Consider the following 144,179-nt stretch of genomic DNA (forward strand, 5'->3'; position numbering starts at 1 on the left):
TACTCCTTCTTTCATTTCTCCTAAGTTATTTCCCTCTGAAGGCCTCATATGGGACTTTGTGTTTCAGCATCTCTGGAGTTCATGCCCCAAATATGTCAGTTTCTTTCAAATTCTGGGGGAGATGAGCTGCTGGCTAGTATATCTTGTGCATTTAAGTGAACAGCCAACATCCACTAAAATTATGTGTACAGTGAAATGATTGTCTTAAAGAAAAACAAAAAGGAAAAAAAAAATTTTTTTTCCTGACCTTCCACTCTAGAGTAGAAAAAGTTGTGTAATTGAATTTCTGGCAAAATATGAGTCCATTACAACCATATGAGGGGAAAAAAAAAAAGTGATATTAAAACATTTAAAGAGCTGAAGCTTCAGGTTGTTCAAAATGTTAACTTTTATCTGCTAAGAGAATTGTTCCTTTTTTTAAAAATTCTTGTGTTCATAGGTGAAAGGTGGTTGAGCTTGCTAATAAATAACTTTTGACCTCACTGCTACAGCACTATTTTTTTTTCCAGATCAGTGAGAAAATGACTAACATAGGAAAGGGATATAAAATAATCCAAATCTGTTTTGTCATTAAGAAAATGTGTCATTATGAAAGAGGGTCTCAGAAGAGTATGCAAGGCAGCTCAGGCAGAATCCTAGCAGGATATTTGCATGAAAACTGAAGTGAAAGAAATAGGCAATGAGAATGGAAGGGTGAGAAAAGACCTGAGATAAACCATGTATCTGGTTACAGAGATCAAGATAAGAAGAGCACAAGAAAGGAAGATAGCACAAATCATGAGAAAGGAAATCCTTTATCTTAACCGAACATCCAGGGGAGATCTCTGCAGGGTAGAGTAGCACTGCACCAATGAAAACCTGCAGTTATCTGACATCATACTAATACTTGATTTTCCCCTCTTTGCCTCACCCACCCGTGTGCACACACACTTGAGCTGTATAAAACTGCCCACTTACCAACTCCAAATACAGTGGCTGTTAGAAGTACTGAGGTTTTTATTTGGTTCTGTGAACTCGTGAAGAAAACTGGCTGACCTTTCTGGAGTTAGGATTCTGCCTGTCTTCTTTCCAAGTGGTCTTGTTTGTACTCACCCTGGCTGATGAAAGTGCTTTGTGATGTTTTAGAAATGACTGTATGCCACTTCAAAAAAAACACAGCTAAGTCTTTAGAGGAGTGAGGAAGATGTGAACACCTTATGAAAGCAAACGCTGTGTTACTCAAAGTTTATGAAGTATGTTGAAGTTTACTACTATTTATTTAGGAGCCCAGTATCTATGGGAGTATGGTGAGGTGCAAGTTTACTTAAAACCAGTCTTTCTGGTTGCAACTGAAAGATAAGCAAACTGAGGTTGTGATCTTATTAAGGACTATCTCTTTTTTTTAATCTGGCCTCTTGTTTTGATGTGTACTTTACTTATCACTTTGATTAGAATTTTTGTATGCATTTCTTTGCCTACTTCCGTTCTGGAAACTAGCCATTCAGAAACTCCTTGAATCGTGAGGATTAGTGGAAACTGATCTTTCAGAGTTGTCTACATTCATTCCTTTTTCTCTCACATGAATCATTCTAGTGTGATGAATGCTGAATCTCCCCATAGGAGGAATTGCTCAGTTACAACTTCGGAAAAAAGAAAAATGGAAGTGGCCAACAAAGGGGATTTTTTGTTTTAATTCTGTCCTGGTTTCGCTGAGATAAAATCATAGAATCAATTTTCTGTTCAGAAAAGCTGCATTTCTAAAGTAAGCTGCATTTTTAAGACAACTGCAGCGATGGATTCTGCAAGAACAGAGTTGATAAGGCACTTTGGTTTAGTTTGTGGCCAGCTGTGGTATGCAGGTATCCGTAGTGATCAAGGACTTTGCAACTTGTTATTGCTAATGACCCAGATGTCCAAGAACCTGAGGGAAACATGGCCAGGGCGATTGGCACCTAAACTGGCAAATGAGTATTCCATACCACATGTAACATCATGCTCACTATAAATTGGAAAGTTTGTTAGAGATGGCCTCTCTCTCAATGGTCGCCGTTCCTGGAGGTTCTTGACCATTGTTCTGCTCCCGAGGTCTTCTCGTCCTCTTCTGGGATTGTGGTTTCAGCGTTGTCCTGCTCTAGGATCACTGGCTGGGAACAGGCTGGATATTGGTCAAAGAGTGGTGAGCAATTGCACTGATACATCAGTTGTCTGTGTATATTATCATCATCATCATTATTATTTTCCATTATATTTTCTTTCAATTGTTAAATAGTTCTTATTTCAACCCACAGATCTTCCCTCCTTTTCCTAATTCCCCTCCTCACGTGGGGAGGCTAAACATTAGACAGTTTTCAAAAATATATTTAATTGTTAGATAGTCTGAAGTTTGATTGTGAAAATGCCACGTTCTTACTCAATTATTGAAGTATGGCATACTTCACTGATTGGACCTGATAGTGATGATTCATTGTTTCTGTCATCATGGAAGATTAGGTTCTAGAGTCTAATGACAGGTAACATTTAAAACTGGAGAATATTTATTCATTTATTTTACATTCTAGATCAAGTTAACTTAAGAACACAAGCCAAGGTACTGATACCTGTAACAAAACCCACCATTTAATACCAATGAGCAGTTGGTTCTTAGAGGACCTTTCGGGACCTGCTCCACCGATGAATTTGTGGGCAGCCTATGTAATTGTTACCAGTAGAGTTCAACCCTTTTACAGTTTTGTTTTTAAGATTACTAGCATGATTTTACTACCTCTGACACTGGTTCAAACCAAGCTACATTTAAAATATACTCTCCTTGCCTTGTTGTTTGTGGGAATCATTGTATCATTTGTGCAATTAGCTTTCAAAAACAAGAATCCTGGATGGTTTTCAATGCATGTTGATAGCATTTTATGAATTAATGTTTCTTAAATTTTTGCTCCTCAGTGTGTGAGACAGACAGACAATCCTTGGTCAGTCATCCTTGTGGAGAAACCCTGTTTTTTTCTTTAGATGTAACTTTAAAGATTAGCTAACTAATGATGATATATTGTGCAAATTAAGTATTTAACATTCCAAAGCATATTGACATATTTGAATTCAGCTCACCATGTAATCTTCCTTGTTCCTCTTGGCTGATGCACAGTCAAAAGTTCCATTAGGTACTATTGAATTTGAAACCAGATTAATGTCTCAAACTTTTCTTTGTTAATAAGTTGTATATTAGGGAGAAAAGTAGCTTTTTCAAATAATGGGTTATTAGATTGTGCCCCTATGAAATTCTTCTACTGGCTTCTCATCAGCGTAAATGCACTATGGCATAAATGGTGTCATTAGAATTGTCTGTTTTTTGGTAGGGGAAGAACAGAAACTATGCTTAAAGACTGCAGTCATAACCGGAAACTAACACTAATGATAGCATGATAATTATTCTCTAGCAGGCCCACATTTACCAGGCTGATCAGACTTTTATTGTATGACCTGCCTTTTCTTGGGATGGTTATAATAAATTTATCAGAGCATGCTTTGGGGGGAAAATGGGATTCATTACTCACTCCCTTCAGTCATCACAGTGTTCCAATGACATGGCCCCTACAGCGAGAGCACTCAGGGAGTGGAAAACTGTTCGCTCTTGTCACTACTGCCACAGAGCAGCACTGGGACTGTCCTGCTGGTCCTCGGCAGTTGAGGACACTGGCACAGGAGCAGCACTGTGCAGAAACGAATGCCTGATGACTATCTTGCTTTCATTTCAGGTCATTTTTTATTATGTATGGTTGTTACTTTGCTTTAGTTTAGCAAAGTGAAGTAGTGTTGGTTTGCTTTAGTCCTCTTGGTTTTAGTCAAAAGCCATTTTGTATTCTATTCTTTAAATCACAGGTCTTTGCTTAGAGCAAAATATGATTAAATTTAGCTGGCAGTAAAACAGAAATGAAGGGAAGAAGCTTGTAACGTTTATTTCCCCTGATGTTACTAGTCTAGAAGGAATTAAAATTAGTTTTCAGAAGACATTTAAAAAAGCTGATCTTAGAAGCACTGGGGATGCCATAACCACAGAGTTCAGATAAAAGTAATCATTTGTTTTTTTCCATTTTTGAGGTATGTTTTTATACTTGACTCTGCTTATTGGAAAATCAAACCCCTTATATGCACAGAGTTGTAATGGTAGGTACTCTTATTTGAAAGGTCAGTGACAAATGGTGAAGTTGTATATCTTAACCATTTAGCCTCTGAGACTCGTCAGCATTCATAAAACCTTACAAGGTGAGTTTTAAGGTACTGCCATCTAACATAGCTGCAGTTAGTGGTCTGTCTGCAGTGCTTTCGAAGGGTTTGAAGCTTGAGGTTAGCACCTTTGTGTGAAGGGGGAGCGTTACCCTGTGCAACAGCATCCCACGCTAAACGCATCCAGTATTCCACCTTCTGTTTCTGCCTCCCATTACTATTAAGTAAATGCAGCTGCTTGTGCTGGGGAATAAGAAGTTTTATTTCATTTCCCCGATGACTAGAAGTCATCTGCCCTTCTGTGAAATTGTTTGGTTTGCCCTGCTAAATAACGAAGCCGGAGGCAGCTTCTCAGGAATAGCCACAGTACTGGCAGCTTTCGTCAGCGCTGAACTGTTTTTTTCCTTAATTTCACATATTAGTTCACAACAGGTGTTACGAAAGGTACTGTATTTGTGGAGCTATTGGGAGTTTGTTGACCAAGCAGGCACAGCAAGTGGTGTGAGCCGTGGTGCGGATTTCGGACTGGATAAATACATCCCTTCGGAAGTTAATTTTTCTCCCCGTTTTTCTGTGCTCCAAAGCAACACTGCTGCCCTGGCATAATAAAGTAGGTGCTCTCCAACTTCCTTTTTGAAAATTTCTGTGTTTTCCCAGGAGCTTGCGCTCTTTCACCTCGCAGCCCACCCCCGAGAGCCGGGTACCGCGACGGTGTCACGGCAGCTCTGCGGGCCGGCGGGCAGCCCTGTACCTATCCCGAGGAAAGGGCTCGTCCTGCCGCCCCGCCGCCACCGTTTCTTCGCGCACCTTCGCGGCGGCTTTTCCCCGCCCTGCTCGCCGCCTCCCGCCCCTCCCCGGCCCCGACAGTCGTCCCCCGCCTACGCGGGACCGTCGGCCGGGGCGGCGGGGGGGGGGGAGCTCGCATTGCCGCGCGCCCCGCCCCGCCGCGCGCGGCGTCACGTGCGCGGCGTCACGTGCCGCGAGCAGATGGCTGCGGCGGCGCGGCTCGCCGGGAGCCCGCGGCCCTGAGGGGGAGCCGGCGCCCCTGGCCCGGCCCGGCCCGGCCCGCCATGGAGGTGTACATCCCCTCCTTTCGCTACGAGGAGAGCGAGCTGGAGCGGGGCTACACGGTGAGGGGCGGCGGGGCGGGGGACCCCCGCGCCTCGGGGGAGCGATGTGGTGGCGGCGGCGAGTGGGGGCCGCGCCGGTGGCCAGGCCGCCATGCAGGTGCCGGCCTGAGGGGGCCGCGCGGCGGGCCCGGGCCGCCCTGCCCGGCCGTGCCCTGCCGTGCCCTGCCCTGCCCTGCCCTGACCCCGGCGGCGCGGGAGGGGTGGCCTCGGCCCCGCGGGCATCTCCTGCCCCGCGCGAGCTTCGTGCTGTGAAGCGGTGGCGGTGGCGACCGCGGCTGAAGCAGCGTGACCAGCGGGCGGGGAGAGGCGGCCCTGCCGAGAGAGGCACGTCTGCGTGCTGCGCCCGGCTCTGGGCTCCCCAGCGCAGTGGTTGGAGTGAGCCCAGTGGAGGACCAAACGTGGTGAAGGAACTGAGGCATCTCTTGCATAAGGAGAGGCTGAGGGAGCTGAGACTGTTCAGCCTGGAGAAGGCTCAGGGAGTCTCATCGGTGTGTACAAACAGTTGGAAGGGAGGGAATGCGGAAGAGGGAATGCCAGACTTTTCTCAGTGGTGCCTGGTTACAGGAAAGGTGCCAATGGGCACTTGTCAAAATACAGGGACCTAAGACTCAACCGTTTTGTTGCTATGAGGATGGTCAAGCACTGGTACGGGTTCCTCAGAGGATGGTGAAGTCTCCGTCCTTGGAGGTTCTCAAAATCTGACTGGATGTGGTCCTGGTCAGCCTGCTCTAGCTGACCCTGCTTGAGCAGAGGAGCTTGTCTAAACAATTTTCAGATGTCCTTTTCGACTTCAGTGGTTTTCTCATCCCATGGAGCTGTTGGGCTGTAACACTTAGCTACATCTTCCTGTGTGGACACAGGGCACGCTCTGGACCAAAGTCCAAGGTGTTTGGCTGAAGGTAGATATTCAAAGCTCTCTTATTTTATTAAATGTGTTTGTTCAGTACTACTGAGGTGTTAAGAAATACTTGGGAAAAAAAAAAAGTCCAATTCTGTAGAATTGCCAGGAGATTGATCCATATAGACATAGTTGCATGAAGGAAGTGCATTTTTCCCTTGCATCTCCCTGATGCTAATGCTGTGCATTCTTTGGTCTTCAGTACTAACAAGTATTTACAAGCCTTGTAAACCACTTCAGATGCGTTAATGTAGAAGTGTAACTGCACTAGTATTTCTGCCTCCTCATTGAGCTTAAATGCACACGGTCCCCTAAAACATGTCTATGTGATTTTGGGGAATGAAACAGCTTTTAAAACATTCCAGTTGAGAGTGATTACAGTAACGCAGACTGATCCCAACATGTCCCAGTTGGACAGATTAGTTGAAGTTACAGTGGTTTCTAAGATGTACCTGTCACACAAATAAGAGTTTTCATAGCAATATATATTTTTAGGTTTTGTTTTTAGTGTGTTTTTTATTTCTTTAATAGTAATTCTATCAGTGAATCCTACTATCGAAAGGATTTGGATTTTTAAGTTTTGTAAACGTTAAGCTCTGTAAGCTTCAAATAAATCAGAAATGAAACTGTGCCTTTCTAGAAATCTTTCAAGAAAATGATCTTGAAAGGGAAAATGGTTGATTATTACAGCACTGTTGCTCTCAACTCACTGGTGATGAATCAAACTCACACATCTGAAACTTGCTCTAGCTCAATAGAGTTTGATAGTTGTTCCTGCATAATTACTTTGCCTTTTCAGTCAGGTGAGGGGAGTTCTATACCACATCCCGTACAAAAATTGTCATTCTTTACGCTATCAGGTGCACCAGTTCAAGGATTTCCCTGACCATGAAACTGTATTAGAAATCATAGCTAAAGTTCCTCTGGGTCAGGTATGCTTGTGAGAGATGATATGGAAGTCAGTTCTGATAATAACACGGTGTATTTCCTTTATGTTTTAACGAGCTTATGGACTATGCATGAGCACGGCTTATTTTAATGTAATTGCCAATTTGTTACATTGCTAAATAGTTTGCATAAGTATTGTTCCAAGCATAGGAACTCGTGGCCAATGCAAATGAGTACATTATAAGGCCTTCCTCCAGCAAAACCAAGGTTAATGAGAGCTTAGCGTTGCTCTGCGCTAGCTAGGAGGATATTGTGTAGGCAGAGATATTTACCTAAGTAAAAACAGTAACACAAGAACTGTTTTGCAATGATCAGAAAGGTGATTTCACTTGGACGGTTGGAGCTTGCGCATGTTCCCATGTCCAGACCGCGTCAGCTGTCATTCTTTCGGACCTCATTAGGTGGGGCTTAACAGTCAAACTGTGGGTTTGGTAGATACTGCTATAAAATATGGGGATTGCAGGGTGTTGAAGACTTTGTGATTAAGTAGATGTTTCACCAGTTCTGTGCTACCTGAATCTAATGAATTAGAAAAGTTGAGATAAGCAGAGGAAGTGATACTGTGAAGTACTGAATCTCTTTGAAATGTAACCTTCAAATTAAAGGCGATGGGTGCAATCCTGGACTAGCGCAGTGTATCTGAGTGAAGTGTGATTTTGTCCAATGAAATTGTGTGGGTAATTCAATTTCAGTTATTTTGCGTCATCAAGCTTATAGATAGTACTAACATTTAAAGCAGCATGGTGATAAAGTTCACAGTGTACCTCCTCAATGGACATGACTGGCAAACTGGTAACAACAAATGAGCAGAAAGCTGAGGTGCTCAACAACTTTTTTGCCTCAGTCTTCACTGGCAGTCTCTTCCCACGCCTCTCGAGTGGATGGACTGCAAGACAGGGACTGGGGGAGCAAAGTCCCTCCACTGTAAGAGAAGATCGGGTTCAAGACCACCTGAGGAACCTGAACATACGTAAATCTATGGCACCCGACAAGCGGTATCCCAGAGTCCTGAAGGAACTGGCTGATGTAATTGCCAAGCCACTCTCCATGATATTTGAAGTCATGGCAGTCAGGTGAAGTCCCTGGTGACTGGAAAAAGGGAAATGTTACACCCGTTGTTACAAAGGGTAGAAAGAAGGACCCTGGGAATTAGTGACCTGTCAGCCTCACCTCTGTGCCTGGGAATATAATGGAACAGATCCTTCTAGAAGCTGTGGTAGGGCACATGGGGGACAGGGAGATCATTCGAGACAGCCAGCATGGCTTCACCAAGGGCAAGTCTTGGCTGACCAACCTAGTGGCCTTCTATGATGAAGTAACTACATCAGTAGGCAAGGGAAGAGCTCATGATGTCATCTATCTGTAATTCTGTAGCGCCTTTGAGACGGTTGCCCCCAACGTCCTTCTCTCTAAATTGGAGAGTTATGGATTTAGTGGGTGGACTGTTTGGTGGATGAGGAATTTGTTGGATGCTCACATCCAGAGGCTAGCGGTCAATGGCTCAATGTCCAGATGGAGATCATTGGTGAGTGGTGTCCCTCAGGGGGCTATATTGGGACCAGTACTGTTTGATACCTTCATCAGTGACATAGGCAGTGGGATCAAGTGCACCCTCAGCAAGTTTGCAGACAACACCAAGCTGAGTGGTGTGGTTGACATGCCTGAGGGACAGCATGTCATCCAAAGGGACCTGGACAAGCTTGGGAAGTGAGCCCATGTGAACCTCATGAGGTTCAACAAGACCCAAGTGCAAGGTCCTGCATCTGAGTCACGGTAACCCCTAGTATCAGTACAGGCTGGAGGATGAATGGATTGAGAGCAGCCCTGCAGAGAGAGACTTGGGGATACTGGTAGGTGGAAAGCTTAAGATGAGCCAGCAATGTGCACCTGTAGCCTAGAAAGCCAATCGTATCCTGGGCTGCTTACATCCAACACACCAAGAGAGGTGATTCTGTCCCTCGGCTGTGCTCTGGTGAGACCCCCAACTGCAGTACTGCGTTCAGCTCTGGGGTCCCCAGCACAGGAAACACATGGAGCTATTGGACCAGGTCTAGAGGAGGGCCACATGGAACACCTCTCCTATGAAGAAAGGCTGAGAAGAGTTGGGGTTGTTCAGCCTGGAGAAGAGAAAGCTCTGGTGAGACCTTTATAGTAGTCTTGCAGTACTTAAAGGGGGCTTATAAGAAAGATGGGGACAGACTTTTTAGCAGGGCCTATTGCGTTAGGACAAGGGATGACAGTTTTAAACTGAAAGAGGGTAGGTTCATACTAGGTAGAAGGAAGAATTTTTTTACAATGAGGGTGGTGAAACACTGGAAAAGGTTACCCGGAGAGGTTGTGGATGCCGATCCCTAGAAACATTTGAGGTCAGGATGGACAGGGCTCTGAGCAACCTGATCTAGTTGAAGATGTCCCTGCTTATTGCAGGGGCCGTGGACTGGAGGACCTTTAAAGGTTCCTTCAAACCCAAACTATTCCATGATTCTATGATTGCAGGAGTACTACTTTACACAGTTGATATTCTACTATTCCCTTTCCCACAAGTGCTAACTTGCTCAAAATTGAAGTGTTTTCTTGGAGTAGCTGAAACAAGGAACTATCAGAAAGGTGAATAATAGCAGAAAAGAATGACGAAGTTTGGGGCAGATGGAAGATTGCTCACATGCTAGCAGTAATGTACCAGGGGGTTACAGAGGATGTCTTCTGCACTGTGACTGTCAGGGTCCATTGCAGAGAAACAGGGCTGAACAAGTGTGTTCTGAGAAGCATGGTGGTGGTCATCCTAGTTTGTTTGCTAGAAACAGTGATAGTGGTGACCTCCTGCATGAAATGAGAGACTGGAAAGAGACTCCTTCCTCTCTGCATGGCTAGCAAAACACGATTTCCTGACATTTCTGGGTTTCTGGTTCCTTATCTTTAGCAGAACAGAATCCAGTTTCTCATGCATTCAGGCTGCCACTATGTATTCTTACTGCCTGAAAAGGAACAACACAAAGGAATGTTTGTCCTTTTCTTTAAGGAAGCTCATTACCAGCTTACTGATTTGTTTTCAGCTCGCTTTCCCTGAAACCTCGTTCAGATTTTTTGCTCCTCGGTGTGGCTAGGCAGCACTGGGAAAGTGGAATGCACAGAAGACCCATCAACCGCTAGCTAGCTGTAGAAGCAGAATGCAGTTCTGGGAAGAGGGTGGAAGTGACTTGCCGCAGAAACTTCTCCCTAGCTTCAAAGGGAAAGCTACAGAGAAATTAAGAGACAGAAAGGGTGGAGTCTTGACCAGTAAATGGTCAGTTTAGAGAAAGAAAAGATTAGAAAGAAAGTGAGGGAAAAGTCTATAATGCAACACTTGAGGTAGGGCTCTGTAAACAAAGTAAATGGGAAACTCACTTCTTTCAGTCTTTCTTTCAGGAGCTCAGCTTTACTAAACCACTCTTCCTCTAATATAAAACCTTGAAAACCTTTTCCTACCCCATTCCCCCCTCCTCCAGAAAAACAAAACAAAACAGAATAAACTTGCACTTGTTCCATTTCTGTTTGCGGTATGCATGAAATGGTGAAACACAGAATAAGGAAAATGTCTGTTTTCCTAGTGGACAATTAAATTTCATTGTCAGTTTAAATTGATGACACTAGCTTCCAAACTATTGAGCCTGTGCTAATAAATGCAACAGTTGTTCATAATTTGGCAGTGAATGACCTTTAAATGTAGACGCTAACTAAGGATGTCCCTAGGGAACAATTCAACTTCAAAATGACACCCATGTGTTCTTGTTATCATTTAAATATGCTCCCTTTGTCAATAACAGAATAATAAATACTAGTTAGATTTCTAAAGTTGATTCAGATGCTGGGAAACTTCCTGAATAAATTAGTGTACATTTGATTTATATTGACAAAAAAAATTTTACAGAGGTATATTGCAGGTCAAGGTGACATACATTTAAATGTGTTCTAGAGCAGAGGGCATACTTGACTGACAAATGTGCTTACTGCATTTTTAATTAACACTTCCAATATTACTCCCCAAATTGCTCCTGGAGTTGCAAATGTTGTCAAAGTAAGGTATGACAGGTAAGATCCTAAAATAGTGTGGGTTTTTTGAAAGCCTTTACCTCTGTAGGAGAAGCGATGTAATTACTAGGCTATACTTTTTTTTATGGAAGTATAAAATGACAAGGACTTAAAGTTTGGAATAGCTTATGTATTTCAGATTTCTTTACTGTTAAAGTAAACGTACGTAAAGTCAAAAAGGGAAGTTGTTAGATGTTCTTCCATTTGAAGCCTAAGAGTAAGCCACAATAGCAAGTAATAAATGTGAAAGATAAAAGGGGAATGTTTATAAGGACTGTAGTTGTAAAGCATCGAGGGAGTAATTATGTGAATGAGTTTATGTAAAGATGGTTTGAAGTTTTACTACTCCAACCCTTTCACTGAGTCTCTGGACTGCGTGAACTTGTTAGAAAGTCTGAACAGGCTCTGTGTGCCTGGGGGATGAAGTTTGCCAGTGTGAAGACTTCTTGCTTACCAATCTGGATTCTACAAGCTCACCAAGTGTTGTTACCTTGTGTGACAAGTGCTGTTGAAATCAGACAGACCAGTTACTCCAAGTTCAAGGAAGTTAAACAGAAATATTAGATATGTTAGATCAATTAGACTGTTTTATTGTCTTAGAGTTTTCATAGAGGATTTTTAGATGTCCTAGTATGTCCACAAGGGAGTCAGAGTAGGTCTGCATAGATACTTTTCTCTCTTACGTGGGAAGATGAGGAGGATAAAGATAATTTGACAGATGCCAAATTACATCTGTAATGTCAGAAAAAATGCTATGTGAGACCATTGTTTTTTTTTGCTTCCAATGGAGGAGCATGTATTAGTGGAAGAAATAGACCTGATAATTTAGGCCAAAGATTGCTGTTATTGAAAATACTTTTTTGTTGTTGTTGTTAACTGGTGCATTTGTCAGCAGTGATGATTAAATTTCTTTCCTCTAGTCAGTTTTCCTGTTGACATTCTTTAAATCAGTGATATGAAACTGACCACTTGGTATGCAACGGGAACTTGAAGAGTATGAAGTAAGACACAGAGAATGTTGCAGTGCACATTAAGGCAGAAACTGGAAAAGATAAAACCAAAGTAAAAAACTGACTGAATGTATACATAACCATCAGTTAAAAGCTGTTTCCTTTTTTGTGTGTTTAATCTGCCTCGGGGTGTAGGCAGATTAGACAGAGACATATAGCTTCAATCATCTCTAATTGTTGTGCAATTGCTCAAAATTCCCCTGATTCACAGTCATGAAATGCTGGTGGAAAGGGCCATGTACGATTTCTCTGAGCGAGAAATCACTTTTGATGTATTCCTGAGGGGAGGGTTCTGCAGTAGGATAAAGAAGCAGCAGCGTGATTACCTGTATCAATTTACCATCTGAAAGACCAAAAATTGACACCGTCAGTAAACTGTAACTGCAAAACATCCATTACCCAATTTTCCCCCAAGATCTACTGATTTATGGTTTTAATGAGGAAGTTACATTTTCAGAAAAATAGGGGGTAGCAGAGCATTCAAACATGTATCACAATAAATATCTATTTGAATTCCATTCAGTCTTTGAGAGGCGGTAGTGGCAAAACTTTGTTAACAATACAATGCTACTGATGGAATTATTTCATCCAAGCGATTCATGCATTATTGCTCCTGCTGGTGTTTTCTGTCGGTATAGCATCAAGTCACGGTACTTTTAAAATCTTGTCAACAAAGATAGTGTTAAGTGTATGTACATTCTTTACTTCCCAGGAGTGAGAACTCACGGGCTTTAAAAAGCAATGTGAGGGAAGACATTATAGGTCTCTCTGTATTTTTGTTACTGTAATGCACATTTTAATTGGTCTTCAAACTTTTTAATGCCTAATGTAATTCATTCCAGGTTTAACTGATAATTAGTCATCATTGTCATGGCATTTATGAAGTTATCTTGGAATTTCAGTATATGATACCGTTTTTATATTAGGTGACTAGTGAGTCCTGAATAAGCTGAAGATACATTTTTCACCTACAGCAATGACTAGGTTATTAAATTAATTAAGTTAGTGTTGCAGGAGCATTTTTAGAAGCCTATATTTTTAATAATAGGTACTTATTTTCAGAATAACTAGAAACTTTAAATGACAGTTCTTCAAGCCATTACAATTCAAAATTATCCGTTAGAAAATACCAGCAGATATCCACCCATTTACAGATTTTAATTTTTACAGTCTTTGTGAAGAACATTGTCTGTGCTGCTAATTTACACAAATGCTTTCTTCTTGGCCTTAGCCGTCTCTCCTCTTTTTAAGTTCTTTTGTGAATCGTTTGGAGGGAGGAATTTAAAGGATTACTTGTGGGGAGGCTGAATATATGTAAATCTTAGTGGTTCTCATAATGATTATCTTTGAATTCACAAGAAATAGGAAATAAATCGATGGTACTTTGTACTGTAGCTGAGTGACCTAATTGTGTTTCTTACTCAATAGGCCACTGAGGACAAAGTTTAGTCAGTCTCGAGCCAGCACTGCTGAGGTGGAGAAAGGTCTTCCTGGTACCTTGACAGTGAGGAGAACATAGAGAAAACAGACTTGCGTGGCAGAGCGCTTGGTGGTAGAATTTCAGTGTTACATTTGAGTGCAGTGGAAGTACTTGGAAGCGTGCCAGTGGAGGCTTTCCAGCTACTGCATTTTGAGTGCTCTTATTGTAAGCGACCGTTATTTCTCCTGTTTACAAGAATTATATGAGGGCTTGTATCAGCTTTTCATTTTCAGTTTTCAATAAGCCTTTCCTCTCATTCCTCCTCTGCTGGTGCAGTGAGAGCTCCACCTCCTGTTCGAAACAACCTTCAGCTCTAAAAGCGTATAAATAGGCAATCTGAGAAGATGCTTTTGGCTGTTGTAACTGCCACCAGTGTAGCTGGAGTATGTAATTTATAAGAAATGACAGCCAAACTTCCACTGCATCTTCCGTTTAGTGTATTTATTTATTTGTATGTCACAGTGTTTGTGGGTCTCAGTTAAGACCAGGGCCTCTAGGTGACAGTTCTTGAATTGTGTACATAGAGTTTCAAAAATCACTCTGGAAAAGGGTTGCCTACAGTTGGTAATAGTTCTTTGTGCCATGAGATGCTTGAAGTAATGCCTTTCCAAACTGGTATTATTATTGTTTGACTATGTAATTCTTTAATATAGTGAAAATGGTATGAAACTTCTGTGAAAGTCTTTTCTCCTGCTCGTCTACCTTGAAAACTGTGATATAAGAATTACCAATCTTCATTATTTTATTTTTTATATTCCTTGTCTCCTCCTGTAATGGATTCACTTTTTAAAAATGAATTCCCTACTTATACCAGGGCAGAAGGTATTCATGTGCTGCAGCATCTCCAAATTGGAAAATAATGAAATCTAAAGCTTTCCTATCATCTTTTACAAAAGGAAAAACAAAGAATCTTGATTATGTGGTGAAACAATCAATTGTTCAGCAGCAGGTTCGTATTGATTATGGCAAACTGCTTTTATGAAAAGTGTCCATATGTACTTCAGCTAAGTGCCTTTACTTCTGGTCTTGCAGAGTTCTCTTTCTTTGCATATAGATTCCCTTCCGTACTCTTTACTTACTAATCAAACCCTTTCCAGGAATAGGACTCCCTGGTCATCTATCCTCCTTGCAGTCAAGCTGTGATGGTAATTACAATCTAACTTTAATAATTTAATAATTTTAATAGTAAATTTATGGTCTAACAGATTTATAGTGATGTCATGAAATGTTATAAAAATACGTAATTTACTTGAAAGGTGCGAGGAAATGGATATTCAGGAAAAAAATGTGAAACAAATTTGGAGTTGAATGCTATGCCATTATAGAATCAGAAAATGTATTAGCCTGTTGCTTTTCTGATTTCTGCCAAATTCTAAGAAAAATTATGTCCCACAATGACATATACCACACGAAACTCTGAAACACTCCATTCTTAAAAGCAAATTGGAGAACATTTAAAGGTAGGTTTTAATTAAAGATCCATTCTTCATCTAAAAGCCATAGAGCTAGCTTCCATGTTTACATTGTAGTGGAGGAAGCATAAAAAAATCAGTAAATACTGAAAACATCTATTTTTAGTATTGAATAGAAAATGTCAGAGGCTTTTCCTTTTGCTGAGCGCTCAGAGTGTGGATATGGATGTGCGATTGGTAGGAGCACAATCTTTGCACTATTTCCTCTGCATGTTTTAAAATTTGACACAGAGATTACAAAGCTCAAGTAGATTCTGAACTACAGCTGAGTATGCTTTTTTAAATTTTCCTTTCTATATTTCTCCTCTATATCAAAATCTGTTCCTTTGGTAGTTTTGGTTTTACCTTCCCTTGACAGAAATGTTACAATGTCAGGCTTCCAGGTTTTGCTATAAATTCTTAGAGCCAGTTGGGAGATGGAAATATATTTTTAGATGTGTTTTACAACAACTTGGTAAGAATTTGTTGGGAGTGTTATTGAAGGTAGTAATTGTCTCCTCTCTCATAAGAGAATCGTTATGTTGGCCTGTATTAGAGACCAAGTAGGAGGATATACTCTTAAGTTCAGCACTTTGAGCTAAGTCCTTTAACATTTGCTCTTTACCTTTTGCTGCCTACCTGCTACTATGTAATTGTCTGAAAAATAACCATAAAGAGAATACATTAATGGGAATCAGAAACAGTTTTAAGGTCCTTGGTAGAATATTTTTTTCTCTACATGCATTTAGTCTTCATATTTGAATTTTTCCTTTACTACTAGATAGTTTGAATCTAATAGCATCTTCAGAAAACCTCTACAAACATAGTTTTAAGGCTGAAAAAAAATAGTACCATCTGGTTTGTGATACAGAACTCTAAATTAAAAGCCTGATTTTTGACTAGACCATGGGAGAAGGAAGGGAATTTCTTCTGAAAGGCGAATGTTCTGTCGACTAAGAAAAGATAACTAGAAGTTAGTTCCTTAAACATGAAAGCCACTGCTTTTTCTTTTGCCTTTTTTTTTTTTTTAAGTGCAAATGTTATGAATGTCATTGTTTTTTTTTTAAATTCAGTGGCCAGGATAATACCACTAATGCAAAACTTGCCTAAGTGTTTAAATAATACATTTTGTGAACTGATACAGAAAATGCAGTTGCTTGAGTTCTGAAGTGTATTTGGTGTCTGGGAAAGAACTGGCAACATGCTGCAGATTCAAAACTATTTTTTGTTACTCGCCAACTAAATTGTCAAAAATTGCTGATTGGAAGGGGGTAAAAACCTTTTTAAAGTAATCACAGATATAACTATTATCTGTTAAGGGCTAAGAACTTAATGCCCCATTTTTCAAATGAGTTTTTACAATAACGAGATAGCTGTATCACACTTCTAAGTGAAAAGCTCATGAACTTGCCTGCATGGTTGTTTCCAAGCTCTACTCTTCTAACAAGCTCCCAAAGTTGTTGTTGCTTATAAGAGTGGAAAATGGACCTGATAAAAATGTTTAGTCTGCAGGGCTGTGTTTTATTTATCATATCACAAAAGAACAATGTTTTGTTGCATCATGGTCAAAATAGAAGCGACCTTGCTTGTTCATGAGTGCTCAAAGCCTAGAGATAAGAGGCAAAATAATAGAGTACAATAGAAAGAGTGTAGTGTAATTATTTGTGGCTTGTCAAGTGAAGCCCTCTCAGGCCCCGAGTGATTCAAATCTGGGAACTCTGCACAATTCTGTACGCTAACCGTAGCCAGCATCAGAGAAATCTCACCCAGCTTCTCCGACAGTACTGAAATTGCATCAGTTTGTCATGCACTGAGCATGCCAGCCTCACACAATATCATTTGCTTGCAAATGGGCCTGGCCCCAACGCCCTGAGACACATTCTTTGGTATCTGACTCTTGGCCTGTGATTTGTCATGTCTCTAGTGCTATCGGCGTAAAGTAATTTTAATAGATTCTGATGGTTTGCTTGTGGAAGGTAAAGAATGCACTACAGATTGTGTCAGGTAGCTTTCTGTGGCATGTAGCATGGTAAAGGCCCTCATGATGGAGACAGCCAAACAAAGAGTATGGAGAAATGAGAACCCTATTTTGAGTGGTATTTAATGCTCTCCTTCTCAACACCCTGCTGTGGACATCCTTGCTAACTCAGCAGATTCAAGAACTTGGCAGCTCGACAAAACAGCATTGTTTGTGCTTAAGAGTTTTTTGCAGGTAGAAGGTAGAGCCAAAAATCAGTGTCTTTGTTTCTCTCTATTGAAAAGTGCATAAGACATGCTAAAATGTTAATTACTTTCCAGGGACTAAACTGTAAATATTTTTTTTTCTTGGTGCTAAACTCGGTATTAATCGTTTGGAGTTTTAGTACTCTCTAAATATAATCACTGGATTTTTTACCAAGTATGTTCTTTAATGCTGTAAAAAAAAAAAAAAAAGCTTGTACAACTTACACTGAAATGTATCTTGTATAAAATTACATAAATATGGTCTAGAATATAGATTACTGAAGAATTTTGTCATAGATTTTAATTGCAGTAGTTATTTGACAATTACTGAGTTACTAATCCTTTGCTTGGAATAGTGTTCTTGCTTTATGAAGTTAAGTGTGTGGCATTTTTTTACTCTTCCTTTGACACCACTGAGATGAGATTATTTTGCCATTGACAACTTTGATCTTTGCATCATTTTTTTCAGCTGACTTCCTTAATTGATTACTACTTTGGTGTTGGAGCCTGCAGCATAGCTCTCTAGAATTCTGCTGACACCAATCGATTAATGTGGAGGTGTTAATGTTAGTGATTTAATCTAAGAAACATTCAAAACCATGTCAGTAATCTGTTCTTAAAAACTGCCAGATCATTGAATCTTGTTATTTTGAACATGTTACTTTGGGTTAACAAGGGTTTCTCTGGAGAGCCAAAAAAAAATATATTTTAGTGAATCCTGTGGGAAGAGCAGATTTTCATTCAATTGTTGTACATTAGTATAGCATACATGCACATGCCTTAATATTTAACAGGCTGTTTTAAAATATGTTCTTATTAATATTTATGGTATCTCTGAGGAATTTATGAAAATGCTTGAGCACAAACTATTTCTTTTTAGTTTTACCTAGGGAATTTCTGACAGCAGTATAACTCTGAGCACCCCGCTAGCAAGTCTGTGCAAGTCTGCTGCTTTCTTTCTTGCTATAGCTTCCACATTTGCTTCGCAGTTTTGCACAGCTAAGCAAAATTTTAAAATGAGCCTGCATTTTTTCCTTTTCTGTTCTAAATATATTCGTAAAAATACTGTTGTGTTATACGTTTTCTCAGAGAAATTCTGGGTTAGGATCAGAACTTGCTCTTCAATATTGTACATAAAAAGAAAGAAGGAAAGTTTCTTTTTAAGCTTGATGTAGACCAACTTTTGAAAGTATGTTTTGCTTTTATTTCTTAGTTTTTTTGTAGGATGATTTCTTAAAACATGGAGGCTTTTGTGATGTGCTAGCTTATGTGTATGTTATTTGTGCATCAGTAGAACAGCTCTGCCTTATTTCCTAGTTAAAAAACGTGGTTGGTTGAAGTTAGTTCAATCCAATGAACATGCTGTTAACAAAAGTTCCATTTGTACTGAAGGCAGTCTAAATCAGTTGCCACTAAGCAAACATCAAAACCAACAAGGTACTATGGTCAGTGTAATCTTGGGTTCAAATAGAACGTAGATGTGCCTGCACACGTGTGTGTGTTTGTACATATGTACATACACAGAAGCGCATGCATATGTCTACAATGGAAGGATTTATTGGATATTATTGCAGAGTGGTCTGTTTGAGGTCCTGTATGAGTTGATGTTTTAATGACCTGGGTGATAGAATAAGAGTGTCCTTATTTAAATTTGCCATCAACATCAAGGTGCAAGTGACTGTGAATATACTGGAGAACAAGAGTAGAATTAAAAATAATTTTGGTGAACTGAAAAGATTGTTTAAGAAGGGAAGAAGGGGTGCTAATTCAATAGGACCTGGTGCCAAGTGCTGTATTTATCAAAAATAATCAGTAGCACGGAGTAAGATTCAACAGATTAGGTAGTAGATATTTCTGAAAGGATCTGGGGCTTATCGTGCATTGCAGGATGGCCGTGTCACTGATGTCATGCTGTTGCAGAAAAAGCAAATGCATGTTGAGGTTTCAAAAGATGAATGTAAAACAGAGGTCAATGATGAGGAATGTATATTAAGCACAAAGTACCATGTCCAATTTAGGTACTGCATTCTAAGAGAAACACATGAGTGTATGGGAAGGAGTGTCCACAAGAGAAAGCCTTGTAGGAGGAAATACAACGTGTAACACTGCTTTCTGGATCTCTGATCAATGTGAAGAATGAAATGAAAGAAAGAAAATACTGAGCAGGAACTTCATAACAATCCTCAGTAACATCAAAGGCTGTTGAAAAAAACAAAGGAGGTGATCAGCCTGTGGATTGGAGGTACTGGGGTCCTATGCTGTGCAAGTTCCTGCCTTATCCACCAGAAGTAAGAAAGACTAATTGCGAAACGGTGCTGAATAGTAAAGATACTGCAGCACCAGAACACCCTTCAGGAGTAGGGTATGGAAACTCTGGCTGTGCAAGGCTTAGGTGTTTCTGTCAGGAGTAAGAGGTATAGTTAGTCCTGCCTGGAGGCAGCAGGGTGAGCCAGATAACTCCCAGAAATACAGAGCCAGAATAGAACTCAGTACTGGGAGATAATATGCAGAAAACCCAAGTAAGCAAATTTTGTGGACATTCTGAAGCCTAGCTGGCCATCTCTCAGCAAAGTCTTCCTCAAGCTTCTTTTGGTGAGCCTCCCTTGAGACTCAGCAACTGTCCTTTGCATTATTTCAAAATTTTACCTGTGTCTATCCCCTAAACTCTTACCACTTACAAATTCTGTGGCTTTCTAAAACTCTTGAGGGTTCACCCAAAGTATCTCTGCTCTCTTCTCCTGAGAATACTAGGAGCATCTAATAGTGGAACAGTTGCTGAAACAAACCATCTCTTTGTCCATCTCTTTGTCCATCTCTTTGTCCATCTCTTTGTCCATCTCTTTGTCCATCTCTTTGTCCATCTCTTTGTCCATCTCTTTGTCCATCTCTTTGTCCATCTCTTTGTCCATCTCTTTGTCCATCTCTTTGTCCATCTCTTTGTCCATCTCTTTGTCCATCTCTTTGTCCATCTCTTTGTCCATCTCTTTGTCCATCTCTTTGTCCATCTCTTTGTCCATCTCTTTGTCCATCTCTTTGTCCATCTCTTTGTCCATCTCTTTGTCCATCTCTTTGTCCATCTCTTTGTCCATCTCTTTGTCCCCCTCTCCCCCTCTCTCTCTCCATGCAGGAGAAGAAACACCATTTGTTAATTTGCTCAAGAGAGCCTTTGCAAGGTCTTCCTGGTAGGTAATAATCATTCTTTTCTGCTCCCAACTTCAAATTTTGAGCTGACAGCAGTTCTTGGAGCAGACTTGTCATATCAGATGTTTTTTTCTTTTTTTAAACACTGGTAGTATTATTCAGTAAAACATTTGTCTTAAGTGTGTATCTTGTTTAGTACCTCAGAATTATATCTGTTTCCATAACCGAAAAGGTACATAGCAATGAAGGAAGAAGCAGAACTTTAGGGACAACATCTCCCTCTATAAGCTAGTGAAGAAATTGCAAAAATTCAGTGCTACTCTTAGCGCAGTACACCTCTTCCTATGTGTAATATCTGCCATAAAATAAAGGCTTCCTAAATGTTTAAATTGCTAGATGGGTAACTTACCAAGAGATGGCTAGATTGGTAGCTTAGCTGTGAAGCAGAAAGCAGCACAGGGACAGGAGTCCTGATCAGAGCTTTGGTTCTCCAGCACCAGTCCAACCGTCTTTCCTCATCTGGCTGTTACAAAAGGAGACAGGCACATTTTTATAGGAGGGCAAAACCATGTAGGAGTCCTTCTCAGAGTTAACACCTGAAGAGCACAGACATGTTCCACCTCAATCCTGTCTCATCTGCAGAGGCATGAGGGTAGACTGTGCAAGTTTGGAAAGCTAGAAGGCTATTCAGATTTACTAATGACAGAGATAACAGAACAAAGACTGAGCGGTTTGTGCCACTTACTCCCAAATATTTTCAGGAGCTTATCAAAGAATTGCATTTTTTAAGAGTAATTCAAGGAGATTTGTAGGGCAATCATTACTGCCAAGTTACAAACCTTTATCTGCAGAACTTACTGTAGTTATCATCTAATCTTGCATTTGGATAGTGACTAGTCAAGCACATATTTTTAACTTTGTGAGATGAGCTGCTGCTTGTCAGTGTGTGCTTCAGTGCTCAAAGATCTCTTTTTCCTGATGTTTCTTACATGTCCACTGCTAATGCAGACCTTGTCTCTGCCCTGATGCAGGAAGCATTGTGTGATGGGTCGGGCCAATCCTAGGCACAAGTACAAACTGGGCACAGAGTGGGTTGAGAGTAGCCCTGAAGAGAAGGATTTGGGGGTGTTTATAGATGAGAAGCTCAACATGAGCCAGCAGTGTGCTCATGTGGCCCAGAAGGCCAACCGCATCCTGGGATGTATCAAGAGAAGCGTGGTCAGCAGGTAAAGAGAGGTGATTCTCCCCCTCTACTGTGCTCTTGTGAGACTCCACCTCGAATACTGTGTCCTCTTCTGGTGTCCCCACCATAAGAGAGACATAGATTTGTTGGAGCGTGTTCAGAGGAGGGCCACAAAGATGATCCAGGGGCTGGAGCACCTCTGCTACGAGGACAGGTTGCAGGAGCTGGGATTGTTCAGCCTTGAAAAAGAAGACTTCAGGGGGACTTAATAGCTGCCTTCCAATACCTGAAGGGAACTTACAGGAAGGCTGGGGAGGGACTTTTTACAAGAGTGTCCACTGATAGGACAAGGGGAAATGGGTTTAAGTTGAAGGAGAACAGATTTAGATTGGATCTTAGGAAGAAATTCTTCAGTACGAGGGTGGTAAGACTTTGGAATAAATTGCCCAGAGAAGTTGCGGATGCCCCCTCCCTGGAGGTGTTCAAGGCCAGGTTGGACGGAGCCTTGAGTAGCCTGGTCTAGTTGAGAGGCATCCCTGCCCATGACAGGGAGGTTGGATTAGATGATCTCTGAGGTCCCTTCCAGCCTATGCCATTCTATGATTCTATAACTCTTAATAAAGTTCTTGTATGCTTGCTCCCATGTGCTTTCTGTTGGGCACTGATGAGCTCCATTGTGTCGCAAACCAAGTACTTTGCCAGAAGTCACAGACAGAGCAAGGCAACACAATAGTGCTCTGTCACCTGGTACTCTATAGTCCTCTCTTGCTCCTCTTAGCCAGAGTTCTTGATGTATGTAATTCATTTATTGCTCCTGTTTATATGTGGCTTTTTGCCTGTAACACCAAGTAAATGATAAAGAATCTTCTGCAGCTCCTGCAAGAGTAATATCTTAAAACCGAAGTCTTGGTGCAAAATATTGGGTGTACAGCAGTATGGTGATGTGCCTCTGTCTTGAACTCTAAAGATAAAGCCCTCGTATTTCACTGCTGCCCTTGGCGTTAGGAGGATGTTTGATGTTAACTGATTTAAAAATCCTTAATATGCAAGAATCATGGTCACTAACAGCAAATGTGATTACAGTGAAAAATTTTTATTCCTCATGGCTCAGGCAAACAATTTCTATTTTTCTTAAGGTAGCAGGGTGAGATTATGGTGGGCAGTGTGATAAGTAGGCAACACAAGTCAACAGTTACTGAGTCCCCAGTTACAAACCCATTTCTACCTCCTGCATTACAAGAGTTCTTAATTTCTGATTTGTAGATAGTAAAACATGATTCCATTTTCAATTGTGAACAGACTTGCAGAAGAGCCTTCCCCAGGGAAGGCAAGTTAGTAGCCAGCTAAGCTATCTGATGGCTGATGTAGGTTGGCTGTCAGCCTTTTGGAGGGCTCAGTGCTGGATCACCCAAGCACTGGAGAGAGAAAGTGTAACTTCGAATACTGACTAACGCAGCCTCATGGGTGATTTTAACCAGAGAGTTCAGTGCATGCACAGGCTGCCCGGCCACTAGCAGGGGCTTGAAGAGACAAGGTACCGTGAGAGCATACTCTGAAGAGGAGCTGAGTGTGGAAGTCCCTAAGTCAGCCAAATATGGTCTTACACCCACTCAGTCACAGCATGGCTTTGCACTGCTAACAGAGGTCAGGCCTTTGAAACTAATACAAATAAAAATCTGTAGTTTGATCAGAGCAGCCGACTGATGTAGTAGTATGTCTGGAACTGAAGCTGGCTTGGTATAGTTTTGCTATTGTGTTACTTTCTACTAAAACAGGGCGGGAGTCGGGGTTTCTAATAGACTAGGGTCCTTCTGTTATGTAGACAGCTTGGAAACATAAAAAGTGCGCTTTCATAGAATGGCTGGGTTGGAAGGGACCTTTAAAAATCATGTAATCCAACCCCCTGCCATGGAAAGGGTCATCTTTCACTAGATCAGGTTGCTGATTAGGTCCATTGTGACTTTTAGCACTTCAAGTGATGAGATATCCACAACTTCTTTGGGAAACCTGTTTCAGTGTTTCACCACTCTCATTGTAAAATATTTTTTCCTTGTATCTAGTCTGTACCTATCCTCTTTTAGTTTAAAACCGTCACCCCTTGTCCTAACACAACAGGCCCTGCTAAAAAGTCTGTCCCCATCTTTTTTATAAGCCCCTTTTAAGTACTGGAAAGCTGCTATAAGGTCTTCCTGGAACCTTCTCTTCTCCAGGCTGAACAATCCCAACTCTTCTCAGCCTTTCCTTATAGTAGAGGTGCTTCTGCTCTCTGATCATCTCCGTGGCCCTTCTCGGGACCACGGTCCATGTGTTTCCTGTGCTGGGAACCCCAAAGCTGAATGGAGTACTGCAGGTGGGGTCTCACTGGAGTGAAGTAGAAGACCAGATTCGCCTCCCTTGATGTGCTAGACATGCTTTTTTTGATGCAGCCCAGGATATAATTGGCTTTCTAGGCTGGGAGTGCACAGTGCTGGCTCATGTCCAGCTTTCCATCCACCAGCATCCCCAAGTCCTTCTCTGCAGGGCTGCTCTCAATCCATTCATTCCACAGCCTGTACTGATACCAGGGGTGCACCCAACCCAGCTGCAGGACCTTGCACTTGGGCCTTGTTGAACCTCATGAGGTTCACATGGGCACACTCCTCAAGCCTGTCAAGGTCTGTCTGGATGGCATCCCTTCCCTCTAGTGAATCATCTGCACCACTCAGCGTGGTGTTTGGTTCAGTTCTGTGTTCAGATGGCACTTAACAAGCCTGGGATCAAACATGAGCAAGACCAACTGCAACAATGCTAGAATGCTTGCTCACAGAATAGTGCCAAGATCTTGAGAGGTAAGTTTTTAATTATCTCTTGAGGCATAAAGCCCAAAGTTGTACATGGACAGTATTATTTCATGAATTCCCTGACCTTAGAGTGCTTGACTTTTAACCTCAGTGTTCTTTTGTTGTATTTTTTTGGGTGGGTGGGATAGTAATGCCTAAATTTTACTTTTACAATGGGTGTTGTAGTACTCTGTATTTCAGCGAAAACAATAGCGCAGTTCACTGTATAGTTTTGGAAAGAAAAGAAGAAAGCTGAGTTACAGGCTTCTTAAATGTTTTATAGCTTGTCACTGTTTTGTTTTTCTTTTATTCTCCTTTGTGTAACATTGTAAATATTTAAATATGGCTCCCAAAAATAAAAGCTCTATAAAATGTTGAGCTCCTGTTGAAGACTTAAGGGATTTAGTGTGCTTAGTTAGAACTGGTTGAATGCATTTTAAAAATAACTTTTGGCTGTAATTGTTCACATCAACAACTTTGACAAGTGGTCAGAAGTGAGAGGCAGGGTGCAGGCCAGTCTGCTGGTGACCACTGAGAAGCTCTGAGGTCCGGGTTCTGCCTCAGAGTTCCAACAGCTCCTGAGCAGCTGAGGTGGGGGATGTGTTTTGTAAACTCCCACTGTGAGCATATATTGAGCAACACTGGACTGACTTGGTTTATACGCAGTTGAAACTTGCAGTCACTACAGAATATTACTTTTAATTTGCAGTGATTTTGAAGCGGAGAGAGAAGGTTGGATTTCTATTTCTATTGCTTAAGCTTTATAAGCAAAGATTTCCTTCAGGAGTGGGAATTAGCACTGCTTTCTGTTGCAAGATTGGTGGAATTAATCTTGGCCAAAACAAAGTCAGAGGCAAATGTTTGTTCTGTTTGGTCAATCTCTTGCACATGTTATGTTGTGATCATATGTGTATTATTAAAAAGCCCAATGGTCAAATAAATGCACTTAGAATTCACACTTAGCATAAGCTTTGCTGTTTTCTAGTTGTTGTGGGTTGTAGTTGGGTTCTAATTTCACACATAAGTGTGTGTATGTGTGTCCAATATCTGTTTTTATAAAAAATAAGAAAACATTCAGCACTTTAAATAAACAGCCATGCTCTTCTTTTATTAATAAATGAGTATACTCATATTAGTGTTAAGATCTTGAACTGATTCTCCTACAACATTAATTGTTTGAATTTAAAAAGTAGTGTATTAGGTGATAAAGTGTGTGTATTACAGCGCACATTGTTAGTTACCTGGCTTATTAGTTAGTTGTGGAGTAAAGCAGACAATATTTAGAAAAATAATTAGATACTTCTGTGGCTTTGCTTTCTATGTGTAAAATAAAAGAGTAGCAAGAACAGTCTGATTTATTGGGGCTGATCGTCATAACTGCGGTTCATGTTTAATGGGGAAAGTGCAGGAAGTATACAGTTTTCTCATTTAAAACATCTAGTAAATAAAGTTTGTTTCTCCTGAGTGTTTTCTAAGAAAATTTTTGGAAAAAATTGAAACTCTTCATAATAATGTGGCTCTCATCTATAGATACTGGTGTTCAGTAAGCGTTCTTTACAAAACATTCACTTGGTTATTTTGTTATTTATAATAACAAGAAGAATGAATGTTTAAAAGTCCACAGAAAGCACTGGAGTGTTTTTACCTCTACTGAGTTATTATTATTAGTCATTCTGTAAGTTGAATAAGGTATGCGTGCTCCTTATCCGAAGATTCTCCACGTAGGTTAGCTCAGGTTCGCTCCTTGGACTGACGTTTTTGTCGGCTTGTGTCTTTGCTGGGTTGCCTCACAGGCCAGTAGGGGTCACTCTGTGCATTGACTTTAGGAAACATGTAAGTGATTTTAATTAGTTTTTTTAATTGCATATGGTAGCACACTTGAAAATAATAAATCATAGAGAAGAATTGTACTCATTATTTATTATTATATTCTATTGTCTTTGAGTTGGGAGTATCTGTACAAAACATACGTAACAGTTAACATAAGCCAACTGCACAGCATGATATGTCAAAGATGGGATGTCTAGTGATACAGTTTCAGGAGGGTCTGACTTTGAAAGAGTCTTCGCAGTCTCCTGAAAAACAAAGTGTGCTGAAAAGAAAGTGGTTCTGGTTGGAGCTGCCATATCTCCATATGCCCATTCCAACACGATGAAAGAGGTTGGAAAGTCTGTTGAGGCAGGTCGATGGGTGACATAAATGTTTCAGTAATGTTTTCTTCGATTTCACTGAAAAAATAAACTTTAAGGCCATTTTAACAAGTCTACCAGAAAGCTACTAAACATGGTTTTCCTTCTGAAATGTGCATCTATTAAATGAAATTGATGGCTGATAATATCCTGCTCTTCTAAGTCTGGCGCTTAATGTGCAGCTAGTTGGTAATCAATGTGGTCGCTTCAAACCAATACAGAAGATCCGTCTGTTTCCAGTTTTTCTGTAGTGGCAATGTCATGAAGTATCTCTCCCTCTTGCCTGTCCCTAAAATCTGTATGTTTAAGATTTGAAATGTTTTCTATGTAAGGTTGAAGAAAGATGAAAGGAAATAAGCATCTTAATCCTTTCTCAAGTGGGGCATTTATCCAATTACAAGTTAAAGATGAAGACTGAGATTTGTTGTTTGTAATACTTTTATTAGTGAGATTCTTAATGAGAGATGCATTGCACATAATTAGGTGGAACTAGCTATGCTGTTTATTTTCAGGTCCTTCCCGTGATCTCTCCTCTTCCACACTTATTGCAGTAGTTTCTGTACATGTGTTATTCTGTGCTGCAGTTGTGCCTTCAGGAGCTCACATATGGATCTTGAGCCTTATTTCAGAGTATTTTGAAGCCACTGAGAATCTTCAGTGTAATTGATCCGTGGAGAAAGCCCTGTTTTCCAGGAAAAACCACTCCAGTCTGGTGCCCTAGCTGAGATCCAGGACCTGAGAGTTTGGTTTCTGATTCAGGCAAGTCACAGTGGTCCGGTAGTTTGCTTCAGAATAGCATGGAGAACTATGTGGAGTCAGGTGAAACTGACGTACAAAGAGCATATTTGTGATACTCATAGTCTTTGCTTCAGAGGCTGCCTGTAAGGATAAAGTGATTAATTTCTGTAATACTGGTACAACAGCAGATGAGAGCAGAAAGAGGTAATAGAAAGACAGTAGGCAGCAGCATTGCTTGTTTTCCTGTGCCTGCTGAGATTTGCTTAATTTGATTGATGAGCAATATTTGAAAACTTGTGCTGATCACTTTTGCACACATTCCACTCTGACAAGAGAACCACAGGCCTGCACAAGTGTGTGTCTTTCTCCCTTTTTCAAATGAATTGGTTGAAATTCTAGTTATATTGGTAATTTGTGCGTTTATAATGAACAATATCTTTGTTTCTTCCTTTCCTTAATTGTTGTCTGTTTACTAAGTGTTATATAGCATAGGAGAGAGGGAATGATGGAGAAACAAGTGGTGGAAAAGAGTATCAATCTTTTCCTTGGATTCTTATTTTATAAAATTGATACTTTTCTTGATTAAATATTCTAAAAAGTGATCTCTTACAAGCACAGAACTGTCTTCAAATGACTAATATTTTTGATTGGAATAGAATAACAAATTTATTAATCCTGTAACAAAAAACAATGAGCATGTTTTCAAAAAATGTTAGTTGGGTTAATAAAATTACTTCAGCTTCAGTGTAAGTATGTTTTAGTGTAGCTTGACACTACTCATTTTTCCTTCTTCTAATGTTTGTTCTCTGCATCTCCTGTGAAGTCATTGTAGCTTAAGTGAATTACAGCTTTTCTTGATTCTCTCTGCCTCCAAGTATATTGTTTTGTATGTAGCCTTTATTTCTTCAAAACTGGTCTTTGAAACAAAAGCTAGCTCTCCTTTCCATTTCAATTAGATTATTATCTTCTATTATGCTTATCAAAACTTTAAAAGATTGAACATGTCCTCCATTTGGTGAGCATGAAGCAAAATTCTGCAGTGGCTCAAATTAATGGTATGTTACTAACATGGTAGCAACTGAGATTAGTTCCAGTTAGGTAAAACTGTTACCATAGCACATACTACTTAACATGACCTACGTATGATTTATTCTGATGGTTAATGCTAAATGAGTGCTGGTAATTCAGCCTGGAGAAGAGAAGGCTCCGGGGTGATCTTATAGCAGCCTTCCAGTACTTAAAGGGGGCCTACAGGAAAGCTGGAGAGGCACTTTTTACAAGGGCGTGGAGTGATAGGACAAGGGGCGATGGCTTAAAACTGAAAGAGGGGAGATTTAGATTGGATGTAAGGAAGAAATTTTTCACTCAGAGGGTGGTGAGGCACTGGAACAGGTTGCCCAGAGAAGTTGTAGGTGCCCCATCCCTGGAAGTGGTCAAGGCCAGGTTGGATGAGGCTTTAGGCAAGCTGGTGTAGTGGAGGGTTTCCCTGCCCATGGCAGGGGGGTTGAAACTAGATAATCTTTGAGGTCCCTTCCAACCCTAACCATTCTATGATTCTATGACATGATAGTATGTTTTTTTAAAACGGAATATTTGGTTAGGGCAAATGATTGTTGTATTAATCAGTGATTAATTGTATTACTTTTTGCAATTTTTTCTTAAAAAAAAAGCTATCCATTATGAGTAGATTGAAGTAAGACTTTCAGAAGAGTTCAGCGGGTTGGTACAAATTAGGAATACGACAAAACATCAGCAAACTGAACTACACTTTCAAAGAGCAACTTGGTAAACAAGATACCGGAAAAAAAAAAAAACAGAAATCCTTTTGCTTCTTCATCAGTGGGGAAAACATACACTCGTCTCTTTTCAAAATACATCCAAAGAATGGTTTTTGCAGTATGTTGACAAGACCACCAAATTTGTATGTTCAGACCAGATGAAAGGTGCAGGTTCCAGGATTTGAGAAGATAGAAATATTTTATCACTTTATTGACTGGGACAATGTTTCTTTGATTTTAAATGAATGTGTGATCTTTTTTTCTTTATGTACTGCTTTTCTCTACATACATTATAAATTTTGATTCTATTCAGGCTTTTTTTTCTTAAATCACAGATGTATCAATTTACCTTTTTTTTTTAAACTCAATCTCATTTTCAAGTATACTTGTTCGTAACATAAAAAATTTTCAAAAAGTAAAAAATTAGTAAAAACTACTAAAACCAACATTGTACAGGCCCAAATGGTTAGTAATGTAACTGAGGGTTGATAACAGTTGAGCCGCCTAGGCAGGGTGAAAAGACTTGTTACAATGTACAGTAGTAAATGTCATACTGGTTTTGAAAGTTACTGCCTGTACACTGAACTTTTACAGGACACAAATCAGTCATTTTGCCAAGGAACAGAGTAAGAAGACTGAAGCTGGAGGAAGGAGCAAACAGTGATATGGAATTGCACTGCAGGAGCTGTCGTAGATCCTCAGTGTGGAATCCTTTGGAATGGTGTGCCTTCAGTGCAAAGACAAGCCCCTGCTCAAGGCAGCCCTCTGACATGATGTGTTTTCCAATGGAAAGATCTGATTGTGTGGTGCAGCTAGTAGTCTCTCATCCTTTGTGATTCAAGATAGCTGAGAGAGAACTGTAAATTACTGCAAATTAGTAAACATTGTAAGTGTTTGTGACTACATGCATTTGTTTTTCTTAGTCTTTCAGGATTTGTTTAAAAAATGTTAGGTTCTTGGTTTGTTGTAAACCTTTTATAAGACAACAGCCTATGGCACTAAAATCTATACTTCTCCACTAACAAAGAAAGATGCCTCGGATGCATAATGAATCCAAATATTAGTTTTTCTTTTGACTTTGACTTTAACTCCTTTGAGTTTAACTAGGAAAACAGAAAAGTCACTGCTTCAGCTTACTGTGCCTGTCTAGAAAGAAGTGATGATACTGCTACAGGCATGCTTTAAGCAATAGCCTGGGCATTTACCCAGTTCATATATCCCTGTCATAAAGAGTCAGTTTCTGTTCTTTTGAAGTCAGATGCAGTGATGTAGGCTTTTTGTGAATTATTCACAGCGAAGAAAAAGTCTTCTGTCTCTTCTAAAATGGAAAGAAATGCCTATGATGTATGTTTTCCTGTGCTGAAATAAAGGAGTATTAAAATAATGCCCTAAATATGAACAAGTCATTTAGATTATTACATGCTGCAGTTAGGATCTGCTTTAGGAAAATAAAAGCTGAATCTGAAAGGAGTGAAGTGGTAACATTATCAGATGTGAAAGTCATTTTGTGTTAGCTAAACATTGAAAGAGTGAAGTGTGTTTATTACAATTCACTTTCAAATTCTGCACTTCCTCTATGTATCCATATGTCAGCAGCCTGTCATACAGTCTCTGTTTCCAGTCCTCTTAGATCCTGTTCTATTACAGTGGAAATGTATGGCTTCTTGCTTTTCCTAGGAGAACTCACTCGAAGGTAGTCCAGCAAAATTTGGGAATGATTAATAGAGTAGTGTATCTGTGATTTTCAGGGTGACTCCAAATAGATTAACTTCATTGAATTAAAAAGAGATATTTCTTGTGCTTTGGGTAGATACTTTGCACTTCAAATGAGGCAAACAGTTCTAGATCCAGAGTTAATTTAAAAGTAGGTTCACTTGGATTTTTGTTTTTTTCATAATTGGTTATGAATTGCTGCCATCATCAGTATCAGTATCAAGGCTTTGAGCCCAGATATTTATGCATATCAGACAACTGAGATGAAGAGAATTTCCTGTTTTCTATATAAGCACAAAGAACAAGAACCAGACTTGGAATGGGCAAAATGTAATTTGTCTGCAACTTCCTGTCTAAAGATATTCTTCTTGATAATTTTGAGTTCTTATGAGTAAAAGGCTGTGGAATAAAGAATTTTGTGGCAGGAATGCAGAAGACTTCTTTGTCTTTGTTTTCTTTGTTAAAAGAAAAGTCAGTGCTAAAATAAGTTTCTTAAATATACATAAAATAGCATCCTATCTGTACTGTCCATTGTCTGGAGTGCTTCCTCTTCCCTTCCCACTAACTCCAAGAAGATTATAGTTTGCTTTTCAGACGCTTGGCATCACATACACTGAATGTATGACTGTTTTTTTAATCTTCCGTTTTCCTCTGAGATCTGTACATATTAAATATGAATGTTTTTGTGTATGTGCAAACAACCACTGACAGCCAACCATAGCATCTGAGATGACACAGTTTCTGTTAGATGTATAGCGAGCTAGCTGTTGAAGATACATTTGAAAGCCATTTGGTAAGATTAAGTCCTTAGTTTCATTTTTCTGAATCATTGTAAATATTGGCTTCTGGGCTGAAATTTTCCATCACAGGTAATTAGTACACATTGAAATTCTTCTTAATTTTCAGTGAGATCGATTAATCTACTTCTGAGAAAGCAACAAATGGAAAAAAGTGTTTTGCCAGGGTTAATAAAATAAATTAAGTCTTGTAACTTTGTGCTGCTTCTTATTTTTTACTTTGGAGTAGGAATTGGAAGTTTTATTGGAATAGGATTTTATTAGAGCAGAAAAAGTAATTGCTCTGTACCTGAAACGTGATCCAAACTTAACCAGATGACCTGTGAAAATCTCGGTTTACTCTAAGGTTTTTTTCAGTCTGAAAGCAAAATTCTTCTAGATGTTTTTTTGCAGCAAATGCATTACAAGAACACCAAGAAAAGAACAAGACGCTTCTTAGTTATTCGTTTTGTCTGAAAGAAGTTTCAGTGATAAACTGAACTGAAAATAGCAAAAATACTGTCACCTTTTCCTTCATTAGTAAGTTTATATAAGACAGACAGTCCATGTTGTTTCTGCTGAAAAATAGAAGATTTTACTCTGCTTCTTTAAGGCATTATTCGCTTGCATTTCTGTTATTTCTAAAGCTTGGATTTCTGTAGTTATGTATGACTTGGATTTAGTCAGCCTCTGGTCTCATGCTGCTTGTCTTAAGTCAAGGGATAGGAAATGCCTTCTCTGAGAGCTGAGTCCTAGATATCTCTTTCCCTTGAAATGGAAAGAATTTTCTGATTGTCTGAGGTGGCCAGTAGTTTTGTTTTGAATCTGAAAATTGTTTTGAATTATAAGTAATTAGCCTGAATGTAAGGCTTAATTTAGAAAGGCTGAGCAACACTTACCTGTTGTGAAGAGCTGCTTTTGGACCACTGGCATCTTTTCCCCCTCTGCATTTTTTTCTTTGAAGCAAAGACCTACTTGGTCCTGTCTACTGTAAGATACAAAATGGAAAGCAAGTTCTTCTGAGGTTGGTGCTGTGATGAGTGTACTCCTAGAAGTTGCATGATTTCAGGTTATTCAGGTACTTGTTGTAACATGCTGGCTTTTTTGAATCACTGCAGCTTACTTCCTGCTAAAACTGCTTTGATTTCTCCACTTAAACCACTAATGCAAACATAGATTCTGTAAGGAATGGTTGTATACTGTAATTATATCCTTACAGATTACTATGTGGAAAATGAGTTTACATTGACTTGGTTTTCTACTCAAGATAACAAAAAGAAGAAAGTAATAAAAATAAAAAAATTAATATTTTAGCTGCAGGACAGTTTGTATGGAGAGCTTCTGCCCCAGAACTCTTCAGCATTTAAATCAATACAATTTGAAAGACTCTCATGCAAGTTGATATACTAACCTCTGAAATACTAATGATCAGTTATCACTTCCATTGGGAAACTGTACCAGTCCCAAGCATAAAAATGGTCATTTAAAATGTCTTTACTAAGCAGCACAGAATTCTACAGAACTAAATCTCGAGTAGATCTGGCTCCCTAAATGGTAATTCCATCTTTTTTTAAAAGGTCAGCTCAATTAGATTTTGGCAAGATTGAGTCTTCAGTGTCTCTTAGTATATTCATCAGGACACATTGGCTGGTAGTTTGCAAGTGTTCGTGAGCAAAACAGGTTAGTAATACATTGGTACCAGTACAAATAGATTGTCCTCATCACCGCATAGACAAAACACTCATGAGAACTGTGCAATTCTTTAAGCACTAGTGGCATCATATAATGAAGTTGTATTCCATTAAGCACTTGTATACAGGGGAGCAAAATGTCATCACCTGAGTGTGGCTGCATTTCTGTGATACAACCTCATCTGTTCCGTCAACTAGTTTTGCTCTGATCAATAAGCAGTTTTCTGTGGCCTTTCAGTGCTGTCAGATGTCATTGAATGATGTAAATACACGTCAGAAACTAGAAACTTGACAGCTCACCTAGGCTAAAGAGATAAGCGTGGGAGGGGGTGTACTGCTGGGATAGACAGAATTGACAGCTGATGTCTGCTGTGTATAAATGATTTGATATTGCTACAGACAAGATTTTTCATTTTCCATAAGCATGCAACAAAATGACCATGACTTGTACAAGTCAAATCATTCAAAAAGACTGAAAAGAAAAAAAGAAAGGCTTTTTTATGTTACAGGACAGCACTGAGCACAACGTTTTAAATGGTCCACTTAACAAGTTACCTCTTATTTTATTCTTCTCTTATGATACCAAATCTTGGGTCCTACTTGCTGTTCAAATGAAGAAAGATTAGATAAATACTGAAAATGTTCTCCTGGGCAGCGTAAAATGGGTGGAGTGTCTGCTCATGCTAGCATACTCTTTCAAAGCATCAGAGAGAATTCACTTCTTCAATATTTCACCACAGAATCAAAAAATGGAGAGGTTTTGGTTGGTTCGTTTGTTTTTGTATTTTTTTTCAGTTGAAGCTTTAAAAACCCTTCAAAACTGACAATAGAGGAGTAAAGAAGAAAATAGTAAAATTCCATAGTGGGGAATTGTAGCTGAAATGTGCAATATTTTTGTAATTTGATTTTTTGAGGTTATACTTCATTATTCCAATGAGGATCAACTGTCATAGGAGTTAATATAAAGAGGAGAGAGCTTAGTACTATTCAGTGTTTCATTTATAGTTGCTATATTATGGGTCTTAACTCCATGGAACAGGCTCTTGCTCCAATTTTACTGTAAGACCTTTACAACACGAGTTTCAGATCACAGTTTTGTGGGAGGAGACGAAGTTTCTGTAATAGATGGTTGGGTGTAGATAAACATTTAAGCTGTTTGAACAGGAGCATGGTATTTGTCTTTTCATCTTGAGGGCTGGTTTAATCCTTCCTAGACAGCATAGACATCTTATCTTTGCCGTATTTGCTACCACATAAGAAGGAAAAAGTGGAAGTCATGATTTTGAAGAGAAAGTAAATACATTAATAAAATGAATTCTGTTTCTAAAAAATCTATGGTTTTAGCAATCTGAAGTAACGTGTGCTGACGTGTTAACAGAGAGACCTGTGCTCTAGCCTACTGGTAATTGCAGTCTCACTGATACCAGGTTGCCCTCCACCCTGCTCTCCTGGCCAGTGGCAAAACTGCTGAGGAGATAGTGGTGTTATCTTTGTGTGATGGTGGCGGGGTGGGGGGCGGTGTACAGGTGTGTAATGAAGCTACCTATCTATCATATCCAGTTGAATCTTCACTACCTTAATAGTATTAGCATGGTTTTATGTTCTTATCCATTACACTAAAGCATGATTTGCATGAAGAAAAGCTCAAGAGCCCTCAGATTTGGTACTGTGCTTCTGCTGTGGCAGACTTTGGACGAGTGCTGTGTGGCCAGTGTTTATGTACTGGAGATTTGATCTTCACCCGTCGCTCACCGTACTGCCCGTATGTACCAGGATGTCTCAGCAGAAAGGCCTGGTCTCAGAGCAGAAGTCATGATTCTCATTGACTTCTGGAGTCCTTGGTTTAGGCTCTCAGGTTACCATCACCTCTACATCTCTAAGGTAAGGGGTTTTCTACAAGGCTTTCAAACAAAAGTTGTCCTCAGCTGGAAGACTTAGACCAGGTTTCTTGAGGGCATGAATCTTAGTTAAGAATAGCCAAGCAAAACCACTCTAAATTAACTGTATTCCCTCTTTTCTCAGGCATCAGATCTTACCTCTCCCTTTCCTTTATATTGTTAATTATTTGGTGTGACTTACCTTTGTGTAAGGAATGGCCAAGTGCTCATCTGCCCTTATACATTTGTAATGAGTACAATGGAAAGCAAAGTAGGTGATGCTAAGTCATTAATTGCTACTCTGCTAGCATACTTGGATTATTTACTTCAAATGATGAACTATTGTGATGAAAGGGAGGCTGCTGGAAAGCTCTGTGTAGGCTGATGTTTATTTTAAATCAGAAAATTATTTTGAGTTGATTTCTAATTTGGCTTATGAACTCACTCAGAGCCAGTATTGTTGGCTTGCAAATGAGACACGTTGTTGCTCTTTCTGATAGATAAAATGACCGAAGTGATTTTACAACAACGTTGGTGTGTGTAGAATAATTGTCACGAAAACAGCGGTGTCAAGGTGTAACTGTAAAGTGGGACTTTTCTTACTAACTTCGTTGTGGCCAGGATATTACCTACTTTTTTTGTGGGGGAGAAAGGGAAATGAATGACTTGTGGGGTGGAGGAAGTCATTACACAGAAGGGAAATATTCTAGCTGCAGCCTTGTGTACCTGGACTCGAATATCTTGAGAATGGTTATTGACATTCTCTAGAAGCTAGCAAGAGGGCTTTGCTGCAACTTAGTGCTTTCCTGTGCTTTAGGATACTTTTTAAGTTTAAAACAATCTACTGCATATTTTCTACCTTTTTTTTTTTACAACATCACCTTTATTTAACTCTGAATACTTAGTTGCTAGTAGTCACAAGTGAGATTAGATATCTTATAGTCCAATATAACCCTTCTGAATATTGTAACCTCCAGAATACATTGAAAGTCCCCAAATGAAGAGGGTAAAATGCCGTTTTCCCCTTGTTCACAATCCCGCTCTTGATACAATATTTTAAAAATTCTTTCTAGTGCTATTTTGGCAACAGTTCTGAAATACACTTGCAATCCTAAATACACTTCACAGTGGTGTAAAGATTAAAACTCATTTGTGATTAACGAGGAGTTGTGTGGTCACAATGGTATTTTATATATTAAAGTAAACACATAGCCAGTTTTTTTGTTGGTGTTTTTTTTTTTTATTTACAGATTTTGCAGTGTTTCTGTCACTTCAACTTCTTGTTCCTTATTAAGACTTCAGAGATACAAACCAGTAGCTCAGTAATTGCTTTCTTGAATCTGCCTTTAATAATTACATTTAGTAAAGCTGTATCGAAAATTAGAAAGGCAGAGACTAATGGAAAACTAGATTTTTCACTGAATTAGAAAGCAAGACAATCCATATATTGACAACATTTCAAGTTGAAACAGATCAGGAAAACTGTTTTGGACTGTCTGTGCAAAGAGGCAAACACAGGCCTGATGTGCAGTGGCATCTGCATTTTATACAGGCAGAGAAACTATAAGAGATTTCATGTAAATAGGTGTCTTGAGAGGGGATCGTACAAATCTGATTTGGAAGCAAGTCACTTGAGGTTTTTTTTAGTCAGAGAACCTCTTTTTTCTTCTCATTAACAAAAAGTCTAGAAAGTGCAACTTTTCACTGATTAGAATAACTTGAAATGGGAGGTGAGGGAAGGAAGAAACATGTTTTAAGTTCTTAGTTTAGACTGGACCATAATATACAGAAGAATGTTTCTTGAGGTTGGTATGACAGCACCGTGAGCCAGCTTGTATGAAGAAGGTAGAAGAGGGAGGGTATTCAGTCATCGTTTGGTCATTACTGAGACTTTACACCAAAAATTTCAGGCATTTGAATTCCCATTTTAAGAACACACAAAAACATGAAAACTATTTTCAGACTTCTATTCCTGATATGTTGAATTTTTTAAATGCCTCTTATGAGAAGCATGCACTGTATTTATTTATTTTTTTATTAAACACAGTGTGTTCCTTAATAGGTGCTTAGGTTCTTAATAGGTGCTTTTTGGTACCTTAAAATTAGTAATAATAATAAAAAAAAAACAACCAACTTTAAAATGTTTCTACAGAAAATTTTAAAATGTTTAAACTTTAAAATGTTTCTACAGAAAATCTACAGACTTTGCAATGTGACTAGATCGTCTCACAGCTGTGTATTGTTAGTTGGATATAAAAGCTTGTGCTTGCGAGATTTGTATTTTAAACCAGGTTTATTGACAGTTCTGTCTCCATATACTTTCCCTTTTCATGTAGTAACTGAGCTGTTTTGTTGATAAAGATCATTCAGGTATCTGTGTCTTCTGGGCCTCTAAACAGACATTGTACCTAACAAACGTTATTTTAGTATCTTCAGCATTTTTGGAGACTCATATTTTTACCCAACAGTGCAGTCTCACTTACATGCTACACATTTAATGTTTGCTTTGACAGCATAATGCTTTCTTCTGATACTTTTTAGGACATAACTCGCAGAATTGAGCACGTGTCTTGCCTGCATCGTTTTGAGATTTGGATCAGTGTGCATCAAAGAGCATAGATTCTGTGATTTTATGACACTGTGGACCAATTTCAATAAACGTGGAAAAAGATAGTTTTGCATATGTAAATTTATGCAGTTCATTTATTGGTTATTAAATTTGTTTTGCTTTAAATTGCTGCTAAATTTTCAGTTTTCAGTATGTTTCATTGAACATAAATTGATGTTTTGAAGGCTTCTGAACACAGGAAAACATAGATCTTCTCTGACTAGAAACTTCACCTTAAATCCTATTCACATAATATACAATTTAAATAGTAACTTCCATTGTGTAATATACATGCATTAATCCATATGTAATCTTAAATGCATGACTAATACATGTTGGTAATCTGGTAAGCTTCTTCATTAATCCAGCAACTTTTATGACATATGGAGAGTGCCAGTTGTTACTAGTTAGCTTTTGAACCTTTGTTGAAGCAGTGTGCTATACTTTCAGTGATAACAACGAAGAAGAAGCTATTAGATCATCTGAGAAATTTCACTCTTGTTTGTGAAACCCATAAAAGCCAATATTATCCTTGTTTGGAATGGAAATAATGAATGTATAAGAAAGCACTGCCAGAGTCACAGAGGAAATGGAGAGAACCACAAAGGTGAGGGATGCATGGGATTCTGTCCAGGCTCTCTGGAATTGCCGTTTGAGCAAACCAGCATTTTTTTTTAATTTAGGAAGGATTTTTTCAATTGTGAATAAATTACTGTTTGAACAGTGACTTTTGGACCTGACTCTTTTTTTCTTCTACCTGGTGGGGAAGGGGAAGGGTTCTTAAGAGGAGAAATAGCGTGAAGCTAATAGGAATACCTGTCATCTCCCATTCCACTCACTTTCTTCAAAATATTGCAAACGAATCTTCACAGAAACAACAGATTCAGGATATGATTTGATAAATCAGAATAAATTTAACTTTTCGAGCTAGTTACTCTGCAAAGCTGAAGGGCAAATTGCTACTCGGTAACATGAAACTGTACAAATTTGTGACAGAGGAAAAGTCGTATAGCTGGATCTTGTAACTGTCTTCCAAAAAACAAGCACAGAAAAGGAAGCATTTTTTTTTGTCGTCTTACTTTTCCTCTTGACTTGGAAGAAGCTTTCCTAGGATCATAGAGTCATTTGGGTTGGCAGGAGCCCATGGAGGTCCAGGCGCCCTCACCCCACCCCTGCTCAAAGCTGGGCCAACAGAGGTCAGATTGCACAAGGTCCTGCCCTATCATGTTTCGACTTCTCCACTACCTCTCTGGGCCCCTGCTCCAGTGTTTTTCTAATGTAGACTTTCTGATGAAACTATCAAATAGGCCAGATTTGGCACTCGATTTGATGATAGTCTTATTTTTCTAGAAAAATTGAGTGAGCTTTACATGCAGTGATTTTCCATTGTGGGGTGTTTTTTTTAAATGGATAGAAGGAGGTTTGATAGAAAATGTTGTTTTCAGTGCAAAGAAAGATCTGGGAATAGGATTATGCAGTTTACAATATTTATTTCTGTTTCTGATGGGTAAAATTTTACAAGCTGTTTATTTTGCATATTGATGCGGTGACACATCTTGGGGGAAGACTTTCTTGAAACCAAACATATTGAGTAATATGTACATAAAGCAACAACTGTCCAAAAGCATTCAAGTCCTGGGGTTTTTTTTGATATTATTTTGTAACTGTTATCTTGTCACTGTAAACTACAGTAATACTTCATATCTTCCTTTAAGACCATTACAAATCCTATCAGTCTTTACTGTCAGAAATGTTATGTTTAGTTTTAGTAGGATGTTACAGTTTCATGTAGAATTAATGGTTAAGATCTTATAAAACTAACATGTAATATAGGAAAAAGAAAATGTCACCCTTTTAACACTAGCTGTTTTTTACCTACACATTTTAATGAATTTATTTGCTCTGTTTTTGTGGTCTTAAAGAATAATTGGAAGATTTTGTTCTACTTAAAAATCCTTCACTGATTTCATTCACTGTTTGTTAGTAATTGCAGTGATTAAGAAGTTTTGAGGAAAAATAACTCTTTTTTTTTTATGTATGTCAAGGATACCTGAAGTATGAATACTGTTTGATGATTTTTCAGTTACGTAGTGTCAACGTGTGCCAAAAACACTGGCTAGAGCAAAATTCTGCAGTGGTTCCTAGTTTTGCAGGTTAATGTCTTTTTTGAGACTTTTCTTCTCTCATGAGGTAGATGAGCAAAGAGATATTTTTCACTAAGAGTCTCTTTCCTCAGGTAGGAAAATCAATACTGCATTTTGTAGAATAGCTCGTCTTTTTCCTCCTCCACCTCTTTAATGTACCCTGGAAGGAGGAGTTGAGAAATGTTGGCTGTACGTGTAGGACAACAGTGGTTCTTGCAGCAATACGATTTCTCATGTTAAATCACATAGATGCCAGCACCGTTAGTGCATGGAGAAGCCGACTTTAGGAGATATTTGGGTTTGTGTGTGACCGTGCCAGGTTTAGTGATGGGTTTTTTTGGCTTTTTGTTGGTTTTTTCCTCACATTTTACATGCAGTCCTTATTAAAAAGCCTGCCTGACAAAATCAGTAAGAAGTGAGTAAGTGCCAGGGTTACTTTCTTATGTCCCAAAGTAGGGACCTGTGCAATAGTATAGAATCATAGAATCATAGAATGGTTAGGGCTGGAAGGGACCTTCAAAGGTCATCTAGTCCAACCCCCCTGCAAGGAACAGGGATATCTCCAACTAGATCAGGTTGCTCAGGGCCTCGTCCAACCTGGCCTTGAACATCTCCAGGGATGGAGCATCCACCACCTCTCTGGGCAACCTGTTCCAGTGTTCTACAACTCTCATGGTAAAAAATTTTTTCCTAATATCCAATCTGAATCTACCTCCCTCTATTTTAAAACCATTACCCCTTGTCCTATCACAACTGGCCCTCCTGAATAGCCTCTCCCCATCTTTCCTGTAGGCCCCCTTGAGGTACTGGAAGAATGCGAGGTGGGATGTGTTTGTCGTCTACTTGGATGTAAGCATGTTGTAAATCTCTGCTCCACATTCACTGGGTCTCTGAAGGCTTGGACTTTTAACCTCAGGCCTCTGAATTATCATAGAATGAATCATAGAATCATAGAATGGCATAGGCTGGAAGGGACCTCAGAGATCATCTAATCCAACCTCCCTGTCATGGGCAGGGATGCCTCTCAACTAGACCAGGCTACTCAAGGCACCGTCCAACCTGGCCTTGAACACCTCCAGGGAGGGGGCATCCACAACTTCTCTGGGCAATTTATTCCAAAGTCTTACCACCCTCATACTGAAGAATTTCTTCCTAAGATCCAATCTAAATCTGTTCTCCTTCAACTTAAACCCATTTCCGCTTGTCCTATCAGTGGACACTCTTGTAAAAAGTCCCTCCACAGCCTTCCTGTAAGTTCCCTTCAGGTATTGGAAGGCAGCTATTAGGTCCCCCCCGACGTCTTCTCTTTTTAAGGCTGAACAATCCCAGCTCCCGCAACCTGTCCTCGTAGCAGAGGTGCTCCAGCCCCTGGATCATCTTTGCGGCCCTCCTCTGAACACGCTCCAACAAATCTATGTCTCTCTTAGAATGGCATGCCTCTGGATGGCATCTCTTCCCTCAAGTGAGTCCACGGCACCACACAACTTGGTGTCATCGGCAAACTTACTGAGGGTGCACTCAATGCCGTCATCCATGTCGCTGACAAAGATGTTGAACAACACTGGACCCAGAACAGACCCCTGAGGGACACCACTTGACACTGGTCTCCATGTAGACATTGCACCGTTGACCACAACGGTGGTGGTCTTTGAGTGCAACCATCCAGCCAGTTCTTTATCCACCGAGTGGTCCTGAATTATGCCCAAGTGGGATGGTCTAAGTACATTTTCTTAGAAAAAGCATGAAATAAGTTGTGCATCATTGCAGAAGTGCTTACATTTTAGATCTAAAGTTTCCAAAGTGACCATAATCTTACCATTTGCCTCAATCTCAGGGCCACGCTTTCTGTAAATACGTTTTTCCTGCCTTTTTAAATGTTTCTTAGTTTTTACATGGAAAGAGCCCCTAGGGACATCGTCCTTTACTCATTTGTTCGTACAACACTGTCAGTCCTACACGTTGGGCTGAGCGGAGGCTCAGTGGGGAAAAGTAGCGTGTGACTGACTGCTGCAAGTAAGTATGTGCAGGGATGCTGAGTTGCATTGTACAAAAATCTTAAATGACACTACCAGTACTTAAATTCACAACTCGCTTCTTAATGATTTCCTGGTTTTCTACTTTTTTCCCCTGAGCAGGCAGCTGGGAGTGAAGGGAATGTATCATTTGGATAAGTACTGCCCAGACATACAACTGGTGGACATGGAGCTTTTAGGTCCCTGTTATAGACCTCTAGACTAAGAGGCACCTGAGTTTTTCTCATCCAGCTGCCCCACCACCAGCAGAGGGAGGGAAAGGGATACTGTGAGTTACCAGTGGGTTTTCAAAGCAAGCGGATGCAGTGATGCACATTTCTGATTCATACACGATGAAATTGTCCATTCCCTTCAAGGTTAGAGGAGCCAGAGTACTTCAGACTAAAAGCCCCTTCTCCTGCTCTTCCTTAGCCTTGGTAATGCCTTACGGTCTTTTCAGGTGTTGTTCCCCTGTGCCATAGCATAGATTCCTGTCCAGCGTATCTTTCTTACAAAAACTTAAAAACATACTTGAATCTTTTTTCTGCTCCATAATCTCATAGCAGCTCCTGAACTGTAGAAAAGCATTCTGTAGGCCTGAAATTTGCCCTGACTTTGTGGAGATGCCATAAACTTTCAGTCAGTATGGACGCACTCTAAAAATAACAGAGCACCAGCAGTGCCGATGCCATTGAAAAACTTACATTATGCACATACTCTGTGCAAAGTTTTGTTAGGAGTTAGGCTTTTTTCCATAAGTTTATGGGTTAACCAAATTTACCTCCCAGCTATCTTTCTGGTCTTCTTGTCCACATCTTGGGTGAATTGGTGTGAAATGATTTGGGTTTTGTTTTGGGTTGTTTTTTTTTGGCATGGATAAAGTAAAATATCTTTAAGTATGTGTTTGGACTGTCTTAGTTGTAACTTTCTAAAAATATTTTCTGTCTGAATCACATACCTGGTATGGAAAATCTAAGCCCAAAAATTAAAGGTTGGCAAAACTGTAAGTAACTGAGAACAGTCTTGTAATGGAAAATATTAGATTATTCTAATATTACTAGTACTCCTAGCACTGCTGTTAACTTCTATAATATATTTTATTAGATTAACTCCATCTCAGGTCCTCTTCAAATGTTTTTGAGATGTTAATTAAATATAGCAGTACTGTGTGTGAGCTGCTGCATGACACAGGAAGGTGAGGAATCAGCTGATGCTAGGTGAACGTCGCTTCGTTACCCCTTCAGATTTCTTACCTGTGAAAAACGTATGTGGGTGAAAGAAAAGGTGAGTAGGGACAGAGAATGTACAGAAAGATGAGTCGTTTGCTGAGGCAGTTGGAGATAAGATGGCACCTCATACACGTATAGGATAAGGTAGGTTGCGTTTTCTCTGACCTGTAAATAGAGAAGCGGCACTTTCTGTAAGCAAGTAGAAGAATCAACTTTTGCTGCAACTAAGGACTTAAAATAAACTAAGCAAAGTTTACATTCTTTCTTCAGGGAGGCACTGGAGACTCACAATAATAGAGCTTTTGTAACAAAAAAATATTTGAAGAAGTTATTTATGGCACTATTTTGTATGAATAGAAATGACCAAAGTTTTCTGTTCAGTACAGAAAGTGAGAACTTGGAAAATTCAAACCTCAGAATGAAGGAAGGAGTGGTATCTGTAACAGTACCGCATTGTATCTTTAATGGCTTCTTGTCATTATCTGTCCTTATTTTTTTCTTGATAGTACTTTTGAAATTGTCCGACTGAATTTAGGGGTTTAAATCCTTAGGTATTTTAATAGGGGATTTGGTTAGTATCTGCAGATGATGAACATCCAGAGTTTTCTAGTACAGTAAATGAAGATTTCTTTTACACCCAAGATCCAGGACATGAAATGTGACTCTCAAATTTCAGCTAAAAATGAGTATATGGATATTGTTTTCTCATAGCACCATGTTTAGGAATCTGCTAGCTTTTATTCCTGAAGTGTTCAGGCCGAGTTAGTTCTTCAGTAGGTTGTGCTTGGCTGTGTCTTTAATTTTTTTCTTCTTTGAGGAGAAGGTAGTCACAGATTTTTAGACCTGTGAATGATTCTCTTTGATGCTACTAGTTAACATTTGAAGAGATTGACATATTATCTTCAGTTAAAGCCACAGTCAACAATTAGACATTTAGCACAATTTTCAGTCATCCGTTGCCTTTTGCTTTATTTGCAGTATGCACGCTTTTATTTCCACATTTCCAGCATCAGACTCAATTTATAACTTATTTAAAATCTTTCTGAAATGTGTTGGGTATCTAATACTTCATCGGGCTGAATACATGTGCAGGCATGTAATTACTTGATGTTTGCCTTACTATCTTTGAAGTGATTGAGAAGCCAGTTGCAAATTAGCATAATTCTCACTGAATACATTTTCATTGTCTTTGAAATGATAAATATTTAATTGTACAGCCAGTATTCTCTGATAGGTTATTCAGTCTTGTTTTGCAAAATGGCTAATAGGATATTTTAATTATATATATTATCCCGGATATTGGTTTGTATTAGTATTTCCACTGCCTTTGAACCTATACAATATGTTGACATAATTGCACTGGACGTAGTATCCGTAAGCGGTTTAGATGTTGCCTTTTCTTGGACATGGGTGTTTAAGTCATCAAATTCTGTGCTACCTTAGCTCTTCCACTAATGCCAGTACAGTTCTACCTGAAGCGATTCAGCTCTTGCTGTGTTTTATACTGTAACTCTAAGGAAAGTGAATTAGGAAATACTTTTCTCTCTTCCCTATGTTCTTCCTTTGTGTTCAAGTCAAATCCTGCATCCCTCTGAAGTTCACACTTGCACTGCTCCCTTTTGAGGGATGCCTGCTCCTCGCTGACTGCAGCTCCCGCGGACATGCACAGGATAGAGCCAGACTGGCGCCCTGGGCACTGAGCTTTGTCCAGACATTGCCACAAGCTTTGCACCTTGTGCTGCCCGCGCTCCTGCTTGTGCTAATGCCACCAGCAAGTACATTCAGAAGCTTAAGAAATTACATCTTAATTTGGGCAAAATATTTTATTAATTTTGAGCACTGTTTGTGGTGTCTGCCTTTGTATTTTCTACAGTAGTTCTGAGTTTGTCGCTTCCATTCTCTCCACCTTCCTTAGACATGAAGAACCATCTGGTTTTCTGCAGTTGGATGGATTGATAACCACATCCTGGTAACCTGTTTCACGTCTTGTCTCAGTCACAGCATGGTTAGTCCAGTAGGAAATGAAACTGCCGTATAGCTGTTAAAGCTTGTTTCTTCCTCTTGCTTTGAATTACCGTTCAGAAGAGATGAACCTGGCAAGGGAAATCTTTGGTGAGCAGGATGGCATTCTTTGATAAATTGATATGATGACTCTTTTCATAAACGAGTGCTGATGTTTGAAATAGTGCTGTCAGTTGCATGTAAGAGTAACGCAGATGGCAGGCAATAGCAGAGATAATTAGATTTCCATTTTGGAAGGCAGGCCAGTGCTAATTTAGTGAAAGTTTGGATGAGTTAACTCCTTGAAAGGAAGTGCCTGAAAATGTTGCAGACATCCTGGCTGCTCGTCTTCACTATTAACAGAGTAGCATTTGAATCCTCCATTTTGGGGCTGAAGACAGGCTAATCCCAATATTTAAATGTAATATATGAAGGATCTTTGCTAAGCTGCATAGACATTTAGAAAAGCAACCTCCTTTGACTACTTTGACTGCTTCTCTTGAAAAATGACTCAGATGAACCACTTATGTTGACAGGTAAAACGGAGCAGAGACTTCTTAGATGGATTACCACAGAGACTCTAATAAGAAAAGATGCAATGTGGATATACAGTATTTCTTTCCCCTGGTACTTACGCACCATGAAGAACAAGGAGCTGAGTTTTAATAGGTTGTATATACTAGGACTTGACTAAATACTGTTGTGTTTCGTGTTCCTGTGTGTTTAGTTGGTCACTAGCAGAGGAAGAGGCTACATTCACACACCATGGTAGATATACCATGGAATATAAGACAGTACAAAGCCATCTCCTTTAACGTGTAATGCTCATCATCTTGCTGCACATATACTTTTTTAATGTGTTCTTTGACACCATTTGACATTTTTGTTTGTAAACAGAAAATCTGTGCTTCGAAGGACAGCAAATGGAAGTGTGAGCAAAGTAACACAGACTTGAAGTTTCTAGAAAAAACTTAATGTTGTATCTAGCTTCTTGCAAAAAGGAGTTTCTTGCAGCTATTTGGCTGAAATATGGGAGTACTTTCATTGTGGTTAGGAGTTGCGTCCTGCCTTGAGAAGTGAGAGAACTCTTTGTAGACTCTCCAGATAAAATAACAAAGGATTTTGTGGCAAAATAGAAGAGTCTTTGTATTTCATCAAACTTAGAATTTATCTGTTTCATGTAAATATACTTTTGCCATGTTATTTTTTGCAGTATTGAAGTATTTTATCCTAATGTACTATTTCTATTGGAAAGTTCATCTTTTCCATAAAAAGGCTCATGGTTGTTCTATTAGTAGAACACTTCCGATAAGAAACATTGAGATGATCCAGATGGACAAATAGAGCAGAGCAGGATAATTTTTTTGTCTGTGTAACCGTAGGCATTAGCATGTGTTAGGAACTTTTCCTTTCTCCCTAAAAGATAACACATTTTTCCTTAAGTTTGGTTATAAGGAAGTTAGCCAAATAGGTGACCACAGTGACAATGAGATTTTAGAAGAATGCCATCTGTGTAACAGTTGTGCTCTGCAAGGCTAATAAAGAAAAATATCAAAAGCAAGTCAGATCTTGGAGCTTCTTGGTTTGGTTACAAATTAGATTTCCATAGTCAGTCTTTCGCTGGCAAAGGAGAGGCTTTTTAGCTTGGAAAGCCAAGTGAGTTATTTTTCAGGAAATGACAGAGACGTTCCTATGGGATTTTATGAACCATGTGTTTGGAAAAGATTGGTTTAAAGAGAGTTGAAAAAATCAGAAAACTACTTACTCTTGTATGTCAGCTACTCTTTCATTCAACAATGACAGCTCCGTAGAAGCCTCCCTCGAGCTTCCCATGTTGTAGGAATTACAAAACTCTCTGACTGGGTTGCAGTATAAATTGCTTTACTACCTCTTCCTCTAAACCCTAAGAAATATGACATACACTTCTCAAAGGCCATCTTTAGAAAGATTACCCTCGAGTCCTGTGCATGGCTTTTGTACGTAATTCCTACCGACACTGTGCCATGTTAAGAGTGGAGGAGGCCCATACTGCAAAAGAGCATGGGAGAGGGATTATCCTTAATTATTTTGTAGCATTGGTTGGAAAGACAAACTGCATGCTGAAAGATTCTCAAAGAGACTGTAGTCTGGTGTAGGTAGGTATTGGTAGCAGTGACACTGGTAAGTGTTAGTGAAGAGACAGCTTTTTCAGTAAATAAATGGCTGAAGGTTACATAAAATTAGCAAGGACAGATTTGAAGTAGGACCCACATTTATAAGAACATGTGCTTGTGATTGTTCTTAGGTACACACTTCTTTTTTTTTAATAATGAAGCTCCAAGTTAGATTGCAATAACGTGAGATTTAAAAGGAGGAGTCGGTGAAACAGTATACTTGTCCTCTCCATGGGTCTATGTCACAGTAGAAAATCTGCTTATAAAAACAGTAAGGCTGCTTCTCCAGGCCAGGAGGGTCAGGTAACTGCTTCACACAGTCTGGAGCTGGTGGCAATACTCTCTGGAAGTCCTGCAGTAAACGTTTCCCTTCTCTGATGTGGTCTTTCTCCTTCACAGACTCTGGACAAAGCAACGTCATAATTGTATCATGTCAAGCCTTGATTTCTGTAGTTGGAAAAACTCTGTACTTTTTACCTTGTGCTGTAACAGTACTGTACATTGTAACTGGGACTAAGTGGAACAGTCCTATTTCAGGTAACATGCATGAGAGTGCTCGGGGTGGGGGAATGGGGCTGTTTGTTGGTCCAACCCAGTTTCTGAGCTGACTTTAGGTAGGACATCTTGTAATGGATAACGTAATGGATCTGAATCTCTTTGGGGCCCTTCAGTAACAGCGAAGCACTTGTGTTGGGTAGAGCTGTACCGCTGGAGGTGGAAGCGCAGGCACAACGAGCAGCGTCGTGGGTCAGCAGGGAGGCAGGAGTGGCTGTTGGCCCATGGGCTGCCCCTGCGGGCCGCTGCTCCCAATGCCTGTGCTAGCTGAGCTGCCCATCTGCAGCTCCTGCTTTCTGCCTGCTCTCCTGGCCATCAGGAAAAAGGGTTCAGCACGTGTAAGGACTCCTGCTAGGAAGGACAGATGACTCTCAGCTCTGTCCCTGTTCATCCTCTCCCTCAACACTGATTACTCTCAGTTTCTGATACCTGATCTTTCTCTTCTTTTCCTTTACTGTCTCTTACAGCCACTTGCATCCCTTCTTGGGGCCCCAGCGAAAACAAAGGAGCAAACTGATCTCTTAAAGGCTGTTCTGCTTCTTTCTTTTCTGTGTCCCATCTTGTTTCTCAGTTCCGCAGCAGGAAGGGGGCCCTTGGCTTACAGGAAGACCATTCAGGAGCTTGTTTAGGGGCTGCTTGTGTAGGGTGGGGAGATTAATTGCTGCAGGGAGGAGGCAAAGATGTGACTATAAGCAGCCTACCTAAGACACAGAAGGTCTTAAGTCTCAGCAAGTGGACATGGTGGGCGTAACCCAAATTAAACAGTGGGTGCCAGACAGGGGAGAACTAGCACTGGAGGAATGTTGTTGGAGAGGAGAGAGAAAGGGGCATCCCGACCCATGTCAGCCTGTCTCTGTGCCCTTGAGCTGCCCTGTGCCCACTGCAGAACTGAGTTGTGCTGCCCCCCTCCCAAAGGGTGAAGTCAGAATAAGTTAATTTGTTTTCATTTGGGGAATAGCAAGATTCAGTTTTATCAAGGCCGCTGTTAAGTTTTAGTTGGCTCTGAATACCATCCTTCTCTCCACCTCTGCTGTGGAGGGCATTTGGAAGTATGGAGCATTGCCATGAGGCACTTGCACCCCTGAGATACCGAATTGCTGCTGCAGCTACGTGCGGCTCTGGTTACCTTTTACCAATTCTGTCGACTATTGTTTTTCCCCGGATCAGTTGGATGGGAATAGATTTAAAGTCATCTTTTGATCTCTACTATATGCCGTGATCTTGTTCTAGTCATAGCATAACCGAGACAGAAAATGTGCCATTGTCTGGCCAATAATGAAGCACTAAACACGTGGAAATCCTATTAGTGTTTCATGGACCGTAGCTGCCATTTCATTTGCTCTGGAATTTCTTCCATACGGCCACGACAAAGGTTTAAGGTTGAGTTTCCTGACGCTTGGAATGCATTAGCTGTTCCTTAGACAAAAGTCTGTCAAGCAAACTGAAGCATGGAACCTGTGTTACTCAGTGATTAATTATTGCATTTTTCATTTAACTAACTGTCACTTATAAAAAGTCATATGTCTTTTCAGAGTTATCTGTTCATAGAACATGAACATTTTTACAAGAGAAGTAATTTCCTTGCAGTGTTGCATTTTTCCCCCCATAGTTCTTCCGTCTTTATTTTGGCACTTTCATCTATGTTCACCGGTTTCCTTACATTGTTTTTCTGTCAGGGCCTGCAGTTGCTCAGTTAAACTTGTGTGAGATTTGTCTATAGCCATTTTGAATCCATTAAGAGATCCCGTCTCTCTCATAAGCTGAGGTATCTTTATGTCTTTCACACCAAGCTGTGCCGTTGTGTGAAATAGTGGCACAGAAACTCACTTCCGTGCTTTTAGTTTGCTCTTGTGAATTGTGATCTGCTAAACAGTGAGGAGGCAAACCTGGAATTTATGCTTTCCAAATAAAGTCATTTAATAGTATGAAGTTCGTAAGCACAATATGTGTTATTTCAATTACTTGCATTTGTGCTTTATAAGTTGCTTTGTAAATAAATTTAATATTTAGATTTGCATTAAACGAAAACATGCACAAATTGTACACTTCCTTGTCACAGATTGCTTTATATTTCGGAAATGTAGGTGCCTCAGTAAGTATATTAGAAATGCCATTTGCAGAGGTTTGTTTTCAAATACTAATTTTCAGCCTCATGCATAGCAGGTCTGTTGTCCAGCTTTGCAAATTTTAGGTGACTGCTAAAGCTGGATCCAATGGACTCTGCACAGTAGGAGGCAAAGTTAAAGCATCTATACTGGTACAACCACTTGAGGGTGTAAAGGTAGCAGGTTTTTTGTCTTGGAAATTACATCACTGTGCACTGGAAGCTCTGGTTCTCTCTTCTCACGTCTTCTGTAGAAGTGACTGGCAAATATGTTCGTTCCTTGGTGTCATCTTGTTAGCAAAAATTATGCAAACAGTAATTAAAACTTTTCTAAGATTAAAAAGGAGGTTGAATAGTGCTGCATACTTTTTGGTGTTCTGAAGCCATTTTGGTAATTCCTTAACCAGTGATGAAACACAGAACAAAATAGATACATGCTTTGAAAAGAAGGTCCACAGAGGTATTTATATTTCCTTCCTTCCCCATATTCCAACTATTCTCCTTTATGAAATTACAGGTTTATAGGCTTCAGAGGGAAAGACATTCTCTCAAGTTGCACATATATGACTGAAACCAAAATGGGGCTGCACAAGCCAAGCCGTGATTCACAAGAAAGTTACCTGTCAAGGGAGTGCTGACAGCTGAGGCAGGAGCCCCTTAGACTTCTCTGAATCGCTTGGCAAACCCTGTAGCCAATGGAAGGGATAAACTAACAGTGGTGCGGTGACTCTTAGCTGACTGAGGTGTAAGTGGGTGTCGTGAGTTTCTCATAGTTGCTGGAGATTTAATATCAAGTTAATTCAAACCTGTTGCAACACCTTAACTAGTGACTCATGGTCACTTCTAACTTAACTGAGTTCATATTGTTATCCATTCTTCCCACCAAGTTATCCTCAAAACTCCTGCAATGCAGTGGCTTTCCTGTGCAATCTAAAGCACTTTGTTCCTTGCAGAACTATTTCTTTAATACGGTGTGTAGAATATAAGATGTAAGTAATGTTTTCCCCTCATATAATTAGAATGTTAAGTCTCAACTAAAGAAAAAAGCCTACATTGATTTTTCTTTGCGTTTGATTCTCTTTACAACTCCAAACTTACAACATATTCCTAAGGGTGCCTTGGAGTTTTTTCACATGTAGAGGAAAATTGTTTAATAGCCAATAGCTGTTCTCCCAAAATAGTCTAAATAGATGGGGGAGGGGGGCAGGGAAATCAATGCACCCAAATAAGGCCATCTGCTCACAGCAATTAGGACACAGAAATAGTCCTTTTCAAAGAGGTAGAATGTAGCACAAGTTATTTTGATGGATTACAATGATCTGAACTAATTTTGGTAATGTAAACATTGTTGTGAAATTACTGCAGCCCCATCCATACTGCATCCAAACAAAGGTAGGCGCATTTCAGTCTGGATTAAATAAAATGCCATCTGTTTCTAATGTGGTTTGGCTAGCTGGTGAAAACCATAGCGTTTGACCTGTTTGAAAGGCAGGTTCCAGTGGACAACAGAAAGTGTTTATCCAGCATGGTTTCTGTATGTTTGCTCTGATGAATGCTAGCTGGGCATGTTGTGACAGAAACCCTTTTCTGCATGCAGGCATAAACACTGCAAATTTATTTCAAAGAACTTTTCATTTGGTGTTAAGTCTTGGGTCTTGACGTAATCATCTGTCCTGAACATCGTATCTCATTGTCCTGGAAGTAATTATTTCCGGCATTTTCTGAGCAAAACAGAAAACAAAGAAGTCCGAGATAGACCAGGCACCTTTTTACTTTTCTGCTGATCTTGTCTTCATTTAATAGAGCATGTTTTCTTGAGTACTTCAAAATATTTCTCATCACTTGCCCTCAGAACTGACCTGGTGACCTGAGAATCAAGAAAATGTCATGTTAGTGACTACTAATTAGTGGATCCGGAGAGCTTCTTCTCCTGGCCTTTCAACCTTCCAGAGGCAGCAACAAAAGCTGTCACATGTATCATACAAAGAAAACAAGCATTTTCTGTGTTTGGGGTTTTTTTTCCTAGGGTGTAGATAGTAGCACAAGCTCAATGGAGACTATAGATGAATTTGTAGGTTGGGAGAAAATTAACCTATGATATAGTGTTTGCATTTATTTCTCCTTTTCCGTGCATAACATACTGCATCTGTTATCCAGTTCTTACTGAACATGAGTGAGTGTGTTAGTATGCCATATTGTAAGAGGAAAAAACAGTGAATCTCTATTTCTTTTCTCTTTTTTTTTCTTTTTGTTCTTACCATCTCTTTTTAAAATCCTTTTTTTTTTTAATACTTCAAAATGTGGAATGTTTTAGTGCTTAGTTTTTCATGTACAATATACATTCCAAGCTTAACGTGTCTTTTTATATGTTTGTTGAACAAACTTTTTAACGGAAGATTCAGCTATACTTCCCATTAATTATTGTTGTACTTCTGCGTCTCGTGAGTCACCACAGGTTTTTCAGGACCACCTACTGTAATGACTGTGATAAAATGTGCTCTCACAGTCATGTCACAGAACTGTTTGTGCAAGTAACATTAATCTCCTTTTTATTATTTATAATTTTCAGGTCTTTAAAATAGAGGTGCTTATGAGTGGAAGGAAACATTTTGTGGAGAAAAGGTATAGTGAATTCCATGCACTTCATAAAAAGGTAATCTCTTTCTTTATAAGATTTAACTTTGTTTTGCCTTAGTCGTGATGTTTTCCTCTCTCTTGAAATTGTTACTATACATGGTTTATCTTAAATACATCTTGTGATTCATGTCTCTGGAAATGAGTTCCCAACTTAATGAGTTTCTTCTCTATTTCATGGAAGGGGATGGTGGCTGCTCAGATGTTAGGACGTCTCCTTTAGTTTTTGATTATCATTTAAGTGCTATATTGCTAAAATACCATCTGTAGTATGATTTTTTTCTTCTTGTAAAATCACAAAAGACACATTGCTAGAGCAAATAAATGCGTTTTTGGGTTTTATGCAATGAGGCAAATAATTTATTAGTTCTATAAATTGTATTGCTAACCTGCTATATATAAAGCTGAGGAATCAACTTGTATACACCAGGAAACTAGATATGAAAAAGACTGAGTAGACAATCTCTTGGCTGCTGTTCATACAACGAATGTGGTATGAAATATTTGCTAAGCTTGCCTACTGAAACATCTTGCTAATATGTAAAAGGGAACTCAGTACTTTCAAGATTGGTTATCCACAAATTGTTCTTTAAATTGTTTTGATTACCTTTAAAGGAAAAGTATGATTTCTCCTTTCCAGGCTGAACTGGATGCTGCTGTACAGTTGTGCAGCTGAAAGGCAAGTTTTAAGTTTTTTCTGCCTTATGGAGGCCGAGTGTTGTGAAGGAGAATTCTGGAAAAGCATTGCATCCTGTTGCCAGTGGTGAGGCTGCAATGAAGAGCTTTAGCCCTTCATTCCTAGGACTTGGGTCATCTGAAAGTTTGTTGTTTTGTAGCTCTCAGTGGCAGTGGAGTACGTGCATGCTCAACTGCTTTGACTGGTGTTGCTTGCCTTCAGTATGGAAAAGCTTCTTCTACAAACAGCAGAGAGGAGCACAGACGTTTACAGCTCCTGCCACTGCAGTGTCAGAGGAGCTTACCCACACCAGCATGTTTCCTGAATCAGCTCAGGCATCCTTTCATTCAGGGAGGAAGCATTATCCTGATGGTAGAGAGGATGGGTTTTGCCAGCCTTATATAGTGCATGGATATAAGCAAACTTGGGTCAACAAAAGGCAACTATTGACCCATCTGTGTGTTGACCCTCAAAAGTCCGAAGAACAAGAATATGTTTTGCTTTACTGCACTGTAATTAACATGTGCAAGTGTTTCTTGCCTTTTTGCTTCTTGGCCCAGTTGCGGTATCAGCTGCCACTTTCTCATACTCATTTCCTTGTTTATTGTTTGAATTCAGATGTGTCTCAGGTGTTTTCCCCCTTGCGTTCACATTGGCTATGATACCACATGAGCAACTATGTCAGAATCAGTAGTACAACTCACCCACCCACCACCAAGTCTTGCAATACATGTGTGCAATCAGGATTTCTATGCTTAAAATGCACTCTACCCAAGTAGATAATCTCCTGTAGTTTGGAACAGAGTGGAGTAGAACAAAACAGAGCAGAATAGAATATTATCAGTTGGAAGGGATTTACAGTGATCATCTAGTCCAACTGCCTGACCTCTTCAGGGCTGACCGAAAGTTAAAGCATGTTATTAAGGGCATTGTCCAAATTCTTTTTAAACACTGACAGGCTTGGGGCATCAACCACATCTCTAGGAAGCCTGTTCCAGTTTTTTCCCTCTTGGTAAAGAAATGCTTCCTCATGTTCAGTCTAAACTTCCCCTGGCATAGCTTTTGAGTTATTTCCACACATCCTGTCACTGGATACCAGGGAGGAGAGCTCAGCACCTCCCTCTCCACTTGCCCTCCTCAGGAAACTGTAGAAAGCAATGAGGTTACCCCTCAGCCTTCTTTTCTCCAAACTAGACAAGCCCAAAGTCCTTAGCCGCTCCTCACAGGACATGTGTTCCAGCCCTTCCATCAGTTTTGTTGCCCTCTTCTGGACGCGTTTAAGTACCTTCACATCCTTCTTAAATTGTGAGGCCCAGAACTGTACACAGTACTCAAGATGAGGCCACACCAACACTAAATATGGCGTGATAATCACCTCTTTTGGCCACCTGGCTATGCTGTGTTTGATGCACCCAGGATGCGATTTACCCTCTGAGGTGCCAGGGCACACTGCTGACTCATATTGAACCTGCTGTCAACCAGCACCCCCAGCTCCCTTTCTGCAGGTTTCTCTCCAGCCACTCCTCTCCCTGTTTATGCTTGTGCTTGGCGTTACTCCATCCGAGGTGCAGAATCTTGCATTTAGACTTGTTAAATTGCATGCCGTTGATGATTGCCTACTGTTCCCATCTATCTAGATTCCTCTGCAAGGCCTCTTGTCCCTCGAGGGAGTCAACAGCACCTCCCAGTTTGGTATCCTCAGCAAACTTGCTAATGGTGCATTCAACTCCTGCATCGAGATCACTGATAAATGTTGAACAGAACTGGCCCTAGAATTGAGCCCTGAGGAACACTGCTGGTGACAGTCGCCAGGTGGACATATCCCCATTCTCTACACTCTTTGAGCTCTGCCCTTCAGCCAGTTCTTCATCCAGAGCACCATGTACCTGCTCATCTCACAATTGGACAACTTGTCCAGAGGATGCTGTGAGGGACAGTATCAAAAGCCTTTACTAAACTCCAGAAAAACTACATCCACCTCCTGTCCTTCATCCGCTAAGTGAGTGACCTTATCGTAAAAGGATATCAAGTTAGTTAAAACAGGACTTTCCCTTTGTGAACTCATATTGGCTGTGCCTGATGATTGCATTGTTCTTTAAATGCCTTTCAGTAGTACCCAGTATAATCTTTGTAATTTTTCCAGGAACTGAGGTTAGACTAACAGTTCTGCAGTTTCCTGGGTCATCCCTCACACACATCTTGTAAATTGGAATGACACTGGCTAGCTTCCAGTCTGCAGGGACCTCCCCAGACTCCCAAAACCTTTGGTAGATGATCAGGAGGGGTCCTAACATAACAGCTAGCTCCATCAGTACTGTGGGATGAATCCCATCAGGCTCCATGGGCTTGTGAACAGTCAGATGAAGCATCCAGTCCTTTACAATTTCAGTGTCCACAGATCATAGAAGCATAGAATCGTAGAATGGTTAGGGTTGGAAGGGACCTCAAAGATCATCTAGTTCGAACCCCCCTACCATGGGCAGAGAAACCCTCCAGTACACCAGCTTGCCCAAAGCCTCATCCAACCTGGCCTTAACTTCCAGGGATGGGGCATCCACAACTTCTCTGGGCAGCCTGTTCCAGTGCCTCACCACCCTGTGAGTGAAAAATTTCTTCCTTATATCGAATTGAAATCTGCCTTCTTTCAGTTTGAATCCATTGCCCCTTGTCCTGTCACTACACGCCCTTGTAAGAAGTCCCTCCCCAGCTTTCCTGTAAGCCCTCTTTAAGTACTGGAAGGCTGCAATAAGATCACCCCGGAGCCTTCTCTTCTCCAGGCTGAACAGCCCCAACACTCTCAGCCTGTCCTCATAGCAGAGGTGCTCCAGCCCTCGGATTATCTTCGTGGCCCTCCTCTGGACTCGCTCCAGCAGCTCCATGTCCTTCTTGTGTTAAGGACTCCAGAGCTGAACGCAGTATTCCAGGTGGGGTCTCACGAGAGCAGAGTATAGGGGCAGAATCACCTCTCTCGACCTGCTGGCCACGCTTCTTTTGATACAGCCCAGGATACAGTTGGCTTTCTGGGCTGCAAGTGCACATTGCCGGCTCATGTTGAGCTTCTCATCAACCAGCACTCCCAAGTCCTTTTCCTCAGAGCTGCTCTCAATCCATTCTCCGCCCAGCCTGTACTTGTGCTTGGGATTGCCCGACCCACGTGCAGGACCTTGCACTTGGCCTTGTTGAACTTCATGAGGTTCTCACAGGCCCACCTCTCCAGCCTGTCAAGGTCCCTCTGTATGGCATCCCTTCCCTCCAGCGTATCCACAACACCACACAACTTGGTGTCATCTGCAAACTTGCTGAGGGTGCACTCGATCTCACTGTCCATGTCACCAACAAAGATGTTAAATAGCACTGGTCCCAGTACTGACCCCTGAGGAATACCACTCGTCGCTGGCCTCCACGTGGACATTGAACCGTTGACCACAACTTGTTGAGTGCGACCATCCAGCCAATTCCTTATCCACCGAGTGGTCCATCCATCAAAACCATGTTTCTCCAGTTTAGAGACAAGGATGTCGTGTGGGACAGTATCAAATGCTTTGGATAAGTCCAGATAGACGATGTCAGTTGCTCTTCCCCTATCCATCAATGCTGTAACCTCATCATAGAAGGCCACCAAATTAGTCAGGCAGGATTTGCCCTTAGTGAACCATGTTGGCTGTCACCATCACCTCCTTATTTTCTATGTGCCTTAGCATAGTCGCCAGGAGGATCTGCTCCATGATCTTGCCAGGCACAGAGGTGAGACTGACTGGCCTGTAGTTCCTTTTCAGATGGAAAGTCACTGTTCCCGAACTCGTGGTCCTCCAACTTAGAGGACCGGACAGTCCAAGGTCTATCAGTATGAATAAAGACTTAGGCAAAAAATGCATTGAATGCCTCCACTTTTTCTTCTTCCCTTGATTGTTGTCTAATTTCAGTGTAATTTCTGGAGTTGCACCATTAGTCTACACAAAAGTCACGAATGACTGCAGTCTTGTTCTCAGATTTGTCTTCTCGTATACTGCATCCTCTGCAGTAGCTCCCTTTTGCAGAGATTTCTCCTTAGAGTGCCATAAAAACCATAAATGATGGTCCTTTCTCTCTCTCCAGAAATAGCAGTAAAATAAACAAACCTGAAAAACACGTATTCTAACCAGACTTTTCCACCACTCTTCACTTTGTTTCATCTTGATCCTCATCTGCTTGCTGTCTGTTTATATTACTCTGTAAACTTGATAGTGACTTTTTCTTATTTGTTCCCTGTACAGATGCAAAGCACTCAGCACTCAGGTATATTGTTGTTTTGTCAACAATATACCTCTTTTCTTAAGTCTTACTTTTTGAAGTTGTAGCAAAATTTTGGTAAACGTGGTTGAACACTTCGTGATCTGAACCTTTCTTAGTGCTCTCAGCATTACAGAAATCCTGGAGAAAACATTCTCTGGTAATACAGTATGCGATTTCACTCTTTCTTTTCCTCTCTGTTTTGTGTTAGAGCAGAAATTCTCAATGCTCCTAAAAGAGTTGGGTGTGTATTTGAGCAGTTTTTACTGGAGAATATTTTGAACTCATTTGTTCTTTGTGAACAATTTATTCTCATCCCATGACACTATTTATACTCAGGTCCAGATACCAGTTTGCTTTCAGCATGCCAATACGTTATTTATTTTTCGTTCCTCTCTTCCCCTTTAATTTAAGATGTAAGTTTCACTCTAAATTGCTGTGAGTACATGGCAATTGGAAAGGTATCTTTAGACTTACTGCATATTCAAGGTGCCCTTAGTGTGGGAGATGTCTGTAGTGAGCAGGGAAAAAAAAAGCTTCTGTAGAGAACAACTGTGGTAGAAAATGGGAATAGAGGCTGAAGGGGAGATTGTGCCTTTCACTGGAGAAGGACATGCTCCACTGGTATTTCGTGGAGGAAGGAGGACTCCACTGCTCATATAGGACATTATTCGTTCATCAGAATGCAAATTCATGTTTTGATTAATTTTGATTTTTTTTTTTTTTTTAACAAAACTGTTTGCAAGAACATGACTGGATTTGTCTCCTTCTTAGGTTCAACCTTTCATACATTCCATTTATGTAAAAAAAGTAAAGCCCCACTTCCTGCGCAATCCTACTGTAGTGGAAAAGATTTAAAATCTTTTCAAGACAGCCATGCTACAGCAGGAGTAAAAATTATTCCCTTGACAGAAAACATCCACTGCTGTTGGCTTTTTTGAAATAGTTTGCATAGGCCATTAAACTTTGCTGTGGTTGTGAAGGACAAACCAGGCCTTTCAGGTTATGCACCATTCACATTACATTATTGTATTCAAGTCTGAACAAAAGTTTTATTATTCTCATATGGAGAGTTTTTTAGAAATAATTGAATTCTGTCTGTGTATATAACGTAGTTAAAAATACCACCATTTGTTTATATTTATTCCTTAATTCCTTTTTATACTTTTTTCTCTTTACATTTTTAAATATTGTTAGTTCTTTTTAAGCACCAGAATGCTAGAACGTGACAGTAGTACAAAGACTGCAGTGAAATCTGCAAAAATCTTAAGTTTTATACATCTTATTTGCAAGTTATTTATAATTTTAGAATTATTAGTGTCTACTCTAAATCATATTGACTTTTCACACTTGGACAAATAATTCTTTACTTGATAATTTGAGCCATCTTTTAGTCTTGCAGGAAACAGAGACTAACAGTATGTCAAATAAGCATTAGGTCAGTGTCATGGACAGGAAGGTGTTACAGGCAATAATTGTCCCCCAATAAATACTTCTTGTGTAGGGGACAGGTCTGAAGCAATATAGCTGGCACATTCGTGGGTTTGCGGAATATTCTTTGACGTTGTAATCATTGTTTGTTGAACATATTATTGGATTACTGTAAGCATAAGAAAATGGGCTTATCATTTATTCTTTGTGTGTCTGTGTAGTATGTGCTTTACACCTACACACAGTACCTCTGCTTGCACATTTAAGCAGTTGTTTATTTGATGCTGTATATAACAGAGCCCCAGAGCACAAAATGATTGTTAATCATCAGCTGAGGTACCAGCCACACGGTAGTTATCTTGTAAGCAGCTAGACCTTGGTGGACACCTGTATTGTTTCAAATTTGTCTCCCCTCATCTGGAACATTCTCCTCATTTGTTACTCATCTGCAGGTGCTGTCATAGTTCACAACAGCTGTAACCGTAGCTTTTTCAACATTCTCAACCAATTTAGAGGAAAAAATGGGGTTTTACATTCTGGCTTTAAGATCAGACAGTAGAAGTACATGGGTTTGGAGTTTTGTTTTGGTATGTTGTTTTTCTCACTTCACATTTAATTGTAATTTAGCACTGTTAAGAAATAAAGAAGTTGCAAGATGTTTCCAGAGCAATTGAGGTTTCCTTGCTGCGGCTTCGTTACTTGTGATTGTAGCGACGTTGATATGTTGGCACTGCTTTTTCCTATAGTGACATCTCAGCAAGCTCAGAGATGAAATGTAAATTCTTAGTCTCCCATGGGTATGCATGTCAAAGTCAATTTTGAGTTTCTTTCCTTGCATTCGTTGCCTCAGATTTACTCAGAGGCAATATCCAAAAGAAAGAATGTCTAATGTTGCCTCATATTAAAATGCAGTGGAGTCTATTGCAGTTATTATTTTAGCTTTGTAGTATTGAGGAAAACATTAAAATTTTTTGGTTTTGAAAAAATATGTTGCTCCAGCAAGAGGATTCTTAAGTGTTGTCAGAATGTGTGTTTGCATTTATCTATATGCACTTGTGTATACGCATGTACACATTTCCGTATACATCTATAAAAGCTTTCTGTGGGAATCTTTGGAGGAGTAGTTATGGAGCTCTCTTGGAAGTACATTCAGTGGCAATCTTGCTGTTTCTCTGTATAAGATATTAAAACACAGCTGGCAATCTGTTGGTGCAGTTTGAGAGCACGGATATTTTGCTCTTTTGATCGCCAGCTCTCCAGAGGGATGGTTAGATCTCCTCCCTGTACTCCTCCCGCCTGTTCATAGTTGCCTAAATCCAGACCTAGAAATTGTCACATTGTTTTGTCACTGCACTTAGCAAGGTCATATCTGGGTACTGCACGGTGACGTTGTGGGGTGTCATCCCAGGCTGGCTAACAGGGAACTCATTTCGCCTGTTCTCATGTAGTTGTTGCCAGTTTGTTTTAAGGCTGTTAGTCACAACAAAGTGTTAGTAAACACTAACTTCATTGTCCAGGGCAGCTAGACGTGGAGATTTTTAACTGCCACCTGTAGGTATGAAGTCTGCTGTAGTTTCAGTGAGCTGATGGTGAGTAACTTCATTGCCCTGCTGTTGTCCTTTGTGCTGATTGTTTTACCTGTACTGCCTCATCTCTCATGAACATGTTTACTTTAAAGGGACACTATTATACCTTGTTTCTGTCTGCTTTACTTTTCATGTGCAGCTCAAGAAGTTCATAAGAACTCCAGAGATCCCTTCAAAGCATGTGAGAAACTGGGTCCCCAGGGTTCTGGAGCAGCGACGGCAAGGCTTGGAGTTGTACTTGCAGGTGAGTCTCTTCTCAGCGCTGTGAAAGTTAAACGGCATCCATTTTCAGAATGGTGGTATCCAAAGCATTTGAAGATACAGCAGGTATGAAGTGGAGTGATTTACTGATAGGCAATTTTAGAGGTGGGAGATGAGCTGGGTACTTACCAGCCGTGATGATTTCGGTCCACTTAGCAAGACTAGCAGCTAGAAATCCAGACTGTTTTGCATTTTTTTCCTGATTCTGGCAAAAGCTGCTGTCTGACTTTGGCAAACCTATTAATACCTCATTTTCCTGTGCCTGAAATGAGGAAAATAATGTTATTCTTTCTGAAGTGGTTCTAACTGTACCAATCAGAAGTGTTGTAAAAGAGATACAAGGAGGCTTTATTTAACTCACCTCGGTTTAGGCAGACTAGGGAAGAATCAGCTCATCAGGTTAATATCCCCTCCTGTACATGCTTGCATCTGAATTGTTCATCTAGTTGAAATGGGCACCTGTCTTCCCATATTCGTCTCGGTTGGTTTGGAAGCTTGAATTTAAAGTCCCAGATTCTCCCTGTTTGGGTTCTGATTTTGGTACAGGCTATTCAGGAATAACTCAGATGTATAGACATCTGAATGTACCGGTGATAAATCCCAGCCTTTTTTAATAAACGGAATTTCTGCTCTCACCATGATTGCTTTAAAAGTGCCCTGTAGTGTAGTTCCACAGCTATTTCTCTGATGACAAAGGCAGATTAAGGTGTTTCTCTAGCCATGATCCCAGTTCGCTGCGCCTTCAGCTGTACTGAGGCAAGTGAAGGGGATCATAGAAATGATATGAGTCAAAAAATAATTGTTTTGGGAGGAAGGCGAGAGTGAGAGTATTGTATTTTTTACTCAGATCAGAGTAGTAAAAATTTCAGACATCCGATTTATGTCATCATCCCCAGTTGCAGTGGCACGACTGGAAGAATGGTGAACAGCAACATAATGGACAGTGAGCTGCATTCATAGAAAATAGGTGGTAACCTGCACCGCTCAGGAACCTCTCCGATTCTCAGGAAGGTTTGTAAAAGAAAGTGGCTTAAGGAGGAGAATAGAATTATGGCGTGACATGAGATAGTATTACTTCTGACATTAAAGTTTTTAAAATAAATTTGGAAATAAGGAGTAAAACACAGCTTAGATTTTGTTCTGAGATATAGGAAGCATTTAAGGCAACACAATTTGTTTTTTATTTTTAAATATTGAGTATTGTTAAATTGAAAAATTGAATCCTTTTATTCCTTCTTGGTCTATGATATTTACAGCATCTTTGGCATCTAAAAATTATGTTTATTGTGTGGGTAAAAAAACTTTGCTGTTGGAGAGACTTTGGTTTTGAAAAGGAATAGGGCTTCTTTGATTTTGATGGCTGTCAGGACAGCTTGCTCCATCATCATATTTTTTTCTCTTACAGGCGTTTGCTGTGAGCTTTGTATTTTTTTCTGATTTCCATACAAGTAGCTTTTGAAGAATATCGCTACGAAGGCACATGTACTGATTTCTCTTATGAGCTTGATTTTGTTAAAAAGATACAAGGGGAAATTGGTTAGCACTTTTTAATTGCTGATAAACATTAAAAGAACATCTCCCCCTACTGGAAGAGTTAGTCAACTCCTATTCTTGTACATTTAATTATTTTTTCCGCTCTTCTATCACCGTTGGCTATCATAGGAACATGCAGTGATTTAGGTTGGAAGGGACTTAAACACTAACAAAACTCATTAACACTCTTGTCAAAGTCATTAATTTCTCTTTCTGCCAACAGAAAGCAGAACTGATCCATCAGTGAAATTTTAACTTTGAAATAGTGAGAGCCTGATTTTAGGCAATTAAAAGTTCATATTAAGGCACTTCAGTTATCAGAAGGTTTTTAGTAGTGCCAAGAATTTTCCAAGACATAGTGTAGGAATGTGCTACAATTTCGGAAGACATGATCAGTTTTTAATTTACCACCATGTATACGAAATATTGCAAATGTATTTTCAGGTGATACTAATGAGATTTAATCTGTAAGAGCAGTTTGGCTCCCACCATCATTAGTCAGTGGTGGTACTGGTAGCCAGCCATTTGTGCAACTGGTAAACTGTTATGGAGTCATGGTAGTTGTTAGCTGGTTTTTTTTCAGAACCAGGCAGAATCTCGTCCAGAGATTGAGCATTTACACAGATACTACCATTCAAATAATTTGTTTTATGCAATACATCTTCATTTCTCTTTATTGCACTTTGCAGCTTGAAAGTCTTTACAAGCAAGAGGTAACATGCCATGCAGATAGCGGTCAATTACAAACCTGTATCTGACATGGTCTAATCATATTAGCTTCTTAATATGTATTTAATTTAGTAGTCTTCTGTAGTTAAATGCAGATAAAAATTATTACATGAAATTAGAATAGTAGAATCAGTCTGTATCAACTAGTAAAGCAAGCAGGAAAATCCCCTGTCTGAGCCAGAAGGTGCTGCAGTTGCCAGTGCTTTGTTACTTCTTTGTGACCTTTTCACAATGAAGCTACCCTCTTAAATCCTTTCAGCACAGGTTGTTTGTTTCTTGAAATGCATGGACAGGAGCTCAGAAACATTTCATTGTATCTTTCTGAAGAATGGCAAAATTATGAGTAAACCAAATATTATTAAATTATGAGAAACAAATAGTCATTTGCTTAAATTTATCCGTATCCACTGTCAGCTAATGTTCATCAGAGGACTTATTTTTCTCTTGTTTTTGAAAGGTTGAGTGAGGATTTTTTCTTGTTATAGTAATCAATTTTCATGGAATTATGAAAGAACAATTTATCTATATTATTTTCAAGTGACTTTCATATTTTACAAGTTTGGCTGAAATTTACAACTTTCATTTTTAATACTGTGGAACAATTGGCTAGTAAGCAGTAGTATGTGTAGTAATTCAACTGCATGTATAATAATAATACAGAACCCTTGTGAATACTGACAACCATCAAGTGACTGACAAGAGGAAAGAAGGATTATGTTTAATTTATTAATGAGGAAACAGATGCAAAGATAAGTGAATGACAGAATGAATTTGATTGATGAATAACATTCAATCAAATTAGTATGAAGCAATAAGCTATTGCTCCTGTACTGATCCATGGTAACTGTCTCTGTGCATGATCTTAACCTACAGCACACAAGATTTAAGTTGAGCTGATTTAGTCTTTGCTAAATAAGAAGATGCCTGTTACTCACAGTGGAAGAGGACTAAACCAACTCTAATTACCTTGTGGTGGTTATCAACTAAGAGTCACCATAAATCAATTAGTGTGTGATAAAAATTCTGACTTAATAGTTACTTATTTGTATATCTGAGCCTGTAGCTTGTAATACAGCAAAGATGATAATCCAGGTGGTTTTGATGTAAAACTTGTAGAATAAATCATTGGATTACACTATTGCTGACAAAAGTCTCTCTGATAGTAGTATTAGATTGCACCAAGATTTGAATTTAGCTATTATTTGTTTATGGTTACGAAATATCTTCTCTGGATATGTTTGCTGAAGAGTTTGATGTTGAGAAAAGGTAGAACATACAGCTTTGAGATAGCTGGTTGTGTAGGGAGCCTCTGATTTGAGAAGGGCTGCCAACTGGACCCGCGTTGAAAGTTTGTGGCTCCTGGTAGTATACCTGTGAGCCTGGAGAAATATGTTTGCTTGCAAGTACCAGAAGGTAAAAACAAGTGTGGAAGTTGATAGGGCAGACTGTTAATCAGCATTATAGCTTCTGAGTGGTAGTTGTTTCTTTCTTTGTATTTTAATCCACTGTATAATCTTAGACTGACCATTTGTCACAAAGCAATGCAGAAATATGGTCTGCTTTGGAAGTGTATTTAAAGGAGATATAGATCACTTTTGCACAATTATTGTTGTATATGAGTTCAGTAAATCATCTTGTGGATGGACCAACTGAACAGGTAGTTGGGGTTTTATTTTGGACATTGAAGACATTGTTGGGATTCCTAAGGACAGCGCTGAGGAACCTGATCTAACTGGTTATCGAAGCAGCTGCAGCTGCATTGTCAATCTGATCCGTATTTGTTACACACAGATTTTATATTATATAGTCCTGAAGGAGCAGTTTTTATAGAGCTTATTTCAAGAGAATTGGTAATGGGAAGAATTTGATCTAGCCACCTGCTCTCTACTGATTTGGAGTTAGGTCATATCCTTGTCCCAGTAAACTGACACTGGATGTTATTGCCATCCAGTCTCTCTGCCCAAGGGACTTGCCCTTTGACAGGTCTGCCTTTTAAAGTTCAATGGAGTAGGTATTTTCTAACCCTCTTGGGCAGAAGAAATCTCATCATTTGCTGATATCATCAGTCCAACAAGATAAGAGGCATCATTAACAGAATACACTGTAAAGTGGCACCCACACCTCAGCATGAGACTTCGTAGCTGCTGCTAGTCTTCACTGAAATTATTTGGTTATGGAAGGAGATTTTGGAAGAGGCCTGTATTTTTTATGAGCTTCAGGATACTAGCTCATTTCTTGTGGTCTGGGTGACCTGAAGAAATTCTTCTTGTGACTGGCAAGACACAGAGCATTTACACAGATTCTACTCTGTACAAAACAGAGGGCTGTAAACCTTCTGAACTGCTCTGTATGTATGTAGAGTCTGTATGTACATATGTCTCGAACCAGAGTTAATATATGAAGCTCATATTTCCCTCTCGGTTGAGGTCAAGAAAACATACTTGCCTTTTATTTACTCTTGAACTTTTTACAAAAGGAACAGTCCTGATTCCTGGAGATAAGATTGGTTAAAGTGCTGCTTGGCTGTGAGACTTGAAGACTTGATGAACTTCAACATTCCAGCAGTTTCAGGAATCCAAATCTTCAAAATGAATTATGGAGTTTATGAAACTGGACTAGAGATTTGTTTTCCATTTAAGGAAATAATCTGGAGATCTGAGAAGCACTTTGACCTATATTTCAGTATTCTTCAAAATGCAATTCTTTTAAAAAATATTTTAACTACCAATTCTTCCTGAAAAAGATAAATAAAACCATTTCTGTTATGATTTTGCTCTTAAGAAAGTAGAATCCAATCCTGAACTCCTTAGCTGTCTTAGTTTCCAGCAGGGTGGAGTTACGAAAACAGTGGATGGAGTAATGAATAATGTGTAGTTGCTTTATGAGTAAGTTCATCAGCAATATAAAGGACAAAATCAACCATTATTATATTGCATTTTTTCTACTCTTTTTTTGGGGAACAGTTCAACAGCAACTGCAAAAAAAAATGAAGACAAATGACCTATTTCTCCAGTTAGTGACTGCAGAAGGAAAACTGTCTTATAGAAGATTTGGCCCAAGGTGTCGTTTCTTCATGGGCCATGATGATATTCTTTAATTACTTCAATAAGTGTTGGTATTAAATTTCTTGTGGTAAATTTTAAATAAATAGCCATTTCTGACTGGACAATGAGTATGAACAAATCAATAAATCTGAATGGAAGGATTAAATAACCTTTCCTAGCTTCAGGGAAAAAAACGCTGATTTTAGTCATCAATCCAAATTGTATTCTAAAGTTTTTGGACTGTCTTCTTTTAAGTTGATCTAGTTGTGTGCTGTTGCTTCATAAAAATTTTAAGATTCAATTAAAAAAATTAAAATTCTAAAAGGATCTTTTTGTTTATTTGGAAACTCTTGCAGAGCATTTCAGAGCTAATACAGTGTTTCATATTATAACTGAGGATAAGAATCTTCTGCTTTCTTTGAGTGTCAGTCATGACCCCTTTTTGCTGTCATTCTAGGGAGTAAGATAATTTGATTTCTTAGGGGTTTTTATCTAATTGTGAAGAAAAAGAGTTTCCCATCACCTAGTGGGAAGTTTTATTAGTTGCTTAACTGATTCAATTTCTGTTGGCCTCTTGCTGTTCTAACACAGAGGAATGCAAACCCAGTCATTTATAACCTTGTCCATCGTCAGGAAGTCTGGAGAGGTCTCTGCTCTAAGAAAAGCCATGTAGACTCATGATGCCAGTGTGCAAGTATCCACATTGCGCATTTGCTAGAGCTCTGCCTTTCAATAGCCAAATACTCTTCCTCTGTAACTGTAGCTGAAATACTGCTTTAGAGCTGTCTTGGCTGGAGTAGGATCAGAAAGTGGGGAAAACAAATCTGTGGTGATGCACAGGGTTTTCCACTGTTTTCTCTTCTCTTTGTGAAGTGGAGGAAAAAACGTCCCATGGTAGTACATAAAAGTCAGTCTGAGCTCTGCTAAGCAGAATGAAAGCTGGGTTTTCATCTAAAGACGGGGAGATCTCGGTTTGTGGGTTGATTGAAGCTGATATAGTTCTCTAGGATCAGAAGCAATCTGTAAACGCTATATAAATGGAACAGTTCTTGACATTCCATTATCAATACTAAAGAAGAAGAAAAAAAAAAGTAATGTCTGTATAGATAGACATTTTTGAACTGGTGCTGTTGGAGCTGTTCAGAAATATTGGAATCTCTGTGTGTGATATGTGCATTTTTATGAGACATTTGTTTGCTTTTCCCCAATAAAAATAAATCAAGTTGGTTACTATTTAATTCTGGAAATGTAATGGCAAAATGATCTTAGAACTATTCAATGATCATTTGTCCATTCAAATTTTATTTCTGTGCAGTTCACGTTCATCACGTTTATCCATTCTGTCAATGTTAATATTAATTACAGTTGTTCTTCCTCTGTACCTCAGAAGTGCATTCCGTATCAAGCATTCAGTTGGTCCTGTATACCTGTACGTCTTTGCCAAGGAGTGTTGTGAATGCAGAATTTTAAATTGGTTCAAGGCTGGAAAGGCTCATGGAAAAGCAGTTTATATCAAGCATAAAAGGTCCTCAGGCTGGAAATAACTTTTGGGGCTGCTAGAGTGTTGCAGGAAGATGTTAGTCTTGCTTATTTATACTTTTCCTTGTTGTCCATTTATATCCGTTTTTAGAGATGGGATACAATGGTAAATGGACCTTTGGTCTGAACCATTATGACCTTTCTTATATCGTCCTTAAAGTAATTAAACCCATACTTGTGTTTCAGCTTCCTGTTAGATTTGATTAAGCATTAATGTGTTTTCATGAACTGAGCCCTGTATGTGTGAAGGACACTGTTCTTAAAAGATTGAATCCTATGGTTGAGAAGGCATGGTTGAAGCATATGGATATAATGAAGAGGTATGCAGTTCAGATGCCGCTGTGCAAAGCCTCTTGTAAAGGCTAATGCCTTTTAAGACCAAATGCTTTACACATGGGAGGTAATTGGTTGTATATTTAAAGCTGAACTCAGAGGAGGAAATTTTAAGCTACAAAACTTGTGCAAAATGTGAGGCTATTTTTGTTCTTCTCTACCTTATTCTGTGCATTCCTGACCTGTGGGTTTTTTTCCCACTAGGCTTCTGTTTAACCATTCCTCATATCTGAGAGCGGGAGCTGGATAGAATTCACTTTGACTTCCTTGTGTCATTCATTAACGACCACAAAGATTTTTGCAGAGGCAATCCTTCCCTTTGTCTTACGTACACATTCGCTGTTGGGATCTGTTTCTAACTAATTTAAGACCAAATTGGCTTATTTGCAGAAAAAAAAAAATTCCATCAAGTCCAGAACAGATGCTTATCTTCCTGATTGCTGTCTCTGGAAACCAGTTTTGTGTTAAATGCAGGTGAATATATTGTTAAGAATGAGTCTAGCATTAGAAAGTCACGAGTAAAAATTGGATACAGTGAAATAAGATTTAACTGATGTTTTGCTGGAAAGTCTGTTCAATCACCCACATCTATTAATCACATTGAAAATTCTCTCCATTATCCAAAATTATTCAGGGTCTTCCTTCTCTAAGTCCATTTTGTCTGCGGTAATCAAGGTTGAACTGTACCTATAAGGAGCTCTAAAAGCAATGGTATGATAAGTGTAAAAAGACAAAATGTTCTTTGTCCTCATTAAAGATTGTGAGCAGAGTGTTAAATAATATTAATGGCTGGGATTGTCAGTACTTAACAGTACTTTCCTAGTACAAGTGATTTTATTGATCGATACAGTCTCAATGTAACAGGGCAGATTATTCTACTGATTTTATCGAAACCTTAACTAAGTTTGTTAGTGTACCACATATCTTTAAATAGATCTAGATGATGATGTAGATTAAGAAAAGCAGACCACCATCCATCTTTTTTTGATCGGTTAATAACTTAAATCCATCATTGCTGTGACCAGCTCTTTTAAGATTCTGTTGTGCATACATGTTTCTTTGGTGGTACAGATACATAGTTGGTTTTAGGTGGCTGTGGATTTTGAAGAAGTGCGCTTGACATATGCAGGATTGCATATTTGTTAAGAGGAAGTGGAAAGCAAGAGAAAATGGGAAAGCAAAATAATTCTGTTGATAATTTAAAGGAGAGCCATTTATTAAGAGTGTCTGTTTGCAGAGGTGTTTCCTACAGAAATATTCCAAGCATTTTTCAAACATGCTCAGGAAAATTACCTGACTTGTGTTTTAAGAGTTACGTTTTTTGCCTTTCAAGTGGTGCTATGTTGTGGTTTATGATTCATATTTTTTCATTCATCTTAATCTGTCTGGGTTTGCAGTATAGAATTTTGCTGCTTGAACTTCTCTCTCATTTCACTCTTCCATGTTAGAGATGATCAAAATAAATTTTACTCAGTTAAAAGCAAAATTTACATTAGAAGTCATGACAGGTTTAGAAGCCATGTCTAAGTGCTTGTTCTCTTTTCATCCTACTGTATGTCATAACGCTATTGTATCACACACTTTTGCCCAATTTAAGGTGAACATCAGACTGTACTAATTGTGCATTTATATACAGCAATAAGTGGTCTCTGTCATGACCTGCATATGCTCAGAATAATTGTAAGATATTTTAAGAAGAGGGAGAAAGAAATTAAGTTCTTTGCCTAAGATGTCACAGCCTGTTAAAGCAGAGCTAGGGATATTAAAACTCGAGTACTGGCCCACTGCTATTGTCACTGTAGTCTGTTGATGGCCAGTTGTTCTAATAGCCATGATTCCTTCTAGAGCCATACAAAGTGTGAGATACTTGTTTCATTTAGCCATGATGAAAGAAAAAATGGTCACCTTCTTTATCCTGAAGGCAACTCCTCATTTGACACGTAGGCATGAAAATTTTCTTTTTTCTTCAGTAAGTATTTATTTTGCTTGAGCTTCTTTGGGGGGAAAAGAAAAATCAAACCATTTTTGTCCGTTATAGTAAAAGAAGGCAGGAGGGAGCTGTAATTCTTGCAAAAAGTCTTATCACCACCTGAAGTATGGTAGAAAGACTCAGTTTCCCCACTCTTTTTAATCAACCTACAGTGTTTTAAACACAATTTTCATTTCCTAATCTGTGTTGTTTTACGCAAGCTAGTTCTTTTTTTTCGGTGTAAAAAATGACTATTGCTTTTTTAAATTGGACTTTCAAGGCAAGTTAAGTCTTAAGGGCTTTTTCTTTAAAGTTAATATGTGAAGTTACTTAATGAATTGCCAATGAAGGGAAAAACGTCTTTTCTAGTGAAAGAGTATTTTGTTATTGCATGTGTAGTGCAACACACTCTGTTCTGTTATGGTTGTTCAGTTATGTACAGCACTAAATTAGCACATGTAGTTTAGACCTAGGTCTGCCAAATTATTGCCTTTATGCAATCTGATAGTATTCTTTTTCCTGCACTCTTTGTGTGGCTGAAGGCTGATCATTAATATTCTTCCTGTGTTTATAAACTGGACATGAGAGCTGGGAAAAAAAGTTCTTTAAGAAGTGATTAATTCTGTCTTTATGGCAGGATTTGAATTTGCACATAAGACACAGCCCACGTTTGGAGGTGAGAAGAAGAAAACAAAATATTGAATATATGCTGAGTAACTTAATACCATCCATTCTGGGCTTTGGATGAAGAACTAAGTTGGGGGGAAGTAGTATGAGATAATGTAAGCAACATTAAATAAATCCTTATGCATAAAGAACCTGAATTAAAGTTTGATTGATGAACTTAGCCTGACAATTCTTCACTTTGAAGTGTGTCATAATAACTTTAATGTTTATATTTAACGTTTGTATCATTTAGCATAGACCATTCTGACGGGGAAAAAAAAAAAAAACAAACAACAACCAAACAAAAAAAAAAACCACAAACCACACACACCAAAAAACTCTGGAACTGATCACAGGGTTTTACCAGAGAGATACTGAATTAAATAAGTAGTAATTCTTGAGCTTCTACGTTAGAGATGTTGCAAGGAAAGAGCACAGGAACAGAAAAATTCTTTGGTAGAAGGGCTTCTTAAGCAAGAAATAAGAGCTGTTCCATCAGTAGCTAAGAGAGGTGAGCAGAGGAGGAGATGACTAGTCATCCTCAGAAAGGTTGTGGGAAGGTGGTCACCTTTGGTCCTGCACTAAACTGGACTCTCCAGAATTAGATATAGTGCTCTGTGTGTGTTCCCTTTTCTGAGCTTTTGTGCAATCTTGCATGTCTCCTTTCTGAAGGATATGCTGAAGGATTTCAGGGTGAACTAAGGGGAGAAGATCCTGTGCTCATGGGTAGCCTGAGAGAATAACATATGCATGTTATCTTCTGCTAATGATTTCTGTCTCCACACACATCAGCATTGCTTGCCTTTCATTTTTCTCTTCACGTGCTTATTCTCTCTGTAATCTGATTATAATAGGGATTTCATTAAGTGAAAAAATAAAAGCTCATTTTACTGAAACTGTTGATTGTAGAATGTCTTGACTGAGACAGACTTGAATTTAAGTGCATGTACACCTACAAGCAAATATGCATTAGTGAATGATGCCTAAATTTATAATTCTGATATGAATTTTTGCTGTTGACATTAAAAACATGGACTTTAAAATAAGAAACTTTCCTAGAATTTGTTTTTGTGATAAATACTATGAATTATATATAGGAAAATCTTAAAGAAGTATTATTGATATAAAAATTGACCTTTGTGATGCAGTTTCTTCTTTTTAATTTCTCATAACTGTCATTGTCTTTATCTAATAAACTTTTTCTTCCGTAGATGAAAAAAGTTTAAGGAAACAAAGCGTGAAGTAGAAGTAGAACCTTTAATTTCATTAGGCACGTTGTAACTGGTGAAGATTAATGTATATATCTCTTGCTAATTCTTTTCAATTACTCAGTTCATATAAATTCCCAAACCTTGTTAATTATGCTGAAGTCAAGTGGTAATTTTTAACAGTATTTCCACAGCAAGGGAATTTTCCTGGTCTAACCTTGCCCTCCTGTAGAAACTCTCAGCAGATTAGGCATTCTGACTCTAGTCCATTCATTTTCAGCACAAGCCTAATTGCTGCCGACTGCCTGCCACAGGTACCCTGGTTATCGTACATTTAAGGGATGCAGGTTCTTCTGAGAACAAATAAGGAAAGATTAATTGTTTGTTTTGTTTCATCCCAAGAGAAATGTGGGAGCTTAATCAAGAAAAATAATTTCTTCTGTTGATTTGGCTTATTTGTGGGAAGGGATAATTGTATAGAGGCAGGCGTAGAGCTATGCATTTTGAAAGAAATTTTGCCATTTACCTACTTGGGAAGCAAAGATACAGCAAAATGAATGTAACACAGCATTGGAATTGATGGGGATGGTTCACATTTCTCATAGTAAGTAATTTGGCTGCTGGGCTTTTATTTGAACCAATATTGCTAGGTGGTATTGTCATTTGTTTTGTCTGCTTCTTTGGAAATCTAATCAAGGAGACAATAGTAGGGGGAAAAACGCTTTTCCAAATTGTCCTTAATTGCTAGAGCACGAAGTGAGCTAAACACTCTGGTATTTCCAATTAAAGAACTTGTTTCCAGCAAGCACCATTAAATCTATCTTTCCCAATCTGATAAATAAGCTATCAAAGAGTGGAACAGATTAATTGAGAGCAATTAGTTCAAAGCTCAGTATAACAGTCAGAGTAAACCAACGTTATCAATGAATGCAAATTTTACGTAAAGCAATAAGAAGCACTGATGCAACAAAATAGAGTTGAGAGTAACCACTAACCACAAAGGAAAATTTTATCTGTGATGCAGAAATTAGTCTTGTTTGTTTCTCCTCACAACAAAAGCATTAAAAGCCATTTCTTTTCAAGACCTCTGTTACGAGAATGTCAAATTGGATTTGACACCTTTGCTACATGCATTTCTTCTTCAACATGCTGCAGGAAATAACAGACATGGGAAAATCACAGATCCTACAATTCAGAGCCAATCAAAAGATCCACTCCAATTGCATCTAAATCTCAAGAAAGCCCTGCTTATAGTACGATATAAGACAGACTTGCTGTCTGGTGGACATGGTAATCTCTAAGTGTGGTTTCCTTATGTTAATAACCAGTAACATTTTTCATGGGTATTCCTTTCTTCCAGCTTCTCTGTGCATGCCAAATGATATTGACCCACATGGTATAAGCATCATTCTGCACATGGGTCCTCTGGATATTTCCCCTAATGACTAACTGTAGGAAAACGGCCTGGGTGCTCCCCTTAAGTGCCAGCCTTTCACCTTTTGGGAATGAGGGAATCAGCATGAGGAGAAAGCCTCTCGGTCACCTTAGATATTGAAATAAATTTATAGGCTTTGAGTATTAGTATGTTCAAAGAAAGTATTGTGTGTTGGTTCAGTTGTTGATATTTGTTGTGTATATAAGGCTTTGGAGTAATGTGCTCCACGAAAAGGGTGGCAGGAGAGGACACACATAGTCTGCTACATGCTAAACTGATTTTTAAGTCAGTTTTTACAGAACTGCCTCGTCTAGGTGAGCTGTATCACTGCTGTGTGTGTTGGCATCACTCATGTAAACTGACAGCACGAATATACCAGCTGCCACAGCTTTTAAAACTGCTCTCTTAGAACAGCAGCTTGTGTGGTGCTTATCTGGCCTTTACAGCAGCAGTGGGCTGGAGTCTGCTTTTGTAGAATTACAGTTTTAAAATGGTTGGGTAAAAATCTTATTTCTTATGCTGTTGCAACCCACTGGGTATGTCTATTCTAGGAAAATGAAAAGGTCAGTGATAACTTTCCCGATAAAACGTTCTGAGAAAATGTCATTCCAGTTATGTGTATCTGACTGGGAGAGTTCATCCTCCATTTTTTGAGCATCTTATTTTTTATTTCCAGAATATCATCATCAGTAGGGAAATACAGTATTCATAACTGTGATAGTGTGGTGTCATATCAGCTCACAAACTGATGATAACAGACATGCTGCAGCAGACATAGCACTTCAAACACAGGTCATGTACAGCATTTTTCTTTATACCCTTGCTGGCAAGTCACTAGGAGGTAACAGTTGCGTTCTGAGTAGTAACTGGTTTTCTGAGCAACTTCCCTATAATGTTGGCTTCAAGAAAACATCCAGAATGTCCCCAAGAAACCATGAGGAAGTTAGACAAGTGAAACTCAGTTTCTCCAGATGTCAGGACATCCAGATCTCCAAGTGCACTTTTCAGCATGGAATCCAGCTCTAACACCTCATTCAGTGGGGAAGATTCCTAATGTAACATTTCAAAAGCACTCATAAAGCAACAGGAGATTATGGAAGAGCAAAAGCCATGCACAAGATTCACAATCAACAGTTTTACAGCCACCAGCATTTAAGCAACTGTCTCTACGTTATCCCATCAGATGTTTCTCTGTGTATTTGGACTCAGTCAAGGTCATGGTTTTGAACAGTAGCAGTTGTATAACTTCAGGATTAGGAAGCAGTTTGCTTTTTTTGTAATGACATTGTATTTATATGTCATGCAATAGTGCTTATCTGCTTTACAAGTAGATTTTTTTGTAATTAATCAATTTCAGGCAAGTTTAATCATGCAACCTGAGTTAGTTATCCAACTTTAAATGCTGGAATGATGAGGACATGTACCAGAAGAGTAAGTTACCATAGGGTATACAAGTCTTTTTGTAGTACTGGAAATAAAGGCTAGTGGGTTTTGTGATGAATTTGTGCTCTAATGATGCAGGAAGCTGTTGATAAGTGTGGTCCAGTACAAATACTCAGGAACAGTATTATTAATGTAAAAGTACAGACAGCATTCCAGTGAAGAGGTCTAGCAGCCAGGCTTGGCATCTCAAAAAAAAAAAAAAAAAAGATGTGGTCAAAAAAAAAAAAAAAAGAATCCCAATTGCTCTAGTTCAATTAATTATTTTTGCCTAATTTTACACAGTGGTGATGTACACCAAGGAAGTTAGAATGAAGTCCACCATCGAGCATTGATTGACGCTGAGATACAGGACAGGTGAAAAAGCTGGGCTTGTTAATTTGTGGGTGGAGACATCAAAATTATTTTCCCTGTAGTATATTTACCAGTTGTAATCAGCATGTAGTCATTTTATATCTATATGTTTTCTCAACCACCATTTTATCATTTTTACACGTATAGCAGATTCTTTCGACTTCATATGTCACTACCCATCCTCCCACCTTTTCTCACTTTTTTTCCCCTGAAATTTCATTTTGTCCCATTGCCTGGTTTATTCAATCTGCATAACGGTCATAGTGTTGTCTTCTGATGATCGCATGTTGAAGGTCACTTCTCTGTCCAGTCAACAGAGAATTGAAGGGTTTTTGTAGACCTCAGTTCTACTATAAATCCTTCCTGAGCCCTTACACTATATCCACATCTGCTTTGATTTCAGGACACTGCTTCTCCAGACGTACTTGCACTGATGCCATACTCTCTTTTATTTGCTTATTGTGGAGTCTAAGAATCTAATTAAGCTCTCCGTACCACAGTGTTATAGTACTGTTCTGTCCTTTCATTGGGACACCAAGAAATGTGACTTAAAATAACAATTTAACCTTATCTTCAGATGTCAAGGCTTACTTGTAGGGTAAACCAGAGCCTTCAGGGACAGAATACCATTAGGACAGAAGGGTGCAACACAGCCTTTTCACAAATTCTTCTTACATGGGAAACCCAGAGACCAAATATTTGTGTCAAAAATTAATGATAGAAGTAAAGAAGATTGCCATCTAAAAATCCTAGAATATATAATTCATTAATTTGTTATTCCCACTTCCAACCTCATTTGTGGATTTTACTAGCCAAAATTAAGTAGTTGTCCAGTTGCTGAGTAAGGAACATAAAGCAATTGCTAAGTGTGAAGATGATAACATCAAAAACATGAGATTTGTAGAGAGGAGCTTGACATTCTTGCCGTATTTTAATGTTAAGATAATTTTTAACAGAAATCCAGATAGCTGTGTTACTTCTGTTAGGGCACTAACTTGCAATCTTGTCTCTCCTTTCTGGAGAAGTTATCCCTCTCTCAGTAAGAAAAATGTGGAGAGTTTTAGCCAAATCCGAACATGATCTGCAGAACTGCTATGCTGTGGTAAGTGCAGCCCTCTGTCTGACACTGCTTGTCTGCCATCAGCACAGAAGAAGTAAATAAGCATTCAGTGACCAAGTTAGGATGGTCTCTTTTCGCAAGTAATTGCATTGTTCCTCACCTTTATCAAGGACTGCCTTGCTAGTGAGTTTTGGGAGGGACAAGTGTCAAGGAACAGAACCATAATGAAGTACCTGCGATTGAGCAAGGATTACATTGCTCCGTTAATTCTGTAACAACTTGTCAGTTTGCCACCCAAATAAATGCCTAGAGTGCGTAAAACATGGAGCAGAGTGACCTCTAGAAGAAAAATCAATGGCAATTCATATTTCATATGTCTATAATTGCTTGTGAGAGCATGGCAGCAGTTTGTTTATAGAGCAACTCGTTCTACCAGGGATTGTTTCCTGACTTTTTCTTCTTTTCAGTGGTGATGCCTCTCATGGACTGTGAATCATGGCAAGATGCAGCAATAGACAAGTTTTATTGGTGGCGATTTTTTATTATTGTTTTCACATTTACTGTCTTCAGAATTGCTGCACCATGCTCTGTTTGAACCAGTGCACTAGTCTATAGTCACAAGTAAATCGTATTCACAACTGTTTCCTTGGAAGACTCCTGAAGCTGTTTTTTACCTTCTTTTTAGTAGGCGAGGCTTTATCCTCTGTGAAGTTATCCATTTGCTATTATTTTAACCATCAAACTGAATCCATTGTGTGGCCTTGATTTTTAAGCAATTTGTCAGAGAGGCAAGGAATTCTCACAGTCTGCTAATTTAAAGACAGAATTTTGAAAATATCTTTTTTCCCCATGCTTTGCTTTGCTTTGTTTTTTCTTTTTTTTTTTTTTCAAGAAGCTGTTGTAAGATTTGTATCCCCACTGAGGACCGAGATGTCATAGGGATAGAGAAAATGCCGCTCACTTTATGGATTACTGTTAGGTCAACAAAACTTTGGCAGCATTGATTAACTTGACAGTGAGTACAGCAGTACATTTATCACTTATGGCTGTGCTGTAGAAAATCTAATAAGAGGCAAACAATTCCCTTTAGAGCAGTAACAGGTTCACTGTGGCTAACGGTGCATGCACTGGAAATTTCTGACTTTAAATTATACCCTTGCTGCTAGTTGGGTCATTGACTCAAAGCTACTGCGCTTTCACTACTATATTCTGTATTATTAATTTGATCAAAATTGTTTTGGCTTTTATAAATGTGATCAAACTGTATATTGGAGTTCGTATAAACTCATAAGGATTTTTGAAGAAGGCGTGCAGAAGGAGCTTGATCCAAGCTTCATTATGTAGAAGGGGCAGCTGCCTGTTTTAACTACAAATGTTTGGGGGTTTACAAGATTACAAAAGAAAAATTTTGAACTGTTGCTTACAAATGTGCCTCTAATTCTCAGATTTAAACAAACCCAAAACCCAAACCTATCTTATAGTTAATAGGTTTCCTTTGTTGGTCAGGACTGTTTTCTTATGTGCAGATGTGTGCTTTATTAATTACCAGCAATTACCTTAAAAATTCTATACAAGTTGATTTATAGATGTGTTCTTCCAGTTGTCTTGTTTTTGTAAGAATTATGAGAATTGAACAATGAACAAGAGATTTTCTGTCTCTTGGGTGTAAGTGCTGCTGCTTGACTGCAAGTTAGTGTTTGGTTCTAATCTGATCATGAAATTATTTTTTATTGAGTATTGGTTGGTTTTACTTCAATAAATCTTTTCTGGAAGTCCATGACCAGTACATTGGGAAGTGTCTTTGCATCACAAATATAGAGAAAAATCAGGTTGTTTTGTTTTTAAGTCTTTTACTTGGTAGTTCTCTTAAATGGAAGCTCTGCATGAGATATTCTTTTATACAGACATGTAGCAAGCTTTTCTTCAGTTCAAATAACCAAAAGTAAGTAAAGGCGACATACCTGAATAATTGTGTTTCTAGGTACAAGCAGGAAAGAATGATGAAGAAAATGCAGTATTAAGAGCAGATCAGAACATACAGTGTGGAACTAAATTTGTGGCTTTATCTTTGTGATGTAATCTGCAAAAGTGCTTTTCAAATGAGGGAGTAGTGCGGTTTTTTTTAATATATATTAAGATACATGGCTCACTAGAGTAGAGAGCCTTTGTCAGTAGCAACTGTTATTTCAAATATTTTGTGTTATTTTAGGAAACTGTTTAAATTGGAGGTTTTGCTCTGCAATATCTGTAAAAATGATGTCGTTTTCTTTGTTGGGAGAGAAGTATTCTACTTGAATCAATTGTCAGGAGGCTTAATGTAATAAGGCAGTTTGTGGTCTGACTAAAAGAAACCCTGTGCAAAAGAAATTCCCATAGCAGTTTGTTTTAACAGAAAAACTGAGTTCACCTGAAACATAAATGCATTGAAAACGGAGACTTAATAAGGTAGAACAGCTTTAGAAAGAAACGGAGTGGGTCGCTGTCCAAAGTGTGTCCAGTAATGGCTACGATTTAACCAAATATCTGTGTTAATAGTAGTATAGCTCTATCGACAGAGTAACAGCAGACTCTTTGTAACATATGATCAGGCAAGCTGACATAAATACACTTTGCATAGTGAGTGGAAAGAAAATATAATTAAAATAGCGCTTCCTGTTTCATTCTCCTTTTTTTTTTTTTTTAATTTGCAGGATAAAAGTTGTGTTTCTCACTCTCTTGTTGCATTTTAGAGCAACAAGACACATTTCCACACTTTTTCCTGGGTTCATACAATGAAGGAGTTACCCTACTGCCTGCCTTACTGAACAGAGACCTGATATTGATTAACTATCACACTGGCATCAGAACTACTCTTAGGATTCAATTTTTTTGTTGTTTTGCATATTTTATTGATCAAAAGTGGTAAATGAGCATCAAGCGTGCAAGAAGACGATGAATTGTTTACTTGCATAAAATAACCTTTCAATAAGGGAAGATGCATTGCTCACACTTTTGGTGCTGTTCTGCTGCCCGAAGCAGATGGCATTCAGCTGCTATTGATTTGCTCCTATAGTTACAGAGCAGCATGTAACAAGGCATGCTCATTTCTCTGAAAGAGAGGTGAGGTTTTCTTGCCAGGGTGGCGGGAGTGAAAACGGAAGGACAGGAGGTTTTGGGGGATTTTTTCTAGCGTTGGGGTTTTTTCTTCAAGAAAAAACAGGGAAAGCCATGCGACTTCTGTTAGCAGCTCTATGCAAACAAAAAGCAGGGTTTGTGTGCTTGCAGAAAAGGGGAGTTACTTTGTCTAGTTCTAGCACTTCTGGTAGCATTAATTCCCACTGCAGACTGAATCCATGAGCAAGCAAGTCCTTAAGATTGTAAAGACCCTCCAGCATCACAGACCCTACACCATAATTCTTAGCTGCTCTATTTTTTATTTATACATATTTTTTTCCTACTGTGTAAAGACAAAACCATACCGCAACGTGCTCGCCTTGATTCTGCAAACAGTTCTTTTCACTGATGAGTAAAGAATTTAATAATTTACTGCTGGATCTCTCCTGTACTGGGATGGGCAGGAGTGCAACCCAGGACAAAGAGAGCTTTCTCTGAAAGTTTATTTGAAAGGGTATTTAATGCAAAATTTTGGCACAAAAAAATCTTTAATTGTTTGACGAATTTTAATGAAATGTAGACATATGATAGAACAAGGTTTCAGTAAGCAGAGCATAGGAATGGTTGTTCTAAGACAAAACGTTTTAGAGAATTTAAAGCCTTATTTCTGGAAGAGTAGTGTAGTGCATGGTACTGAGAAGTGGGGATGCAGTCCTCACCCAATCTGTTTTAACACAGAAATAACCCATGTGTCAAGATCCATAAGTGCGGTAGCATGCAGGTTAAACTCAGCCTCTTGATGATAAAACTGGACCAGCTAAATATTTTAACAACATGTTTGTCATCTTTTGAAGTCTTCCTTGCCCACCTGACTGTTCTGTAGTGACTCTTACTGCTGGAATTGCTTACTGTTGACTTTTGAACAGTCTTGAGCATTTTCCTGCTCTGATGTTGTTTGGGAAAATCAAATAATTTCCTCTGTTATGACTGCCCTGCTGTCCTCCATGTCATTTATATTCTCTTCCTTTTTAAGGAAAATGATCCATGAATTATGACCCTCGACAAAATATTCTCACAGCATAGTTAGTGGCTAGTTATTTATCAAGAATTTAATTTAAATGTGCATATTAGAGTCTGTTAAAAAATATCCTACTCCATGTGTTCAAACTTCTGTTCTCTGACATTGATTCCAACTTACTTGTGTAAATTATGAAATGCTGTCTAAGCTTTTTTAATATCCATATGGTTAGATGTCACTAGATCTCGACCATTTGTTATTGTGCTTCCATAGCATAAGCAGGCAAGAAGAGATTACCTGACTCTTTTACTTTAACCTGTTGGTTAGTAGAAATTTCTTATGAATGTTTTTCAAAGAGAACAAACCTTGGTGAGTTTTTCAGAAAACAGATGCTTTTGAATCAATGGCTAAATGCTGTCAGCACAGCATTTACTGCATTGTTCTAAGTTGATTGGGTCTCGCTCTCCCTTGGGGCTAGGGAAATGTTTTAAACATAAGAATTATTACAAACAGAAGTTAATTTAATGGGACCAGGAGAAGTGTGTGGTTTTACACAGGGTTTTCTCTGTTACAGTGGTTCTACGATAAAACCAGTTGGTTTCCCAAATTAAAACAAATACACTTATATGATTGTTCTGTTCCTGTGGTGTCTATTTATACTGTTAGGACTGATTCCGATTTTCCTCAGCTACCCTGCCTCTCTCATTTCTTAGTTTGTTAGTGGTCAAAACTTACTTTTTACTCCTTGTGTAAGCAACCACCTCATTAACTACAGAATTAGGATATCAGAGTAAATTTTTAGTATATTAATAATTCAGAAAAAAAAACAAAAAAAAAACAAACCAAAAACAACTCCAACATATTTTAACTTGCTTTGGTTGTAAAGGTAAGTAAATATCTTGCAAATGCAACATGTCTTTTCTTGTTCAGCTGATTAAAATTTAATATAAGCTTCAGAGTTTTTAAAATTAAACTTACCAATTTCCTTGCAGTTACTCTTTCAACACTGCAAAATAGCCTAGAGTCCTTACTCAACACCACATTTTGTGCTGAAAGAGCTACCAACACTCAAAACTACATTAAAAAAAATAGAAACCCCCACCATATAAATCTAAATATATTTGGTCAGCTACGTTACCCCTTCTTTACCTCTGCAAAATGACACAATGAGTTCATTAACCCCAGGTGCAGTGAATTCCCTGTGCTTTCTATATTCTCTTGTTTGGACTTTGGAGTGGGTACCTGCTGCTTAGTCTAATTAGTTTCAAAGGGAATGTCTAGTCATTTCTCAAGAGTTTACTCTGACCCAAAACCTCTGACAAGAAAATATCAGGGAGACAAGAAGTTATTGTAGAGTTGAATAGCATTTTTGTTACAGTACCTTGTGGAAACAGTGCAGATGAGGAAATCATCCTCAGATAATTTTGAGATTTTTGATAATGACATTTGCATAAAATTGTCATTTGTGTGGAGAGCGACACTGTTTTTTCTAGATTACTTCCTCAGTCTTCATTAACCAGCTGACTCTTTCCTTGTTCCCAGCAAAACCAGCAAAATGAGTTAGAGCTGTGAGATGTTTCTTACGAAGCAAAAAAGAAGTGAAAATGCTATTTCAAGGCTATTCTTCGATGTTTCAGTATTTTTCTGGGCTTTTTCAGTTCTTTTGAAGCTGTGTTATTTGACCAAAACCACATTATCCAACCAAAAAAATCCAACGTCCAGTCCAATACTATGTGTGTCTTAATAGAACAGTTTGTGACATTATCCAGAGAGTGCATTTTTGGGGCGATCAAGAGAAAGCTGGTCACGCTGCAGAGCTATTCCTCTGTTTCTCTGACTGCTGAGGTATAATTCTGTTGCATTTGGCTCTGAAGAATGGAATACAGCTTAGTTCTTTAATCGCTGCCTTTTCTTCACGCTTGCTCATAGATTTCCTCCTCATAAAGGACTATTTACAAGCATAGTAAATACAGGAGATAGAAGATACGGCAGTGTAAGAAAAAATTGTAAACATTCTGTGCAGAAATAAGTGATGATTTTTTTCAATCTCCTCTTTGAAATGAAACATAATAACAGGAGAAAAAGTATTTTTTTTATATTTTAGTATGTCTAGAAAGTAAACATGAAAATACACACATTGCAGCTATTTTGCAGCTAAAACTGTGTTCTCTGTAGAACTGTTTTTAATGAAGTGTGAATTACTTCAATGTATCTCACAGCCTGTCTACATAAAACTTCTAGTGAATTGAAATAACAGTCATTTGACTTTTTATTTTACATTTAGAAATGTACTTTCTCTCAGATAATTTGTATTCACTACAGGTAAAACAAGGCAAGCAATATTTGGTTCCAAGTGATGTTTTGAGTTTTCCTAAAACATTTGTTGTATTCCAGTAACTCTTTTCTGTTTTATCTTCGTTTTGTCCTGATGTTATTTGCCTTTGCAAATCTTTAAGTAATGTGCACATTTCTAAAATAAAACTTCTCAGACTTGACAGCAAGAAAGAACTGTCGAAGTATCATCCCTGCATCACCTCTTCTTCTTCACTGCCTGCAAATGAGGATGCTGGCTGCTCACTGTGTCAGCCTCCATCTCGGTCCTCTGTCCTCAGCAGTGCCTCCACGAAGCAGAACAGAGCTCCCATGTCCCCTCAGCACGTCTCCATCCTCGCTAATGCTTGGAGAGGAAGGAGGTAGAGAGGCCGTGGGTGCAGAAAAGTCAGCAGATTATTTTTCTCCATGGGGTTTTGCTGGTGGAGACGGGCAGGTAGGAGTGGCCTCTTCCAACCAACTGAATGGCACAAATAATGAGTGAAATGGAGTAGGGAGAGAGTGAGTTGGCCATCTCACAGCCATGCTCCATCCTCCTTCTCTGGGAGAGCCATCTGCTACTGCAGACTAGTACAATAAACCTTGTAACTCAGCTGGCATAGCATAAAATAATAGTTGGAGCAGATTAGACCAGGAGTTCCTCTGGGAGAATACCTTGCCTCTGATAATGCTCAAAAGCAGGTACATGAGAGAGAACAGAGAACATGCTTTGATAATTCCTCCATAATACACTCTACACTTCCATGCATTTTCAGTTCAATGAATTCCTCTTCCATCAATCTATTCAGTCTCTCCTTAAACACATGTAAGTTTTCAGCATCTGCAATGTCCTGTGGCCCATGGTTCAACTACCTGTTCCACGAAGTCGTCCCTCCTTCTGTTAAAGCCCCTCCTTTTTTAATAATAATAATATATTGTGATAATTTCTAATAATTTCTTGATTCTTTTTCTAATAGTTTCTAATAAACTTGTGATTTGCCTTTTTTAATTGCTGCTGGATAGCAAGCTTATCTTCTGAGCAATATATTATAACACCCAGCCTCTCACTCCTCTGATCACTAATGGTCAGTCTAAAGCCCATCATTGTTTTGTTGGTTTTTTTCCAATATATGTCACTCCAAGCTGTGTTCTCCTAACCTCTCTTTCAGGACTTGTAACTACTTGTTTATCTTTGCAAGGATCGTGGCTTCTGGGTTTCCCTTAAAGCCTTTGGTGGAGGTCTTTGTCAAAAACCTTTTGGAAATGAAAGTAGGCTCTATCAACAGGGACACATTTTTCTGTGCTTGTTGATCCTTTCAGGGGTTGCAGTAAGTTTTAAAACAAGGTCTCCCTTAACAGCAGCCCTGTGATTCTTTTCTGTCCAAACATATTTATCTATGTGCCCATTAATTCTACTCCTTCTTGTAGTTGTTACTAACTTCCCTGGTACAGTCATACTAGTTTATAAATCCCAATTGTCTCATAGTAATATTTAAAAAAAAATAAATTTGTCATTTTTTTAGTTCCCCTCTAAAGCAGCCATAAACAATATGATATACAACAATGTTAATACAAAAATTCATCAGTGAGTTCCCTTAGGTCCTTTGAAGGAATGCTGTGTGATCCTGCTGACTTGTTGCTGTAACAAGCAAATACTCTTCTGTGTTATTTTATGACCTCAATTAGAGATATCCTTTATATGCTGAGGGTTCAGAGTTTGAATACGGCAGTGAGGAATGATGATGGCTTGATGATGGCTGCTCATGGCTTGGATAGGCTTACACTTTGCTGGGTGAAAAACTGACTGGATGGCTGAGCCCAAAGAGTAATGATGAATGGAGTTAAATCAGTTGATGGCCCGTCACAAGTGGTGTTCCTCGGGGTTCAGTATTTGGGCCAGTTCTGTTTAATATCTTTACCAATGATCTGGACCAGGAGATGGAGTGCAACTTCAGTAAATTTGCAGATGACACTAAGTTAGACTGGAGTGTTGATCTACTTGAGAGTAGAAAGGTTCTACAGAGGGATCTGGACAGCCTGGATATCGATGGGCTGAGGCCAATTCTGTGAGATTCAACAGCACTAAGTGCTGGGTCCTGCACTTGGGTCACAAAAACCCCATGCAATGCTACAGGCTTGGGGAAGAGTGGCTGGAAAGCTGCCCAGTGGAAAAAGACATGGGGCTGTTGATCTGAACATGAGCTGGCAGTGTGCCCAGGTGGCCAAGACGGCCAACAGCATCCTGGCTTGTATCAGAAATAGTGTGACCAGCAGGACTAGGGAAGTGATCGTCCTTCTGTACTCAACACTGGTGAGGCCGCACTTGGAAACTGTGTTCAGTTTTGGGCCCCTCACTACAAGACATTGAGGTGCTGGAGCGTGTCCAGAGAAGGGCTATGAAGCTGATGAAGGATCTGGAGCACAAGTCTTATGAGGAGTGGCTGAAGGAACTGGGTTGTTTAGCCTGGAGAAAAGGAGGCTGAGAGGAGACCAGATCGCTCTCTATGACTACCTGAAAGGAGTGGATGTCAGCCTCTTCTCCCAAGTAGCAAGTGATGGGATGAGAGGAAATGGCCTCAAGTTGCAGTAGGGGAGATTTAGATTGCATGTTAAGAAAAAATTCTTTACCGAAAGGGTTGTCAAGCATTGGAACAGGCTGCCAAGAGAGATGGTTGAGTCACCATCCCTAGAGATATTTAAAAGATGTGGCGCACAGGGACAAGGTTTAGTGGTGGACTTGACAGTGTTAGGTTTACAGTTGGACTCCATTAACTTAAAGATCTTTTCCAACCTAAATGATTTTATGATTCTAAGAAAGGGTTATCACATACTAAGAAGACAGGAACACGCACTAAACCCCAATATTTAGAAGAACAGTCTTAAAAATGAAGAAACGCTTGCAAATTTGGAATATCTAGAACTGACATTTTCAGTACCAGCTTTATTTGCCTTAGAGTATGCATTTATGATAGTCTTTAATTACTGGATCAGATACTGTTCCGGGTTTTTGCTTCTTTTTTCCATCTGATCTCCTCCTCAGTGCTCAAGGATCAGCATAGGAGAGCAGCATCTGACTGTGCGAGAAACCAAAAATCCTACTGGTTTCCAAGCTTTCCAGGTGTCGTAGTTTGCAACCTGAATGTTGGGGTTTTTTTTTTCGTTACAGTGTATTTGTATTTAGTTCTTTTAAGCTTTCAGAAAGCAGTACTGCAAGTTTAAATCTCTTCCGCTTTACCTATTATTGTGTTGTGGATTGTAAATGTAATTGCTGTTTTCCAAACCTTCTTCCACTGTACTTTTGAGAAGACTTTTCCAAGGAAAACTACCTAATTTCTATACCATCCTAGGTGTGTGTTTTCTGGATCTACAGATTGATATGTATATATTATTGTCTAAGGTTCACACCTGTTTATTATCAGCAGTATTATTGACATGGTCTTCATTACTTGTTAATTGTCCATTATCTTAGTGGTCCATTGACTTTTAAAAAAACACTTCAATTCAGCCATTTTAAAATCAACATATATTTTGATGTCTTTCCTTGTCATTAATGGATCTGCGTACTCTTTGTACTATTTCCTGTTACTTATTTTTAAAAGCCTTTCTTGTTCCTACTGACTTTTTTTTTAATATCATTGTCTTGTCCTGCCCTTCTGCCTCTTTTCCTTTTGCTCTGTTGATTTCTTCATTTCTCATCCAGCTTTGTCTTAACCTCCAATCCTTTGAGCACTGTCTCAGGAAATGATATTGACTGCTTCCTTTCATTTTTATTTTTCAAAGTCTGTTGCACTTTGTTTCTAATCTTTCAAGGGCTAGTCTCCTATTTTGCTGCGGAGGTTCACTATTTACTCCCACTACATTATGTTCCCAGTTTTTTAAAAAAAAATCAATATTGTATTTTTCACATCAGATGGGTTATATTTGTACACTTAGCCTCAAGTCAATCCACTCTGCACTTAGTAGTTAAATATTAGTTGGAACTGTAAATATGTAATTAACTAGTTTTCTAACTAAAGTACTCACTACCTTAAAACTTACTTGGTAGTAGTTTTAACCAAAATGAGTAAAGTGCTTATAGTTAGGTTAGATAAGGCTTTAGTAGAAATGTTACTAGCTTGCCGACACTGTCATGAATTTCTGCATACATTTTTTCAGTGATAATCCAGCAGTCATTGCTAACCTATTGGGTTTCCCTTCCATCTAGTTCATTTATCCTCTGTGTAGCCTGAGAATGCTGTGAGAGATGGATTTGTCACTCAGAAGATATCTGGTGAGTTTTAAGCTCACTGGAAATATAACAAATTGATCCCAAAGTTGGTGCAGGGATTTTTCTACTATTCTCTAGTCTTGAGGTTCAGAGGTGCAATTCCCGTCTGCGCAGGTTTGTTTTTTTTTTTCTTTTGTGACTTTACATTAATGTTCAGATAGTAACTTAGGGATCTTTTTGGAATTATTTTGGCCTGTAATACCTACAGTCAGTATCTTGTTCCCTTTCAAGCTCCAGTGTAGATGTTGCTTTTATTGCTGACTTCTCTTTGATGTGCAGTCTGGGAGTGTTAGCTAGCTGGTACTTCATATGGACCATCACTTTTGTGTCGTTGTGTGTGCGTTTGCATGTTTCTTGTATCCTTATACAGAGTTTTAAGCCTGTTTGATAACCTCCTCCTATTCTTACAAAACTGCCTATCAGTGAGTGTTTCTGGTAGTAATGTAAAGTGGAGAGTCCTTACTACAATAACTTAAGTGACTAACTTATTTAGTGATAACCTGTAACAACATCCTCACTGAAGAAGGGAGTGAGTTTCTTCATAGTTCTTCACAATGGGTAATATAAAACATTTTTTTATCTGCTATTACTTTAAAAAAAAAAAGAGAAAAAAGGAAAGCTTGCTCTTAGAAGCCTGGTTCTTTAGTCTACTTGGTTTTTAGTTAATTTGTTCTTTTGGTAACCTTTTTATCATTTCATGGGACTGTGTAAAGGAGTTCAGGAAAAGCAGGTTAATAGAAGAATATAGACTCTAAAGTGTTCTAAAAGATGTGGGTTTTGGTCCCAGCGGAGACTGACACTCCAGCCTACTTACTGTAGCTGGAATGTATTGATTTTCTTCTCCCCCATTTTAGCTGCACCACTGAATTAGGTATTGTGAAGCATCTTTCCCTGTGAAGAGAGGAAAAACTGTCATGAACTTTTTCACCCTAACTGTACAGCATTTCAGACTAGACTCGATTGAATGGAAAAGACTGTAAAGACTCCTAAAAACCTTGTACCTCAGTTCCCCACCCTCATTTCTCCCCTCCAACAGCTGTTCCAGTAACCTTGAGAACGTATGATAGATGATTGTAAGAAATTAATTGTTAAATCTTTTTTCATTAAAACCAACAATAATACAATAAAAATCTGTGAAAACGTTGCATTCCTGTGGCATGATCTCCTAAGGTTAGCAAAGTGGTCTTGTTCGGGTTTTCAGCAAGATGTTCAGTTACTGTTATAATTGGCTGATGAGTAGGTTTGGACCTAACTAGAATGCCAGTGTTCGATTTCACAGTGTCCTCTGTGAAGATATGTCACCATTTACCCTGGCTTTAGTGACAATTTTCTAAAAAGGAAACTCGTGGGAAATCATTATGCTGTTTATATGTCTCCCTTGTTGGAGAGCATTATCCTGTGATATTTTAGCACTGTTTTCCACTGCATGATGGCATCTAGCTAAGGTTAAGGCAGAACAAGTCCCTCTGCAATTTTGTGACTATATTTTACTTGCTGAAGGAGAAAAGATAACCGACAATTAAGTATTTCAGATGTCACTGAAAGAACATGTGCAACTAATCAATGACATCCTTAGGGAACATGATTTTATGAAACTGATAAGGTAGAAAAATTGGGATTTTTGTGATTTGTGCTACATAATAATAATTGCACTCTTTCGATGAAAAAGACATTTCTGCTGATGTAAACATCAGGCTTTCCCTTGTGTTGCTTTTTTTTTTTTTCCTGAAGCGCAGAGTAGTTCATTAAAGTGTGACAGTAACAGATAAACACCCTTTACGATTTTCTAAGAAAATATGGCGCTTATACTCTTGGTTCAGCTGAAATCAATGAGTTTAAACAATTTATTTCTGGAGTCACTTCCCAAATCACTTGCCAGAGGTTGTGTTAGGTGGTTTAGTTTTGAGGATTTTCTAAATTTATTTGGGGAAGGAAATAACACCTGCCATTTTTTTCTTAAATTAGTCTACTCAGCACTCTGGGGCCCATATTTGAAACTCATTTTTCTGATCGTGGTAGAATTTGGATGTATTAAAAATTCACATTACTAACAAGCTAATTGTGAGATTTTATTTCTTTGAAAATATGTATCTTTACGTTTCTGATTGCACAGCAAACAAGGCAGTAGTCATGTTTACAAACCAATGTCATACATTCACTTGAAAAAGGCTACAGTTGAGATTATAGCCTTGAAATTATAGACAGTGATTTAGAGACTCTACCTGCTGGTTCCTTTTCTGCTCAGCTATTATTGAAAGATCATCAAGTCTGCAAAATATGTATTTCTTACAAGTTTTCTATCAGAAGTCAAAAAACTGTTGTCGTATGGGTTATTCTAGGTAAATCGGGACAATTCTGAAAACATTTATTTCTGATTTAAGAGGGGGTCTTTGAACAATTTAAATAGGAAGTTGAGAAAGCTTGCATTCTTCTCTTGACATCCACTTTGAGCCACCGCCAGAGGTAGGAGAAGCAGCTAGACAGACACACCTAATCCAGTGTGGCTGGCCTTTTTTTTGCTGTTCTCAATTTTTTTTCTCTTTCCTTTGGTTTCTACCATGTATATTTAACGTCTGGATTATGTGATGGCCCTTTTTGTATCAAAGCCAATGAAGTCAGGCCAGAAGATAATTTGCTCCCCTATTAGCATAATTAACTTGTACCTTCATTTGTTTTTCAATTCTTTAAAATGTATGTCACATTACATCAGTAGAAAAATCGTCCTGTGTTCAATGCAGTCATTCCTCCCTTCATAAAATTCTGGAAATGACAAAATTCCCAATCAACAGAAGTGGCATCCAAAACACAGTGCAGTGCAGAATTGCCTTTGCTTCTCTGCAAATTTCAGATTTTCAAGTTTATTGATCACCAAAGCGGAGTTCTTGGCAGTTAGCAAACTATATGGATTAACACACTAAACCAGATGCTATTTGCTTACATCTTGTGAAATATATTTGGTCAGGGCAGGGTTAGCAGGTCTTGGGTTGACTTGATGCATGTCATGAAAAAAACCTAAAAGAAACAGAATGAGATATTAACCTGGAGTGAGCGAAAGTAGAAACAAATAGGTTTGTAAGAGCTGCCGGCAGTTTTCCTTTTATACGGTGATGTATCCTTCTCTTCTTCACTGACAATCACTGTTCTCTTCAGCAGCTTCAGCAGGCAGCTCAACTTTTGGAAAAAGCTGTCAAGATACGTGACTATGAGATTGCTCATAAGCATTGGATGCCCTTAAACATCTTTATGCAACTTTTTGCAGTTCTTCATTGCATATAATTAGTAAGATGGTTGTATTTGAGCAAATCATACGCATTGTTATGCTGTTCACACACCCTCTGAATATGGATCCACCTCCACCCCTCCTTCTGTGCATAACCTGAATGCAGAACAGGATAAATTTTGCAGCAGCAGAGTGCTGATTTTGCAGTATGCAAATGAAGTGGCATTTTTTAATGCAGCATCTTCATGTAGAGGTGAACTGAAAGGCTGAACACTTGCCAACATTTCAGACTTGCGTTTGTTGCATCCGTTAAAATCTAGAACAGAAAAGTTCAAAAGCTGCATTTTTCCCCGTTCTTTTTTCAAACTTGTGATGGCCTCAGCTATTGAAGAAACGTAGACTCTGAATTCAGATTTGCAAATATAACATGAAAAAAAAACCCAGTTGTCAAAAATCTTGGTTTTCAAATGTGTTTCTCTCTTTAAACCTCTGCACATCTTGTACATTTTAAACTAACTGGGTTTTCGTTACACAAATAACCAAATGATTTGCTATAAAGCCAGCTATAAAATCTAGACGACCTCTAGATGTATCTTCCAACTTAATTTTTTTATGATCCTTTTCTCCTCTACATACCACTGTGTCTCCCTAGTGATATTGTAATGTACACACGCAGGAATAAGTTACCTCCTGAATGTAAGCAGAGTAATTTTTCTTCCCATCACAGTCTTGTTTCTTCTCTAGGTTTCGTTTCTCCTAACACAGGATGTGAAAACGAACAGGATGAACGTGGATAGCTTTACTTGCACAAGTCGTTTTGTTTATAAATCTAGTGAAGTTTCTTCCAGGATCCACTCTGGATCCAGGCCTTTATAAAGGAAAGCTTTTTAGGGAAGAGCTTGTTGCTTTCATTTACCTGGGGAGTACGTGTGTTATCAGAACATATGGCAGTATGAACAGTAAATAAATAGGAGCTTAGTCTTTCAGGTGAGACACTGGTTGAATTTATTAACTGTTTTGTTTGTCTCGTGAAAATTAAAGATCACCAATTATTTTTGGTCTGCTTCTGTGAAACCATCAGAGATCTATCTTCCTTTCCTTTAAGTGTCACTCTTTCATGATGAACATGCACCTAAGCATCTCATTTGTTTGCTACATATTTTTAAGTGTACTTGTAATTAATTTACTGAAAATTGTAAATCATCTTATCAATGGCAAGACAAAGGAGGATGGAGTCTGGCCATTATGTCACTGCTGTGGAAGAATGGGGCAGGTCTAGCCAGCAGCTCCTGGGTCAGAGCTTTGTCATTAAGAGTTACAGTGAAGATACAAGGAGTATGTTGTAAGCTGATCTGTCAAGCCAAGCAAAGAGTTTTCCTTGTTAGCGTTTACCAAGGCATGCATTAATAAAATTGCACAAAGTGGAGACTTCCTGTTTCCACTGATGTGCCAGACAGGAGTCTTCTGTGAGGTGAATGCAAAAGCACTGAGCTGTAGCTGCTTTATTTTATGTTTTAAATAAACAGAATTTTATTCACAAACGAGTGTGCCAATAACTTAGTTCCAGAACCAGACGTCTCTGCTTGAGAGGCATCTAGCTTGGCACCAGTGATGGCAGGTGAAAAAGAATGTAGTAGCGTAAGCTGAATATACTTACATGTGATTCATTAAGAACTGTGGTTTCCCTATTGAAATGAAGCACTCCAAAATAGGTGTAAAAAAATAGAGAAGAACTGAAAAGTGTTGCAAGTGGAAAATGTTTTGCTAGCTTGAATAAAAGTGTGTGATATCTAAAATATTAAAAAATCATGGGTTTCTATTGTGCTTTTTTTTCTTTCAGACAGTCATTTTAGAAAACGAAGAGCTCCCTAAAATATTTCTTGATTTCCTGAATGTTCGCCATGTACCTGCCTTGCCAAAAGCAGAAAGCTGTGGGTAAGCTCCCATTTACTGAAGAATACATGGAGGCCAAAAGGCTCATATCCACTCAGTGCTGATGCAATTCCATTGACTTAAAATGGTCTTGCTGCCAGCTCTAACGCTGTAAAATAAATGGGCATTAGGTTCATGTTAAGTATGTTTATATATCCCCAAAAGGTGGTAAAATAAATCCAGCCTGTTCAAAGACAGAAGTGAGGTTTAATGTAATATTCTTGGAAAGCAAAGGAGAGTTTAGATGAGAAAAATATGATTTTCTCATAGATCTTGAAGTATCTACTGAAATAGAGTTTGTCAGATATTCATAAACACTCACTAAAGTTGCATAAAGAGCCTTTGCGTATGTTTTATGGTCATAGCATCTGGACAAAGTAGAAGTTCATTCTGTGATCATTTTATGATCTCCCTCTATGTGTTTGAAAATGAGGTCTTTCACCTTTCTGATGACATCTACGCCAGTGACCCCATTGCCCTTTCTCTGGGAAGGGTTCTAGATCAGGGTGGGAGAAGGGAATCTTAGTATGATTATGATGAGTGTAATGACTACAGAAATACCCAAAACCGTGTAACTGGAAGCTCTGCTGCCATCTGCAGCTATCAGAATCATAGAATCATAGAATGGTTTGGGTTGGAAGGAACTTTAAAGATCATCTAGTTCCAACCCTCCTGCCATGGGCAGGGACACCTTCCACTAGACCAGGTTGCTCAAAGCCTCGTCCAACCAAGGTTTGTAGGGAGAATAATTTATTTTGCCATGCAAGCTTGCGTAGCTGGAAGGTCCAGCAGCGTAACCAGAACTTGCTCCCCTGAAAGCTATGTGGCCCTTTTCCGTTGCGGATCGCAGTGGAGAGGAGGTGAGCTGAAAAAAGTGGAGATAATTTTGAGGCCGTCTTACGCTCGGAGGTGTCTGTGGCTCAGGGCAGTCTCCAGAGTGCTTCAGAAGCTAACAGACTTGTAGTTTTCACTTGTAGTTAATGACAGCAGCCAATACCCTCAGTAGGACTGTACCCCGTCGCTTCATGATGTGCTTGTGAACCTGTCTGTTAGAGTAAAACGCTGTCGTTTCCAAGCAGTGGTTGTTGTAAAGGGATTCGAGCTCCCGCATTCATTTCATCGCACTGCGGTATGCAGCTGCTGACCAGAGGAAGGCTGCTCCCTTTGATGGCTCTTAAAGGATTTGGTTGTTTGTTTTTTTTTATTGTAGAGTTAATATTGTTGTAACAAAAGTTTCCTCTCACTTTACTTGCAGCTCTTTTGATGAAACAGAATCTGAAGAATCAAGGTGAGCTTGATTCCTACTCTTCCTAGAGAGACACTAGGTTAATAAACTACTTGAAATTATGGGCATTTATTGTATTTGTTCCTTGCTTGACAAAATAGCAGTAGTTAGCATTAAAATTAGTTTGTTAAATATTATGGCTACTTTCATCAGCTGCGCTAGATCCATCCATTTGCAGTGTGAACGGAGCATCATTATGCTTGTATTGAGAAATTCCTTACAAAACCCTAATGGAATATTGCTAGCTCTGAAATATTTCTGGGAATGTTTCTTACCCAGTGACGCGTATTTTTCATAGCAAGAAGATTTAGCAGAAGGAATTAGAGGTTTGGCTTCCCCCCTATGCATTTCACAGAGCTTTGTATGTACCTGGTTGCGCTGCTTGGCACGTGTATGTGCAGAGCAGAGGGGAGAGGGCTGGCGCTGGCTGAGGGAGGACGCCTGTAATGTGACCAGGGTCGGAGGCAGCCCTATGTGGTGGGGCTTCCAAGGACCTTCTCTCCAGGGGTGAGGTGTACAGCAATGACTTCGGGGGCTGAAAGAAAGTGGTGAAGTTTTGAGTCTGTCTGGTGGCCTGAAGAGCCTATAGACCCTGGAGCCTGGTGGTAGGTGATCTTGTAGCCTACATTGCAAGCACCAGGGAGCAGAGCTGGATCAGGAGGTCTCAAAGCCAGCTGCAAGCTGCTTCTCCTGGGGTTGCAGCCCCTTCACCTCCAACTTCACGTTGGTGCTTTCACTGTGTGGCTGGGGAGTGGTGAGCTTTGCTCCCAGGAGATAGAGCCTGCCCTTTTTGGGCAGCGCTGGTGTGCCGAAACGCACCGGCGTGGCTCCTGCATGGCTCGGCCACCTCACTTTATCAAAGCTAGTTTGTAGAATATTCTGCTTGCTGTCCCTTGATACTGACATCCCTGTTCTTGACCTTTCCAGCAAACTGTCCCACCAGCCTGTGCTGCTGTTCCTAAGGGATCCATATGTCTTGCCTAAAGCCAACGGTAATCAAACCTGTCATCCGTTAACAGCGCTTTACTGATCTGACCCTGCACCGCATAAACCACGTTATTATTAATACTGGCCTAGTCGAATGACACTAGTCCAAAATCTAATATCCTGCCAATAAAACGATAGTTCTTCTGTAAGAAACCATTAAAACACGAAGTGGGGTGGATGATTTATAAAAGGGCGGAATTTTCTCCCCCAGTTGTTCTCGCAGACAAACCTGCTGAGAATTCAAATCAAAAGACGAAGAACATTGCTTTTCTTTTCTTCTTGTTGACCCTTTGGGCTGTTTTGCCTGAAGGATTTGAACTTAGAGGCTCAGTCCTTTGTAAGCGCTTTTTCCCTAAACACCAGTCAATCTACTGCGAGCATGTTTGTATTTCCATTTGGATTATTACTGTTTCTTACCATTTATAACCGCTAGAGCTTTTTTTTTGGGGGGTGGGGGGAGAGAAGTTATACTTTAAGTATGATTGATGCATTTCACAGGACATTTACATTAGCTTCATCTTTTAATATATGGTTCAAACGAGTTTTCAAATAGCTAGTTATGACCCCTTTCTAAAAATAAAAAATTATTTGCATTATTAATTTAGAGAACTTGCCCTCTGTCTTAAATTAAATGTGTGCAGGAAAAAAAATACCATATTTAGTTGTGTGTTCCTCCTGGTTTTGTCATTTTACTTGTTTGAACTGTTACTTCTACTAAATTTTGTATTAAAAATGTAATACACTTTCAAGGGAGAATTTTCTTCCAGAGCTGCAAATTAAGTTTGTTTTTTTTTTTAATGTGGCATTTTGTTTGATTTTACAAAATACTGTGTTGGAATCAAGAGTCAAGTTCTTGAGCTGCCTTGAAAATAATGAAATTTTTAAGAGTAAATTTAGGAAAGTACACTTGTTTGCTTTAGTTTCTTAGACAAAGAAGTGTATTTCCTTGAGATTTTCTCAAGATACATATGAAAACCTGAAGGGAGGATGTAAAGAAGACAAAGCCAGGGTCTTTTCAGTGGTGCCCCATGGCAACATCAGGAAACATTTTGTCTCTCTGAGGATGACTGAGCACTGGAACAGATTGTCTAGAGAGGTGGTGAAGTCTCCATCCTTGGAGACGCTCAGAAGCCATTTGGACATGGTCCGGGGCAACGTGCTGTAGGTGTCCATGCTTGAGCAGGGGGTTGGACCAGATAACTACCAGACATCTCTTCCAGCTGCATCCATTCTCTTTGTTTTTTCAAGTTGTTCTTCAAAACCATAGGGACTGGGTTTACAAATTTTGGGAGGGTTAAATAGCCTCTCTTGCAAGTAATATCCACTCTAGCTGGTAGTGTGGCCCAACAGTATTGACCCTATGGAGTCTTACTGAACTTAAAGTTGTAGTTCTACAGTGACACAGCAAGTGCAGAGGTCCTGCGTGACCAAGGTCCACATTGGAAGACACATCACAGGGTCGTTTTTTTTTTCACTTTGACTTAGCAGTAGTCTGGTCACGTGGACTGAATGCCCGTTTGAGGCCGGAGTGCAAATCACAGGGTTGTTGAACCGAAGCACGGTAAGGGGAGATGGTCACCTCACAAGGTTACTCCTGACCCAAGTGACAACAGCAGTGGGCAGAGGCACACACGGAGTTACCTGTGTCTAAAAGTTGGCCCAGATGCTGCCTGTAGTCATATTTAGAGTGAACCACATTGTGTGTCTCCATGTCACTGTTTAATGTTCCTCTGAATTGCAAATTTGGATTCCTCGAGCGCAGGATGTAAATTATGGACATCGTTTAATTCCATACTGTTCCTGAGAGAGAAAACGGATTTCATATACAGTTATCCTGAAAAACGAAGTCAGTGCTTAATGTTTCCAGCCCACATGTAAGGTTTTCTTGTAAGACTTGTATTCCAGGTTTTGCAGTTCTGTGAAAGTATTCATCTTCCTTCCCTACTGTATGTTCCGAGTAAGGCTAAGCTTCCTTTTCTTGAAACCATTAGGAACTTTATAATGAATATTGTACCTATTCTTTAAGTAGTGCTTTACTTGGATTAAGATAAAAGCCTCTTCCAACACGACATGTCTAAATATTAAGTAGGCCTCATTAATGACATTGAAACAAAGGACTTTTCACCAAGGCATTTTTTGGCCTTGACACACAATATTTGGAATAGGGCAGGTGAATATTCTTTGTGTTTGAAGACCCTAAACCATCAAATTCATTTTCAAGTTATTCTTTAACTTAATGAATTAAAACACAAATTAGAATGCGAGTTGTAGTTTAAAAAGGGAAGAAGAAAACCAAGTCATAAGTCTAAAGGCTCTACTAGTTGACTCCAGTCTGGTTAGAAAGAAACAAGTTTTTGCACAACTACCATTGCCTTTAATTCTTCTTCTTGGTTTTCCGTTTGCAGCAAGGAGAAATTACAGATGAGCTTTCTAGAATTTTCTCTCTCAGATCAGTTCTCACTTCAATGTACTCTGATTCCTTTGTAAAAAGCAGCCAAGGCTGCTCAAACTATGACTAAAAGTGTCCCTTAGGAAGTAACTATTCATTGTTCGTACTCTTTGAAGAAGGTGAACTATGACAGTTGTTTGGATCAGAAGTGGAGTTAGTCGTTCCTGGATACAGGAACGTCTGTGTTAACATCATCCTGTAAAATAAGAAATTGTGTAGAATTTCTTATTGTTACAAGACAACTTTCCAAAAATAAGATTGATAGTTACAAACCTCACTGATTTTCAGACTCACTTTTTCGTGATGTATCCAAGAGAGTCTGAGTGCATGAGCAACATCACTTTTTGTGTAAGATGGCCACTTCTTTTGGAGGGGTTGGGGGGCGGGGGGGGAAGTTATGTACTATTTTGAAGAAAACTGAAGGAAAAATCTAAAATGCTGCAAACCAAAAATGACACCTCAGAAGCTAAAAAATGCAATCTCAGATTTACTGTGACTTGTTTGAGAATTGTTCTGCCGATTCCTTAAGCCATGCAAGTATCACCGATCTGCACGACTGTGCTTCAGTGTATTTATACACTTCACTTAAATAAAATACTTTATATTTTTAAGCAACAAAGCCTCACAGTAAATCTGATGCTGTAAAGTTGTATCATTTTTTAGTCAATACTCTTTTTCCTATGTATACTGCATGTTATCGAAGAACCAGTAAAAACTGGTTTTTGGAACTGCAGCATTTAATTTAGAAGGCAAGCATCAGATTGCCCTTACAAGTGTATTTTTAATAACGTTAATGACAACAGCATGGGATTATTCTACCAGGGTGATTTGGGACAGCTGAGCTTGCAGGACTTGAGGAATCATTATTGGATTCAAAATATTAGCAAGTAATTTATAATGGTGACTTACTATGAGAAGCAAGGGGTAGTTATGCCTGTATTGTTTATGATGGAGGCTGCAGTTCATTAAAACATCCGGAAATATCTCTGTAACATCTGTAATACACTGGAATCACCTTATTAATACCTATGAGGTAACACCTTTAAGCTAACAAGGATTGCTTTTTTTCTTACCAAGTCCAAATCTACTTTTTGCTCAAAATTTTCACCTCCAAAATGATTTTAGCAAAAGAATTAGGGGCAAAACCTAATTCCCACCCGTATTAGGTGATCTAATTTGTCAAGTACCTACTGATTTTTATAAAAGTTGCATCTCCTCTTTTTGAATATCCTTTAGGCTGATAGGTGAAGGAAGGACTGGATTAGTGTGGAAAGTTCTGTATCAGAAACAGCCTGTTCTTCTAGGCAAACCCATTTCCTAGTGTACTAGCAACTTTAAGATCGTGAAACGTGATCAGAGATTCTTACTCTTAATGCCCCGTGATTTAAGCAAACCCTTCATGAAAAATGCAGGAGTCGGTGCATTTGAAAAATATTTTCCCTTCAGTAACGTACATCCTGCCACGCCTCTGTGTGGATCTGTTGCTGTATTCTATCAGGTAATTGTTTCAATGCTGAATTTAACATGAAAATTAAGCGTGTTTCCTCTACGTCTGTGGTGAGAACATAGTGGAGGGTTTTTCCTTTAGGTATTATAGGATGACTTACAGTTTATAACACGTGACGCTTTATGTTGATTAGAGACAGCCTGAAATTTTCCTGCCTCAAATAATCATCTGTGATTGTACGGGCATCTTCAAATCTTCTCAGTCTAAACATTGCTGTAAACCACAACGGAAAAACAGCTTTGAAGTATTCCCAGTAGCAATCTTGGAATTCCTTCAAGTATATTGAGATTTTGTTAGAAATTGAATTGCCAGTGTAATCCATCTTCCTTGTGAGAAAAGATTCAGATAAAGAGCTGGAGCCTAGCAGCATTAAGTATTAGAACATCCCTTTAAATCAATAAGCTACAAATCTGGCAGCGCATTCATGCAATGCCCAGCGCTACACTAATAAAGTGGCTTTAGTGCTGAAACAGCATTACTAATAGCACATCCCCAACACGGATAAACAGTTGAGTGATGCAGGAACCCAAATTATAGGAGGCCTCACCTAGTTAAGTTTCACAAAAGCATTTATATTGTACTGACATAGATAAGAAACCAAAGTTTTTTCTTTTTTTTCCTTTTTTTTTCAGATGACTTTCCAAACGTAGTTATAGAAGGCATTCTACATGGAATATTTTATCCTCATTTACTGCCCAGGTAGAAGTGATGCGTGGCTAGAAGAAGCTGAAGCAAGTCCCTGAGTCATGGTTAATGGAATTAACAGGAATAAAATTCTGTCATGTGAAAATTATGCTCAGAAGCGAGAGGCACAACCTCAGTTTTAGTTCAAGCATTCTCTCTTTTTAAATAAAATCAATGTCACTACAATTGCTGCTTTTAAAAAAAAATATGGAAACAACAGTATTGAAGTTATTTATACCTTCTCTATATTAACATGCTCTACCTATTTAACACTAAAAGCTGAAAGTCATACACTGAATTACACTAACCTTTAAAAAGAATTGAAAGCTTTTCTAATTATTTCTGTAATTTCTATTACAATCACACTAAACTTTTTTGCACCAGGATTTTTCCCAGCGCATTACCCATTGCTGGCAGTGGATAGATTGAAAGTGCTGGCACTGAAGAGAACGTGTGAGAAATTGCCAATTAAAAAAAAAAATAAAGCAAGAAGGAATTGAAAGCAACTTAAAGTATTTTATTCATTTTTCTTAAATTATTTTTAATCTGCTCCATAATATCAGGTTGGAAAAGAGCCAATGCAAGTGTATGGAGAGTTTCTATTGGAAAACATGCTTCCACATTCTGAAACACATAGCGCTCTCTCAGGAAATTTTCTAGATTTCAGTTGAAATGATTTTATCTACCAGGAGATTTTACGTGGCATTTATGCGTCTCCATTCAGTTATGACATCCAATCTGTGTGTATGTTTACTCTTCAAGTCAACTTGCAGACTGTATTCCACATCTTAACCTTTTGTAAGTCACAGAGCAGACAACTCTGTGGTAAGCTAATGCAAGAATGCAATTATGTAGTAAAATGATAAAACTGATACACATATATATATATACACTTATATATGTATGTATTTGTTCAGATTTAACTGGAAATTTGTACATGTGCTACTGGACATTACCAGATAAATTACTAGAACATGAACGTACTGCTCCAGTGTGTTTTTTGTGTGTTTCTAATCGAACAAGACACCTCTCTGAGCTTGTGTCATCAGAGATGGGTCTCACCAGCATCTCCACATAAAGAATGAGAACATAACTGGGTGTCTGCTCATTTAAAACTCTCAGCACCGTGCTCTCTGAACATGCTGGGCTTATAAAAGGGTATGTCTTGGGGGAAGAAATCCAGCATGACTGAACAGCCAGTAAGTCACTGGGCTCTTCAGAGGAAGGGTGCGTTGCACAAAAGCCGCAGCGGTAAAGCTAGAGACAAGCAGAAGTCTAATCCTGGAGACGCACAGGTTGCCTCCTGCCAACTGCTACATCTGTTTTAAAGTTGCCTGGGAACAGTGAAAAACCTGGGACTTGTACAAAAGGTAGGCTGTGACTGCAGCACTTGTTCAGGCAGCAGAACACTCTACACTGTCTGTGGGATAAACCTCCAGGAGAGCTTTCAGCTGCTAGCAGAAAGCTGTTTGGGCGAGGGAGCCTGAGGTGTTCTCACTCTTACTTCCTAGCACTGCTTCCCAGTGCTGCTTTTCAGAGAATTTTACTTTGAACAGCCAGTAGAAAGAGAAATGAACAGAGGTAAAACGGAAGTGTGACTGCGTAGTACTAGGCAAATTCTGAGGCGTTCAGCAAATTCTCCTCTAGCTCTGTTTTAAAGAGGACAGCAGTCCTTTCACAGCTCTGAGGAAAAGTGTCTGTGTTTGCCCTCAGGAGAGGGCCCAGGACTGTGGAGAATGAACCAGCAGATGCACCCCTCTGACACATCAGGAGGACCTGAGGGATGTTCCTGCCTGCCGTGTTTTCCTGTTTCCTTGTGAGGGGGGTGCCAGCAGGCACCTACAAGCTCTGCGCTGTAGTACTTACTCTTCCCCTGCACGACTCAAAGTCTGGATACCTCAAATGGGCTCCAGGACACCCTTAGGAAACTGGTCACTACAAAGACGAGCGGTGTGCTGCCTGCTGTGCAGGTGGATCAATCCTACCTCAGACCTTGGCATCAGCTCTTCTATCCTGAGTTCTAAAACACTGGAAACTCCAGAGAAAAAGTCCACATCTCTTTCCTGGGGACTGCTACGTAACTTTATTTAAAGAACCTAACAAACACAGCTCTCTCAAAGCGCTACCTTGCGCTGACCTTGTTTAAAAGCCACCAGTTAAGTTCTAAGCTTATAGAGTCATTTAAAAAGCGTTACGAAAATAATGAACCTGAAGTTGCATCTCTCACATACAGCAAAACCGCATGAGAAAGCATTTGAGCTTTATCGTAAGTAACATTAGCCAGGTATTACAAAATTCACTGTGCTGGATGGAAAACCAGGACTCTTCGAAGTTTTCATCAGTTCCTAATGGATGGTCTTAAATTTAACGATAGACAGAGCTCCTCTTTCTTCATTACAGGATTGTATCTGAATACTGTGGTTTTCTGAAAGACAGCAAGGCCTTTACCTGACACGTTAAGACGAGGTAAATTTGCTGTCCCTGCTCTAACCTTACAACCTCATTTCCTGGGAAGCAGCACCCCCTGCATATTTTGCAGAATCAACTGAGGCGAGAAGAAAGGCCTTTGGGAGGGTATAAAAAAAAGCTCTTCATTAAGTATTTATTTGAAATCAACGTTTATTTATTCAAAACACTTCTCTATTTTACTTTTTTTTAATTTTTAAAAATGCTGATACTGTTACAGAAAATATTTTCAGCTGAAAAGGCAGAAACAAATACTGCAAAAATTTCCAAATAAAACAAAATCACTGTACTTCAAACCTTGAAAAAACAGAAGTACTTGTAAAATTTTTCATGAAAAACTCTTTCTGCAAGATCTCAGATTTAGTGGGATATGTCTTAAATTTCAAGGAGTGACAGCTCCAAGGTGTTACAGAAACCATAATTATCTTTTATGTATTTGGCAAATCGTAAGTATTGTCTAAATATAGCCTCCTATGTTTTGAGGAGAAAACTCAATGGACACTTGAGATCTGTCAAAAACAGGCCTTAAAAAAAGTGATACTTTGCATTCTGACTGTTGGTCTCACCAGTCGCCAACTTCAACTACAAATGGCTCTTTTACAGCTATTTTGCCACTGTTCACAATCACACAGTCTTGAAGGGGCCGGTCATGTTCATCTGTCTGCTGGAGTTCTATCAAGTGCACCACAGACTGTTTAAAAACAAAACAAAAAGCAAACAAAAAAAAAAAAGGAAGAGAAAAAAGAGTTCAGTTTAGCCAAGGAAACTCAAGTGTCTCAGGTCTGTACCAGGTAAAAGACGACTTGCTCCTAGTATTACTGTTTAATAAGTAACTTCTGAACAAAGACCTTGACCCTGTTGAGTTCCCACATACTTTTCCCCCCACCCCCAACATGAACAGTTGTGCCACTCTGCAGCCCACTCACAGCTCACAGAAGCATATGGAGGGCTGCTTGCCCTTCTACAAAAACTTTTGGCCAACAAAAATACTATGAAGGGGCAAATGGAAATATCCTTTCAGCTGATAGACCTAGCACGTACAGGATCTATCTGCAGCCTATGAGCAGAAAGTGAATCCAGGGATCATAAAAGGATGAGCTGTAATTATTTTTCTAATCATACAGCATAACTGTGCTTCAAGAAATCTGACGACTGCTTTTCCCTGTAGTATAACAAACACACACAGATTTTACGTGTGGTACCATGCCCTCCAGTCAGACAGGTACAGGTGAACTACTGGCCTTACGCTAGGCAACTAACTGAAGTGGTATTTTTAAAGGACAAAATTCAGTTCGTAGTATTGGCAACCTGGCTTTGGATATCTGTCCATTAATCTAACTAAACTAAAACTTAGTCTAAGTCTCCTCTCAAAAGTCTTCAGCTACTACTGTAGCTCGTGAGAACTGAATTCAACATGAATGTGGGAGTGGGGGACAAGTGTTCTGACAAGGTTTTCAAGCTCCTCAAAGAACTGGTCAGTGCAGCAGTTCATGTGTCCCCCATTAACTTCAAAACACAGATTCAATGGAATAATTTAAAAGGAAAACTAGGCTAATAAAAGTATAATCAGTTGGAAGTACCACTTTTAAACTTTTTCTCTTTGGCCTTTGATCAGTTTTGCAGCTATATACAGTTTGAGAGAATTAACTAGATTTTTTTTTTTTTTTTAGTTTTTAAACAGATCTGAATATATGTGTTTGTATACTTTAATTCACATGCTTCCAAAAACCCTACCAGTGAAAGTGTTATCCATAACTAGCACATGCTACAAAATTAGATTCCAGCTTGTATAAATACAATTATTTCATGGCTAAGAGCGTTAGTGAAAGGGGGACCTGAACTTATTCCATTTGTAATCTGCAAAGGTGTCAGCATTGATTTTAGTGGTTAGCGGTCTGAAACAAGAGCTGTGAAAGCCAAAGGCATGATTTAAGTTTCTATTTCTGCAGCCCCCATTTTCTATTTCAGTTCTAAATCGTCCAGCTCCAGGCTCTTCACAACCGTTTTCCACCACGTATATATTAGACAAACACTCAATTATTTTGAACCACAATAGTGTAAGTTACACTAACACGGACAGAACATGGCAGAGCTCATCCAGATTTTCTTGGATTAATCTTGCCACTATTAATCTTGCCACTACTTTTAGCTTACCATTCCATCAAGGACTTTGCCAAATACTACATGTTTTCCATCTAACCAGGAAGGCTTTGTCACACTGATAAAGAACTGGGATCCGTTGGTGTCTGGGCCAGAATTAGCCATGCTAACCCATCCAATTCCATAGTGTTTGAGCTTGAAGTTCTCATCTGGAAACTTTTCTCCATAGATGCTTCTTCCTATGGCACAAAATAAGAAAGCAAACTTTAAAAAACCAAAACAAACAAAAAAAACACTCCTTTTTGTTCAAAATGGGAAAAACAAAGTATAAATAATTCAGGACTTGAAGATTCATTGAGTAAGCACAGCAACATTACTGTTCCATCGTCAGTGATTCTGTAAGTTGAAGCATTTTGCGTGTAAAGAAAAAGATAAGCTACAACACCACATATAAGGCGAGAATATTTAAAGCTGATGATGCTCCATCCTTTGAATTCAACAACCAAGCCAAGTACCTTCAAAGGTCCTGCTGACATACACCACTGAGCAACAGTGGACTTCACCCTGTTCAACAAATTTACGTAATTATGGCCACTAAAAATAAGATTGCCATGTTTTCTGACAGTTTTAGTCTTCACTTTTACAACTTTTTCTCCTAATAAGAAATTGCTTTAGACATGTTTAGAAATACATGAAGACCAAAGGGAAGTTAGCCTGAAAGACTCACTGTGGATTTGCACAATCATTACGTGAGGATTTTGATGTTTCTAAAAGAGTTCAGAAGAGAAAACATGACTCATGTTTAAACCAGCATTACTTTGAAAAGCAAAGGCTGCCTGACTCATTCTTTACTTGTACTGTGCCTAGCACAATGGGCGCTGCTCCCAACACCACCAGATACCATCCCGATAAACATTATTAGCAGGCAAACAAACACTGCCTACCTTTAATGCTAAAACTTTGTCTTTGGTATTTTAGCCTTCTCCATTGTTCACTGCAAGGAAAAGGAACGTGTGTTTTCCATTCCATCCCAGCGGGGAAATCACTAACAGTGGTATGCAGACAGTTCAAATCGTAGCACGTGAAGAATGTGCGTGTAAAGGAAGAGAAGAAATGAGAAGCCAGAATGCATGCAACGCAGGAGATGCTGCACTGGGACTGCCCCTCTTCGTGGACTGAAACGGTCCTCTGGAGGCTCAGGAGGGAGAAGTGGTACACACAGCCAGAACTCACACCACTAGTAGGTTTACGGTTTTAAATTTAGTAAGAGAAAAAAAGGGAGAGGGCGTGACCCTCATCATCTAATTTCTCTACTCCTGTTTTGACATTCCCTCCCATACCACATTTCAGAAGGTTCCACAGAACTGGCGGAGCTGAGGACAGAGAGGACAGCCTACTCCTTCCCTACCGGCCTTCCCTCTATGCGCATTCAGTGTTTCATCACGGATTAGTTTTCTGCTGGATGACTTGAACTGGTTCACATATACATGCAATTAATGACTGCCTCAGGAAAGGAGCGCTGTCGCAAAGCCAGACCAGGGCAAGGGCAAAGACATCCATCTCTTGGAGACAGTATGTTGTCAGAGCAGCTCAGCTGGTCACGTGGCTCCAGCCCACCACGCAAAGCCATGCTTCTTGAATTGGGACAAGTCACAGACAGAAAAGAACTGTCTGCAAAAACTGAGGTCAAAGGATGCTCTACACATACTTATAATCAGGTAATCCAAATAACTGCAGCTTATGTTCCAAGATGCTTGGAAAAGTACTAGATGCTCTAAAGCAAATTTTTTTTTTTTCATTTTTGCGAGCTGAAAGAATGAGGGAATACACTGTTTTGCCCATCTTTTCAGCAGACATTCAAAGAAAGGAAAGGGAACCTGGAAGATACTAAGCATGTTACCTCCTGATCCATCTCCAGCTGTAAAGTCTCCTCCTTGAATCATGAAGTCTTTGATGACACGATGAAATTTACTTCCTTGGTATCCATATCCTCTCTAAGAAAATGAAATAGTTCTTTAAATGAATATAACATCCAATTCTACACAGTCAAATGGAAACACGCATGTGGTGAACGGCCAGACTTCACAGACTATACCGCCACCGGCGACAATACTGGCAAGAAGCAAATTAAACTGAGATGCAGGTGAATGCAGCTGGGCTGCATCGCCACAAGGCAGGTACTGTTCAGGTGATCAAAGCCACTGTCTTTATTTGACTGGTACCTGACCACAGTATCTCGACACGCTAGATCTGCACAGCAGGGACAGACTGAGGTGGAGATATGCAGCATCTCAAAATTACATCTTGTGAACCAAGCCCCAAGGACCTGAGAAGACGCACACCAGTGCACAGCCTTGGGGATGGCACTATTGCACAGACTCCACTGGATTAAGATTGACAGTTCACAACTGAAATAGCATTAAACAAATATTTACTCCCCAATCCAAACTTGAGTACACAGTGGAAGAAAACCGCAAACGTACTTCTCCAGTTGCCAGCGCAATGAAGTTCTCCACAGTCTTTGGGACAACTTTTCCAAACAATCCAATTACAATTCTGCCAACATCTTTGTCTCCAATCTTCACATCAAAGAACACCTGAACATTTTTGTGAAGAGAACAAAAGTTATACAAGCATGTGCACATCAAAAAGGCCAAGCTTTTGAAAGCATAAGGTGGTAAGAAACTGCTTCTGGCTGGTCTATACTAATAGTATCCTTCAATTCCTGAGGGTGCTGTTTAAGAAAAATCCTTTTAGAGCTACCAAAATCAGATTATGCAGAAGACAGTTTGACAACTGGTGACTACCCATTTTGATTCCTACTGCTTTTAAGCGCTCAGTGAGACTGCTGTATCACAAGTTTGAAGGTAGCGTTCAAGATTTCTCCCAGACATGCATGTCTTTAAAGCTGCGTGGAAACGATGAAATACAAAAGTAAGGAAGAAGAACGACGCTATTCCAGTGTAGTGAACAAGAACAAGGAACTATAGTACTGACACTCCCTACAAATTATAGTTTGCTATCCACTCATAATCTTCACTGTACAGGTGAAAAGCCTAAATATCACTAAACTGACAAACAGTGGAAAGAAAATCCTATGGCTCAAGCAAGGAGTCACTTCCCTAAACATGGAAACCTGACAGAGAAATAACCAGGCTACATTATTCAGCTGATTGCCTAAAAGCCTCAACGTAGATGTTGCTAAAAAGCAACTTCAAAAAGGCAAATGAGTTATAAAGCATTTTAATACCATTCAGAATAGATGAATGCATATTTGAACGTGCAAAAACGTTCCAACAATTACTGAAAATAAGAACAGCTGTCAGGAAATGAGGCATTTTGAAGTTCTGAAAAAGTTACATAAAGACCATTACGACTTCTAGGAAACAGCAACGTGTGTTCCTATGATGTGGTATTTGCTGTTCCTTGTGGCACTCAACCAAATATCACTTGTCTGCAACGCTACGGAATTAGTCCAATAATGATAATAAATGACCATGGGCTCTCCAATATGAATGCCTCTTTTCACGCTCTCCTACTAAACATTTCTACCGTTTCTCGATCTTCCATGTGGTTTTGACTGTTGAACTTTTGGCTAATGCTATAAAAGCTCCATAAAGAAAATAAAATTCCTTTTGATACACCTCATTCGTTTCCTTGGCACTTGGCACTAAATAACATACTTCTTAGATGTGTGGCTCTCAAAGTATTAACAGCACACTTTCACTAACTTCTGAACATTTTTATAAACATAGCTCTCTGAATTTTGCCACCAGCATTATATATGTATGGGGTACTGCCTGCCTACGTTTTCTAAACACACCTTATTTTGCCTGGAAACATTGTCCTAGTAGAAGGACTGCCTAAAATACATAAGCACATGTAAGTAACACAACAGAGGCTACTGAACAATGACCCCAGATAGTAGTAACAGCAAACTTTCACACAGCGCATGGAAACAAGTCCATCACACACTGTAAACCTAACCTAACCTAACCAGAAGGCTCCAACCGTGGCAGAACTGCTCACTGAAGAAGCAAACCCAGCACTTCCAAAAAGTGTTGCTTCGGCTTACTCTGCATTTGTGAACAAACAGTAAGTAGCTCGCCTCCTGTCAGCACTCCACACACCTGTGCTACACACTTGGTGATTTCTGGGACACTCGGCACTTCCTAATTATACACCACATAATGTGTCTATGCCTATTTCTGGCCAGGAAATCAAATACGGAAATATTTGGTAGCCCCAGATGCCATTTTTGCATAGAGACGCCATGTTCTTTTAAGCATATTTCCTTGAGTTCCCTGGAAAGTCAGTAAGCCTGTAGAGACTAGTGAGCTGTCAAAACAGCAGTCTCAAGTCTCGAAAAACATCTGGCCAGATTATTCACCAAAAACTCTTAAAGAAAATAAATATTATAAATTTTCTGTCTTATTAATATTTACATAAATATTTAATCTTATTTACAATTTGCAGTAAGTATTTGTCCTAGTTTTAGCTGGGACAGAGTTTTTAACAGCTAGAAGAGCTCCGTGTTTTGGTTTTACTCAGAGGCTCACTCTGAGAAGAATGCTGATAGCAAGCTGATGTTTGAGACTCCTAGGACTTTTCAGTGTGCCGGAGTGCAGAAACACAGCGGGATAAGGGGGGAGCATAGCTGGGACAAGGGGGACACGATTCCCCTTGTGATTTGTGGTGGAACTTAAGATTGAGGGCCAAACTGGCCAATTAGTATTTCATATCATGCAGCGTCATGCCCAGTATAAAAGTGAGGGGCAGCCGGGAAGAAGGGCTTTTGCGCTTTGGCTCTTTTGCACTTCTGCTCTTTTGCGCTTGCTGCACTGTTGCTCTGCTGTTTTTCTTTCTTTTCTCTCTCTCTGCCCCTCTCTATTTCGGGGCCTCGCGTTCATCCGTGATTGCAGCTTCGCGACGAGACGGGCTTCGCATACGAGGGGGTGGTGAGCACCTACACTGTATTAAATCATCTGTATTAAATCATTCTTATCTCAACCCACGGGTTTCCCGTTTATCCTTTAATTCTCTCCCTCATTCCTGGGGGTGGGGGAGGGGGAGTGACCGGCTGGGGGGGGGGGGGGTCGACCTAACCCACGACAGTATTTCAAAATTGAAATGAAAAAGAGTGCACCAGTAAGAATGGCTGGTTCTCATTAACATATTCAATTTACACAAGATGGTGTATATCAAAATGAAAAAACAGCCAAGAGTATTCAATTATTCATGGGGGGAAAAAAAAGTTTACTGTGAAAGAAAGATCTCATGACTCCTAGACACCAGGTAATATAATGACACATGAATTCCTGATAAACACAGAATACTGCATGCAGAAGAGGACTATACAGCCACAGCGAGGGGCCCTAAATCGGCTACCACTCAGAAAAGACATCTGGAGTCACCCTGAGCAGTTTGATGAAAACTTTGGAGCTGGGCTTGTGAAGGTCAGAGAAGGAAAATGAACATCAGAAATAATTAAAAATGAATAAGGACAAGAGATGGGCGTAATTTTTCTATGCTACACATCTGTACTGTGCATTCACACCCTGAGTGCTGCATGTAACTCCAGCTTCTCTATCGCAGAATGATCAAACCAACCTAAGAAAACGTAGAGAAAACAGCAGTACAGATGCTCAAAGATCTGAAATACCTTTTATATGAAGAAAGATTAAATAAAACTATGCAAGCTGGAAGAGAGAAAACTGGTGTGGTTTGGTGAGCTCTGTAAAGTTGTGACTGGTTTGGACAAGAAAAATTGGCAGTGGCAATTCTCTATGTCCCAAAGCGTAAGACTCAGAAAAGGGCACAAAATGAAATGCCAGGCGCGAAGTGTGAAGCAGCAAAGTACCTTATGCATAACTGGACTGTAACCTATTGCCAGAAAATTATTTGGAGGCCAAAACGTGTGAGATTTACCCCCGCGAAAAAGTCAAATGCATGAACTAGAAGTCCATGGCAATGAAGCTGTGGACAATGAAGGCAAAAAAGTACAGCCTGTGGCTTAGGAAGCTGAGGCCGTGCCAGAGGAAGCTGCTCTGCCCCTTCCCTGTCACGCTTTCACCAGTGCAGGTGTCTTTCACCAGGAACACAGCACTCGCTCTTGAGTGTAGGTGGAAAGGTACACTTGCGAGCAGAAACATTTCATCCCTCCTTTATCCAAAGCCAGACTAGACATGCCACTTCCTGCAACGGCAAAAACTTTTTGGAAAGAGATCCCGGCATGTTGCGACAGGCAGGTCCATCCCCATGCCGCTGCCAGGCGGCACGGCCCCCAGGTCCCTCTCTCGGGCAGCGACACCTGCAACGTGCCAACCCCGTCCCGCCTGGGAAGGAGACGCTCTCGCTCCCAGCCCGCAGCTCCCAGCCCGCAGCACGCTCGGCAGCGCGGCACGGCCGGGGCTGGCTTTTAACCCGCACCCGGCGCCCGAGCCTGTCGCGGGCAGGAAGGGCGAGGGAGAAGGAAACCAGGAGGCAGTAAAATGACGAGAGTTCCAGCAAAGAGGGGGGGGACAAAAAGCAGACACGGCACAACAGCTGAGCCGCGGGGCAGCGAAAGCCGCACTGCCGCTGGCGACAGCAGAGACCGCCCGAGCGAGGATGTAATTACGGGCGTCAAAGTCACCATTCCCGTCAGCCAGAGGCAGGCTCGGCTCACTGGAAGGCTGAGGTGTGCCAGCGCTCACAGAAAGGGGACATGCCCAAAGGGGTTAAAAGAAAAAACCGAAAACACTTACAAAACGGGTACGTTAAGGCACTCGTCCAAGCGCCCCCCACCCCCCCCCCCCCCAAACCCGATCCCCGCAGGGGCCTCTTTTCCGCCCGGAATCCGGCCCGGGAAGGAGCGAGCCAGCGAGAGACCGGCGTTTCTCTGCCGAACAGGGGCGAGAGGCGGCCAGGCGGCCCCCACCCTTCAGAAACTGCTGCCCAGCAGAGGGGCGCGGGGCTGGCGGAGAAAACACCGCCTGCAGGGGCCCGCGGGGGAGAGGCCGCAGCCCCCTCATGACCGACCGATCCCGACTCGCCTCAGGCCGGCGGCCGGGGAGGCCTCCCTGTCGGCGGAGCCGCCTGGGCGGCAGGCGAGAGTCACCTTGGCTGTCACGCTGGGTCCCCTCTTCTTGAAGCCCTCGGCCGCCGGAGCCAGGACGCAGAGGCAAGCGACAGCGCCGAGGAACGCCGCCGACCCCCCGCGGGCCATGGCGCTGAGGCGAGTGCTGCGGCGCCTGCGCCCGCCGCCGGGCGGCTCCTCCCGCGCCATGTGGCGGGGGGGCTGCGGGGGCGGCGGCGGGGCGGTCACCCCGGCGAGCGGCGGCCGGCGCTGCCCCGGGGGAAATTCAGCGGGGCGGCCCGCGGGGCCTGTCAGGAGCGCGGCCGTCGGGCACCCTGCGCGGGGTGGGGTGGGATTTGAGAGGGGGGCGGGGCGGCCGCCTGCCCTCAGCGCCCGCGGCTTTTCCCAGCGCGTTTTCCTGCTTCTTGGGTACTGGGGGCTGCGCGCTGGGCCGCCGGCTGGGTCTGAGGTGGTTACAGATGGCGGGGGGGTCATGGTGCTCGTTCCGCGGGGGCGCGGGGTGGGGGCTCGGCCTTGGGGTGCCCGCGCTGCTTGGCTGCAGCCCGGCCCTGCGCACGGGAGGGTGCCGGGAGGGTCCCGCGAGGAGGTGAGGTGGCCAAAATAGCAGGTGTTGGGGGGATTTTGGAAGCGGGTCCTTGGTCTTTCACCTTTGGTGTATTTAAGATGCAGAGTCGAAATACGAGCCTGAAGGGCGCTTGTGGTGCTGCTGGTTTCCTCTGTCGTAGCAGCAGAGGCGCAGTGCTGGGCGCCCGTCTCGGCACCCCCGGCTTTGAGCCGCGAGGAGCTGTACCAAACGAACGAGGGGAATGCAAACGTCTTTTCCCAGGCCATTGCCTACCCAGACAGGGAAGAGGGATCCCAGTGGAGCAAATTACTTTACCTTTGACACTGACCTGTTACCTTGTCTGCTGAAAAAATCGTTTGCGTTCAGGACCTGTCCCAAATGGTGTTGCTGCTCCAGTCCCTAGAAAATTCGCAGATTGTTAACACACAGTGAAATCTGTGGCCTCCCAAGTGCCGGAAAAAATAAGAGAGAAAAATAAGTAGTAGATACGGATACACTGCAAGGAGGAGGCTGACAGTGGTTTACGTAAACACACTTGGGATTAAACCGAGCAGCGCTGCGTTTCTGGGTATATTGCATAGTACCTACACAGAGAGCTCGGTGCTGGTTGCAGAGCCAGCCCAGAGGTCGGGTGGAGAGCTGAGGGAGAATAAGCTCTGTGCTGTCACATCTACGCTGTCATTGCTGCTGAGCCTCTCAGCTTGAGACTCTGCCTCAGTTAGCAAGAGCTAGACACAATAGTTGGTGGTGAAGAGTTGGTATCGCACCGTGTGCTTTTCAGGTGGTCTGTCCAGCTGACCACAAGATCACTGAAGAGTGCTGGGCGTGCTCCTGGGACACATCTTCTGGTTTAGTTTCGTCTGATGGGAATCTGGTTCATGCATGGCAAGACCTCTCTGCATTGAGAACCAAAGCACAGTAAGTGCACTTCAGAAGTGCACTCCTGATCCAAACTAAAATGCACTATAGACATACCCTAATGCCCACCTTTGACTGTAGGTTGGTCATAGACATTTTTTTGCCGGGCATGTCACTTTTCTGCTGTTTTCCATTCAGCCCCATGTGCTGCCTACACTAGTGCATCTGAATGCAATAAGATTTCTCATCTGGCAACTGTAGTAAAAACTCATTTCCCAGGCACAGCAAAGAGTGATGGTTACTGATTCCACATTACATAGCATGTGAGCAGAAACATGAAATGGTCTCTTGCTTAACTGATGACTGACGCAAATGGATCCCCTTTCCTCAAGAGGTGTAAAATATCTGCAGTTGCAGCTCCTCAGTCAAAGAACCACCTGGACTACTCTAGGGCTTAACTTTGGCCCCTGACTTATGTGCCAGCGTTTTGTACAACTGTGGGCTTTACTGAAGCCCTGCCTGCGGGGACTCACTGTCAGCACTGGGGTCTGTGGGGTTCAGGGCGTGGTTCAAGACGTTTACCCAGCTTCCCTGTCGCTAATTAGATCTGTTTGTCTTAGCGCTGAAACAAAACAAGTTAATGAGTGTATAGGTGAATAAAATACTTCCTTGATCCTGTTGTTAGTGGTTGCTATATTTCACACTCATGCTCTTTAAATATGAAAGGAAGTACAAAACTTTACTGTCTCTGATGCTAGATTCTTCAATATGTCAGTGCACGTTCAGCGAGTATGTGAATATGAGAGTTTACTCAGAGTAAACTGCATATGTGTTTATTTTCTCTGCTGATCTGATAAGGTGCTGAGAATTTTAAATTATGATTCTGCTGCCTTCCTTGCATTGCGTCACCTCATGATAGTGGTATTTGGCTAGCTCTGGAGTTAAATTTACAGTAGAAATATAACAAAATCCAAAGATATACTGATTTGTTGCAGTAGTTGGATATAAACATGAAAAGGACTGTATTTTCTAACTGTACAAATACGTTAGAAAATAGTTAGAGGTTTTAACTAAATACACACAAAAACCTTTTGAAGCTCATGTATGTATCTAATCACATAAATCTCAATAGTTAAAATCCAGAAGGTGAAAACTTACCATTTCCATCTCTATCACTACAATCCACCTTTATTCCAGCTACCTATTCAGTATTTCTCTGTCCTGAAGTTGAAGTCATTATGCTTACACTAAACAAGACATGTTACAGGCTGTGGGATATTCAGAGAAATATGATGAAAACGGAAGAAGATTCCTCTTGGAGCATATATGAGGGCACGTTAAAATTCTTCAGCACTCTGAAAGTAAAAGTTTGGGGTGAGTGAGAAGAGACCTATGTGGGACAGAGCACTTTTGATACTCCAGATGCATGCCAGTCACAAGGTGAATGTTGGCAGAAACGTGGGAAAAGGCGGAGCCATAATCTAAGTTTTGAATCTGAAAGGAGACAAATGCTTACTGATGAGACTGTATTTTCTCAGAGCAATTCAGTCAGAGTAGTACACTGGTTCAAGTCATGGGTGCAGAGGAGCAAGCAATGAGCTGGGAAGACCAGAAAAGATGGCCTGGCTAGGCAGCTCCTTCATTTACTACTCCTTAATGCAGAAGAGCCTGTTCGGAGTAGGTATGCTGAATGGTACTGTCCACAGTCTCCCTAGAGTTCCCTTTCACCCTCTCTCAATAAAAAATCCTGGTGTTTGCAGGGGTGACTTCCCTGTTTATTGAAGTGTAAGTATGTTTCATCCACATGCAAGATGGCAGGACAAGGCAGGAAGACTGAAAATAGTGGTTAATAGCACTGAAGAGATTTGAAAACAGCAAGATGAGACAGAATCTGGTTTACATTATCTTGGAAAGTTTATGCAGATTGGTATTGCTGCTAAACAGTTTTTGGAAGAAGATAAAACACTGTTTAAAGAGCAAATCTCAAAAAGAGGCAGAAACTTAATATGTTCAATGAAAACTCAATTTTACACAGAAAATCTCTTCCTGATGCTGAAAGAAATACATATTCATTTTGTAGGAATTTGATGTCGTGACTATCAAACTGAGAGTACCTATAAGCCAGACAAACAGTAGGATTTCTACTAACTGTGAAAAGAAAGAAATCCTTACAATAAAACTAGGGAATCATAAGTAAAAATCCTTTATGACCCCTTTATTTTTCTGCTTTAATTGTTCATAAATATCTTGAAGATTTTGGAGGTCTCTGCAACCACTTTACACAGACAAACTGAGCACAGTCTGCTGAGAACTACATTGAATTCATTGTGGCTTTGCAAAGGGACAGTTTCTGTATATGAAAAAAAAGCTCAGTGTCAGGAGAGGGTCTACAACAGAAGACCGTTCTTTCCTGTTCCATCCTCTCTAGCCATGAACAATTCGTTCACCTCTTCAGTGCAAGCTGATTTGAAGACTGTTATCATTTCTCCCCTCAGTTTTCTTTTCTGTAGACTAAACAACCCCAATTCCTTCAATCTTTCCACATGGGTCAAATATTAGAGCAGGCGTCATCTGACTGTGTAGTTTTTAGTTGAAATATTACCTTATCCTTAAACGTGAGTAGGAGTTACAGATAAGCACATTTTGTCATTTCTTGCTTTTTTTTCTTTTTAAAATTGATCAAGTGACGTGAGGCTATTGTGACAAAAATTACATAGCCTATGTTCAAACTGTCTTGTGTCTCTAATACGGTGCACCAGACATTTTGCATTTTAGAGCTGGCAGACATGCGTTATTTTGGTGCTTGTTGTCTTCTGAAGTAATCAAGCCTTTAAAAGAATAATTTGCTGCTGTTCAACAGTCTTCAATTTAAGTAATAGTATCTGTAATGAGGTGTTTCATTGCTTCTGATGGGCTCTTTACAATTTAAAATGGGTACGGAAGCGAGATATATTAAGCGTATAGCATCTGACAGATTTTGATTTCTAGTAGTACTAGCATTGAAAGTAATTCTAGCACTTCCTTTCAGCACTATGGCATTTTAGTGAGCTATGATTTATTGTAGTGATACAGAAATATTTCATATCCAAACTGCTCTAGTATATCATGTTATAGAGGTAAAAAGAATTCTGGGCATGACATACGTAGTAATAATGCTTTATGGTTCTATAGGCACTTTCATCAGTGTTAACTGCTTGACAGCTGCCAGGATATAAAACTTGGGAGTAAGCACTGTGTTCTGTAAGGCTGCTGTAACTGCGCTTTTATTTTTATTTCCTCATTTTGAAATGGGTTTTTCATTCTCAAACCTGAATCACTGAAACTGTGTCATCTTCCCAGACTTGATCTTTCTCCATATTGTTTAACAATGCCATTACTTGTCTTGGGTTTTTTAACGTATCACTAGCAGAGTAAAGTCATATGTTTAAAGCCAAACTTTAATCTCATAAAGACTCAGAAATGACACCACTTCATTTTATACATTGTCTGAATTATAAAAGGGTTAAAAGCTATAAAATATCAGGGCCATTGCGATTGCATATAATTCTAAGAGACCACAGTTAAAAAAAACAACTTAAGGTCCACAAATTTTAAGTCACTATATATGGCCTTCATGAATAATGAAGAAAGAGGTTTATGGAGAGTTTTGTTTGTGATTTTTTGTCTTTTCCTTTATGTGACTTCAGAAAGATGGAGTGTATCATATGTGTTGTCTCTTCTATTAAATCACTTGTAAAATGGCTTAGACTTCTCCTGTCATCTGGTGCACTTATGCAAAATAAATGTGTCCTATGCTCCGGATAAGTGTCTTCCTTTTGGTGAATAGTTTTTAAGCATTTTAAATTTTGTATCCAAACACAATTTGAAGTGTCACCCTTCCACTCTAATGGTCAAAGCATTTATTTAGGTGATACCAGCAATGTGTTTTCAAAATAGTGCAGCTGGAGCCAGAACCATTTTTGCGTTGAGCACATTTGTTTACAGGATATCAGAGCTATCTGTAATTGCACATCTCACTGCAGTGAGCATTTAGCACATAGTCATTCATTTGAATTCTGTTTTTCATAACGTCTGCAGTTGCGTAAGATTCCTTAGGGGAAAAAGAAAAAAACTAGCAGTAAAGCCTAGCTGTAAGGAAGCATACGGTCAGATTTCTTTGTTTCCAAGGCAAAGAAGCTAAAACTTAGCTAAAAAAAAAAAGCTAATAATTCATAGCTCCTTAAAATTACATGGTTTGTTTGGTTTTTTTTTCTCTGATTATTACTTAACAATAAAGATTCTAGTTCTCCAAACAGTTCTGCACATCGTTTAACTATGGCCGCGGTCTCTCTTCCATAGAACTACTCACACGTAAAGATAAGTACACAGGTATTTTAAAATTATGCCTTTGTCAATAACTTTAAGTTCCAGTAATCGATACTTCTAGCCTGATGATGCCAGAGGTGCAAATCAGGATATACTGCCTGTGGCTCTGGGCTCTTAAGAGAAAACAGGAGAGAATTCCTTCCTTAAAAACACAAATGGGAAATTGGAAAAGTTGTGAAGCACCATCCCATCACATGACTATGGTGAAGAATTGGTCCAGCTTTGCTCTTTTCCTGTGAGATTTTTAATTATTATTATTAATATATTTGTTGGAGTTTTTTTTGAGCAAGAGGAAGGTAGGGGAAGAAGGAAATAGGAAGAGTGAAACAGAAAAAGATCATCAATTGTTTAAGAGGTAAATAGCAACTCAGAAGTAACGCTTGGAATATACTTGGAATACTCAGCGTTGAGAAGACATGTGAATGGGATTGGTTTCCACCTTGCAAATACCAGAGAAGACTGTAGTAGTCAAGAGGAAAACCGAGGCTTGCAGCTATTCAAGAGGAAAGTGACAATGACAAGAGTTTTTCGTTTACAAGTCATAAAGAAAGTGGTCAGAGAGCTTTTGTATGAAAAGTGGTAATTTTAGAAAAGACCTTAGTATCTAGAGCCAGGGAGAAGGCTGCTTCAAGAATGGTTTTACATGGACAAAAACAAGTTCGTGATTTGTTTCAGGATGAGTGAAAGGTGAGGATAAGTGATATTTCTCCTTCAACTCACTCTAGAGCCCGCTGTGCTGACAGAAGTACAAAGTTATCTTCGTTAGTGCAGGAAATACAGCTTAGAAGATACAGGGAAAACAGATATGTGTAATTTCAGTGTCCCTGAAGTTCAGCATTGTTATTACCATGCTGAAAGTAGTGACTGATCAAGGACCCCATCTATCTAGTAGGTTTCTAATCAGTAAGATGCAGTGTTACTAGAAGCATGAATTAATTTACTACTTTACAGAATACACTATGTAAGAAAGATATCTTAAGCTACCTACAAAGATTTAGGGCCAGTTATTCACCTGCATATTTCTTTTAAACTTTGGAAGGGATTTCATACTTATACATACACCATTGCCTGCATACACTTGACTTAGATATCACCGCGTTTGTGGCATGTTTCAGGTCATTATGAAAATACACACTGAAGTAAAGAAAATGTTTTATTGGAGCTGTCATACTCTTCCTGGAGATGTTGCCAATCAGAGAACAAATTTCTGAGAAATACATACCATGATCCTTTGTCTGTATGACGTCGTTTTGTATAAATTTTTGTACATTAAATATGTGCGGTAGCTAAAGGAACTCTGCCAGATTACGTAAGGATCTAGGAAAGGCCACTAGTGCTGCTTACAACGTGACCAGTAAGTGCTCAGCTGTGGGCAAGTATATATAGTCGGTGTTTTTCCGTAGTATTTTTTGAACAGTGTTACAGTTAGTCATATGTAAACTCCTGTGCAATTATCCTCATTAAGAATTTCTATGTCACAGCATCTAGGAAGGTATGATGGCTTCTTGCACTTGAAAAAAAAGCAGTATCCTGACTATCATGATACAATAACTCTGCATGTTTGACATTTTAGTGGTGCTTGTGTGGGTTTTGCAGCATTCAAACAAATGCAATGGAAGCTATTCTTCTCTCCCTCTCCATTTTATAACAATCCTACTCTAGAGCACGTCATAAATTTGACATTTTGTGCGTAGTAAGTTGCTACAGGAGTCACTCTTATATTTCATCACAGGAGTTTTTGTGGTGCTGGTAATGAATGGTAATGTAAGTGTGTTATTTTTGAGAAAGGAATTCTGAATAATTTGGAAATAATTCTTAGTTTTGGAGATCTGCACTGATGGCAGTGGGACCCTTTTGTGGTGGGTTGGCCCTGGCTGGATGCCCACCGAGCCACTCTGTCACTGCCCTCCTCAGCACGACAAGGGGGAGAAAATAAGATGGAGAAAAAACTCATGGGTCAAGACTAAGGCAGTTTAATGAAGCAAAAGCAAAGGCCACATGCGGAAGCAAAGGAAAACAAAGGATTTATTCTCTACTTCCCATCAGCAGGCAGTGTCCGTCCACTTCCCAGGAAGCAGGCTTTCAGTATGCCTATGGTTGCTCTGGAAGGCAAACGTTGCAGTAATGAATCCCCCCTGACTCCTCCTCCTTTCTCTTAGCTTTACGGCTGAGCAGACGCCATATGGTATGGAATATCCCTTTGGTCAATTCGGGTCAGCTGTCCTGGCTGTGTCCCCTCCTGATCTTTTGCCCACCTCCAGCCTACTGGCCTTTGGGGATGAGAGCAGGGAATGTTGGAGAGACAGCCCTGATGCTGTGTGAGCACTGCTCAGCAGTAGCCGAAACACTGGTGTGTCGGCAACACACTCCTGGCTACTGGCAATAAAAAGCACAGCACTAGGAGGGCTTCTACAGGGAAGGTTAACCCCATCCCAGCCAGACCCAATACACCTTTGTATTTACAAGTCAGATGTTGAGAGGTGCCTGAAGGGCCTCAGCATTGAATTCCTGTTAGGAAAAGAGGAACCAAGAGGCCTGACATGAAAAGCTGGAGATTTTTAAACACCTTGTTCACTTTTGGGAAAAGAGCTTTCAGACATTGGGGAACTTTTCATTATTGTTTTCAGACTACACAGGGTTAAGCTAGTGGAAAAGAATAGTGGTTTAAAGATTTTTCTTAAAGCATCAGCAACCCTCCTAAGCCCTGAAGACTACACAAAGCATTTTAAAACAAGAACTTCTTACAAAATACATAGAATATGCATAATGCATGGAAATGCAATTGTCTGGAATGACAATTTGCTCATACTGCTGTCACTTCTCAATATTTAATTAATCAGAAACTGATGCTGATGACACGTTTTTCACTTGCTGTTTGTGTTCTCTGTATTTCCTGTGAAGCAAGACTGCTAAGCCTTATCTGTATGTGTTCTTAGTACATTGCCATTAAATATTTTAATAGTTTTTGGGTTTTCACCCATTGATGTGACACATTGTAACATGTTAGAAAAAGTGAAAACAGTCTGGGAAATTTAAATTGGTCTGAATAAACAGATGAGGTCACTCAGCAACCTGATCTAGTTGAAGATGTCCCTGCATTGGACTAGATGACCTTTAAAGGTCTCTTCCAACCCAAACCGTTCTATTATTCTATGGAAAGGACTCAAATTTGTGACTGTGAGCAAATGAACCTGGGATAAATAGTTCAAGGATCAGATGTGTTAATATTTTACTGGGAAATGCTTTCAGAAATATGACTTCACATTGTGTTTTACGTGCTGAAATGCTTAGTGCAATTGAAACGCCATTGAAACTTTTGTTATTTCTTCAGTCTTTAGATTACTTATACTTTGCTGGACGCCATGTTTTCTCGATGTCTGGAAGCATACCTTAATTACATAATGTTTTGGATGGCACATCTCACAGAGTTTTGGTTGACAAAGCAAAGATTCGGATGGTGAAACAGATTACAGAATCCCCTTTATGTTATTTAATCCATTAAATTCTAGATAACCTTCATTAGAGGCCCAAAAGCCTTACATTGATTATTGTTTTCCAGTTCAAAATAGACTTTTGTGGATTTAAATCAAATCCCACAAATGCTACCTGGAAGCGGACTTATTTTTATGTCAGTTTTTACATATCTTAACACATGGCCCTGGTTTCTAGCAGAAGCAGCGGCAGAGTAGAAACAGAGCAGATGTTTCTCTGATTCTATCTAGGGATATGTCAATGGTATTCTCAGAAATAGAAAAATTTTGGCTTGGCAAACTACTGGTGGCATTTTTCTGCTCATTAAAACATCAGATTGATAAAGTCCATGTACTGCTGTGTTCCAAAATGTTCAAGCTTCTTTAAACATTAGCATTCTTATGATTTCATTGGCACCACAGGCTTCTAGGGAACTCACTTTTTACAGATTTCTTCTTCACATCTTTCCCTCCGTCAACCTGACAAGTGAGAAAAAGTCACCCCTAAGATTGCCAGTTGTGGCTGCTGCTGAAGGCAAGGGATTACAGTGAATACTTAAAATTCAGTTCCAGGAAAGCTTTTTTCTTTCTGAGGCTGTGCCCTGTCTCTCTCCCAGTTGACAGAAAAGCCAGCACTTTCTTAGATTTAGCAATGTTCTGTGTCAAAATTCTCTAACTTCAGACAGCATAGCCAGGGAAGTGACAGCTTTATATGTATCCCTTTGTAGAAGACCTCAGTAGAGTTGTAAATCTGAAGTTTATTCACAACTGTTGTGCTCATACAGTGCTATAAAAGCAGACTGATACATCGTGTGACGTGCAAACTACTGTTTTCACACTTAGGACACCAGTCTGTAAATTTGAACCAGTAAATCTTCTTGAAGGTGAAGACAAAATTGGTACTCATTTAATAAACACATTGGCTGTGTATATTATGTCTAATGCAGCAAATGTTCCCCTAGAGGATAAACAATGTCATCCACAGCGAAAGTGTTGTCTTTTAATGACATGGTTCATAAATTATAATGTCATCAGGAAATTAGATTCAAACCATTTAGAAAAGCAAAACGATTGTTTGAAATGTAAATTAGAACTTGGATCTTTTTTTCTGCCTCTTTAGCATCAGTGTAAACCCGCTTTTTACAAAGTGGTGTTTGCCTCTGTCAAAGCAGGATACTCAAAAGAGCACATGAACGGCACGTTGGTGAAGCCTTCCAGCAGGAGAGTCCGTGTTGGCTGACCTTCTCTTCTCTCTGTCTTCTGTCTGTGATGCTTCCCCATTAATTGCATTTTCTGTCTGAGTAGGATTTTTACATTTGGTGGCGTAGGATTTGTACATTTGGCAGCCTGTAAGGATGAACTTGGCTAAGGACGTTTTTCGAGTGAGACTAAGAGTGTCCACATGTGGTCCTTTCTGTCAGAAGATGTGAGTGGTAGAAGAGACATTTCACAGCTATGATCTGATTAAATGAAGCTTGTCCATAGTTGTGTCTAAGCCTCTTACTAACTCAAAGATAGAAACATGATTCATGCTTCTTCCTTCAGACCTAAAATATGTCTGCATGACTACAGGTAGTATCACGAGTTGTATTTCAGCCATGATCTGAATAAGAAAAATGGTCAGGTGTCCCAGTCCTCATTTCTAGAGGAAAATAAGATGACCATGGCTTTCAGATTGATTCATTAGAGAGAATTCCTCTGAGAAAGCTGGGATGGGAGCAGGTCATCTGTGAGGGACAGCAAAGAAGACACGCACAAGTTCATACAGTGTCAAGATGAGATAAACATGAACTTAAGGCTTCAGGTTTCCTTTCCTTCCCTTCTCTTCCCTTCCCACTGACTTTTTCAGAGGTTTACAAAAAGTTTTAGCTCATCTGCCTCCACAGTGGCTTATATCACTACCTCATTGCTACACAGAGATCAGTGGCTCAGTTGCCGGCCCCATGTGTAGTTTTCAGAAGTTACCATTGGGAGAGTAAGTGACAAGTCCTCACTGGAGCAGCTTCTAGCAGTACCACAACAACTGTGTCTCTGTCTTCCAGTGGATGCTATTGCCTCTGCTATTACAACATCAGGACGCTGACAAGAAATCAAGTGCAGCTAGCTCATCCTGAATCACAGCAAGGTCAAAATTGTGCTGTGAGATGATGCTGTGACTACCTGTCTGAGCTACTGTTTCCAGCGGTATACAGACCTCTGTGTCTCTCTGTGAAGTCTTGGCATCCTGTCTGAAATTGGATAACCAGGTAGTGTCAGTATCCGCAAATGCTTTATTTAACATCTAGCTTGCCTGGAAACTCTGTCTCTCCCTGCTGGGTAAGGACCTGATAAAGCAAACACTGAATTTTGAGATCTTGAACAATTCGCAAATTCTTCACTTGAAGCTGGTTGGCTGAGGCTGTTAGGAGCCCATCAGTCATTGACCTCCTATCCAGCTTTGCATCTGCTTTTCCAACAGGATCATGTTCGAAGTCCTTAATTGTCTGAGTGAGTTGAATGAGGCAGAAAGCAGTTGTCCTTCCCTAAACCTGGGCTTTTGTCACCTACTAATGTTGCCTATCTGTATCTACCTAGCAGTAACGTCAGCAAAACAAGCAAATTTAACAGAAAGTGTATTTTCAAAGGATCTTCCCAGACATTCAAAGCTACAGATACTAAAGTGGCACCTTGACAGGAGGGAAGCAAGCTTCTGGCATGAGTAATCCCAGCTGCTGTCAGTAATATCACGTGCTGTCAGTAATATCATGCAGGTAATGGCTGTAAGACTGAGCACATGCTCAGGATTCTGGATAAATAGTTGAAATTAGTTAAATTACTCACTTGATTCTAAAATTGTAGTCCACTAACCAGTTGCAAATTATCTGCATTTTGTTTTTTGAATTACAGATGTGTTTGGAAGGCACTGTATTTCAGAATAATAGAATTGTTTTTAACAGAACTCCGGGCTTCTCAAGGAAGTATTTTTTCAGAATTGGCTTGGAGAGGGAAGAACGGATCTTCTAGATACTCCAGTGTTTTTCCAAAGCATGCAGCTGCATCTCCCTTCTCAGGGAACTGAGAACTGATCATGTATGATTATAGATAGCTATAGATCATGAGCTGTTTGCTGTTTTATTAGGAGCATTATCTCTACAATCTTTAAAGGGCAGCAGACCTTAGGTGTTGGCAGCTGCCAGTCCTGGAGCAGGGAAAATGAGTATAATCCATGTAGGAGAACTGTGTGTCTGAGGAGCAGGAAATGAGCTTTGCACACTCTCACAGCCATCTCTGACCCAGCCCGAACTACTTATAAAAGCTCAGAAGCTGCAGTGGGAGTTCCATTTCTCTTATAAAAATATTGGCAGTTGAAAAGGGAGTTTGGTATTTTGAGGATCTGGCTTTCAAAACAGCCTTAGAATTTTATGTACCAGCCTGGAAAATGCTGCAAGAAGCTCTGAAAGAAATTGTCTAAAAAAAGTAGCCAGAAAATGCACATGGGAGTAGAGTGAGTGGGCTAACCAAAGTGGTGAGTTCTTGACCTGACTTCAGGGGTCATTAAAGCTGCCGTTGACTTCAGGAGGCCTTAAATGAAGAGTAAAAGTCTGATGTCAAGAGCCGTGTGGCAACCTAGTTCAGACTTATAGCACCACACCAGCAGGAAAGAGTATATTCAACTACATCGAATCTTGTGTACTTAGAGACTACACATCACTTTTAGCCCCATCTCATGATCAGGGTGGTAAATTCAATAGGACTTGGAGAACAGACTTACTCTAGTTTATCCTGGAAATAAGGGTGTAATTAGGAAGAGAAGAATCAGTGAAAAGACAAGCAGTTCATGTTTATTTTGTATGCCTTTTTTTCCCCCAAGAAATCCCAACAGCACAAAAAGATAGACTGAAGAAAGTAATAAGAACAAGGCCAAATTACACTCAGAAATACATAGAATCATAGAATCATAGAATGGTTAGGGTTGGAAGAGACCTCGAAGATCATCTAGTTCCGACCCCCCTGCCATAGGCAGGGAAACCCTCCCCTACACCAGGTTGCCCAAAGCCTGATCCAACCTGGCCTTGAACCCTTCCAGGGATGGGGCATCCACAACTTCTCTGGGCAACATGTTCCAGTACTTCACCACCCTCTGAGTGAAAAAATTTCTTCCTTATATCTAATCTAAGTCTGCCATCTTTCAATTTAAAGCCATTACCCCTTGTCCTATCACTACATACCCATGTAAAAAGTTTCTCTCCAGCTTTCCTGGAGGCCCCCTTTAAGTACTGGAAAGCTGCTATAAGATCACCCCGGAGCCTTCTCTTCTCCAGGCTGAACAGCCCCAACTCTCACAGCCTGTCTTCATAGCAGAGGTGCTCCAGCCCTCAGATTATCTTCGTGGCCCTCCTCTGGACTCACTCCAGCAGCTCCATGTCCTTCTTATGCTGCGGACTCCAGAGCTGAAGGCAGTATGCCAGGTGGGGTCTCATGAGAGCAGAGTAGAAGGGCAGAATCACCTCCCTCGACCTGCTGGCCATGCTTCTTTGGATGCAGCCCAGGACACGGTTGGCTTTCTGGGCTGCCAGTGCACATTGCCAGCTCATGTTGGGCTTCCCATCCACCAGCACACCCAAGTCCTTTTCTTCAGGGCTGCTCTCAATCCATTCTCCGTCCAGCCTGTACTGGTGCTTGGGATTGCCCCGACCCACGTGCAGGACCTTGCACTTGGCCTTGTTGAACTTCATGAGGTTCTCACAGGCCCACCTCTCCAGCCTGTAAAGGTCTCTCTGGATGGCATCCCTTCCCTCCAGCATGTCCACCACCTCACACAGCTTGGTGTCACCTGCAAACTTGCTGAGGGTGCACTCAATCCCACTGTCCGTGTCACCAACAAAGATGTTAAATAACACTGGCCCCAGTACTGACCCCTGAGGAACACCACTCGTCGCTGGCCTCCACTTGGACGTTGAACCGTTGACCACAACTCTTCGAGTGCGACCATCCAGCCTATTCCTTATCCACCGAGTGGTCCATCCATCAAAACCATGTCCTTCCAGTTTAGAGACAAGGATGTCGTGTGGGACAGTATCAAATGCTTTGGATAAAGTCCAGGTAGATGATGTCAGTTGCTCTTCCCCTATCCATCAATGCTGTAACCTCATCATAGAAGGCCACCAAATTAGTCAGGCAGGATTTGCCCTTAGTGAAGCCATGTTGGCTGTCACCAATCACCTCCTTATTTTCCATGTGCCTTAGCACAGTTGCCAGGAGGATCGGCTCCATGATCTTGCCAGGCACAGAGGTGAGACTGACTGGCCTGTAGTTCCCTGGGTCTTCTTTTTTCCCCTTTTTAAAGATGGGGGCTATGTTTCCCCTTTTCCAGTCATTGGGAACTTCACCATACTGCCACGACTTCTGAAATATGATGGATAGTGGCTTAGCAACCTCATCTGCCAGTTCCCTCAGGACCTGCGGATGCACCTCATCAGGTCCCATATTTTCAGTCCTGCCTTCTGTTACCTTTTTGACTTGAAATCACAAGCAAAGTGTTATTAAAGCTTCCCAGTGACCACACATAACCCTAGTGGCTACTACCATTGACTCTGAAAGGAGTAAGGATAAGAAGGGATGACATAAAATGCAGTGTTTACTCAAATTCTAGTTGAGAGGATACCGTTGAGGTACCTTGTTTTAGGAAGAAACAAGTTCAAAAAGTTTTGAGGATGAATATGCTTTTTATTTTCAAGAATTATTGGTATGAATCATGTAGGCATAACTTTTTTCAGTGAATGTACTTATAGATTGCTTATTTCCATTATTTTAATTTTTATTTAATTCCATTTTCCTGCCTTGGTTCAACCACATAGGAAATAGGAGCAGCAATATTGGACTTTGAGAAAAGTGCAGAGAAATAGGGAGAAATCACTTTGATTAGACTGGAGTACTCTTTGGAGACCAAAGGATTTTTTTCTGCAGAATGACTGAAGTAGATGTTTCAGAAGTTACCAGCCAAGAGACACCCAAAAACTATTAACAGAGCTATCTTGCTTTTGCCTCAGCATGGCAGAACCATAGCCTGAGAGATGAGTACTGTAGAGAGGGAGCTGTTTTGGGGGTTCAGCTGCTTTTACTGACGCCTTTTCCCTTCCTGAATGTAATGTCTAGGGGCCAAGAACTGTGATTATTTGGCAAAAGGAGACTTCCCAAAAGATTTAATGGTTTTATCAGCCTAACATGTAACTTTAACATATCTGCAGTTATGAGGCTGTCGTTATAGCAGTCTGTCTGAAGGTCATCAAAGGAGCATTTCTTATTGAATTCCAGGGGAAGAGCCAGTGGATCAAGACTTTTTGTGTTTACTCATAATTACTCAGAAAACTTTTCAACAGAAGATCTCTGCAGTAGATAGAACTGGAGAGGAAGAGGTAACAGAAGTCTGAGTACTCACTCAGTAATGATAATACTAGCCCCTCATTTTACATTAGGCCTCTGTATGTTACTATGTGTTATTGAGGATTAGACAGTGAATAACATGGATGAGAAGATTATCCTCTTTCTCTGTAACTGAAACTACATGTTGGTTTTCATTGTTTCACAGTCTACACTCCTTAATCTGCTTTTCTTCAAGGCCTTTTCCCCAGTCATTGAAAAGGGGAGCTGATATGTGTGTAAGAACTGGAGATGATGCAGGCCCTAGCACATAGCCCATGAAATGCTTCTATCAGCGAGAATTCTGACTGTGGGGAGGCAGAGTCTGTGACCTGGTGTGAAAAAAAACAAACTGATGGGAGTCCTTTTTGATGCAACAGAATGAGCCAGATTCAGAAACTTTATTATGCATCGTGAGGATGCCCTTTTGTGTTTCACCTAATCTGACTTAATTGTGGGCTGTTGCCAAAAAGAGGTGATCCCATTCTTTCTTCTCTCTTGCTGTACATCATGAGTGGCAAGCTCTATCTGGTGCTTTATGTTATCTAAAATAATCATACAGTTATGCAGTGAGTCAGATAAACCTGCTGATTCGATAGAGAACGTACCTGTCTTTGTTGTATATTAGTGATCTGGTGGATCAGTGAACAAAAATAGCTCGCTATAAAGCCTCATAATTAATAGATCCCGTTTCATATTGGTTAAGGAAACAGAGAGTAGAAAAGTGGGACAGAAAGAGATGCCTGCTGTTATGTAGGATTATACAGAACATGTAGATGCACCCTAAAATGTAGCAGGTAGCTGTCTAGAAAAGACTCAATTGTAGAATCTTATAGTCTGTTGGACCTTTCTGTACCTATTTCCCTTCCACTCAACAGATACATAAATGCTTTTGTATTTTTCTTTCCAAAGGATTGCAAAGACAATTGACTAAATTCGACAACACAGTTTTTCTCAGGATTTGTTGTATGTTCTGGTGAAGACTTGCCCACGTTGCATTCCCATTCTGTTGCCAGCTTCCTTTCGTCTGCTGCTTTTGTACCCGTTCTGGTGTCTTGTGAGGCCTACAGAATGGGGTTGACTGCAGTGGGCTTTTTGAATGGAATAGGAGTGAATTCCTCTTTCTCACACAACTGTGGACTGAGACAAAAAGGTTAAGAGATATAGGTGGTAAATTATGCTGTTGGCTTTGTTTTGATCAAAACATTCAAGTAGTTGAACATGTGCTCTCACACGCACAGTTCTTGCTAACAGCTTTCTTGCTGCTCTACTTTTTTCCTCAGAACTCTTGTAGCATCACTGAAAGTTACATTATTAATTTATATTGTTGATTAACATACCAAATCAGGAAACCCAGCTATTATTTGGCATAATTTTAATTTAAAAAGTTTTTATTTAATGCAGTTTCAATGGTGGAGATCCAGTTCAAGACAGACATGCTAGAGAGAGTCCAGCGAAGGGCCATGAAGAGTCTGAAGGGACCGGAGCATCTCTCCTATGAAGAAAGGCTGAGAGAGATGAGACTATTCATCCAGGAGAAAAGAAGGCTTAGGAGGATCTCACCAATGTCTATAAATACCTGCAGGGAAGGTGCAAGGAGGACGGAGCCAGGCTCTTTTCAATGGCACCCCATGACAGGACCAGAAGCAATAAGCACAAACTGAAACACAGGAGTCTTCTTCTGAACATCATGAAATACTTCATCACTGTGAAGGTGACCACGCACTGGCAAAGGTTGCCCAGAGAAGTGATAGAGTCTACCTCCTACGAGATACTCAAAAGCCACCTGGCCACAGTCCTGGGGGACTGGCTGTAGGTGTCCCTGCTTGAGGAAGGGGTTGGACCAGATGACCTCCAGCTGGAGGAGACCTCCTTCCAACCTCAAGTGTTCCGTGATTCAGTTAACCTCTTGTTTTTACTGAGAGTTTGAACTTCTATCACTTATTGCTTGTGACCCTTTCTGATGATAAAATACATAGTAATATGATTTCCCAATGTCTCCGACTGTCTGTATGATTCATCCACAAGAAGAAATATCAGAATTACTGCCATATGCACTCTGTCTTTAATCTTACAAAAATAAATAGTGAAGCCATTGAGAGGGTGAAGCAAATCACTTCCTAAAATAGAATAAAGAGCAACATGTTATCCTCTTCTTTGTCATGCAGAAGTAACTGAAGAATTCTCTGCTAGTAATTAATATGGAAAAAGCATAAGAGAAACAAGAGAAAACCTATATGAATGTGGAGGCAATTTAGGAAAGATTTTGCAATATGTAGTTAAACCCCAAAATCTTTAATGTCTTATTCTCAGAGTTAGCTCCAAGAACAACATTGTACTCCGTGATCTAGCTGCCACGAACAGGACTTTCAGTAGCTTTACCAAAGGCTCTATTCATCAAATTTAAGGGCATAGGCAAAGGAAATTGGTTCAGTTCTGGACCACTTTCCACTGTGAAATTCATAAAATAAACAGTCTGAATGCTGCAGTACTGTGGCTACTACTGGTCACAATTGGGTAAGAGCACTGCACAGTTTTTCTCAGGCTGTTAGATGAAGCTATGGTCTTGTGCTCCATTCTCTCTAGATGAGGGTCACTAGTTCACTGTAAATTATTATTGCATATACACACCACATACGTCATAAAACAAGCGGGGATAGCTGAAGAATATCTGGGACTCTTGGATCTTGCCTCTCAGATTCCTGACCTTTGTGACAGAGAGGCACTCCTATTGTGTTGGAACAACTTTTGATATCTCTTATGATGGTGTATGGATTACTTGTTTTCCAGGTTTAAGCTTTCTGGTTATTTCAATACTGTAATAGAAATAGGGCTATAGCTGAAGCACAGAATCAAAATCACTGTGAAAGTTATAAGTTACAGGTTGTACAGTATCCTCTGATGGCACAGAATTCCTCTACAGAACGTGCCTCCAAGGCTTTCTGTCATCTAAATCAAATCATCTGTCTTTGTGGGACTTCCCAAAAGATCAGTTGAGAACAGGAGCTGTTTGGGACAGACATGTCATAGAAGATGCAGACATGAAATAAAGTAAGTCCTTTTTCCTGTCAGTCTGCCTCGGTCCTACAGTATCAGTAATGGTATCATTTTAAGGCATTGCACTGACATTTTTTTCCTGCTTATGTTTCTTGTCTCGGCCATGTCCCATATGGTGCAGGAACCTTCTCTCCATGTCTTCTGTAGGGCAGGTTACATTTTTCGTTATTGCTCTCCCACCTTATTATTGAAGTCATTTCAGATACTCTTACAGCATGTCTGATTTTGCCCTCGTACTTCATAATTCTCATTCCTTTTATCTCTGCTAACATCAGTTAAGCGAGTTGTGAGACAGCCCACTTGAAGGAAAACAATGTAAATAAAGCTGTTCTGACATAGTTTGTCACCTCAGAAGTGCCAGAGGTGTGGACAGTGCTTTATGAAGTCATCTGTTCTTCAGCTGCTAAGAACGAAATGTGACAGTGCAATCTCTATTTGTGGTTGGCTGTAAAAGACAGGCAGTGGGAATGGGAGATTCCAGTGTCCTAATTATGTTTCATAACAACTATGTTTGTGTCCTGAGGCAAATAACAAAAGCCCCCAAATACTGCACATACGTTTAGCTGTTCACATGACATTTGTTCCATTGGTTTCAAATAATATAGTCTTATGTATGAAGTTTAAACCCATAATTACTCCATGTGGGATCAAGACCTATTTTTTTTTCACTGACTTGGTTTCTTCATCTGGATGATAGCCATCTGCTATGCGAGCGATACTGATAAGAGGCTTTTCAGATTAAAATTGTGAAGGACTGCAAATTGCCAGTATTTCTCTGTACTTGTTCCTACCATTTATTCTTGACCCAATTAAAAAAAAAAACAACAACAAACTTCTATGGAATCATAGAATCATAGAATGGTTTGGGTTGGAAGGGACCTCAAAGATCATCTAGTCTAAGTATATCTACAAAGTCTGAGTAAAACTTAAATAAGGTTTGTGATACCTTACCTTTCTGTTCATTTTTAACTGAACAGAATTGTCTGTCAGACAAAAGCAGCTTCCTATTACACTACTGATCACTTCACGGACTTCCACATTTTCTCCTAAATATGTTAACAGCTGAACCACCATCATAATGTCCTAAAGGGCATGCCACTTCTGTAGACTTCTTTTTGACAGACATACTCAAAAGTGAATGTTCTGGGCTGCAAGTTAAATGCTGTTTGAGGACTTCTTGACTGCATGTACACTTACAAGTTTGGACCATATACATGCGTACAGAGATGTTTTGAAACAAGCCAGATCTGCTTATTATTCCAACTTAATTGCTGAACGGGCAGACTGCCTACTCTCTTGTAACTTTTTATTGCAGGGAAACTGTCTAATCTGGCTCTTCCTCCATCAACAGAACTTTGTGAACTGTTCACATCCCGCTTTTAGAACAAAATTAAGATCACTGTGAGTCAGCTGCCCTCTGGCAAAGCTGCCAACACTAACAATTCTGTAATTCCAACTCTTGAGCCTGTCACAATTCTCAAGCTACAAATACTTCTGGCATTTTATGCTCCAGCACCTCAGGGCGCTATTATGTTTTGCCAAATCTTTGGTCTAAACAGTTACAGTTTTTCTTGATTCTCTAATCCCTCTGGGTTCTCAGATTGTTAATCTTTCTTTGATGGTGGAGAACTTCTTAATAATGCCACAAAGTAAAACAATTATCAGTCCAGTTTTTAACAAAAAAATCTGTTATCAATCGAAGATCCAGTGTATTGCCATCTCATATTCAATCATCATTCTTGTTTTTATTTTAGTGATTGTAACACATTGCAAATGGGGCAATATCTTTCAAAGACGGTCTCTTGGCTTCTTCTCAGGCTGGACCCTGTCCTCTGCACTGTGAAACAATATTCTTAAGAGTTTATTTTTGATCTTCGTACCCTGACTCATGATGAATTTTTTGCTGCTGCTGCTGCTTGACCTCTCTATTTCCTTAGGCATTATTTTGATCATAATAGAATATTAGGTCTCTTGGCAACCCAGATTGATTTAGTTGTTTTCATTGAGATCTATTAATGCACATAGTCATTCTGCCTTTCTCTTTCTGTCCCTCTCTCTCACACACATACTCACAGGCACACACACTCAAGAGTACCTGGTACCTACCAGAGCACAAAGCAGGCAAGCAGAAGTGATCTGATGGTTAAAAACCAACTCTCCTGGTCAATGTGTGGGCTTATTCACTGTCATTCAATTAATAGATGTAATAACTAGCACGTAAGCCATTTTTCATCAGAAGGTATGTAAGATTTTTAGAAAGATGCGTAAGAACTGGTGTCTCTGTAGAGACACTGTTGCAGACAGGGAAGTTTGCCTGTTACACTACTGGGGAGAGCAGCTAGTCTGGGCACAGAAACGGAGCTATGGGCGTGTATGTCATGGTTTAGCCCCCACCGGCAAATAAGCACCACGCAGCCACTCGCTCATGCATCCCCCTGAGTGGGATGGGGAGGAGATAATATCACAAAAGGCTCGAGGGTCAGGACAGGACAGGGAGGGATCACTCACCAATTATGGTCATGGGCAAAACAGTCTCAACTTGGGAACTAATCAATTTAATTTGTTACCAATTGCAAAACAAAGCTAGATCTTACAAACACCTTCCCCCACCCTTCCCTTCTTCCTGGCTCTACTTCCTCCCTTCCACTGGCACAGGGGGATTGAGAATGGGTGTTGCAGCCAGTTTGTCACACGTTTCTGTCATTCCCTTCTCCTCAGGGGAAGGACTCCTCACTCTCCTCCCCTGAAGAGAGTTGGAGGAAGTTCACAGTTGTCCGTGAACTTCTCTGACGTGAGTCCTTCTCACCGAATGCAATCCTTATACATCAGACTACTCCAGCATAGGCTTTCTCATGGAATCACGGCTTTTTAGGGTGCAGCCACCTGCTTAGATATGGGATCCTCCAGAGACTGCAGATGCATCTCTGCTCCACTGTTAATCTCCAGCAGCGTGGGGTCCTCTTCCACGGGAGACAATCCTCTACAAATTTCTCCCAGGCACAGTCACTCACTCCAGTGTGGGGTTCTCCACGGGCTGCAGATGGGTCTCTGCTCCACCGCTGACCTCCATGGATGCCAGGAGGGCCACCTGCTGTCTCACCACGGGCTACAGGAGAATCTCAGCCCCAGCACACCTCCTCCCGCTCCATCTTCACTGACCTTGGTGTCCGCGTAGCCATTTCTCTCAGATCTCAGTCCCCTCTCCACTGCAGCAACACCAGGCCTGACTGGGCCCGATGAATATCAGCAGTCCTGGCAGGATGAACTCTTCCCAGCGGGTGCCCCAGGAGCGGGGCACTTCGGAGCAATCCAAGCTATGCTGCCGCGGCCATCTCCAGTCAAGTGGTGGCAGCCCAGCATGAGCAGCCGCCCGCCCAGGAGGCCGGGGGACCACCCCCACCTCGCGGCACTCTCCACTGCAGGTCCCACATGTCTTGGGTTCTTTTGTCCCTTCCCCACCACATAAACCCTATAGCACAATATAGTGCCACGAAGAACAGTATCATTACTGAAGTCTCATGGCTTTTCAGCCACCCTGTCTCAACCTGTTTACATGACACAGTTTGGTGCACATTATCCAGGATATAACAGGTTCAAGTCTTGTTTCTTTTAGTCTCTGTCTCAGTACAAATCTTGTATGTCATTTGCAAAACGTCCATTTCCAGGCCATTTTGTGTGTACGGCACTGTCAGCTGGGTATCCATTTGTGCAGATGTACTGTAACGCTGTACAGTCTGGGAGGTCCACGCAGATGTTCAGGTGCTAGATCACTCCGTTTCGCAGCATGGTGTCTATTAGTACTGGTCTTTTGCTCAGCTTTTCTTGAAGTGTAAAACCAAGGTGTGCAGAGCTAAATCACTAGTCATTGGTTCCAGAAGGAATTGCACCCAGTTTCCTTGCTTGCATTCTTTATCAATGCTCAAGATATTCCTGCTTCGTAAATCAAATGCCCTTTTTTACCACCTCTTGTCTTACAGACAACTAAGAGGTATTATTATTCTCAGCCTTTTTCTGTTTACATTTGGTATTTGTTGTGTTTCTTGAAAAGACTGCCAAAATCCTGGTTCATTCCTCTTTATAGATTATATTATTTTAAATGTTTTTTATAGTCAAGTCCTCTTAATGTCAACATCTATTCTCCAGAATGTTTTGAAATTATCTGGGATATTTCAGTAAGTGATCTGACTTTCCTCAAGTAGAAAGTGAAATCTTAAAAGGTTAGAAAAATGAAATCTTAATTCCATTCTCCTTGAGTCATTGTTTCTGAGATTTGTAAGAATTCATGAAATATTACTGGTGTATTAATCAAAAATATATTTTAGATTAGTTCAGTAATCAAGCACTCAAGGTATCAAATACTAGTGATTTTTTCCAACAGACTCTATGTGGAAAGATACTTGAAATATGGCTTTTCAGTGGCTGTAACTATAGTGTAATGAAGGTTGTGTTTTTCACTGTCTCTTAGATTTTCTATATTGCATTTGTTCTTTGGAGAGGCTTCAGTGCAGCCAGTCCTGAAAACCTAACCTGTGTTCTCAAAGCAAAGCTGCTTTTTTTCTGATCACACCATATCACAGATAATAAAGATTAAAGAATCAGAGGTTAGCTAATAAATCTGCTTATCTTACACGGATGGGAAAGTATCTAGCTCATTCTCCCGCAGCTGTGTTGATTCTACACAACTACCAGGACTTAAAAGTGGTAAAAAAATGTATTTTAATCACAGAAAAATACAAGAAAAAGGAGCTATGACTCAAGGCAGACCAGGAGAAAGGCTGTTGGAAGGTGCCGTTTTTATGTAGTCACTTTGCTGAGCACAGTCACACTTTGATTTTAAACACATACAATTGTACTGATATTGGTGTAAAAGGCTTAGGAATTGCTTTCAGTACAGTGTAAACTTCCCATTGAATAAGCTGAAATTAAGTACACTTAACAATAATTAATTTTTTTTGAAATTGTAAATTCCACGTGCTTATTCAAGCCAGCAGGTGACTACATACAACTAACTAGTCTTTTTCTCATTGATCTTACTCATTTGTCAAGATAAAATACATTCTAAAATTCTAGTGACTTAATCCCGTTCTACTAAATCCAGTATTTTAACTTTGTTTTACACAGAGTCTGTTCCTTCTCACTGAACCCCTATTGGTTTGCAATCTGCTTCTTAGGATACAAAGGTAACATATCATATAACCATCAGATTAATTTCCAGAATTCTGTATCTGTCCGTATGCGCATTTTAAAAGAAATGACTGGAGATAAGTGGTTTGTGACTCAACCTCAGATTGCATTCAGGGGTCGCTATGTTGCCTACACACACATCAGCATACCATTTCCCTTTCTGGAAAACTGTCTTTTCTGGAAAATATTACAGAAAATAGCCATTGAGTGCACTCCATGGAAGATACCCTCTGAAAATTGTGAATTTGAATGTTGTCTGCTTCAAAGGCTTTGTGGAAAAACTGAATTCTCCAGCTGAACCTGAAAGAGGTTCTCAGGTTATTCTGAATTCAGTCTCTGAATGTTATCACCCTTCGTACATAATCAAAAAGAAGTAATAATGATTCTGTCATTACTGCAAGTCATGTGTTTTTGGCTGAGGAATCATTTCCCCCCCAAATCACTATTGAAGAGAATTACTGTAGTCTTTAGTCATGGCATAAATTTATATTAAAATGATTCTTACTGCTTTTGTCTAAAGAACGTGATCAAAGCATGCAAATCTTCAGTATTTTCCAGCAGCAGTAAGGCGGATGATAAATGCTTGATTTTAAAATGGCAGCTCTGTACTCAGAGTGCCTGATAGTATTTATTATAGCACTTGTCCTGCTGAAATCAGTGGGACTTGGGATGTACTGATGGCATCAAAATTCACCCGCTCTTACTATGCTCTTGCTTACCAAAAACTTAAATAAAAAAGAAGTAAGAGAGCTTCTCAAAATGCATGTTTTGTCTTTGCTTAACATACTTCCTTCCCTGCAGCCCTATTATTTTTGCTTTGGGACTATTTATATAATCTTAAAAGAAATGCATTAATATATCGTTTATTTACGGTCTATACGACTTACATTGTTCTGCATGCGCTAAAGGGAGTCTAATGTTGCAGTTCTATGTTAAATCTGTAAAGCCTTCGTTTTGAGGCTTTACAGCCTGAAAGAACTAAGAGGTGCTCAGAAAAACACCATCTGTACTTTCTTTTTGCTTTTTTTTCTGTACACTATTTCTATATTTCCTGATGCTTATTTCTGAAAGCAGTGTCTCTGGGCTCTCTTGCGAGCTACTCAGCTCTTCTGCCTCTGCTCTTCAGTGATTTTTTTGCAAATCTGAAGAACTCTCAGGAAGTTCCACAAAGAGTAAGACTGCATAGTTGGCAATCAAATTAACAGTAGTCAAAATGGCAGGAAGAATACATTTTTAAAGGTTACTCAGGGAAAGGGAAGTTTAACAGAGCAGAAGAGTGACATCAGGAGTGTACCTGCCTTGCCTTCTTGAGATGTAACTAGAATTTGCTGTTCAGAAACAGAAGGGAGCAACCTGGCAACAGAGAAAGTAAACTTAATTTCTTGCTAGAATCAGTCTGAACTTTAAAAATATTGCAGGTTTAATTTAGATGGCTAGGATAGGTCGTGATTTAGATTCAGTTTGTTTCATCTCCATAATGAAGCTCACTTGTACCCTAAGTGATTAAATAGTATAAGCTAAATCACTGTTAATGGTGGGGGTTTTTTTTCTGTTATCAGCGGGTTTTAGGGCATTTTATCTTAAGTAGTCCCATTGTATTGAAGTGTGTGCCATGTTTTAATAATCCATGTAGGTGCAGAACAGAGAGGAAATTATTATGAAATGTAGAAGATTTTGAATGTCAGAGGACACTAGGTTAATTGACTTGGCTGCCATGCATTAAAAGTCTGTTCTAGCAGAGAAATGGGTGGTTTGATATCAAAAGTAGTGGTAACATTCTAGAGTGTTATGAATCTCTTTCAGATAAATAGCACAGTAATCCATCCATATTTAAGAAGTGTATCTTGGGTTTGCGTGTCTAAAAAGAAGTAACACAAGTAATGATTAATTTGACTTTTGACAAAACTCTATTGAACTGCACATACTGCTTGTCATTTAAGTTCCTAATCATACATTATATTGGCAACATGACTTTGACTTTTTTGATATTCCCTGGAAATGTAAATGTAACAGGTTGAAAATATTAACTTTTGGAAAATTCAAAATCATAAAGGCTCTAGTGGAAACAATAGTCTTTACGAGGAGCTTTACAATAAAAGAATAAATGCATTTACATGACTAATTAGCCTAAAATAGGGTAGTGATTACCAAATTTTCTAGGTTAGCACTAAGCTTGTTCTGTTTAGTAGACCTTCTGTTAGAGAAAGAAATCTTACAAGTTATCTCAAATGCCTTTCTGGTAGAGTGACAGAGGTCATTTCACAAGTTCCTCCTGGATCCATCTTCTTTAAATGACTCGGGCTGTGTATATCACAGCCTTCAGTTGTCACACAAAGAGCATACACAGAGAATTTCTTCTCAGCGTAGCTGTATATAAAGAAATTACCAACTACAGTTTATTTTTACCATGTGACAGCTAAAAATTACAGCATGTTCAGCCAGCACAACAAATAGTGTGGGAGGTCCCTTCCATTCAGCACAAGACTTAAATTAACCTGCCTCTGAGGGTATTTTGATTTAGTCTGGCTGACACGGATTGAATAAGGCTGTGATTCCTTTTCCTACTTCTGTCTGAAGACTGTAAGCTTCAGAAGAGATGTAATAAGTTATTTTAGGACAACAGCATTTTATGCTCTAAGAACAAATTCCAAAGTGAAAGTACAATACTGTGGTTAGGTTACCAAATGATGATACACCTGTATCTTACGACTTACTTGTTGTCCTAGAAACATCCTGTGTAAACTGTTGAACGTGTTTTAAGTGCACTTTGTCATACTTTAAATTAAATAACCAACATAAACGAATATCAGAAAATCAAATTCCATAGTTTGCAAAGTCCAAGACCCTCATCAATGCTGATGTGAAGGTCTGAACAACCCTGTCGTAAGATCTCTGTAGTGGGCTTCTCGCACTGGAACAAAAGCAGCAATGGTAATCCTTTTGGGATTAAGTAGAAGGAGATATCCCATACATGTTGCTAGAGGAACTGTTTGCGTATCAGAAGTGGAGCATGGGAGAAACAGCGTTCCAAGGTTTGCTCTCAGCTTTGGGGAGGAACTGAAGTCTTGTGATCACAGCAGCAGCTGCAAGGGGTGAACCCTGTAGAGCTTTGACACTCTTGCAAGTGAACATGGTTTAGCCAGCAGCTCTGATATGTGTTAAAGATGTGAGATTTGTCTACAGTGGTTGTCAGGCAGAAGCTTAAACTTTTGTTCATGCCATTTCACCCAGTCATCCACTTGGAGCAGCAGTGAATGCCGTCTTGAGTCCTCGTGCTTTGGTCAAGTTCCTTCTACCCCAGGTAGCCACTAGCTGTTCTGTAGACACTTGGCACAGCAGGGTCACAGATAGCCAGTGCCTAAGTCCCTGTTGCTTTCCTGCATGGTTTGTTGTCAAAAAATTAGATGGAGTTTTATAGCTTGTTTATTGATTCTTAACCCTTTGTTTTCCTCTCAATGGTTATTCCAAACTGCCAGCACAGATGTTACCCGATCCCAGGTAAAGGTGCGACTGGCCTATTTTCTTCTACTTTTTCTTAATGTAAAATCATATTCTGATAAATTATTTTTATTTATCTTTCTTTCAAGCATCAGGAATTGCTATGAGCACACTGATGTGCTTAGTATCTTGGAGAGTTCTACATTTGACCCGGTTAAGATTTTCTTATGCTTATGGAATAAAACTGACCGTTATGTTTTGGTCTAGTGGAACCTTTCCCTGTAGTTATCAGTGACTGATGGAGACATTTTGATTTCCTCCGTCCTGTGTGAGGTATTCACTTTCTAAGGTCCCCTGGGCATTTTCACTTGACCAATTCCTTTTCCAGTGCAGAGGCCCATAGCGTCCCATGTCTTTCTATTTCTTTACCTATGGCACATTGTATTTTGGATTTTTTTTTTGTTCTTTTCTACTAAAAGTCTCAAGTTTGTTATAGGGTATTTTGGTCGGAAACAGAAGAGGGTAGGGCTCTTACAGCATACAGTAGAAAGAAGGGATTCATTTTTTAACTTTTCTGGACTTAACAGCTATTCCACAGTTACCCGAAATGGTAGTGTACCAAACTCAGCGAACAAAGTGTTTCTTTCCCATCTACGCTTTCTATCTCTTCTTTCTGCACCTAAGAATCAGTAGTTGCTACACATCAGTGTAGCAGAACAACTAACCTGTTTGTCCAGCCAAAATGTGGAGTAGCTCACAAAATTGTGTATCTCTAAGAGCTTTGGGTTTTAGGTTTGTCTTTTTTTAATGTCTGTTCAGCTGAATGGAGTCTAAGTACCTGTGACAGGATACAGAGAGCCTACTTGTTTTCTCCAAACAAGGGAGTTAGCTCCCGGTATAGATTTAGCACCGATGCACAGGTGAAATAATAAGGCCAGTCTGGTTGTCAGAAGGCAAACAGGAAACTAGAAAAACTGCTTCTTGTTAGTCAGAAGGGAAGAGTGCAGGATTTCACAATGCGGTGCTTTGGCAGGTTTCTAGCCTAAGGTGTGTGGTTGTTCTATATATTTCCATACATCAGCTCTTTTGGTTTTGGCTCCCTTGCCATGAATAATTCACACTGGAGGATATCAGAAAGTAAGCCTTGCTGCAGAAAATTGCCCACTGCAGTATGATTGCTCTCTACTGAAAAGCCAGTTGTTTTATCTGTGTCATTTGTTCTTTGAGCAGCTGTATTTCTGGATTCAGCTCTGGACTTCAGTTACCATGAACCCATAGTTTTAGATAACATTATGGGAAGTACTTAACCGCGTGAAGAACTGAAACAAACATTTGTCTGGTAAAGCATCAGAAAATTAAACTGAAGCAACTATTGTGGAGTAGCAAAAACTGTTCTGTAGTTACGTAGTAATTTCAGTTGTTGATTTAGATATTCCTCCTTGAGAGTTCATCTTCATATGCTGTTCTGTTTTATTCATTTACCTAGTCAACTCCATTGGTCATGAGATGCTGTTTATTAGTACTGTGGTAGCAGCCCGAAGTTTTCTACTTGGTGTTAAAGCTGTGACCTGATGTTTTTCACAGTTTGCATGGTAGACACCACACATCTCCTCCAGAAGACCTACTACCCTCTCCCAAGTCCTTCTCTACACATGAAAGTTTACCAAAACAGCTATTCCTGAATAAAGATATCAGAATGAACACTTGTGTTTCAGAATTTGACTTCCTGAAGTCACATATGGCCTTATTTTAAGCAAAAAATCATTCACCAAACACAGCTCAGCAAGAAACAAAGAACATTAGCAGGGCAGGTATTTCAGACGTGTTCTTGCAACCTTTTACCACATGGTACACAAGGCAAAGGAAGTTACGGTCCCTGCTTTTAACTTTTGTTCCTGGGGCTGTCAGTCTTCCTTTCCCCATCAATAGATTCACTGGTGATTTATGAAAGGGGAGGGGGAAAAAAAAAAAAGAAAAAAAAAAAAAAAAGGAAAAACTACCAAAACTACTAGAGTGCAGGCCTAGAAAAATCTGTTAGAAAAGTATATGTTGTGAAAAGCAGTTAAGTGGGAAACATAAAGTGTGAGGTTTTTCTGTTTTTCCTGTTAAAAAACATTGAGTCATGATTATAATGCTAAGCCAAGATTGAAAAAGAACCCCGTAATTTCCATTTATTTCTGCAAACATTATGGTAAAACCACGGCATTCTCATGACAATGCTAACCATTGAAATGCTACTATTCTTGAGTTTTGCCCAGACCTTATCATTCTCATGTCACATGCAAACAATCATATTTAATGGATTCCGTATTTATGAGAGTTATTTTTAGAAAAAGTACAGGAAAACTCTCTAGACTATGTTTTGCTGTTTGAAGTAGCCACTCAGCGTTGCTTAAGCCTTCAAAATGTTGAGTCGCTTAGTTTTGGCAAGCTTGACTTCAGGCATTGTAAAGGAGGTTTGCCTTTCAGAGTGCGCCCTTACACCATTCCTGAAACTGTGGTGAATGAAAGACAGGTAAGAGCGAGCACTCAGCCATGCAGGAACCAAAAAATCACAAAAGCTGTGCTTAAAGATATGTCAGAGGTGCTTAAAGTATTCTGCCTATCAATCTTGTTATCACCCAGAGAATGGATTTTAAATCGTACAATCCTATCTGGCAAACTGTGTCTTTGATTAAAAAAAAAGATTAAGCTGTATCTTTGGTTTAAAAAAAAAAAAAAGAGTTCAAAGACAAAACCTGTATTTGAATAGTTAATTTGATTCTCTAATAATCAGGAATACTTTTGGATGGGCTATGCATGAAAGTAGGAATGAAATTAACCCAAATCTGACATGTTTTCAGTTCAACTTCATTTTACCCTCACTTGAATTATTTTCACTTGGTCTTTACAAGGGAGTCATTCCTTTTCTCATCCCATGTGCAGCATGCCTTGCTTGGAGCAGAGTATGTTTTGTTGATGGACATAAATATTTGAATCTGCCTGTTAGGGGGGTTTGGCGGCTGGGGGAATTGGTAATAGAGCATTTCTCCTCGAGGGTCACTAGTTCACACCCGTACCAGGTCAATAGCGGCAGAAGGTCATTATGCGCTTGGCTGGCACCTGCTTGGTGGCCATTGCCAAATCATTTAATAATCTCCGGCCAGTTCCACGCGGCCAGGTGCTTTCTGTTCTCCTCAAAGCAGCAGAGAACCTCGGCCAGACTCTTGCTACCTGCTCCCAAGGAAGGATCCCAGTCCCGGGTGCGGAGGGACCCGTGCCCCCAGGCACCCCAGAGCAGGCTCAGCCGGGGGCCAGCGCTCCGCAGGGTCCGCCTGCTACCAGCACCCCAGAGAGGGCAGCAGGGGCCTCGGCTGCCTCACTGCGCCTCAGCCCCAGCGGCCTCTTCTCCTGAGCCCCTCGGCCTGCCATCCCGCGACGGGAAAACCTCACCGCGGCGGCGCCGGGACCGACCCCCGGCCCCGCAGCGCCAGTCCCGGCCTCGCCCCGCCGGCGGGGCCGCGGGCGCCCTCTGGGGCCCCTCCCGGCCGCTGCGCGGCCCACGGCCCCGCCGAGGAGCGCCGGTCACCGGCCGGCGGCGCGGCCTGGAGGGCCGCGGGGTCTCACCCTCCTCCTCCCGCTTCTTTCCTGCGGGGCAAACCCCTCCGAGCGCCGGGCGCGCCGCGGGGCGTCTCCCCCCCGGGTGCGCGGCGCGGATGCCCCGCCACCGGACAGCGCTGGCCGCAGGGCTCGCTCGCCGGCGCCGGGAGCGCCGCGGACACCTGGGGAGCGGAGGGGAGAAGCTCGGCGCAGCGCCGTCCGGCTGCGCGGCCCTTCGCGAGGAGGGTCCCGGCCCTCGGCCCTCCTCGGCCCTGCCCGGACCCGCGGCGTTTGCCGCCGTCGGCCCGACGCAGCCCTCGCCTGACCCCGGGGCCGTGCTGCCAGCGAGGGGCGGGCGCGGGGAGAAACAGCTTTTTTGGTCAGTTTCACCCACTCCTGCCACGCTTGGGCTGCTTTCTAATTTCGGGGAAGGAGAAAGGAGAGGGAAGCGCCCGGCGCCAGGGAACGCTCGGGAGGCGGCAGGCTGCCCCTTCGCCCGCTGGGGCGCGGCGCGGCCCCGCTCGGCAGCGGCAGCGGCAGCAGCCCCGGGGCCGGGAGCAACGCCGGGGCCGCCCGGCCGTGCGGGGGTCCGGCGGCTAAGCTGACCTGCCCCGCCCCGGACGGGTTCTGGCTAGGGGCACCACGCTTTAACCACGTGTGTAGAAATAGGTCCGAGCATTGTGTAGAGCCTTCCGCCATCCCTGCTTGCTCCCCCTCCTCTTTTCTCTTCTCTTCGAGGGAAACTAGATCCAAACGGTGAGATGCAGGGGAGCGCGAATCCCCGTGAATCCCATCTGAATAAATGTCTATATTAATGAATTATTAACTCAGCCGCTCATGACCTTAAAACTGGAATGAGGAGACGCCTAGGGCAAGAAGGAAAGCTGCTGAATCCTTTATCGGACTCCTGTCAGAGGTAACCGACCATTTGTCTTCCCCAGATCAGGAGAATTAATTAATATGAAAGGCAAACTTTTTAATTATGTGTCAAACGAAATCAGATAGGGTGTCCCCGACTCAATCCCTTCCTAAAAGGGGTTTAGCTCCCTTTTCTGCGCCCAGCCTAAAATAAAACCTTCGACTTTCCAAAGACATGGCCATCCTTCCTAAGGGTTATTTACAAAACAAAAACCAAACACACACACAAAAAAAATCGCAGAGAAAATGATGAATTTGGGTAGTTAATTTATCGATCTTGGCGCCTCTTCCCGCTTGTTTTATTTTAGAGGTCATTAATCAATGAAGAAAAACACCACCGTGTTCCCCCTTTGCATTTAATACACTTACCCTCCTTATTTATTTCTTTTGAACAAATTCCTAGCAAATATTCACCAATCGATTCGTAGGCGATGGATTTTTATAAAGGTTTGATCGCTTTCTAAACGGTCAATGTGATTTGTTTCAGTACTCGTCCTCTAAATAATGAAAAAGCCTGAGAGAAGGGGAAGGAGGAGGCAGTAGTTAAAAACTCCTTTCTTTTTTTCTGCGTCTTTACACACAGAAGTGCAGGAGAAAATAAAATTAAAAAAAAAAAATAGTAACAAATGGACCGTAGACAAGCTGGGGGGAGGCAGAAGGGACACGCACAGACCGCTCTGCCTGGGGAATCGAGACCAGAGGTCAGGGTTGGCTAAAGCCATCCCGGGGAGGGGCAGGTTCAGGGGCCGGGAGCCCCGCTCGCAGAGCTGTTAGTTCTGCTCTTTCCGAGGGTCTGAAGGGGCCAGGAGCAGTGGTATTTTGGAGAAGCTGGGACCGGAGCCGTTTTCTGCCCTGCTGAGGCACATCGCTCCCTTCCCCGCCGGCGCGCCGGCGCACGGAGCTCGCCGCTCGGCAGCGGAGCTGCCCCGCCGCTCATCGAGCTTCCCCGCGGCCGCTCTCCTCCTTTCCCAGCGTGGATCAAGTGAATCCGGCGCGGCGGGGGCGCTTGTCGTTAAGGAAAAAAAGCCAAACGAGGAGGCTCGTTGGGTCTGCCGGCCCCCGCCGCCTCCGCCCGAGGGACAGGGAGCTCCGGCCGGTGCTGCTCGGCGACAGCGCCCGGACCTGCGGGCAGAGGCAGCGGGCGCGGAGCCGGGCTGCCCTCGGGGACCGGCTCGCTCCCGCCCGCCGCCCGCGCCGCCGTCCCCCCGGCTGCCCGCCTGACCCTGGGAACGGGCGAGGCGGCGAGCCTTGTGCTCCTTTCTGCCGCTTTCCTCCGGTTAGGCTGGGTCCTAAAGTGTCAGGAGGTCTGTAAATTTTATCCTGCCACCTTGATCCCTCGAAGCGCTACTTTTCTAGCTGTGGAAAAAACCCGCGGTAACAGATTAAGGTCCTCCTAATATGAACCCGCATGGAGTATTTCTGCTAACATCTGAAGGCAAGTGCAGATATTGGCGATGTGCTTAAGCACATTAGCTAGGAGCTTTTCCCCACTTCATCGCGTTTTTCTTGCGCGAAACGAAATTTTAGAGTTTGCTGCCACTAAAAGGAATTCATTACTTTTAAAAGACGTCCTGTAAGGATAACAACCATAACGCGGAGGTGCACATTAAAAAAACAAAAAAAAACAAAAAAAAAAAAAAAAAAAAAAGGAAAGAGTCGGAAAGGGCGGA

General features: G+C 40.3%; 2 protein-coding genes across 3 annotated transcripts; one reads left to right on the forward strand and one right to left on the reverse strand.

Annotated features, from left to right (window-relative positions):
• Positions 1-5,264: 5,264 nt before the first annotated feature.
• On the forward strand, positions 5,265-99,051 carry SNX24 (sorting nexin 24). 2 transcript variants are annotated; one of them, XM_086629801.1, is made up of 7 exons: positions 5,265-5,324; positions 52,683-52,766; positions 60,849-60,957; positions 92,033-92,123; positions 93,376-93,408; positions 94,333-94,397; positions 98,981-99,051. In XM_086629801.1, the coding sequence occupies exons 1-7, from the start codon at positions 5,265-5,267 to the stop codon at positions 99,049-99,051; spliced, it is 513 nt and encodes a 170-aa protein (XP_086485927.1). The 2 variants fall into 2 exon arrangements, with proteins under 2 accessions (XP_086485927.1, XP_086485926.1); XM_086629800.1 differs by having other exon boundaries at positions 60,849-60,953; positions 92,029-92,123.
• Positions 99,052-102,060: 3,009 nt separating this feature from the next.
• PPIC (peptidylprolyl isomerase C) lies at positions 102,061-110,865 on the reverse strand. The gene is made up of 5 exons (XM_086628864.1): positions 110,698-110,865; positions 106,082-106,195; positions 105,499-105,592; positions 103,653-103,837; positions 102,061-102,189 (listed from the first exon to the last, which is right to left on the reverse strand). Exons 1-5 carry the CDS (start codon positions 110,863-110,865, stop codon positions 102,061-102,063), a joined length of 690 nt encoding a protein of 229 aa, XP_086484990.1.
• Between the last annotated feature and the right edge of the window lie 33,314 nt (positions 110,866-144,179).

The sequence above is a fragment of the Tauraco erythrolophus genome, chromosome Z (assembly GCF_009769465.1).
Source record: "Tauraco erythrolophus isolate bTauEry1 chromosome Z, bTauEry1.pri, whole genome shotgun sequence".
NCBI classification, from domain to species: Eukaryota; Metazoa; Chordata; class Aves; order Musophagiformes; family Musophagidae; genus Tauraco; species Tauraco erythrolophus.

Bases quoted from the DNA above. Each gene is read 5' to 3' on its own strand.
- SNX24 (XM_086629801.1), top strand. From the start codon at position 5,265: ATGGAGGTGTACATCCCCTCCTTTCGCTACGAGGAGAGCGAGCTGGAG. The intron at 93,409-94,332 runs GTGAGCTTGATT...TGACCTTTCCAG, and splicing joins ACAGAATCTGAAGAATCAAG to CAAACTGTCCCACCAGCCTG. The intron at 94,398-98,980 runs GTAATCAAACCT...TTTTTTTTTCAG, and splicing joins TGTCTTGCCTAAAGCCAACG to ATGACTTTCCAAACGTAGTT.
- PPIC (XM_086628864.1), bottom strand. From the start codon at position 110,865: ATGGCGCGGGAGGAGCCGCCCGGCGGCGGGCGCAGGCGCCGCAGCACT. The intron at 105,593-106,081 runs GTACGTTTGCGG...TCATTTTCTTAG, and splicing joins TTGCGCTGGCAACTGGAGAA to AGAGGATATGGATACCAAGG. The intron at 102,190-103,652 runs GTAAGCTAAAAG...GTTTTTAAACAG, and splicing joins GCAAAGTCCTTGATGGAATG to TCTGTGGTGCACTTGATAGA.